This window comes from Hoplias malabaricus, chromosome 16 (genome assembly GCF_029633855.1).
Source record: "Hoplias malabaricus isolate fHopMal1 chromosome 16, fHopMal1.hap1, whole genome shotgun sequence".
NCBI classification, from domain to species: Eukaryota; Metazoa; Chordata; class Actinopteri; order Characiformes; family Erythrinidae; genus Hoplias; species Hoplias malabaricus.
In genome coordinates, this window is record NC_089815.1 from 20,729,028 (window position 1) to 20,873,206 (window position 144,179).

The following is a 144,179-nucleotide window of genomic DNA, read 5'->3' on the forward strand; positions in this document are numbered from 1 at the left end:
TGCATTTCCAGTTGTTTTCATTCTTCCCCAACCAGCTACGCTGCAAGACCCACGTATATCTTTGTTCAGTTTAGAGATGGAAATCTTGGCAGCATTCTTTCTGTTTTCATTTGACTTTCCTAGCTGTAACAAAGGCAAGAGAATTAGTTACAAATATAGTCAAACTATAATCAAACTGAACTTGATTAATGAGAAAGAATCTGGATGGTGGAGCATGGTGGGAGATACTGCTGCCTTCTGTGCAGCAGACAAGGGTTTGATTTTCCCACTCGAGCGATAAGGTCTCCTTACTGTAGAATAAAAATCCTTGGGTAACATTACATTTGCTGAATGTTGTTCTGGGGTCATATTCTTTAAGCATCAGTAAGGTTACTAACAGCACTGGGTTTAACAGCTTCATGACTCTTAATTTAAACCTGCTCTGACTCCCTGTCCCTTTGAGGTGCACACATTACACATATCAAAATCTGGCTCAGATACAGTGAAGTTGGGACTGAGATCAGGTAGCCAGACTTGCCCCGAGTCACTGCTGTCATTCCAGGCCAAATGTGGGCCATAAGAGAACATAACTTCAAGTATCAGTACAGCTTGCCCATCATTGAGGGAACGTTGAATCCTGAAGTATCCCAAATTGTTAAGGGAAATTCCAGGATATCTGTTTATTAACTGAATCTCAGGAGAACATGGACCATGTGGTAAGACAAAGGCCTTAAGCACAGATCTCATTCTACCAAAGAACAGTTAAAAAGTATAAAGTTAATGTTTTGGAAAGTCAAGTCAATGTCTTGACCTTAATCCAATGGAAGAACCTGGTGCAAGAATTTCATATAAGAAACTTCTTTAGTTGAAACTGTTCTGTTTGAAGGAGCGAGATTAAAATCCTTTAGGTCATGTGTAGGACTGATCAGCAGTTAATGGGAATGTTTATAAGGAAGTCACAACACACACTGAAAGCAAAAATTCATATAATTTTGTCACTCATAGATAATATTGCCTTATCTTCCTCAACACAAATGATTTTTGAAAAATGTAGAGAAATTCTAAAGGGTTCACAAATTCTCAGGTACCGCAGCACAAAACTCTGAAGTCCATCACAGCTTCATTTACTTGTGAAGTCCAAATATTCTGAATTTAATTTGTGTTAAATTTGTGAGGCTCTTCTGTAGCCTTCACCATCTTCAGGAAGTTGGAAACACCCCAAAAAAACAAAGATAAGAATAAACATTTCATCAGATGGTTTTATCTGGGTTCTAGTGGAGCTAGTGGTAAAGTTATCAGCATAGTGTTTTACACAACATGCTGTGTTTCTGTAGAATATTGACATTTATATGTTCTGATGTTTGAATCCCTTGCAATTATATAATAATTATAATAATTAATATGATACTACTATACTTCTGTGCATAGTCAAGGACTAAATAGTTTTAAAGGCTCTTTAGTAAAGAAAATGGTTCTATATAGAACCAAGAACACTTGAGGAAAATTTTGCATGATTAAAAGATTCTTTGCACCATGGACGGATTCTTCAGGTTGATGGAGAATGTGCTATAGATTATTCTATATAGCACCTTTAAGTTCCTTTATTGTTACAATGTCAAGCTTGTAACAATAGAGGAAGCGTTTTTTGGTGCCATATAGAACCCTTCTCTAAATGGTGCTATATAGAACCATCTATAACCCATTCTTTATCCATATGAAGAACCCTTTCATGATGCAAAGAACCATTTCTTTTAATAATGAACCTTTGTAGAAATATAATTTTTAAGAGTGTAGGAAGAATACATTAATTACGCAGGCATTTATTAATATAAACGTACTCCTGATGGGGTGGCTCCATTCATGGGTTCCATCTTTGATTTCATTATGAACAAAAACCCTTTTGTGGGGATTTTTTACATCCTTTTACATTCTTTTAAGTTCATAAACCTATCATTACAATATTCAGCATGAGAGGACAGATGCTTTTAATCCAAAACAAGTGGTTTATTTATAATGAAATATCAAGTTCTAGATGATGGTCTAATGACAGTACTTCATCCATACTCAGTCAACTCTTAACCTTACACTTTTAATACAACCGGTTTTAGCATATGGCCATTAAAGAACAACTCCACCAAAATCAAGAGATAAATTACAGGTTTTTATTCACGTAGAGTATAGTCAGATATCATCCACAAAAACAAGGCAATTATATCTTTCACTGCTAGAAGGGCTTTACACTCCACACTAAGTGTTTCTAAAAATTAATATGTGAATTAAATATACATTCATAAAATTTAAGTGACTACTTTAAAACACTTGCAAACCACAATTATATTAATATTAAGCTCAGTTCCACCATCAGATCAATCAATAAATCCAAAGGAACAAAAATGTGACTCAGCCCTCTGCACAAAGAGAGAAACAGAAAACAGTCATCATATAAAATCCTAACATAAATATAATAATAAACAACAAATATTAATTTTTATCACAATCATAAAAATAGAAAGGCTTTTATTCACAAAATATAATGTATTAAACAATTATATTCAATATCACCATTTTAAGGGGCGGCACGGTGGCGCAGCAGGTAGTGTCGCAGTCACACAGCTCCAGGGGCCTGGAGGTTGTGGGTTCCATTCCCGCTCCGGGTGACTGTCTGTGAGGAGTTGGTGTGTTCTCCCCGTGTCCGCGTGGGTTTCCTCCGGGTGCTCCGGTTTCCTCCCACAGTCCAAAAACACACGTTGCAGGTGGATTGGCGACTCGAAAGTGTCCGTAGGTGTGAGTGAATGTGTGTGTGTCTGTGTTGCCCTGTGAAGGACTGGCGTCCCCTCCAGGGTGTATTCCCGCCTTGCGCCCAATGATTCCAGGTAGGCTCTGGACCCCCCGCGACCCTAAATTGGATAAGCGGTTACAGATAATGGATGGATGGATTACCATTTTAAACTTACCACACTGCTCTGATTCTCCCGACCCTTATCAATCACATTTCTGTTTGAATCCTTGTCTGTATTATCTAAAGACAAGCCCAATAACATATACATCAACAAAATATTTATACATTACACCATAATAGTAATGTCCGTCAAACATAAATTCCAACTAATCATAGTTCCAACCTCTTTAAAACTATGCTTCGAGGCAAGACGATCTAGTTTTAAGCAGAACATTGCACATTAAATGCCATTCATCATTTCCAAGTGGTTCACCTGAGGAGTCACACACATGCACATAGCGCTCCTCCCTACATTCCCTGTTTTTGAATGTGGGACAACCTTACATTAGGGATTCCTCCCCAATGTACTCAGGCCTTGCACAAGCGCATTACCACTCACTTTGGTGTTTACCGATTATGGCCTTGATCCAGGGCATGAATGCAGAAATATTGGTGTAGGCATTTGGTTTTGTGGGGTTGTCACATTTGTCAATCTCGGTGAAGGAAGCAATGCCGACTGCAGTGTTATCACACACCAGAGGACCACCAATGCCCCCCTGCAACAAAACATAAGCAACGTTAACACACTGCTGAACTAAACCTTTATAAAGCTTCTGCTGAAATTCTAAAAACTGATGTTTTTTTTCCTGACCTGGGATTGGGCTTAGACCTGGACTAAATTGTACTTTCGGTAGTTAATCTCCAATCAGAATGCTGGGTAGTTCAGGACTAGGCTTAATCCTGGTCCAGGAAACTGAAATCTGCTTGGTTTTAATGGGTTTAATCTTAAGGATAATTTACCTGACAAAATCCACCTTTTTTACCACCTGCACAGAGTATGTTGGTGTTGTTCCAGTATGTTTCACAATGTTTATAGACGGCGATGTTCGTCTCCAGAAGTACGCTACTTGCAGTTCCCTTGGTTTTAATTATTCCCCAACCAGCTACGCTGCAAGACCCATCCATGCCTTTGTTTAGTTTAGAGATGGAAATTGGGGCAGTATTCTTGCTGTTTTCAGTTGACTTTCCTAGCTGTAACAAAGCCAAGAAAATTAGTTACAAATATAGCAAACTGAACTTGATTAATGAGAAAGAATCTGGATGGTGGAGCATGGTGGGAGATACTGCTGCCTTCTGTGCAGCAGACAAGGGTTTGATTTTCCCACTCGAGCGATAAGTTCTCCTTACTGTATAAAAATCCTTGGGTAACATTACATTTGCTGAATGTTGTTCTGGGGTCGTATTCTTTAAGCATCAGTAAGGTTACTAACAGCCCCCTCCAGGGTGTATTCCTGCCTTGCGCCCAATGATTCCAGGTAGGCTCTGGACCCACCGCGACCCTGAATTGGATAAGCGGTTACAGATAATGAATGAATGAATGAAGGTTACTAACAGCACTGGGTGTAACAGCCTCATGACTCTTAATTTAAATCTGCTCTGACTCCCTGTCACTTTGAGGTGTACACATTACACATGCCAAAATCTGGCTCAGATACAGTGAAGTTGTGACTGAGATCAGGTAGCTAGACTTCCCCTGAGTCACTGCTGTCATTCCAGGCCAAATGTGGGCCATAAGAGAACTGCGGATGGGCCATATTTGGGCCCAATATTTTTTGCTCTCTGGGAATGAGTTTACCTTCAAAAGCATGATGTCATTGCTGGGGGAGGGGAAAAGGAATTTTGGATGTATGTGGTGCTCCGTTACTGTTATACGCTGAAATTTGTTGGACTTCAGATCATGAGCTCCGATCACTGCTGTCACTTTAGCCTTATACAGTCCACCCCTAGAGGAACCAGGAGACAGAAACTTTAGTCAGTTTACTCCTCAGTTTAGTAATTGTCCCCTTCTGTCATTACTACTAGATTTCCCACAATCACACCATGCTGACAAACTGTGAAGACTAGCACATGCTTCTTCTCATACGCGTGTTAGTGTACTTTGTAAAAAAACACAGAAGAGCAACTATGATTTTTTAATGCAGGATGTGCCCTGTGAAGGACTGGCACCTGCTTCTAGATGTGATCCCGCCTTATTCCAGGTAAGCTCTGGACCCACCGCGACCCTGAACTGACTAAGCAGTTACAGACAATTAATGAATTAATGAATAATGCATTATGTAATAAGGCTTAAAAATATGCTATAAAATTAAATATGCAGTACTGTTAAACACTAAATATATTTACATATATATGTACTAAATTTGCCATAACCTTAACACAGGTCACATTTTCTTTTTATGCATTTTCAATTTAGCAAATAAACAGAAACAATTTGCCCAAAACTATTCAGTAAAACAAGAGCATACTCTGTCCAGCAGTGTGCAGCCGTCATGAGAAAGAGATCAGACACGAGGAAACCCCCACAGACGTGCTCCCCGTTTCCCTGAACAGAAACCATGTAGGGTCTGGAGTGGGGCATTGCCTCTGTGCCATTCATGATACCAACATTTACAATGACTTGGGGAGAGAGAGAGAGAGAGAGATGCAGGATTTCAGTACAGGCACATGCTGGTTATAAGTACTTACTGGTATGTATATTTTTCACTCTTCTCAGAAACAACACTGAATCAAAGCTCTAATATCACCAGCCACTGCCATTAAACAATTCATTCATTCATTCATTCATTATCTGTAACCGCTTATCCAATTCAGGGTCGCGGTGGGTCCAGAGCCTACCTGGAATCAAGGCGGGATTACACCCTGGAGGGGGCGCCAGTCCTTCACAGGGCAACACACACATTCACTCACACACTCACACCTACGGACACTTTTGAGTCACCAATCCACTTACAAACGTGTGTTTTTGGACTGTTGGAGGAAACCGGAGCACCCGGAGGAAACCCACGCGGACACGGGGAGAACACAACAACTCCTCACAGACAGTCACCCGGAGCGGGAATCTAACCCACAGCCTCCAGGTCCCTGGAGCTGTGTGACTGCGACACCTACCTGCTGCACCACCGTGCCACCCGCCATTAAACAATGTACATTTTTAAAAAATACAATGCAGCAAACTTAGTAAATGAAATCAATGGAAATTAGTCAAAGTTTCTTATATCTGTGTTATTGATTATATTCAGTCGACAGCTATGATCAGGTATTAATAAGCTCTTAAGATGAATTACTTTTCTTCTAGACATATACTTGTTGTAAGTTAATCTATCAAAATATTGGCCAATAATTCAAGTTATGTAACAGCATGATTTTGGGAATTGGACAACACCCAATCTTTTACCCTCAACCCTATATATACTCTACCTCCACCCGGTCTCTGTCCCTTGTTTTTTGTGTTCATCTAACCAAGTCACTCTGAACTCCTGCCCATTTCAGCCTTTACGGGTGTCTTATGTACTAGCAAATTTGGCTCATTTTGCTTGAAATAATCAATATTTTGTACCCTTTGCAAATCAAAGTGTTGACAGTTTTCATTAAAGGACCATTTCAAAATGAAAATGTAAAACGTGTTTTTATTGCTATTGTAGAGTACTGCAAAATTATTTGACCTATCCATGGCAATGATCACACACACACACACACACACACACACACACACACACACACACACACACATAGAGGCAGCCACATCGGTCCCCAGGGAGCAGTTGAGGTTAGGTGCCTTGTGCAAGGGCACTTCAGCCATGAATGTTGAGGGAGAAGAAACTGCTGAAATTCCACATCTTTAACCTTTAAGCCATTGCTGCACATAATTTGACATATTAGTTTTTGAAATGTCCAAAAAGCATTTCTAGAACTGACTGTTCAATTTCACTAATCAGTTTTAGGTGATATTCAGGAAAATTGTGATGAACTGTAATCTGCTAACATTGATTTTGTATCCTGTTCTAATTACATAATACAGATTCCACATTGTCCCAGTCTTCACAAACACTGGAGCTGTTCACATTTACATTGATTGCATTTGGCAGATTCTCTTATCCAGAGCAAGTTACAGTTTAATCCTGTTGCAAATGTGAGCCAATGTAGTGCTGGAGTTTTGGCAAAGGACCCCTATTGGTGTAGCATTGGGGGGTTGCCCAGCCACACAATTAACCTACCAGAGCACTATACATAGTAAAGGGTTCATAGTTGTTTTAGAGAAGACAGCCGTCACAACCAAAGATTTAGACCCTCAATCCTTGGAACTGAAAGCTGACAATTTTCCACTGAGCTACTGGACAACATAGGCTGTGTGTGTGATTATGTGTGTGTGCCACTTACTTGAGTGACCGAGGGGCAGCAGTACAGCCGGCAGTAGGAGCAGATGAACCAGAGCCATGACTCTATTCTTTATGTTCTCCACAGTGAGGGAGAGGATGTTTAATACTATTTGCTTCTTCTTAATAAAAAATAATTTCCTCCACATTTCCTGTGTGGTTTATTTTCACAGAGACCGTTTCAAAGATTAGAGACGGAGTTATCAGTTCTGATCATGTGATCATGTGAACATAAAGTTCTTTTGGTTTCTTTGGCCCTATCATTATTTGACATTACAGCTAACAACAAACTATAACTGGGACAGTAATGTGCTACTCCAAGCACCTTCAAGTGTTGTTGGTCCATGAAATATGAAAACCAAAATAAGATTTAATACCAGGTTATGAATTACAGGGGATTGGGGTTAGGGGGGGCTGACCCCCTAATTATGACTTGAACCCCCACAAACGAGGCTAAAAGTAATAGCATAGGGGGTCAAAACATTTATATATCCTTCTTACATATAATGTTAATTATTTCAATACATTTACAATATCCATGCCTGGAAGAATCTTGAAAAACTGTTTCATCCCTACACTGGATCATACCATTCCAAGTTAAGTTTTACCTCTCCATCTGCCTCACATTGATTGTGTCCTCATTAAAGTAGCACCAGCACGAGGCAGATAAGGCAATACGTGTAAATAGCTATCTAGCTTTTTACAAACACTTCACTGTCTTCAGTAAATCACTCACATGAAGATGTTTTCAGTTTCACCGTTTCACCTTAAATGCTGCAGTGGTGACACACAGGTTTCAGGCTGAAGACGTGTTTTTTAGTCATTTTGAAAGTAATTCATTGGCTTCTAATGTGGAACAGAACATTCAAAGAAGCCATATATATTTTTTATGTGGAGTGTTTGTATGTTCTGCACAACATAAGCAGAAATGTATAAAACTCATCAAGAACTTAACAACTATTACAAGCTCAATGTAATATGCTCCATTTTAAACTGGAAGGGAAAATTTGAACAAGAACCTCATTGATCTGGTGGCTGTAGTAGTGAGGTATTAGTTACTGTGTGTAGTTCTACAGTAAACACAAATATTACTGCAGTGAATCAATACATTGATGTATAAACCTGAATCACATGGCTGAGGCACATCGGTTAAAATGCTTTTTCTTCTTTTTTTCTTTTTTAAAGAACATGATTCACTTAACGTGATTCACTAAAAGAGATTTTACTTTGGAGACTATCAATAGCCAAACTTCTATAAGAAGGCGTCCCACCACTCTTCCCTTAACATTTCACACTGTAGATGCTGTATTGGTCCCAGTATGAATGGATGAGATAGGACAAAAGCCTAACCCACAGTGACTTTGAGTGACATTATTCCCATGTATTCAGAATTAATTAACACATGATTCCAATAGAAAAGATTCTGTATAATGTGATTTTCATTTTTAGGGTGAGAAAAGGGCTGACAGATTTAGATTATTGGATGATCTATGCTATTAATGATAGTCATGTACATGTACTAAAATTGTGTATGGTAGTAACCATTAGCACTGTGTGATTTTACTCTGTAATATATTGTTGGTGACCCCTGACTACAAAGGTTGTGTGGTATGTGACACATTGGCTGGTGTAATGTAATCATTAATGTACTGCAAACATTATAGTAAACAAGCAAGACTCTGTAAGGATTGTAACTTCAGTTTACTGAAGCACACACCTGCGCTGTACTGGTTTCCCATTATGACCTATATATAATTTTAGGCTTCATCCTGGGCATTGTCAAAGACAATGATATTGTCTAAGAAGAGAATAACACATGAAATATGCAGCCATTCATTTATATAAATGCAGTCCTGATGGCGTAGCTCCATTCATGGGTTTAATCTTTGACATAATTATGCACAAAAAAAAAAGATTCAGGAGAATCTTTTACATTCTGTATATTTTATAAACCTATAATTACAGTATACAACGTGAGAGGACAGATGACATCCGAACAAGTGGTGAGAAAACTCATAACAATTTTTAAGGCAGAAATTGTTTATTTATAGTGAAATATCAAGTTCTAGGTGAAGTTCTAATGACAGTACTTCATCCATATTCAGTCAACATTTAACCTTACATTCTTTTACAATGGCATAGGTTTAACAACATAGGCTCTTCCTTCAGTGAACTGAAACACCACTAAAACCAAATAAAGGCCTCTTTACAGTGGAATTACTGGTGTTCATTGATTTTCTTGATCCAGGACACAAATGCAGAAATATGAGTGTAGGTATTTGGTTTTGTGGGTTTGTCACAATTGTCCTTCTCGGTGAAGGAAGCAATGCCGACTGCTTTGTTATCACAGACCAGAGGACCACCCCCTGCAACAAAACATAAGCAACGTTAACACACTGCTGAACTAAACCTTTATAAAGCTTCTGCTAATTTTTAGGGTCCTAGCACGTAGTGTGGGGACCCTATAGCGTTTGTCGGGTTTTTTCTTATTATTATTATTATTATTTTTCTCGGCTAAAACTCATTCTGGAGCAAAGACCGTAAGGCCCAGAGCGACCAAAAATGAAGGCAAGGTACAGCTGAGGTGCAATGAGAGAACTATGGAAAATTATACCTATTGGCCTCAAGGTGGCGCTATAGCAATACCAAACGCGTTTACGTCCATATCTCCTAAACTGTATAACGTAGAAACAAAATTCTTTTTTTCCCTGATTCCTTGCACCTTGTTGTATCTAAAATGTGTCAAAACCTAGCTCTGCCCACAATAACTTTGAGTTAAAATTGATAAATTGTAAAATTTACTTTTGTGAACTAGTCCCTGGATTTTAGTCCATTTCCCTAGAACTTGGTACCAAAATCTTCACAGGTGTCCGAAGGTCAGGAATTATTTTGGGTTTTTTTTCATACCAGGGATTAAGCTTAGATCTTGACTAAATTGTACTTTCTGTAGTTAATCTCCAATCAGAAATATATGAAAATGGTAAATAAAAATGAAAACAGTCTTTAAATATTTATTTTTTGCAATTTCCAATTTTGCTTGTCACCTGTTCCCATCACACACCCCACAGTTAGAATACCTCTGCTCTACAGCCTCAACAACCAAAGTGGGCTTGAGTATCTTATAGAAATAGTGTAGAGCTGATTTTTATTTAGTGAATGAGTTCCTAAGAGCTTTAGTTCTTCATTCTGTTGAAGTGTAATGTAACTAAAGTGCTAGTGTATCTATTTCTAGCAGAAATATCCTCCTATGTTGTAGTGCGTATAGACCATTAACCTTAAACCCTAAGGGCTTGATATTTCAGTTCCTCACACTCATCACAACATACATTTCATACTCAAAGAAGTTACTATTAATTTTAGAATACACTGAAAGGCATGTCCTAATTTCAATACCTGTACAATAAAGCTAGGCTGAAAGTAAATAGCAGAGTTTACCTTCAAAAGCATGATGTCATTGCTGGGGGCAGGGTAATAGAACTCTGGATGAATGTGATGCTCCTTTACTGCTATACGCTCAAAGTCATTGGACTTCAGATCATGAGCTCCGATCACTGCTGTCACTTCTGCCTTATCCAGTCCACTCCTAGAGGAACCAGGAGACAGAAACTAGTTGAAAAATGTATTTCTTTACTCAGTTTACTCCCCAGTTTAGTAACTGTCCACTTCTGTCATTACTACTATGTTACCCACAATCACACCATGCTGACAACCTGTGAGGACTAGCACATGCTTCTTCTGATACGTGTGAAGCCAGCATCCAACAAACTGCCAGTGACCTAATATCATGTCAGATTTAACAAGCTAAGTTATCTTTCCTATGTAAAGTTGCTGTGTTGGAGATAAAAAGATTATTTACAACTGTGATGAGTGTAGTCTCTCAGCTCCACTGAACATATGGGGTTACTTTCTCAGCGAGTCAACTTCAAAAATACTATAATGTTAAATATACAGTACTGTTAAACAAGAAATATACTGACATATATACTAAATGTGCCATGGGGCGGCGCGGTGGTGCAGCAGGAAGTGTCGCAGTCACACAGCTCCAGGGACCTGGAGGTTGTGGGTTCAAGTCCTGCTCTGGTGACTGTCTGTGAGGAGTTTGGTGTGTTCTCCCCGTGTGCACGTGGGTTTCTGCTGGTTTCCTCCCACAGTCCAAAAGCACACATTGTTAAGTGGATTGGCGACTCAAAAAATGTGTTTGTGTGTGTCACCTTGCCAAGGACTGGTGTGGTTCCGGGTAGGCACTAGACCCACAGTGACCCTGAATTGAATAAGCGCTTACAGACAATGAATAAATCTGCCATAATCTTTACACGGCCACATTTTATTTTTGTGCATTTTCAATTTAGCAAACAAACAGAAACTAGGCACAAGTGTCAGTCAGATAGAAAGGTCAGTTTGCCCAAAACTTTTTATTTAAAATTAACATACATTTTCCAGCAGTGTGCAGCCGTCATGACAAAGAGATCAGACATGAGGAACCCCCCACAGGCGTGCTCCCCGTTTCCTTGAACAGAAACCATATAGGGTTTGGAGTGGGTCTTAGCCACTGTGCCATTCACGATACACACATTCACACTGGCTGAGAGAGAGAGAGAGAGAGAGGTAGAGGTACAGGATTTCAGTACAGAGACCTGCTGGTTATAAGTACTTACTGGTATGTATATTTTTCACTCTTCTCAGAAACAACACTGAATCAAAGCTCTAATGTCACCAGCCACTGCCATTAAACAACGTACATTTTAAAAGATATACTGCAGCAAACTTGGTAAATGAAATCAATGAAACCTAGACTGTGTTTCTTATATCTGTGTTATTGATTACGTTCAGTCGACCGCAATGATCAGGTAATAATAAGCTCTTAGATTATATACGTTTCTTCTAGACATATCCTTGTTTAAGAAAATCCATCAAAATATTGGCCAGTAATTTTCATTTTGCTTAAATAAATCAACATTTTTGAGAGTTTGCAAATTTAATTTTTGACCATTTTCAATCTTCTGTGCAAGGGCACTTCAGGAGTGAATATTGCTCTCTGTAAATTCAGTTTTCTAACTTTTAAGCCATTGCTGTACATAATTTGACATATTTTTATTTATTATTGAGTTTTTTAATTGTCCAAAAAGCGTTTATAAAACTGACTGTTCAAGTTTACTAATCAGTTTTAGGTGATATTCAGAATTAAGAAGCTATGCGCTGATACATGTAAATTAAAAAAATAATTAATTTTAATCTGATTACATTTGCGTTGTATCCTGTTCTAATTACATAATACAGATTCCACATTGTCCCAGTCTTCACAAACACTGGAGCTGTTCACATTTACATTGATTGGATTTGGCAGATTCTCTTATCCAGAGCACGTTATAGTTTAATCCTGTTGCAAATGTGAGCCAATGTAGTGCTGGAGTCTTGGCAAAGGACCATTATTGGTGTAGCATTGGGGGGTTCCCCAGCCACACAATTAACCTACCAGAGCACTATACATAGGGTTTTAGAGAAGACTTTGGATGCCTTCACAACCAAAGATAGACCCTCAACCCTTCGAACTGAAAGCTGACAGTCCACTGAGCTACTGGACAACACAGGCTATGTGTGTGATTATGTGTGTGTGTGACACTTACCTGAGTGACCGAGGGGCAGCAGTACAGCTGGCAGTAGGAGCAGATGAACCAGAGCCATGACTCTATGCTTTATGTTATCCACAATGAGGGAGAAGATGTTTAATACAAACTGCTCCTTCTTAAAAAAATAAATAATAATTTCCACCAAATTTCCTGTGTGGTTTACTTTCACAGAGACCGTGTAAAAATTAATGACAGAGTTATCGGTGCTCAGCATGGGGTGTGAGCATGAAGTTCTTTTGGTTTCTTTTTAAACTCATGGCCCTATCATTATCTGGCATTACTACTAACAACTGGACATTGAAACATGAAAATGATGTTGAAGGTGTAATGTAAGGTAAAAAACATTACATAGCGTTCCTTTAACTGAAGTAAATGTATTGTGAGGAAAACAGTCCCTTATTAAGAACTAATTATTTTTACAAAACCCACAATGTACCATGGTGCCATTCACCAGTGGTGGCTGGTGAAAATATTGTAGGTAGGGCTGTTTGCACCACATTTTCATTTTCAACAACCATCCCAAAGCAATTTAACATTTAATACTGCAAGACACCAGAGCTGTGAATATTTGTCATTTTAATAGACATTCATCAGCAGATGAATACATGTCAAAATTGGAATAAATTGCAGCTCTAATGTGCTTAAGGTAAATTACATTATATGGACATTACATTACAGACTAAATGCAGATGTATTACCAAAAACACTAATAATGCAATATTAGACATTTCTATATTGCTGGATCATATTGTATCTATAAAGAAATAAAGAAATTATATTAAATATATTAAATTAAATTGAATTAAATATAAAGAAATGTGCTCTCTCTTTCTCTTTGTCACTCTCTCTTTGTGAGTGTCTGGATTGAACTCTTTGACCTGTGGTTTCTTTACAAATAATCAACAGAATTCACCATTATCTGACACTGCTTAGGGCGATAGATGAAGCAAGCCTGAGGGTTTTTTTAAAGTTCCTCCAGGGTGCCCTCTATTGACCAGACGGCTGTTACAGTAACTGTTGAAGGGACTCCATAGATTCCTAAATGTTTATTAGAAATAAAATATTTCCAATAATCGGGGATAGGCCAGGTTTTCTGGGATTATAAGCATACCTTGCCCCTTTAATTTCTGTCAACTATATAGTTGACAGCTCTATATGTAGTTTCGTAACCAACCAGCAGCTGGTTGAGAAAAATAACACAGGAAGTTCATTAGAGCCACAAATGTCTGAGAGCTTGAAATGTCTGTGAGAAACGACAAAATGTAAAGAGTCTGTTTTGAATGTGGCATTTCTTTAAATTATATTTCAATAATAATTGGTCATTTAGTACTTGAGAAAAGGTTGTTAATCACATGGTCTGAGTCACATTTATTAATTCACAGTAGAGCATAGAGATCATACTCTGGACCACTCTTTTTTTTATTTATTCCCAGTTGAAACAGCCATGAATCAAAAGGAAACACACACACACACACACACAGTACATTTCCAAAAAAAAAAAAAAAACTAATAAAAAAAACTGCTAGTATTCTCAGAACAATAGACTGATGGCACCAGAGCAAAGATTTTAACATCACTGAATATGTTTTGAATTTATAGCTTGATGATTCCTGATTTAGTGCTGTTTGAGGGCTCAAAGGTCTTGCTCAGTTCAGAGTGTTTTGCCCGACACAGACTGATATTTCTCCAGATTTCCTGAATTTATTTATGAAATTATTGCACTGAGAAATATTATTTTTGAACTGACAATTTTCTCTTGAAATTTAGTTGTAACTTTAATTGTAATTTCAATTCATTTTCAATTTTCACTCTTAATTTGCCCCCAACTCTCCCAAATGTTTGAGTGAAAATATATTTATATTTACAAAATAAAAAATTGGGTCAGTAAAAAAATTAAGAGAATGTAAATAAAATATTTAAGAGAATGAACAATCACTAAGTATTTTTTTGCTTTAACACAATTTGTGAAGTTTTCGGGACATGGGATTGTTTATGTTTAATACTCAGTTCAATATTTAGTAAAGGCTTCAAATGTTGTTTTTGTTTTCCTTGGATAACTTGTATGTAATGACTGTAGTGACTAGAAAAAGAATAAAAGATGTGTGGTCTTTCACTCACCAACTAGCCAAAGGTTGGTTACCTTAGGCTCATGTGCAGCTAAGCACCTGATTTCATTAATACTTTTCTATGGATGTTATACTAAATGAGCATCTCTATCAAGAATGGGTGCTCCTTGAAGTAGCTGTTTTCAATCATTAAAATTACAGTATTTTGGACACAGCGTTTTCAAATGCCTAGAGATGAAAATGACTCCACTGGTATCTTCATATGCATTTAAAAGCCTGGCAATATAAATCAGAAATGGTATATGGAATCAGATAATAAACTGATGAAATACTTCAGAATTAAACTGATAACCACATATATTAGATTGTGGCTGATACCAGTCTAGCCTTTCACATCTCTAGCAAAAACTGAAAAGGGGAAAAATTATAAGACGATTAGAAATGAGGGAGTGTTCTTCATGTGGCATTCTGACTCATGTGTGAGTTCACCCTTGTGATACACATCAGTGTTGTTTTCTCAGAAATGAGACAGGTTCCATGTTTAATGTTATAGCTATAACTTCATGTTTTGCTCAGTTTACTGATCCACATTAAAAATGGATTAGTATTAGCTTCAGATGTTTTGTAAACAGCTTTAATTTCACAGATTTTTACCATTGCAATAGCTCACTGTAGGAGGAAACCAGAGGGCCTGGAGGAACCCCACACAGATACAGGGTGAAAAACATCAGAATTCTCACAGACCCGATGCAGGGGTCTAACACACAGTCTAAGCCCTCTGGAGCTGTGTGAGAGAGACACGCCCTGTTATGTCACCTTGTTGCCCTTCTTGTCTTTGCATGTGCTGAGGTTTAAAGTGAGTTATGGTTAGCTGCAGTGTGAAGTGAGTCATTACGTAGACTAAAGCACACATAGAATACCACAACCAGGCTGTGTATAATATTTCATCACCTTTAGAACAGTGGCACATCAGACTTATATTTCAAGTGTTTTCTTAGATCAGAGTCTCTATTCATGTAAATACCATGAGCTAACAAGTGGCTGAATGCTCTGAGCTTCCTGACTAACTGTGTGGGTACACATCCGTATACTGTTCCTCTAAATGGCACCACAAAGCTGCTATATGATTATTTGCCCAAGAGCAGCTGGATGATCCATTTGATTAAAACTTCCTGGAATGACATTTCTGTTTACTCCAGCATGTGAGAAAGTAAGTCCTTACTTCAAAACACAAGATAATTGAAAAAACTGGAAACAATTTGGGGTGGACGGAGGAAGAGAATGAAAGGTAGATTGACAGTCCTTTTTGTTACTGATATTATAGATTGTATACCATATTTATTTCACATATTTATTCAGAAAAACAAATACAGTTCATCTATAGTTTACATATAAAGTTGCAAACAATATCCAAATATACAACACAAATCCCCACAGAAAAAAATATCATCACTAAATAAAATGTACTGCTTTTATGTGCAAAATGGCCAACCAACCGACAACGGGAACAGTCTTTTCATCCGTTGGCTGCTCTTATGATTAAATGTCTCCTACGTGAAGTATGGGTAGGTGGGCCTGGCTGTGTGAAGGTGGCATCGACAATAACAGAAGAGGGAGAGAAAGGAGATGATGTGTCTAAAAAAGGGAGAAAAACAACCCATGGCATGAAAAGGAAGAATCAAAAGACAAAAAATGATTATTAAGGAGCATCATACTGAGGCAGCGTGACTCACGGCTACGATTCCTTTGTAATGCCAACACCACCTGTTTGATTCAGCTATGATCAAAAGCAGAGGTAACTACACTTTCTACTTCTTCTTCTATAAACTACACAACAGCCAAAGCTAATCTAATATCACCTAATTTCAAACTCAGGCGAACAATATAGAAAAAGTATACATGGATGTATTCTTACTCCTTAAATGCCTCACAACACCAGGGACAACAAGCCTCCCCTTTTTTGAGGGTGTACCTACTATAGTCTATAGCCTGAACAGAAGAACAATGTGTAAGTAATCTAATGATATACATATGTACAAATACCAACACCAACACACCCACACCCAGGAAGGTGCATTTCCTAAGGCAGGATATCACAGTGACTATATAGAGCTCAAATAGTGGTGCTGCCCTCTAGAGGTGTTTCAAGCCTTGTTTTTTGACTGATAAAGGTCTCAAGCATTAGAAATAATGTCCAAACTGTTGGCCCATGGATCCCATCATGTTCTATGACCATGACGCTTATAGACTACTGCTACAGATATAGTAAGTAAAACAAAAATTAACAAAAAAAAAGTAAGTTAAAAGGTCAGCACTTCACATTCTTTGCTTTTAAATGAACTTGCTTGATGTTTTCTTTTTTGAGACAAATTTTACTGTATATTTTTTTTGACAAATTATTGTCATTGCTCATTGCTAATTGCACACATTAGCCTCCTGTTAAAGCACAATGCCACTAACCTGTGAATGTGAGGGCAAGCACATGCTTCCTCCAAAGCATATGAAGCCAGCCACCTGCTCCTTTCAAGCTTCCAATAATAGAAAAACACTGGACATGCCAACCTCACATAGCCAGGTCTATTATATCAGCAAAATATGGCCACATTTGGTAGCATCGTGCTGAACTAAAGACAAATTTAAACAAATTTTATTCATGGTATACAACAGTATCCATCTAAAAAAAGTGCCAGTATTTATGTATTTGTTGCTTTGCTTATTTTGCATTTTACATATTGCTGTATTTTAAGGTTGAAACATGATATTGGCTGTAATGGTACAGTGGGTCAATATGTACACAGCACAACAAATAGCTCTTAATTTTGTGAAGATGCTTTAGACTGTTATTTAAAACATTGTTACCTTTAAAAAAACATAATTTTTTAAAAAATAACACAGAATATCTATTTCATTTTCAGTGTCTCGCTTATTTATAACTGAATATAAACTTCTATGTTTAAGATGCAGGTTCACAATACTAAGATAAATACGATTTACAAATGTATTGACTACCCCTCTCAATTATCTCATTTAAAAGCATCATGATTAAAATATAGATTGCATGAAGGCGTGAGTGACAGTAGACTAAAAATGGAATGAAACAAATCTGTACCGATAAATAAATATGTAGATCCCAGTAGATAAGAACATCAGCTAGTGGAATAGTTTGGGGTGAATCAGGGATTGGACATCATTTAAAGGTGATATTTTTCTCTCTCCCTCTTGTGATATTCAGCACTGAATAAGAGAAACAATGACCCACACAGCCCTGGAAATATACTGAACGTCATGATACCAACAGCATTCCTTAAAGACAACGAGGAATGACTAAGAGTTTCTGACCAGTGCAGGGTTTCCCCATAACTGATGAATCTTAGAAATTAGTGAATTGTTCTGTGTAAAATATGTTCTAGTTTTTGCAAAGCCTTCATAATTGACATTGTTGACTCAGTCAGGTCATCATACATGCCCAAAAATATCCATACCCATCCACAATCAAACTAATAATTCAGATATCTTTGAAAAATCTGATCACATTTGTAAGGCCACTGCAGTCACTAGAGTGAGAAGACAGTCTGGAATGAATACTGAACTAAGAAAAAGTTGCATATATATTATGTGACTGTTGCTGTCGCACAATCAAACATTCTCAGGTCAGCGTAAGCTTTTTTTGTCCATTTATTTTAGTGTAATCATAATGCTTTTGTATTTTAGCTTTGCAATAAGCTAATAATACTCATTTAATTTCTTCCATGAAAATGAAAATTTATAAGAAAATAAATGCTTCATAAAATGAGTAAAACATCTTCTGGTAGCCCTAGGAAGTTCACTGATTATGAATATGGGTGATAGTCTGAGCAAAGTGTTTCATCAGTTGTTAGATGTTGGAAAAAATAGCGTCACCAAGCTTGGGTTTTTTAAAGTAAAACTCAATGTAAAATTGGTAAAAGATGCATATTAGCTTCTTTTAAATGCTTAAAATAAACATATGGAATGTGTTTGCATATAGAGCCTGGATCGTTTCAACATTTATACTAATTAGACTGGTAAAATTAGTGACACAACAACAATATAGATTTTCAGATTTCATAGAGTGCAAAACCTTATATAGCCCTAATGAATTTGCTGTTTGCTTATACGAGTTCAGAATAAACACGAAATAAAGAGTATCTGTCCTTGCTCGAAATATGGTTTCTGAATTTTTAACATTTAAAATACTGTGTAAGGTCCCCTTTTTGGTGTTATTTTGGTGCGATAAATGAAGGCTCATTTATACTCTCTTTACATATGTAAATGCATATGTCCATTTAAAAACATAGTAACCATCACTGCCACATACTTCTATGCATCCTTTATGTTGGCATGGATGTTAAACACCACATCCACTAGAGCAGTTCAGGGTGAAATGTTATTCATGACAACAACAAAGATGGCGATGTTGGAGGAGATGCTTATAATGTAACGTTACATAATACAAAAAAAAAAAAAGACGAAAGAGGCAGCATTGTAAGAGGCAGTGGTCTGTGAGGCCGTTAAATACTTCTCGAAATGACCGTATGCATCCATAATCATCCAGAGAATGTGCAAACCTACAGGTGAACTGAACACAGAGTTCTGACTGAAGGCTTCATGCATATCTGTATACGTATTAAACTTTGAGCATAAATGAATTTTTTGTGATACTGAATTTTATAAATAGGACCCAACACTAATGTATTAATCGATATATGAAGGGTTTTGAGATACTGGAAAAAATAAAATAGTTAATTTACGAGTAAGAGAGTATTTACAAGGCATTTAGCAGTATGATGTTTTGGGAACTATTTCCAGTCCTAGAATAGTTTCTGGTCTAAAAGTTTTGGATCTCTGAAGAGTTTAAAAAGATTTTCCTTCATTCAAATAATATTAATATTAATAATATTAATAATGTGAGAAAAGTTACTTCACATCTATGTAAATCTTCCAAATTCTACAGTGAACCCTTCTCCATCTCCAGTAGACACAGCAGCACAGTCATAACCACCTTCACCATAATGACCTTCATCAACATCTAACACAGGAGCAAAAGAAGACAAAAAGCCCTAAAAATATTTGGTGGAAAATGACAACTCGGAGCCCAGAAAATGAGCACTACAGGCCAGCTTTGCCAGTTCATACCAGGGCAGAGTGGTTTTTTTTTTTTGCAGCCATTAAAAGCAAGGGCAGACCCTCAGTGTCCTGAGCTGGTCACAGCACCCCATACTCCTGCAGAGACTTGATCAGCACTGTATCTTTAACATCGCCAAAGACCATGCGGATGTTGTTCGTGTCTGTCGCGCAGGTGAAGTGAGAGTAGACGCTCTTATTCTTCTTGTCCTGGTTTAGGGCCTGATGCTTATACATGTCACGAATGTAGATCATAGCAGCTTCAGCATCTCGTGGCTTACCTGCAGCCAGCACCCAATAGAGAAGAGGAATAGTAAATGCAATGAAAAACGAGTGTGAATACAGACTAATTAACCAATTAACACTGAAAAAAGTATCAAGTTCCGAAACTGATCTGAAGTACAGCAGAATCATTCTGAGAGGAATCATTATGAGATTTTATCAGGAAAACTTAAAATACAATGTTCAGAGTTACAAGCTTATGTATGTTACAGACAACTTTCATAGTGGCGGAGGTAATATAATCTGGTTTAGGAAACACTATGCACACAATAAATATGACATATTATTGCAGAATTTGAAAGAGAGTGATATTGCTGTGTTTTGTTTGTTGTAGTTTATTGCCTCATTACTACAATTCAAATGAGAAATTGACATCAATAGACATCAGCAACTGGAACATCACAAATACTATCATACATGCAGTTATTGTGCCTGAGAGTGAAACTTCAACCTAGTTCCAGCAGCAACATATACGTCTTGCCTGCATCCTGATGCAAAAAGGGGTGTATTTTATAGTTGCCATGGGTAACAGACGGAAAGGAGAAAGTGGAGATTTGGAGATATAGAGCTATGCAGTAACCGTTTCACAGACACAACTGATGAAGGAACACAATCATGGTCAGGGTTTCCACTATCAGCTTAATGAGGATGGATGATTTTATTTTTTTTTTGCACTCTCCCATAAGGTGTTAGATTTAAGCAGCAGATTCATCTTACCTGCATATTTGGGGAAGTACACCTGCAGGTCTGATGTTTTGATTTTCTCAGCTAGGATGTCCATTTTGTTCAGAAAGAGGATGATAGAGGCACTGGCAAACCACACTGAGTGAATGGTGGTGTAAAACAGTGTTAGACTCTCCTCCATACGGTTCTACAACATCAGGAGAGAGAAGATGAGTGTGGGTTATTCCTTTTCCAAGAGAATAAGGATCAAACTAAGGCACTTTTTAATAACACACAGGAAGGGTGTGTGGGACATATCAAAACAAAAGTATTTCAAATCTTGGTTGAGACAGAGTTGAGGTCAAGACGTGTCTGATGCCTGAACTTTGCACTTTTTTGGACTGCAGGCACACAGCTGGCTACACAAGAAATAATCCACCAATTAGCACTATGCAGACATCATGTCTAAATCACTTACTGGCATAAACTAACGTATGTTCACAAGTTCTGCACATTTTTCCCCTCAATATCTTAAACTCACCAAACATAATGTGTAAATGCTGTGCATTCACTGTAGTTGTTGTGGATCTTATTTATTTAGGAAATCTAGTGAGTGTCAGGTGTGCTTAATGTGAATACAACTGTATATTAAATCTGTGAAACACAAAACCAAGTGTATTTAGAACATAATATTTGGCACAGTTATAGACCAAGTGTGTTTGAGAAATTTGGTCAAGCTTTTGGTAATGAGTCATGGCTGATTGACTTGTGTAAAATGAATGAATAATTGCTTAAGGAGGAAAGTAATGTTGAAAGAGAGAGAGAGAGAGAGAGAGAGAGAGAGAGAGAGAGAGATAGAGAGAGATAATGCACCTGTCAACAGGAGATGTAAACCTCTTTACTCGGATTGAGAAGGATAATTAGTGATTAAAAGTGCAGTAGGAAAAATAAGCTTCACAAAATCCTCCACTCACATCCTTATTGTTCTCCTCAAGGAGCTGGTCATACTCGCTGAGGGAAGCTAGAAAGATGAGGGATGTCACATTCTCAAAGCAGTGGATCCACTTCCGCCTCTCTGATTTCTGTCCTCCGACATCCACAATCCTACAGCAGGGAGAACACGTTTGTTTGAGGCAAGGACTTCTTAATCCTTATCATGATATTGGCTTTTGCAGTGCAGATACTGAAGAAGGCTACAACATGTAAATGGGTCTTCCATCCAATCACAATATTTTTTACCGTGAGTTGACCAATCAGAGTGCCAGATGAGGTTCTGTTGGTGTTTTGATGAACCAGAATGATCAGACGGACCCATGTAATCTATCAAGAGTAATTGATCTTGGCCAAAATAATACTGGCCTCACTAGTGTATTTATTAACAATTGATACGTCTGATTTCTTTTTTGACCATGTGCTGTGTTGCTCTTTTTTCCTCCTTAGCTTCTGGAATAAATGTGTTCAGTAATGGCCCTGTCTGATCATGTCATTCATTTAACAAGGAGGAAATAGGCCAGACAGAGAACATTAATGGCTTTGGACACAATATTGCATCCAGGAATTTCTACTGCTGTCACAATAAATTACAATAAATCAAGCGTGACGAGGAAAACACTCAGAATTGTCCTGATATCTTCACTATCTCAGTATTGTGGGTCCCGCCAGCACAGTTGTCTACGTGATTTGAAATGTGAGTTATTGCTTATTACTTGAGGTGGCTAAAATGATAGTATTTCATAATATTTTACAGGGGGCAGGAGGCACAACATTTCAGTGACTTGAACTAAAAAGCCAAACCTGTCAATTCATCCTAAAATGTAGTTATGAAACAAGTATCTATGGGTGTGCTGAGTCTCTGATCACACTCCTAAACTGACCCACGTGAATTAAACAATCCATCTCACTTAAAGAATGAATGAATAGAAAAAATGAATGAACAGTCCAGTTATAGTATTTTTTGACAAAAGGAGTAATAGAAATAGGTATTAATCATTTGAATTAAAAAATGAGAAAAGAGCTAATTTCTCAATACATCTTTATTAGTATAATTTTCTTGTCTTTAAGAAGCTTGACTGTGGGTCATATGTAAAATTTAACCAATTTCATTGGCTCTCCAACCCTCCTCTTTTGAGAACCCTTGTTTGCATGAGACTCCACAACCACATGCAGCCAATGGAACGTCATTGACATCCAAAGTCAGATTATTTTTAACATTTCTATTAAAATTTTATTTTATATTTTTCACAAAGCTAATTTTGAAAAAAGAAAAAAAAATGTGGTAATTTTGTCATATAGTGTGCCCAGCAAGCTGAAATTACAAGGTCAAGTTTGGATTGATGTAAAATTATATATCATAAATTCTGATCTGGCTGTACAGGTTTGCACTGCCACCTACGGAGTCATACTGAAGCCACATTACATTTCAGTTGGGAGAAAAGCTTTCAAATTCAATGACAGCCACAAAGTAGATATTTAGGCCTTTCTGACCTGCTGTCTAAAGGCAGCCATGACAAAGTGTTTAAGTGGATGTTTAACCCTTTTCCTGGTGTGGGAATGAAGTCAATATGAGAATATCGACTGTCAAAAAAATAAATAAACAAACAAGACTTCAATTGATTATCAGTAAACAACAGACAGGAGTTGCCCAGTCAGATGTAAACTGTTACTCAGTGATATCCTTCTTCAGTATCATTATATATTTTGTCTTTAATATAAACAATAAAATGTTCTGCATACTGTGGATATTGTATGCAATTAAAGAAAGCTGAGTGTACTTCTAGTTGCAGTGCATTTAAGGATTGTTCATTCATTCATTCATAATCTGTAACTCTTATTCAGTTAAGGTGTCGCAGTAGGTCCAGAGCCTACCTGGAATCATTGGGCACAAGGCTGGAATACACCCTGGAGGGGGCCGTCAGTCCTTCACAGGGCAACACACACACTCACACATTCACTCAGACACTCACACCTACAGACACTTTGGAGTCGCCAATCCACCTACCAACGTGTGTTTTTGGACCGTGGGAGGAAACTGGAGCACCCGGGGAAAACACACCAACTCCTCACAGACAGTCACCCAGAGCAGGAACCGAACCCATAACCTCCAGGTCCCTGGAGCTGTGTGACTGCGACACTACCTCCTGCGCCCGTGCCGCCCCACTCAAAGATTAGTTTACTAAAAAGAAGTTAACTCATTTACTCTTATTACCTCAGAGTTATCTTCTCCACTACAAAGGAATAGTCGTTGATCCCAGTTGTTGGAAAGCGCACTCTCAGAACGTCCTGTGCTGTGGGGATGTAAGCTGGGGCAGCAATGCGGTCCAGGTTGTTCAAGAAGCTACAAAAGCACAGTTATATTAAGTTTAGTATCAAACAGCATAGAGAAAATAATATAAAACACGTTAATATCTGTGTGTTATACATGTTGTGCATCAGGGACATGCAAATATAAGAAATTGTTCATTAGAGAAAGAACACAAGGAAGTTGTTATCTTTGAAGATGTATATTCTGTGTTACGCTGGTAGTGCATGTGTAGCCTGAGCCTTAATTAAATGCTGTCCTGGGTTTGTTTGTTTTTCTTATCATGAAAATGTTCTGAGAATTGAGCGTGTAGTAAGAGAGGACCAAATAACAGAGAGAAAGAGAGACAGAGCGAGAGAGAGAAAGGGAGATGTCAGGAAGACAAGGAAGGGCATGATGATTAAAAGTAACAGGTAAAATGCTTCACTCCACCAATTTTTACAGGAAATTAGACGATAATGAGCAGTTTAATGAACGGATGCTTCTTAGCTTGTTCATAAATTAAATACTACAAATAACTGGTGTAATTTGGAGACACTTTGTAAGCACAACGTAATACACAGAATTTCCATAACATGAGTCCATAAAAATTAGAATAATGTATATATTAAATAAGTAATTTATTAGAATAAATTACTTAATTCTCCACATTTTTTCCAGGTTCTACTCATACTCCATTTCTTTTACAGCTCTTGGGCGCCATCTCGTGGATATATACGGTCCTGCAAATCTTACATCAGAACTAAGACAATTTTATTTATTTATCCATTCAACAGATACATCACTGAGTGTTTCATCTTCTCAATTCAATATTAAGACACAATTGCACTGGCATGTTAACGTTTTTGTTATTTACTACATGACAATAAATATGTGTATTGCCGAGGGGTATATTCCTAATTGGTTTCTCAAAACTTCAGATAATCTGTAAGCAGTTATTCAATTTTGAAAATAATATACTGCTGCTCTCCAACCATGGAATATGACTAATTTTATATTTTAATTTGATTAAAACTTATTTTCTGAATCTATTCTTCTTCCCTTGTCATTTTGAAAGGTATCTGCAGCCGTGTACATCACTGTGGACACAACACATTCCTTAACATTCCTTAACATTCCTTCACTTTTATTTACATCTTCATAATGCTCTAGTAATTATCTGAAACCTGAGAGATGGCACCACACTATTCATTCATTGATCATTGGTAACAGCCTCATTCTGATCAGAGTTGTGGTGGGTCCAGAGCATATCCAGAATCATTGGACACAAAGCAAAAACACACACTGGAAAAAAGGCAAGTCCACTGCAGTGTGATTGCACAGGTCTAACATTAAAATAATTTTATACACTTCAGCTTACTACTCTGTGGAGTCCAGTAGCTGGTACTCTCGCCGTCGACTGTAGCATATTTTAAGGCCAGAGTCTGCCCACAAACGATGAATTGCATCCACATATTTCCGCTCCAACTGTGTCACCTGATGAATGTCTAAATCTTGAAACATCCGAGCATACACCTACATATATTGAGAAAAATGGAATCCAAATGAATAAAGTATACAACTCCAAATCAAAGCATGTCAACTATTTACTGAATATAGCACATCATAGTCTAATTTAATGTGAAATACATTACAAATAAATTAACAAAAACATATGACATTTGGGGGCGGCACGGTGGCGCAGCAGGTAGTGTCGCAGTCACACAGCTCCAGGGGCCTGGAGGCTGTGGATTCAATTCCCGCTCCGGGTGACTGTCTGTGAGGAGTTGGTGTGTTGTCCGCGTGGGTTTCCTCCGGGTGCTCCGGTTTCCTCCCAAAAAGTGTCCGTAGGTGTGAATGTGTGTGTTTATGTGTTGTCCTGTGAAGAACTGGCGCCCTCTCCAGGGTGTATTCCTGCCTTGCACTCAATGATTCCAGGTAGGCTCTGGAACCACCGCGAGCCTGAATTGGATAAGGGTTACAGATAATGAATGAATATGACATTTGCCTGATTATGAGAAAAACAGTGACCTCAAACAAGTGCATACTATTTAATATTAATTTAATATTTTACACTTCACCCAGTAGTTTACACTCACAAATATACTTAGCAAAATTTCAGAATTTGGTAGCACGGTGGCGCAGCAGGTAGTGTCACATTCACATAGGTCCAGGGACCTGGAGGGTGTGTGGGTTCAAATCTGTGAGGAGTTTGGTGTGTTCTCCCTGTGTCCGCATGGGTTTCCTCCTTGTGCTCCGATTTCCCCCCACAGTCCAAAAACACACTTTGGTTGGTGGATTGCAGACTTAAAAGTGTCCATAGGTGTGTGTGTGTGTGTGTGTGTGTGAGTCGCCCTGTAAAGAACTGGTGCCCCCTCCAGGGTGTGTTCCTGCCTTGAGCCTAGTGATTCCAGGTAGGCTCTGGATCCAGCGCGACCCTGAACTGGATAAGCGCTTACAGACAATAAATGAATGAATGAACTTTAAGCCTTATTTGTATTTTACTTAGAAAATCAACACTACATGTAATGTCTGTACTAGTTTCAATTACAAAAACGTCAAAACAATCCACTGACACGATTTCTGAATATTTGTAATAATTTTGAATACTGTGCAGATAATATGTCATTCTACTTGTGAAGCATGTGAATCTCTTCACAGTTACATAATAATAAATCATACTACCCAATTTTAAAACAGCTCAGTGTATAATGGAGCAAAGTCAAACTAAATGAACCATTCCTTCTAATTCACATGACCAGCCAAAACAAAGGAAAAATACAGCACAAAAGTCCCGACTTAGTTTAAAATACATGCAGGGCCCAGATCTCCTCACCTCGTTATGTTGGTTGCCATACGGGATCCTGAGGAATGACATGGCTGCTGTCATGGCCTTCATTGCTGTGAAGATGTTCTGGAAAACCAGTTTGGTGAAGGTGCGCCTATCCTCTTCTGAATAACCTTTTCCGTGTATGATTCTCATCTGCTTGATAAAAGTGGTTTTCCCACTTTCTCCAGTACCTAGCAAAAAGAACATTTTAACAAAAAACAAAGCCACAGAATGTTTTGTCATTATACAGTAATAAGCATAGGGCATATGTGATGTAGCATGTACCTATTATTAACCCATAAGGGTCCAGACTCATTTCACCATAAAGCCAAATTATGAGAAATATAAAACAGACCAAAGAAGCAATATGGAACATATTTTTTTCTTATTTCTTGCTGTATTCTGTAATTATTTTGGGGTTAAAAACCCAACGTAACAAACACCATAACAATCATTTTGTAACTTTCAACATTTTGTTCCTGAAATGGGATCAGAACATGTGGTATGTAACACAGGACAGGTGAATAAAGATTTTCATTCATTCATTCATTATCTGTAACCACTTATCCAGTTCAGGGTCGTGGTGGGTCCAGAGCCTACCTGGAATCATTGGGCGCAAGGCAGGAATACACCCTGGAGGGGGCACCAGTCCTTCACAGGGCAACACAGACACACAGATACACACTCACTTTTGAGTCACCAATCCACCTACCAACATGTGTTTTTGGACTGTGGGAGGAAACCGGCGCACCCGGAGGAAACCCACGCGGACACGGGGAGAACACACCAACTCCTCACAGACAGTCACCCGGAGCGGGAATCGAACCCATAACCTCCAGGCCCCTGGAGCTGTGTGACTGCGACACTACCTGCTGCGCAACTGTGCTGCCCTGAATAAAGATTTTGAAATGTTAAAAATGTTGGAACACACCTTTTAGAAACAAAAATAGGCTTTTAAAATAAGCATTTCTATGATCCCCATGTTCTCGTGAAGCACAGTTATACTGTAAATGTGGGCACACATACAGACGTTCACAAACTGTCATGTGACTACATCCAAATCACTTAGGGATGTCATAATTTCAGGTGAAGGATAAAGCTGTGAAGACAACTTTCCAGACTTTATAAAGTGTTTGTGATACATATGTCAACATATGTCACCATGGGCTCTTATGGGTTAAAATGGTAGCCCACACATTCTATATGTGGAAACTTAACTGCATCAACAATGGTTTTAAATGTATTGTTTATTTGGTGTCATGAAACCCAAAAATATATCCATTTCACATTTAATTTCCTGAAATTACTGTGTTCATCCATTTGGACCTTGAGTAACAATCAATTTGAAAATTGAAAATGATAAAATAATTCAAATGTAGGAAAAAAGAGAACTGTGAAATTACAGTGCTTTGTTAATTCATGTTCTCTTACTTCAATACAAAGTGTGCATTACCCAAATATTTCCTAACGCAAATGTAATGGCTAACTAAATGGCTTCCTTCTGTGTCCCCTTCTTCTCACCTTCAGGATACCTGATCCAAAAAAGTGGTTTCCTAGAGTTTTTAACTGGAACATAAAACTGTAATGACTGAAATAGGAGACACCTGGTCATGTTTACAACAGAGCTAGTACTGGCTAATTTTTTTCAGTTTACACAGTGAGCTCCATAATATATATACATCTGTTAATTAACCTGTTAGGTGATATGTAAATATAAATAATATTTTGGGATTTTCTGTGAAAATGAGTTTCTGTAGTAATTCAAAGAGTGAATAAAACTAAGATATGTTTAACTTCAGCTGCATACAAACAACAGTCTTTTTTCCCCTCAAACATACCATTCCACATTAAAAGACACAGAGGTTCTGAATGTTAATAAACCCGAAAACAGTGCTTCCCCACAATTGTAGACTTTACCTTTATATGGTTCAATAATGGTAAAAAAAAAAGCTTATGTCCATTTCATTTTAGTGGATAAACTCATTATCAGGGAATCAGAGCAAAAACAATAATGGATATGAAATAAAATAAAAAGTATATATGTAAGAACAACAGAAAAAAATTACATAGGTTTCTTTCAGCAGAATGTCAACTAGGGCTGCAACTAATGATTATTTTTATAATCGATTAATCTGTCGATTATTTTTTCGATTAATCGATTATTAATCGGATGAAAAGGAAGACAAGCCAAATTTGTCTGTCTGTTACTAGCATATTCAGGATACCATCAGTAAGAACAGCTGCTTGCTGTGGTGTGCAGATCTTCTTCAAAACATAGTCAGCAATGCTGGGCTGTTTTTATCTGAGGTGAGAAAGAAAGTGTAGATATGGACATACACCTTTTTTAAGTTAATAACTACTGATCTAAAATGCAGGCAAATTGAAATTACATAAATGGATATTGGGTGATGCTGCCATGTGCTGAGAATAAAAGGGAAATTCACATATGATCAGATATGGTTAAGATATTTAAGATTTTAGAGAACTAATGTTGTAATTGTATAAGGAACACACAACCTGCCATTATTAAAAATTAGTGTTTACATGAAGAATTAACCCAACCGTTACATTAATTTTATATTCATCAATATTTAACACAGTGTATGTAATGTAATACACACTTATAATGTAATATACACTTGGCTGTGATACTCAAACACTAACACGCAATGCCAGTCAGAAAAGACCTTGAAAAAGGCTTTAAATATATTATTTTAAAAAATGTTTGGATTTTTTTTTAACTCTGAATGTAACTGCCGCCACATTTAAGGTGGAACGGAAAACTCGCTAAATACAAGAGTGATATAAATTTACTAAAAATGAGACATCTTGTTTAACTACTCTAGCAGGCTCTAGTGACATTGAGTGAGAGAAAAACTATCGTCGCTAACGTTACCTTGACTAAAACTACGGTTTATTTTGGAACTGCTGGTCGAGCTGACACATTTAAGGTGGAAGAGAAAACTCGGGGGGAGTCTAAGGCTTGTTCACTAAACACGAGTGTAATATCAATGTACTAAGAAAACAATGTTGTTTAACTACTCTAGCAGGCTCTAGTAACATTGAGTGAGAGAAAAAGTAGAATTAACTTACTATACTTAATCTCTTTCACACATAGCTCCAACAGGCTTCATTTTCAGGTGCTCATGCAGTGATGTTGTGCTGCTGTGCCATGCGAGATCAGCTGTGCACATTTTGCACCTAACGCTGTTCCTTGAAGGCGTTAATGTAAAGTGTTCCCATACTTTTGATGACTTGGGTCGTACATTTTTCTCTCTGTTTGTGCTAACATTATCCTCTGCTGTGACCGCCTCCTCTATTTTTCAAACCCTTCTTCCAGAGTTCGTCACGTGTAGCAACTGTACCTATGTGTATAATAACTTAGACCCAACTAATCGATTATTAAATTAGTTGCAAACTATTTTAACACTCACTAACACTAACATTTTAATCGATTGAATCGATTAGTTGTTGCAGCCCTAATGTCAACCAATCTCAGAAGCACTCCCAATACACCAGATACACTGGAATGTAAACTATTCGGTTAAGAGCATAAAAGTTGAGATGTCTTAATCGTAGGCAGACAACTGCAAAACCAGACACACAGGCCTGCTAATTAGATGCACATCTGAACCAAGAATGTGAGATATTGAGAAATCAAATGCCTTCTATTTGTTTACCTACATATAGTGTATGCTCAAAAGTTACACAATCCGTACTGTACTTTCAAATGCACTCACTGTGGACACAGATCTTCAATTGTACACAAAGAAGTTGCATAGTCTCCATAGAGTTGTATGCAATGAAATGTGCCATACATAAAGCCGCTGTGCTCAAAGCCAGTTGTGCCCTTGAGGGGTATAAAACCCCCAGCACTGGGCTGTGGAGCCATGGGAATGTTCTCTCTGGAGCAATGAAGCAGCACCCAGTACATTTGGGATGAGTCACAGTGGTGTTTGTGATTCCAAACTAATCAGCAAAAATCAGCAACTGACTAGTTGCTTTTGACATCATAAAACATGATTTGCTTGCTCTCTGGTTTGGAGCAATGTGCTGGCATTTCTCTGGAGTGGTTTAGATCATTTTCTGTGCCTGACAGACCATTTTCTGTAAGAGTCTGTGTTATTGTGTACTCCTTAGCTCCTCTCTTTTGCATAGTCCCCCAGGGTTCCATTTTGAGACAATTTAATTTTTATTGTATATGCCTCCATTAGAGCACCATTTTTGGGAAATATGGTATTACCATTCTTTGCTGTGCAGACAATACTCAAATGTATTTGCCCATGAAACTGAGAGATACAAACTTTTTAAAATCATTGCTAGATTGAATTAAACTATATATAAGCCCATATATAAGAAAAAAAATAAATGATAATAAAAAAACACAGGGGAGATGCCTTTGCAGTCGTAGCCCCTAAACTTTGGATTGAATGCTGTGGCATTTTAGGCTGCATTTTAATTCCTTGTTACTTAATTCTGTATGAGAGTTGCTATTATATTTGCTTTTGTCTTTATTGTGATTTGTCATGTTATTTCTACTGGGTTTTTGTGTTTTGCTTTTTGGCTTTTGCTAAATTCATTGGACAGCACATTGGTCAACATTGGTTGTTTTTTATGTGTGCTCTATGAATGAAACAGACATTGAAAAATGTATGGGTGTTTTGTTATGTGTGTGTGTTTGTGTGTTTCACTTCATTTACTGACTCCCAATGATGCTAACAAAAACACTGTCCTGCGTGCTACTGTTTATTGGGAATCACAACTTCTAAGACTGTCCTCATTTTAATCACCATTTTCCTAAGTGCAAATATTTGCTAACAACACCAGGGAGCAGCCAATATCATATCAAAACAGCTGCAGGGTCATAGCTGAACGCAGCTGAATGAATGGCAACATCAGAAAAGTTACAAACATAATCATCAGAAAGGCTACTGACTCACTTTAACCAGTTATTCATGAATTACATGTTTTCAAACATAACCTATCCTAGATCTAGATTAGCTGCATACCTTCCACTAGCCTCTGTTGTATCCTGATCTTAACAGCTACCTCACAAATCACATGTGTATTTTATGAACCACACTCTCTCTAATGGCTCACAATTTGCACATAACTTTGTTTCCTGCTTCAAGTTAAGGTACAATGAAATGGCTTGCTACTAAATCCATTTGTCTATAGTCTGAACAGCAGAACACAAACGATTATAAACTTCAGTCACGGGTGTTTGACTTAGTGACCCAGTCATCTGCCGTTTGCACAACCTAATGCTTTACCTACACAGTAAAATATTATTGCCTTTTCACACGCAAGGTGTTGTAGAGTTCACCTATATTTTTAGAGGTGAAGGTATTGAAAATGACAAATGACATGTGCTACCAAATCATAACAAAACATTGTAACTATAAGCAAAATGTCTATAAATTTTATATGGCCAACTTTTAAAAAGTTTTATTAATAAAAATTAACAATTCCTGAGTATACCTGGGTAACTTTTGTCTGTCATATTTACTAAATTATATTTGCAGTTAATAATAAAACAAAAATACAAAAATAGTTGTCATTTTATTTAAATACAATTTAATGCCTTTTTTCCATAAATAATTTTTACCAAATATAAAGATGCTAGTGAAGCTACTGATGTAAAGCCTTATAAATACATATGTTACATTTCCTAGATGAAGCTTCTCATAGCAAATAAACAACAAAAAAAAGAACTTTCACACAGCCCACCCTCAAGTATTTGCCTCAAAGGCCTTGCAGTTTTTCGGTTTCCTCCTACCTTCAAGTTACATCATCAGAAGGGAGTTATGCTGGACTTTAAACCTGAAAATCTAGCTCTAGAATCTCATGTGGCACCTTGTAGGAGACGCCTGAACATGTTTCAAGAGATAGTTGTAAAGCTTAAAATTTTCATTTTGGCCAGAGGTATACTTTAAGTACCTTATTCTACACAAGTAAAACACAATACACTTTTTTGTTCATTTTAATTTCTGGTCTCGCAGGTTAGTTTACTTCAGGAGTATGAAACTGGCCCCCTCCAGGGTATATTCCCGCCTTGCGCCCAATGATTCCAGGTAGGCTGTGGACCCACTGCGACCCTGAACTGCATAAGCGGTTACAGGTAATGAATGAATGAATGTATGATACTGGATTTCCTCCATCCCATGGCTCAACTTCACATTTATAAAACGTAGGCTAAAACTATATTCACTGCCTTGATAACGGACTAATGATTTAATGTGAATTCGGCAAGCTGAGAAGGAGCAATATTATTGGCAGTATTTAGGGTTCAAGCACTACAGTGCGTAGAACCCTATTGTATTTGTTACAGTTTTTCTTCTTATTTATTCTTTTTCCCTTTTCTTCTGTAAAAGTCATTGTGCGGAAGAGACCGTAGGTCGTACAGACTCCCCACTTGGAGGGTAGGTGTAGCTTGTGTTCATCTCGGAGGACAACAGAAACTACACTGATTGGCTTAATGGTGGCGCTATAGCAAAGTGAAACGTGTTTAGGTTCATATCTCCTACACCGTGAGGTGTAGAGACAAAATCATTTTTCCCCTGATTCCTTGGGTTCTGACAAATAAAAAACGGGTTAAAAATTTCATTTTTCCCATGTTATTTTCGCACTAATTTGCAAAACCTACTTTTGTGAACTAGTCCGGGGATTTTTGTCCAATTCTCTTGGGCTTGGTGCCAAAATGTTCACAGGAGTCTGTTGGTTAATAATTATCAAAAGCTGAAAAAAGTTAAAATTTCGATTCAATATGGCCACCATATGCAAATGAAACTCTTCGGCTTATCATATGTTTTACTTACAAATTTATAACAATTTCATACTAATACAAATGTTTTCAAATTTCATATTCTACTTCCAGATATGATTCTGAGGTAGCATGTCAAAGGAGGAGCCAATATTCATAAAGGGGACGCTGTAAATGCTACAAGTTTATATCTTAGCATCCTCAAGGCAGATCAGACCGCCGTTTGGCATGCTGCTTCTGTGGGCAAGGCTATAAGTGGAAAATTAAGGACAATTCGATTCGGGCAAAATTCTGATTGTCATCGGCCAATCAGATGTCAGCAGCTGTTTGACAACCTTAACAAGGTCCAATCATCATAGGATTTGAATGGTATGTCCTTGGTGGCACTTCCTAAGTGCATAAAAAGTTTCGTAACGATAACCACTAGGGGGCGCTATATCAAGAAAATATGATATATCTCAGTGAAAATTAAGCGTATTGACACACAGTTTACTTCTCTGTATACTCTGCAGAGGGCCTCACAACTTTGTAGTTGCAAGGGTTGTCAAAAAATGCATCGTATTTTCTCAATCGCCAGTTGTTTAAAATTGAATCTTTTCGAACTAGTCCATGGAATTTTGCTCTATTCCCAAACAACTGACTTTGTTAGAATCTGCAGAGTCTGTACGTCAATAATTATCAAAAAAAGTTCAACATTTCTTGAAATAAATAAACTTTTTCATGATATTTTAATTTTATGATCAGCACCTGTAATATACAAGTTTATAGTATAATGTATATAGTAATATACAATATTACTATTCTGAAGGAGTCTGTCTGATTTAAAAAGCACTGCTCACAAATTACATACATCACACAAAGGCCCTCTGACATCATACAGAAACAAACACACCTCAGAGACTGTAGAACACAAGTCACAAACACAATCACCTATTACAAATAATCTGACACTGCACATACCTACTTGGCTCAATGTCTAACAAATTTGCCATAGCCACAAATGTCAATACATACTCTCCCGATCAATTCATAGTACAGGAGTTGTCCGATTTGACTTGACTGCCATATTAGGCCAGTTAGTACTTGAACATGCAGATAGCCGCTAGCGGCTCTAGTTATGAGCTGTTTTTGTTCAAACTGAACATTTCTGAAAATATCTATGGCAGGATAAAACATGTTCTGTTGCAGAATGAGTGCACTCTCAAAAAAAGGTATGGTAGAGGTACATTATTGGTCAGTAAAAGTACAAACAGTGTAAATGTACTTTTAAAGGTACAAGAGTGTTTAAATGTCCAGTTTTGTTCCCTAAAGGTACATTATATTCTTGTTTCCAGAAGGAGAGGTGAATATTTGTAAGTTTTCATTATAGAACTATGTCAAATAAAAAAAAAAACACAACTTTAATATCTACAATTATAATAGAATAAGGTACAATAATGTTCCTAATTAAGGGTACAATTATTTACCCTTGAGGGTACCACCACAGTGACAAATTTTCTAACAGTGTGGAGACAGTAGAATCCTCCCATAAGATATAATGCCATTTTTAGTGGGACCGTCTTCACTATCTGAACACAGCCTTCAAATAGCATCTCTAATACATCCAAACCACTAGGTGTCTTTATAAGTCCTACTTTAATTACAGAAATGTAATCATCTGAAAAAAACAACAACTTTTAAGAAGTATTATGTGACAGAATCCAATTTTTGTAATTGGTATGGACAATGTTGACTTTGAATCAGCACTCACCTAACAGAAGCACCTTTATCTCCCTGCGCTCTCTCTTTTTTTGGTCTGCAAGGATTCGTCTAATTTCATTGTCTATGGCAATGGATTTCTTTTCATCCTCAGACAAACAGCAGTTGCAGGTCCGGTAGCACCATCTTATACAGCCCCCCATCTCCCCTAGAGGTGGAATGAATTTGAATTAGATTAGATTAGCAGCTTTGTTGAAGACATACGACTGACAAGACAGGCTTCAAGGCCTGAAACAGGCCAAAAAAGGGGGTTCAGACCTGGAGTGCAACCATATCAGTGTCTACTAACACAGTAATGTGAGTGATATTCCCCCTTGGAACTAAAAAGGTATGGAGTTTGAGCAACAGCAAAATAAATAAATAAATAAATCTGCAGATTTCAAAATAAGATCATTCTAGCAAAACTGAAATCAAATTAAATAATGTAAATAGGTAGTTACTGCCCACCTGTACTGATCATCTGGTAATGACAAGAGGCATGTAAAATATCCTAAATGCCCACTCAAATACAACTATAAAATAATGACACTATAAATAAAACAAACTTTCAAAAAAAAAAAAAAAACCTTATTAATACTCTCAATAACGGCTCAAAAACTACTTAGTTCTAAGGAGTGAGTATCTTCTACAAATGCAGTGCAACTTCTTCAGCTCTCCTTGGCACTGACTCAGAAAATGTTCTTGTATATAAACAACACCACACCAACATGATAACTAACAAGGTTAAAACAAAACCTGATGTACACTGGAGGAAGGGTCTTTAATTACTTTTAAGCATTTTTCTGTGTTAAGCTTTTTAATTAAGCTTTTTAATTAATTAATTTAATTGTTTTGGTCTAAAATGGATGGTCAAAGGCTCAACAGTGGCCAAATTAATTAATTGAAAGTATTAGGGTTTGAAATACCCAGGAAAGTAGAAACAAATACATATATTTATTTAAGTACATGTACTTGAATAAGATTAAATAATAACAGACGGTGTCTAGGGGCTACTAAACTCTTGTAGCTGAAGGATCATCGAAAGTGTTCTCAGTTTGCTGTGTAAACGAGCAGGGAACTCCTGTTGGGGGCCATTTTGGTGTTGTTATGAGAAGAGGACTAAACCCATATAGGGCTTATCAATCTTGGACTTTCCCCAATAAGGAAATACAAGAAAGCAAACTTTTAATGAGCAATAGTCAACATAAATAGGCTATAAGAAACTAATACCGCTCTATGAAAATATGAATACAATAAGGAAAAAAATCACTTACCTTCATTCGTTGTCACACCTGTTCCGGGAGCTTAAATGTTCTCTGACTTTCGGTGCGAAACTCGATCCATCTTTCCTCAGGTGAACTGTAGGAGAACCAAAAACTTTGTAGTGTTTCTTCAGCGTTTGCTTAGAAAACTACAACCGACTCGACAGGAAACCGTTCCAGTCACATTATTTTCTCTCTTTGGCAGCGGGAACTGTAGAACATTCAGAAAAAATCCAGCTTTAGAATAGAATTGGGGAGTCTGTGTGGACCCGAGTCCTACCGCACACACCGTACCTCAGTGGAATGCGCTGTGCACCGTTTTCATTTTACACCTGTTTTCCGACAATGCCCCGCCCACTATGAGTTGATTGGCTAATAATGACTGTTGATCGAGCTCTCTGATTGGTCAGAGGTGATTAAGCCGTAGCCAAATAGTTAGCTAATTGGCTAGTAAAGACAGGAATTAGACTAGCCATAATATTAAAACCACCTTGTTTCTACATTTATTGACCTATTTATCAGCTCAACTGGCCATAGATGAGTAATTTGTAGTCCATCTGTTTCTCCTAACTTTACTTTTCAGTTGTCAGGACCCCAAAACGACAGTGAAGACTTTATGTGGGTGGTGGTTCATTCTCAGTGCTGCTGTAACACTTTCATGGTGTTGGTTAGTTTATACTGTGCTGGTATGTGTGGATCTGACTTGTGTGGTTGCTCCACCTTATAGATGTCAGAGTAGGTCAAATGTGAGAGTAGCTCATCTGTTCATGCAGTTTGTGTTAGTCATGTACTAATACTTCAGTGACCAAACTAAAGAAATACCAACTCACACACACACACAAACTACAATCATTATGCTGTGTATTAAGTGTCTATATATATAATGCACATTATTAAGTGTCTGCTGGAGGGCTATGTAGGCTTATAGCTATGTAAATATAGTTTTATATAGCATTGGACTGTGGAGCAGTTGAACTGTGTTCTCTGGGGTGTTGAAGCGGCATTCAATATATATGGGATGAGCTGGAGCAGCATTTGTCTGTTGTTTATTATTATTTTTATTATTATTATTATTATTATTATTATTATTACAAAACAATACAATTCAGCTGATAACAGAAATAATAGTTATAGGGCATAGTTAATCTTTAAAGTAGCTGAATTCAGTAGGTATAAGTGATGTCTATACATTTTGAACAAATATATTTGCAGCCTAAATTTTATCTCAGAAACTATCATCAAACAGTGTCTTAGGCTTGAGGCAACATTGTGTAATAGTTTCCTATGACACAGCTTTCAGAAGCCTTAAACATTTTGGACATCTAGTTCTATCAACATCATACTGACGCATTTCGTTTCTCTACAATGTGCCACCACATACAAAGCCTCAAGAATGACTATTTACAGTTTAACTTATTAATTTAGCTGAATTTTGGAAATTCCTATTGAATGATAATGAAATCTGTATGAACTGAACATGAACTTAATGGTTCACAAATAATCTACAGCAGTATATTATTGTGTTATACATTTGTAATATGGTGGGGTCCAAGTTAAAGTTAAAGTTAAAACACAAACACAGACACACACTCACAAAACTGCTTATGTTACGTTACTACATGTCATCTGGAAAGTTACTTAAGTAAGTCAAGGTCTATGCAGCAATCTCAGTGCACAGGCTACTCACACTGAATACAAGCAGTCTGCATTTCAGAATAGCTGGTATATATCATCTCTTGTGCTGATCTAGGATCAGGTTTTCACCTTCATGTTGCATTTAATACCTTGAAAAAGGTTAGTTGTAGATCTGTTTTCTCACTCTGAGCTGTATGATATATTATGTGACCAGTTATTTTTAGAGTGAGCCTCACACTGAAATCATTTGAGCAACACATTAAAGGGTCCATTCCCACATTTTGAAACTGGTAAACTTGTATCTACCTGATAAAAAGTCATTCCTTTTCACATGACCCTGATATATAAGTGCTGTCCATATTGGCTGTGCTCTATTGTCCTGTATTCAAAAAGCACTTGGGGCTTAAGGACTTCTTGTAAAATTAACATATATATGTACATATGTTGGGTTTAATGACAACATAAAAACAGTAGTTTTTGTTTTGCTGTTGGTTTCCATATATGGACTGTATGAATTATGGTGTGAAAAAGAATTAATGCTCTATATAGCATTTTTTATATGAACATTTTGAATAAGATGCCCCTGTGACAGAATGATGTCACTATATACATGTCTCAGTATAAAAGCTAAGAATGTCTTTTGTTAACCACCTGTAATCTGTCATGTCCCCCCAACCCATGTAACACCTTGGTTTAAGTTGATGCAATGGGATTGGTCAGTGAAGAAATATGTGTTGTGTCTCAAATCGATCTCTTGCCACCTGGGTAGGCAACCATGTTACAAATAAAATCAAGACCCTGACATGTTACTCCAAATGTTTCCTGCAATTCACCTCAGAATGTGAGGGGAAAAAATGTGAGTGACACCTTTTTTTAACCAGAGGCCAAATTTATAATTCACATAATTCACAAAATATTTAAAAATACCATAATGTATACTATGTGTTCAAAAGTAGGTAGATACCCCTTAGAATTTGTGAAGCCACCTTTACGACTTGTGGCTCTTTAGAAGAGTAGAGGCTGTTACTAGAGCAAACAGAGTTGTTCGGATAAAAATAAATGGAAATGTCATGGAAAACTATAAGCCACTTACTGTGTGCATGATTAGAATGCGTGATTGCATCTGTAAATATAATATCACATTTCTGACTGTTGTGACTAACTGTTAATAAAGGTATTGTAGCTTTTTCGGCAACACCGCTCTGGTGTGTTGGTAGTTTTTGGCAGCACCACCATCAGCTCTGAATACACCCATTGTGGATGATTTGTGAACTTTGACCCCATTGCTCCACATTTTTAGACAATCACCCATCTAATGATCTATTCTGAAATCAGTAGTACTAATAATGTGTTTGTTGACCATTTAGTGCAGCAAAGACATCTACTTGTTTGAAGGTGTGCCAACATCACTGTGAGGATTTGATTGCATACAGCCACAAGCTTTAGCATGAGGTCAAATACTGAAGTCGATGATTAGTTGAAATTCACAACTGCCACCCCATAGAAGAAGAACAAGGGGAAGAAGTGATACTTTATTAATCCTCTTAGCGAAGTGAAGACACACACGAAAGTGCAGGCAGCCACCCACTGCACCCAGTGGTGGGTAAGATGTCTTGCTCAAGGGCATTTCAGTCTTGAATATTTAGGGAAGTGAAAATGCTGTCCCTTCATATGGCCCCTTTTTTCTGGCCAGTCCAGGGGAACTAACTAAGGACCCTCCCACCTCTGCAACTTGTAGTCCACAGCCATCTAAACATGATGCTTCAAAGAATAAGGGCACAGTGCTCCAAAAAAGGGACCATAGTGAAAAAAATACATTTGGGACTTTGTGAATGGACGGTATTGCTGTATATTCTAGGTGCTGTTTCAAACCTTATGATGTCATACCATACAGTCCATAAATGGGAACTAAGCCAGAAATCCATACATTTCAAAATCAAGGTTTTTGTGATGTCAAGAGGAACTAAGAGCTATGAAGTTACAAAACAATCTGTGTTTGATATTAAAAGGACAACTGAATAATTATACTATATAAGTGAACTTAAGCTAAGGTTTAGTTGCCCCAAAGTGTCCCATTCTATACGTCAACATCTTTCAGCTGAACCCCTCTATCAGTGATGGCTGGTGTACTATTGTCTCTTTAAAGCAACTAAACCTGAACATAGAATGCATTTGTTAAACATAATCACCTTTAATTTTCACGCCACATTAAAGGCTACTCTCTTTTCTACACTCGTTTTGTGGACTCAGCCCCAATATGGAGGCGCCTTAAGGCTTTCTTTTCTGAAGGCCTCCACTGGTATTTGACACTCCTTTTCCTTTCCATCTCTCTGGATGTCAATCTTTTGTCCTCCTGCACTAAACCGGTTAATCAGGCCTTTCATGGTGGTGCTCAGCAAAATTCCCAGTGTTGAATTATCACCTAGTGTTCGTTTAAGTTCTTTAAAGGGCCCACATCATACAAAACTGAATGTCTTTTCACTTGTTTTTTCTTCTTCTTGGATTTAACATATAGCATTTAGTATAATATGAAAATACTGCTGTTTCCAAATACCCCATTCAAACCCCACTCCATATATGAAAATTGTGTTCGGAAAACATTTTCATTATCTTTGAGGTCACAAACATAAACATATATATACCTACAGCACTATAACACTGTCTTTTCCAAATGTAGTGAAGAGTATTTCAGCCCAGATTGTGTTTAAAATGAGTCACAAAGCAGACAATAAGAATGGAGCATGTTCATAAATTTTGTGGACTCCCTCTGTAGCTCATCTCCCTCTGCTGCAGTAACAGCTTCTACACTTTTGGAAAGGCTGTACACTAGGTGATAGTGCAAAGCAGGTGACACACCCTGGTCAGGATGCCAGTCATTACAGGTCATCAGGCACTCACACAGACACACACACACACATTCATACCTGTGGGCCAATCCACACTAGTATGTGTTCACCAAAGACAGTGATCTGAAGTGGGGATTTAACCTCTGATTTGAGTGGCAGTGACATTACTTCCTACGCTTGTGTGCCACCCGTAGACACCTCTGAACTGTATACAAACATATACTGTATGACCAAAAGTTTGTTGACACCTGCTCATGTATCATTTCTTCTGAGATTAAAGGTATTAACAGGATATTTGGCTCTTATGCTTTAGTGACAGCTTCTAGTCTTTTCTATGAGTATTTGGTGGCGGTCGACCACATAAACACAAGTGAATAAAAGTACTGATGTTGAGTGTTTAGCCCTGGATCATAACAACAATTCCAGCTTGTTTTAAAAGTATTGACTGAGAACTCTAGAGAGATTATGTCACTCCAGAGAACTCTAGCCATCACTTGGCTATCTGCTGTAAAGTAACACCAAGTGAGATTTAGTTTTTTTTGCTCATGGGGCTTCCCCCTTGTGTAATTCATTTTTACAGCACTGTAATGAAATCAATAAGTGGGGGCGGTGTTTCCTTTCCTCCTTCAACATTACATAGTGTGGTTACTGAAGGGCTGAGCCCAGAGTAGCAATGATAGAGACTATATTCTTTCTATTACAGGACAGTGAAGCACAATGATTTTGAATCTGTAATTTAAGGTAAAAGTATAATGTAGTGCTTTAAAGTCAAAGTAACAAAAACAACCTGGTAAATACTGTCACTCCCACACTGCTCCAGGATGTCAGGTGATAGGTGTGTGGAATTTTGTGCGTTCTTCCCATGTCTTCCTGGGCATTATTCTACAGACAGTCTAAAAGCATGTGCTAGTAGGTGGACTATGTGTGGGATAATGCCCATATGTGAGTGTGTATGTGATTGCAGGAGTGTGTGATGCCCTGTGATGGACTGGCACCCCGTACAGAGTGTGTTATTGCCGAACAGAGAAGCACATACAGCACACCTCCATGTTCACAGTATACTAATACACACGAATATGTGCTGTGTTATTATTGTCACTGTGCCTGCTACAGTTATAAAACTTTTACTTTCATTCTGCAATGTACACTGAATACTGTAATTAATGCAACATGTAGTGATAAATATCTGTACTTACATGAATATATACTATATGACATTTCTTGGGCAGTAGTGATTACTGTGACTCTGCAGATTCCTTTGGGATAAATAATTTATGTATTTTACACAGGGCTTTTTGCAGTACTGAGCTTGTGGAGTTGAGCTTTGGGGTCTTTGGGCCCAGGGTTCGATCCTCGACTTGAGTCATTGTCTATGAGGAGTTCGGTGTGGTCTTTCTATACTTACATATATTTGCTCTGGTGTCCTCACAATCCCAAAACACACTTGCCTTGCCTTGCCTATGATGAATGTATGGAGTGTGTGGTGGTCTAGGATTTTTAAAATATTCATCTATCACAAATGTACACTTTGAAGGCTTTTGAAATAACATAACCTACACTCTTAGTGATTGCTAATGAGTTCATGACCAATTAGTTCATGAAACACATATGACCCCAGTTATTATAAATAAAATCAAATACACAATGACCAAAGGTGCATTCTAGCTGACTTCATGCTCCTATTCATGGACTATATTTTTCATTGACAAACATAAATGAGAATTTCAAAAGTCACTGCTGTGGCACCCTGTGGAACATCTCTACTAGGGCCAATGATTGCTGGTTTGAGTGGAGTATTTAAATTTTGCTAATATTTACCAGGGTAAAATTATTCATATTTAGGTCATGGCTAATCTGTATCTGTGTTCCTCTCCATCTTTGAACGGAATCAACTAAACTAAACCTTTGCAGTTGGCTATAATAAGTGAATTAATAACGTGCTTGATACATTTGAGGCCCTTTGAGAACAGTCGACGGAGGAATGGGCGTTGTCCGTCCAATACATTCTCACGCTATACTAACTGTCACGCCTCCTGAGTCAGAAAGTTTCTTGATCTGAGCTCTGATTGGCTGAATCGTCTATCAATCACAGCCTTCGCTGTTCTTTGGCAATACACGCGATTCACTAGCACTGTTCAATTCCAGGGATTTTGGAGTCGACTCCAATTTCAATTCCATGTGACGGGAATTTATGAAGTCGATTCTAAGAGTCGATTCCGAATGCAGACATTAAAAACACCCACAACAAACAAACAAACAAAAAATCATGGCAAAAATACAAATTACGATTATTTATTATAATTGACCACAGGCTGAGATCTAAAACTAGCTACATGTTATGAAACATATATACTACTTTTATGACGGGGTTGTATTGTTCACATATTGTTTATTAATTAGGTCATAAATAAATTAAATACTAATAAGCAATTGCAACACAAAAAACCCATAAGAGCCAGATGTCTTACAATAGGGAACGCACATTTAGTTATTCTGTGACATATGGTTTGAATTATCTGTCAGTATGCAATTGTCAGTTATTAGTACTGATCATTTCAGCTAACTATTGCCAATGTACTTTTCTTAAAATTGCTTATTTGAAGGATACTGTTTATTTTGAGCTCATAACAACTAGGATACTACATTATACAGGGTTATACAGATAATGAATGAATAAATGGATGAATGAACAACTAGGAAATAAATTCGTGTCAAACCATTCAAACTATCCATTCATTTTAAGGGCTGTCTCGTTTTAGCACTGGCAGTCTTTTTCGGTGTAATTTAAGCCAAATTATGGTCTGTATAATACATCTGTGCTGCTATCGACTTTCGAAATACAGTCGCTCACTTGTTAGTATTAACAGCTCCCATTCCGGGATCGAGTCCAATATTTGGAGTCGACTCACTTTTCCCGAAAGCTTGGTTTCGACTCTTTTTGGGATCGACACCGAGCCTTGATTCACGGGCTAATTTACGGGCTAAAGGAGGCAGAGGCTCGGGCTGTGGGCTGTGCTGAAGTAAAAAATTGTGTTCGGGTCTGTTCTTTCTCGTGTTAATTAAAACAGGCAGGCTGCTGTTAGGCATTTTGCTACAGTGCATGTTACTGCCAGGAGGCGAGCGATAGAAATGAATGAGTACGTGGGTGTTTGGAGGAATACAAAATGGTAGTTAGCCAGTTAGCCTAAATGATTTGAGCTAACAGAGTTGCCCGATATCAGTCTTTCACAGCGAGTGAATGTAAATGTTTAGCTGCGGTCACTAGCCTGCTTTATCTCCGAGTGACGGAGCAGATAGAGCGTTTATCTGCGCTGTCATGTTTTGTTCCGTTGTGCGGCGTTTCTCGGTCGGTTAGTGGGCTGGTGTGTGTGTGTTAGCTGATGGACGGTTCTGCAGGCGGACTGTGGATGTACTCGGGCGCTGTTTGTTCTCGGTTTTGGGGCGGTTAGCTGAGCTAGTTCTGAGAAACAGCGCGGATGCCGTGGAAGGCGTACTCGTCCCGTTCACTCCGGGACTAAAACTGCTGAAAACACCGGCACAGCGGAGGAAAGCTTATTTGCTTAAAAGACGGTTGGCCTCAATACACACATCTGGGCATTCACTACACGCCTCCGGGCTGAATAAACCAGATAAACCTTGGCTGTTTTGGTCGCTGACACTACTTTCTTTTGGCCCTCTAGTAGTCGTGTTTGTGTGTTCCCAGCTCTCTCTCTAAGTTCTTACTGACATATTTGGGCCCTGACTAACCGAAGGCCCCGCAGTCTTTTCTATCTTTTGCCTCAGCCAACGTTTCATATCAGAGGCCCTCTGTGAAATAACTCGTTTTTAACACAAGCGCCCTAGATAGGTAGATATACAGAGAAAGGAATTAAACGAGGAGCCACCTGCTAGAGCCTGTCCCCGTGTGTCTTTCGATTAAACCCGACTTTAACACTACGGCGATGACACTAGAGTCCATGATGGCTTGCTGCCTGAGTGAGGAGGCCAAGGAGTCGAAAAGAATCAACGCAGAGATCGACAAGCAGCTTCGCAGAGACAAGAGAGACGCGAGGAGAGAGCTCAAGCTTCTGCTGCTGGGTAATGTAGTTCATCATCTTCCCATCGCCTACAAAACAGTTAACCGTTTTCATATTGATGACTGGCACGCCTCCCAGACAATCTCAGCCATCGCTGAAGAAACCTGCACTGACAACCGCGGCGGCAGTAAAACTAGAATTAGTGCTAAGAAACGCTGGATAGGTGTTTCTGAGAAATGTACAGTGAAAATCTATAAATATATATATCAATCTGGAGCACCATGCAATTTTCCCTTTGTCACTGAAGCTGAAAAATGGGAGCTAACAACAGTTGTGTGGGAAATCAAGCTCTCAGTTCAGTGGTAAAAGCATTAACAATAGGGATTGTATGGAGCCAATATCAGCTGGAAATCCTGGATCGTATATTGGAAGGGACAAAAGCATAAAACCAATCCAATATTGCACATTTCAGATAATTAACCATAATTAACCAAAACTTGGGCTGTGTAATTTCTCCTGGGGTTTAGCTTACACAAGGACGTGTATTTGAATAAACAACAGTGTGTAAAGTACACCAGTTCTACAACCAGACAGAATTTAGTAATAAATGCTTAATAAACACTCAAAAAAAAAAGTTCCAATGGGGAATTTTTTAGGGGTGAGGGGGGGGGGGTCTTCACTTTAACAAAGGTTCTTCTAGTACCTTTTTAATGTTTCAGGAACCCTTTAAATATATGTGGTCTATAAAAAAAAAAAACAATGCATATAGCAAAAACCTGCTGGTGTGAGGATCGGAAGAACCTTTAAAGGATTTTCAGGAACCATGTGTTTTTAGTAAAGTCAAAATAACAGCACAACAACAAAAATAGAAATATAAAATGACAGCAGCATCTCTGTCCCTTTTTCATATTTAAATAATCATTGTTTATCTCCCAAATGTATAATAGAAGTGTAAATGTGGAAGAAAAATATATTTGTGCCTTACATTATTTACATCCCTAAAATGTTCATAAAACAAGCTCCCAGTCATTTTCATCTTTGAAAACACTTTAGTTCACATAGTCTTGGCAAAGTTTGAAGCCTTGACAACACCTGCCTCCTGGTTCATTTTTACCACTGTGTTTAACCAATAACTGGAGGTGTTGCTAACAAAAAAAAATCTCCCAAAAAATATTGAAAAAATTGTGTTCAAGCTTCCATATACTTTAAATCTGGCAGGTCTCCCTCCCTCCTGATGTTGTAATCGACAACCAATTTTGGCAAGTAATTTTAAAGCTTCTAAAGCAATTTCTCTGTATTGTCTTAGTGTGTGTTTATACTCAAGATCCAGTATTAGTATTGGGGGGAAAAATGGTATTGTGCCGTATTTAATTAACCATTAGATTTAGTGGTTCTAAGGTAAATGCACATTTATGTGATTCTCTATGTAAAAAAAAATGTTTAAATAATATTTAATATCAAATAAAGCTTTTACATTCTCCTTGGGCATCCACTTAAACCCCTAAAATCTCATCTCTGTTCATTAAAACAACACATATAAAAAATCTGCCCTTTTGAGACTGACTAGACAGACTAGTGTGTCTGAACTCTGGTCTGATGTTAAGATGGAATCCTATTTTTTTCTGTTAAATCAGTCTATTGTCAAAGTTTGTTCTTAAAAATGTTTGTTTTTGATGAATATTAAAACCTGACATCTTGTGCAAACAGACCTTCCTGTGTGCCATGTAGCATATTTTGTCTGTTAATAGTAGTTATTTATCGCTACCTGGTAAACTAATGGAAATGGAATACAGACATTTCTTTGAATTTTGCAAACCTTCATCTCAAGCTTTGGCACATCAATGTTCATGAATTATGTATGTCTGGTGTTGCTGGATGCCAAAAAGTATCCAGACATCGTTTCTAATAGGTAAAGTCAGATACTTTGATCTGTGTGATTTTGCTGACAAAGGCATCCAGTTGCTTACACACCTCCAGTCATATAACATCAGTACCTGATTTCACTAATGTCTTGTGGGTCAAAGCAAAACATGTTCATGGTAATACTCCGTGTGCTAGTGTAAAGACGTCTTAGTTAAGTAGAGAGAGAATTCTATATAAGATTTTAGATTTCATAATAGATCCTGGATGAACAGGTGCCAATAAACCTTTGGATGCATGGAAAAAATGCTTCTATCATGTGATGCACTGGTGTCCAGTCTTGAGTGTGATGCTGCCTTATGCCCAGTGATTTCGGGTAGGCTCTGGAGGCACCGCAACCTGAACTGCAAAGGGTTGCAGACAATGAATGAATGTTAAATGCATTGTGTTACAGTTCTTTAAAAGTTTCAATTTAAAGTACTAGTTTAGATTTTAATAAAAAATAACCCCCTAATGGCAATGTTTTTTTTTTTTTGACACTTGCCTTCAGGCATTTGTGTTGCAGTGCAGGTCTGCTTTGGATGCCAGTAACAGCAAGTACATCTGTGATGTAGTCTGGAGGGCTAGTGTGTTTTCCACAAAAACTGCTGCAAAATAATAATTTTACACAGGACTTGAATGGTTGCTTTAATTTTGCTTTTGCCCTGAAAGCTTTTATGAATGCATTTAGAATTTATAGTTTCTTGAACTAAGGTGTTGAACATGCTAAAGAACAGAAGTTTGAGCAGATGTTTTCCTTGCCTTTTAACAGCAATTATGCTTAGTGACTTTAATAGCCCTTTGTGACAAACATGGAATGGGTTCTGTTTAGTGATGCGCAATATATATTGGTGGCCGATATGTAGATTTATTTTTTAATAAGTTATTGTTATCTGTCTGATTGTTGGAGTTTTAGCTGCTATTACAACAGATAACTTGGCTCATTTTTTGGTCTTGCTCATATGCACTAAGGCCTGTAAATATACAAGTAAATCTGCCATGTGGTTTTCTACAGATACTGCAGAGACCAGTTTCTGGGATTTAATTAAATTAAAATTAAATTTCTCCATGTTGAAAACTAGTTTAAAATGTCAGCGATAATAGATACACACGTGCACACACCCACCGGTGTAAAAACACACAGCAGGTGAAATGCCAGAAAGATACTCTCAATCACCACAGTGCAGGAGCCCCTTTTTTATAAAGCACATGAAAATAGATATAGATATCGGTTATCGAATCGGCTCAAAAATATCAAAATTGGTGCATCTCTAGTTCTTTTCAGTTGGCACACCTAATTTTGAGCTTTTCTGAATAGATTCACCAAAAAGTAATAGGTTCCTAGTTGGAAATAGAGAATAGTAGGTTTATTAGCACCAACCATTACAACCTCTATGGAAATGTCCAGTTCTAAAGAAAAATGATAGCAGCTATAGTGCCACATATTTGAAGAGTGTTCAGTATTCTGCTGAAAAAACATAACATATCCTTATGTGTTTGCATCAAGTGATTTGCTGGTTTTTGTCACGTTTAAAAAAAGAAAGGAAAAAAAAGGTCATTAGTGTCTCTTAAATCCAGATTTTCTCCAATGAATTTTAAGCTTTGGAACCTGTATGTACTGAGAAGAAACTTGAAATTTAAACAGCATTAAATTTCCAACACCAACATCAGCCACATTTTGACGAAGTTTTATATTGTGGCTATATATCATGATAATTTCATGATGCAAGATGTGTATCATGAAATTCTGCTTTCTGATGTTTGCTAAAGTTGAACAGACATAATGTTGTGCTGTTTATTAAAAAAATAAGTAAATAAAATAAATAAATAAAAGAAATGCTTGGGACATACTTGCTCCTTTGGGTTTTGCTGCTACTCAACCTTGCAATATCTAGACAGTAGGGCGCAACATTATAGAGCTACATGGGGTCATCTTTTTGATTCTGTAAATGCAAAACCTAGACTTGGTACTGGGCTGCTGCCCCAAATTTTTTATACTTTTTACTGAATATAGTAATCGATTAAACCTCTAAAACTAATCTGTTCCTTAGAATGACATATATAGAAGTTACTTCCAGGAATAAATGTATGCCTTTACAGTGGTTTTGATACATTTCCGCCCCCTTGCCTTGATGAGGATCCATGAATATGCAAAATTCCCATTCTCTAGCTCCACTTATCCCTTTCTGTTTGCAGTTTGAAATTCACAACCCACAACTTGATGGGATTGGTGCCTGAGGTTTATGACTTAAGAAACCGTCTGTTTGAATTTGTCTCTGTGTCTTTGGAATGCTTCCGTTTCAGAGCGGATGTGCTTAGCTGTGGTGGTGATGTCTTTTTTTTCTCCTACTGTTATGTCTTCTAGCATATAAACAACAGCACACGGGCATGTAAATAAGGTATTTTTTTCTCTGAAAGGATCTTTTAATATAGATGCATTTAATCCCATTATTTATTTTTTTGTATTGTCTGTGCTAACTCTCAAAAGCCTATGGTTGTGCTTATTCACAAAGGCATACTGTGTGTTTCTCTGTTTAGCTTAGGATATATGACATAACATCTTGAATCTTTGATTTAAAGATTGGTAATATGTAGAGCGTGACACAGAAGATGGGGCAAAAAGGGGGCATCTTGCACACTGTGTCAACTACAAAAATTTTCTCAAAAACCAGTTATGTGATTCATGGAAAACAATTATATATTTATTTATTTATTTTTAAATAATGTTTTTTTGTGTGTGTTTTGCACACACAACACAATTCACATAATTCAGACTAAAAGGGGATTGCTGAGAAAGTTAAACCAGCTGGGGAAATATAAAATTGCATACACATACTTTTTTTTCCTCTGCTCAAGCCCTATCACTGGCAAAATCATTACTTTGGTTACATTGCTGACTTGCATGGCAGGGCCTCTTAACATTTTGAGTTGTAAAAATTAAAACACGTTTGAAAAGACCAGAATCCATCAGATTACTGTAGAGCTCACTCAGAAGGCTGAACATTTTACTTCTTTCTAATCTTGCTCTGCTTGATCAACATCTTCTGCTCTGTGGCTCACTTCCAATTGAGCTCTTGAAGAGGTAAAAAAAAAAAAAAAGTTTGTCAGAAAGTGCCAAGTGGGGCTACAAATTTGGCTATAATTTGTGCATGTTTCTCTTAAGCACAAACCGAGCCCCACACATAATAAATTACATATGAAGGGCATATTTCTGGGGATCATACCTGTCAGTATTATTACGTACTTAAGAACTATACTGACTATTATAACACAGTATGCTTAGTTTGATATGAGACCAAATAATAAAAATGATCTTAATGATCGTGTGTGTGTGTGTATATAATTGCCAGCTATAAAAGAGAAATGGTTTGGATGTGATGCACTTTCTTTGTGGGTCTGATTGGTGACATAAACCCCAAATGCTGGAAACCTTTGATGAACTGTAATAAGACTTCTTTTATTGCACTGCAGTGGTTATTTGATTTGTTAGAAAACAATAGCCTATGTCTCGAACACACTTCACTTGGATTGTGCAACATGCCCAGGCAACACCATCATCTTGAAATAGAAGCTATCGTTCAGATGTAACAATAATCTTCCACTGGATGAAGATCAGAAAACTGTTTTGTATTTTCACAGTACATTGCATGTCCGTATATACATCTATTGAAACTGCTTTTTAAAGTCAAGGACTCTTGTCTAATTTTGGTCTGACAGGCTAGAGCATTTGATTTGCCTTTGCATTCCGTGGCCTGTATGCTCTGATTTTCTCTTCTGTGAACTTGCTAGATATTAAACTGTTGAAATTGTAGTGCAGTAAAATTAACCACTCTACATTCTCAAAAAAGCATTGACACATTGAATTCCTAATTAGATTTAGACAGATTGCTTGAAAATGATATATTCTAACTACAAAATGGATACCTGTTCAAATGCTGTTATTAGGGTTGCATGAAATGAACAGAATAACACATTAAAACTCTTTGTGAAAATTATAACTGTCATATGCTTTTCAAAGTTCTAAACTATAGAAACCTACACCATATGGAAAAGTTTTGGAAAGCCTGCACATAACACTTACAGGAGATTTAAGACATCCCATTCTAAATCCATTGGTCTTAATATGGTGTTGTTCTGCCTTATTCAGCTATAACAGCTTCCACTCTTATGGGAAGATTTTGGAGCGTGTCTGTGGAAATGTTTGCCCCTTCATCCGGAAAGATTATTTGTTGAGGGCCTAGCTCAGGTTGAAGTCAGTGCTCTGTGTGGGCCAGAAAAGGTCTGTTAATGCTAGAGTGTTGGTGACTTTTACATACTGGGTGCCTCGATGCTCACCGACCCAGCTCTGTAAGTTTGTGGTCTGCCACATCATACCTGAATTGCTGTGGTCCTTATATGCTTTTGTTTTTTCAGTAATACCACTCAGTTGATTGTAGGATGTTCATTTCATGAATACATTGGTTGCAAAAGTGGCATCTTATTATCGTAACACACATTCTGACCATAGAAGAACATGGTGAAAGAAACTAAAGGTTTTTAAGCAACAGATGGACTACAGTCTATACCTGTATAAACAAACTGAAAAATATAGAGAGAGAAAGGGCAGTGTACCTCAATATACAAATGTCTTTGTGTTGCAAGGGGACAACGCAAGTGTTTGCAGCTCTATGAAAGTGCTGAAACAGGACATGTAAAGGAATTAATTCTCTGTTTTTTCCAAAAAAAAAAATCCCTAGACCATTGCAGTTTGCTAGGTGTGTCTGAGCCACATCCTTCACATTATTTTCTATTCTTCTTACCCATTCATTTGATAGCCTTTTGAGCATGTTCCCCGTGCAAGGTATTTACTGCGCTCCTAGGACCTGCTGCAACTTTCTCCACATGCCAGCTCAAAGCACCAAAGTCCTAGTTAGCATGTGTTTATTTTTTAATAGATGATGATCCAGAAGTGTAATTATTTAGTTAAGAATGCTTTAGATTCCTTTTAATACTCAGTAGAAAAGATTGTAAAACACTTTAGAAATTGCAACTCTGCTCAGAATGGGTAGTGGTACTATATGGCTGCACCTTTTGTCTGTTGAGAAGTGTTGCTTGCATGGTTTGCATCTATGTATTTTCATTCTAGCTGTCTTGAGCTACACCCAGCAGAACAACTTGTTTGTGGAGCTGTGGCCTAACCCTATTCAAGTAATTTTGTAATTATAAGTATTGTGGGCCTATGGCAGGAACCATACTCAAAGGGTAGTTTTTGAGAAGAGTTTGGTATGTTCTCCCTGTGGCGGTGTGGGTTTCCATGTCAATCGCCACAAAATGCAGAGCTCAAATCCAGCACATACTTGCCGCTTGTAAAATGTCTTTCCTCTCACAGTCCAAAACACACATTTGGTAGGTGGATTGGCTATAAAAAGTGTACATAGGTGTGTGAGAGTGAATATGCAAGCGTGTGCTCTGTGAAGGACAGTTCCAGGGACCCAGAGTTACCCTGAACTGACTAAAGCAATTACAGAAAATGAATGAACTAATAAGTCCATACAGAAATCAGTGTGTAAGCTGTATTTATGGAGCATTAAAATATTGTTTGAAAATTGTTAGCCCCCCTCAATTTATCTATTTGGGAAACTGAGAATTAGTAGTTTGTGAGCTCATCTATTATTTAGAGAATACAATATGTAGAATCATCAAGGTCACACTATGATGTTTGAACTTGAAAACATTAGGGTGTAAGTGCTCTTTAATCGATCAGCTGGAAGCTCTTGGTCGGGACTCGGCTGTGTTGACATTGATGCTGCTTTTATGCTCCTATAGAAAAGTGTAGTGTTTTTTTTTTTTTTTTTTTTTTTTTTTTAAATAATACATGATTTCCATTGTTTAATCTTCCTGCTTACAATTGCATGCGTTTTCAGTTATAAGTTAAGATTAGAATCCGGTTGTGTTTGAGTCTAATTTTGTTTTGCTTTTTGCTCTTTTATTCTCGCTTTGAGACACTGTTTATGTATATATTTGTGTGAGTACTCTTGTGCAGTGAAAGAGGCTAGTGAGAGAATGAGGCCGAGCTGAATGTGTGTGAGAGAGTGTGTTGGCGTTCTCCACTAGAGAGACCCGAGCTGAGGGCATCAGCTCTCCATATCAACCCACACTGTTGCCGCACACACTAACACATTCTGTTGCTGTGTCACATGATCTGCATGAATTGTAAGAAAGGGAGTTAGGCTTGATTTTTAGCCTCACGAAAAGCTATTATTATTTAAGGAAAATCTGTCAATTAGCAGGATGCAAGTGACATCAGTGACTACTAGCTCCATTCATTGTTAGCAGAGGTGAACAAATGCAACAATGTATTATTTGTTGTTTATTAACTTCAAGTTGGAAATTTGTTAATCTTGATTGAAATGTTTTATTTTTTTATTTTATTTTATAATCAGTAGTTTAAAAATTCAGTACAGAATCCAAAACAAAATTGTTGGAACAGGTTTGGAATGATACCATATTTTTTCTTCAATTAATACAGAAAATCACAAGCAGCATGCTCCATTTCAGGATTGACTTGTTTCCAACTTGAATCAAGTTGTTTATTGTTTTACCCTCATATCAAGGCCTAGATTTTATTGTAATAATTGGTCAAGAACAGTACCTAGTAATATATCAGGATCATTTCTGCTTTCATGGAAACCACTATCACTGATCAAATCTAGGCATTTGAATACATCTTGTTGGAAAGCGAGGGTGCTTAGATAGTGAAGTGCAGGTTGCAGAAAGAATTGAAGACGACATTGGTGTGTTGTTTCTATTTCCTGTGTATTTTTTCAAGATTGTAACACTTGATTGTATTAGGGTCTTTAGAATCTGAAAATTTACTTTAAAGAGATATGTGCTTTGCTTAGTAATCCACTATTCAACCCAAGCACAGCACAATGGCAGAATACAGTGCTCTTGCATGTACTTGGTGTGCTCCGTCCAATATTTACCAGTTTAAGAAGTGTTGGAGTATCTACTCTACAAAAGCTGTGTGTTGTAGAGAATATTCAATGAGTCAGAGGTGTTGGGGTGTGTGTGTGTTCTTTGGCACACCCATTCTGGATCTGGCTGACTTTGTTTACTTGTGAAGGTTTTTGCCAATTTGACTAAATTCATTCTGATAGATTTAGACTGAGTAGTTTATATGCACACTCTACTCAACAATCTGATGAAAATATTTGTTTACATGCAAACTATAATGAATCAGATCCTAAACTATATTCATTTATAGAATGTCACTTATTGCTTTTATTTTATAATTTTTTTATTTAATTAATTTACTTTTTAATTACCTTACACACATTCATGTGTACTTATTAATGATAATGGCATATCCAATCTTCTGTCACACAGCGGGATGCCATTCACTTGAAAACTTTAAAGGAAGGTGCTTGGTAAAAAAACTAATGGGAGAGTGTAGTACTGAAGGAATTCATAGATTTCAATGCAAAAATTTCATTTACGGAAGCCTTCAGCCGTCAGTGCTTTGTTAATCTTTTTTGAAAAATCATAAACATATGCAATGCTTGAATAACTGCTGCTGGAGCAGGACAACTAGATCTTGAAAATATCTCAGGTTGTCTGGAAATGTGTAAACAGGTGGTATTAACATCCGCATGGGGAAACAACCAAAGCGGTGCATAGTAGAGCAGTATCTTTCAGCAAACCACATACATTTGACCACAGAATGATAACGTGTGTGTTATTTGCATACCTAATTGCAATACTACGCAAACTCTCACCTCATGATTTCCATGCTGAAAACTTTGGATGGCCCGAAGGGTGAAGGAAATGGAAAAACAATGCAAAATAAATCATGAAAGGCGTAAAATATTGCCCCTGTATAATAAATGTATAAGAAAACTGGGCAGTGTGTGCAGTTATGAACAGTGTTGGTTCAGTAGTTTAATTAACATGTGAGAAATTCTGGCAATGGTTTTTAGTCTGAAGAACTTACAAACGCCCATAAGACTATTCTTTTTGGTTTGGTAACTTTTTTATTTTTTAGAAGTCCAAATGAGGACCTTTTTAGGGACATTTTATTTGTACTATTACACTGAAAATGCCTATATATATATAATTTTTTTTTTTTTTCCTGTTTTGCATATTTCATTTTAATTCTAGTTTTTCAGCCTCATCCATATGTTGCTTGAAGGACTCCCATCTTTCTGTCCATGAACTGGCTCTGCTAATCAGGTAGCCAAAAGATACTTATTCTCCATCTTGTTCAAATGAGTGGAGTTATACTTAGTTTTGATTGAACAGGAACCCAAAAGGCAACACTATCAGATAGACACGGAAGTCTTTTACAGGGAAAAGAATGCAGAGAATGCCCCTAAAAGAATGCAGCATCTTGTTATACAGTTTGTTTCTTGGTACCTTGCAATCAGTTTTTCCCTCAAAGAAGCCCCAAAATTAAAACCCAGGCTGCTTTCTTGACATTCTTCATATCTGTTTTCATAGACAAAATCTTAATAGTGCAATTTTGGATCTCACTTGCCCAGGGGACCTATTGGAAGTGCATTGGTGGGACTTTGTACTGCCAACAACTCTGGTGTCCCAGGCAACAAGATGTCTGGCTGCCAGGGTGAAAGTGGTGAGGGGGAGGGTTAAATCTTATGACGGAGGGCAGACAAAATAAATCAGAACCGCATTTATCAGCCCGCAGTTGTCTGAAACAGCTGTGGACTGTCTTATTACATGATCTGTAGCCGGTGAATTGATCTCCTGTTTCTTACCTTTTTTTTAACACCACCCCACGAGTGCGCGCACACATTTTTTGCAAGAAAATAAAACCTACTGTAGGTTCAGATTTAGGTTGAATATCATGGTCAAATGTCATGATTATGTTGTTCTATATTAACATTGTGACTATCTCTAATGCTAACAAACATTATAAAGTAAATTGTCACTCTAATATTTTCTGTAATGTCTGACATGCCAAAATCTCTCCAGAAATCTTTTGAGTTTAGAACACTGGATTTCAGAGGCACAGAGATTGTTCACTTTTTTATAACCCAAACTTGTAACCCATAAGGGTTTAACAGAAATGTGGACCATCAAGCGCATCACCAAAGGGTGGACCTGTGTTTGTCAGAACCTTCTTTATTGGTACACATTTAAATAGAGATTGTCTGAGGTGGCTCTCAAAGTGCAAATTCTTATTCTGATCCTAGTCAGAGAAATCTTTTTTTCCCCTTTTTTCTCAATGAAAACCTAACCTTGACTGAAATAAATGCTTTGCTCGCCGCCTTCTCGTTGTCTTGACTGATCCATAATTAGTTTTTCGGCTGCAGTAGATTGGTTTGCTCAAGCGTACGAAAGGATAGTTAGTCAAGCACTGCAACATCCACACCTGACATTTATATTCGGATGTGCCACTTCATCAGTTGGCTTCAGTTTAATTTCATGAAGCCAACATTGCACTAGTGTAACAAAAAAGTGCAATGCTTATTTAGTGGGCTACTTTGAATTGGCAGCTATATTTAACTGACATTTCCTATTTTTGTCAGTCTCTCTGTCAGGGTGGAGCCGTTATTTGCTGTGAGGAGGGGGCACTGTTTGGCCTGCTCTTTGAAAATCAGTTTACTGTGTGCTAAATGCTGTAAAATGTTGCCATGACAACCGTTCTCTGCACCAGGACCACGTGCAGTGGCCAGCGTAGCCTGGTTTTTGTCTTACTGCTGTTGCACATGCTTTGTTCTCACCAGTTGAAATATTATAACTCTGAATCTTTGCTAAGGCAAGAGCAGTAGTACTATATACTGCCTTTGAAACAATAAAAGATTGTTAAACTGTAAATTTGTATATGATCTTGTTAATAATGCTGAAGGTGTTTTTTTGTTTTTAATTAAAATATATATAGTTACTGAACAGGGTCACCACCAATGCCTTGCATGTCAGAACATTCACCAAGTGGACCAAGTCCCTGTCTGTTTCCTGACCTAGATTTTACTGCAAAGCATAAGCCACCAAGAGAAGAAATTATGCAGTGAGCTTCAGAAGAATTTTTGTCATTGTAAACGCAAATAAAATGGGAATAGGGGTATTAAAAACGTTGTTGGTTAATGGTCAGGCAGGTACATATTTACATTTCTGTCAGTATAGCTCTTTGATTGCTCTTGAAACCAACTGTAAAGATTGTATAGTACGTTTTTGTTAAACAAAAGAATGGAACAATCTGTTGACCTGCAAAATTCATGGATGACAAAGTAAAACCATTATTGTCTCATCGATGCCTTGATTCACTCCTCCTTCCCCAGATTATGTTGCAGTCTTGGTGTCTGTCCAGGCAATGTGCCAGCAAGAAATCAAAGCTACTATTTGGGAGTTGAAGCTGACTTGTAGGAAGATGAGGCCCAAATATTGTGACACTGAGAAGTTTTATACCCCTGGGTTTCTGTCTGACTGCTTAGTAGGAAGTTGGCTTCATACTTAAGAGTTTGAAGGAGTTGTGCTTATGCAACCAAACCATTTAATGGGATTCTCCTGTCTGTATGCAGCTGCTTTGTGCAATTGAGAGAGGCTGAGTAGTTGAGGTTGCAGAGGGAGCAGTGTGATGATATATTTATTTTTGTTTTTTTTATTTACTAAATTAACAAGATCTGATTTATAAGAGTTTTTTTTTTTCCTTTAAGCCTGCATTTTTTTAATTTAATCCTTGCCATGTGACTTTGCCATGACTTGATTTGCCATATATTTGCTAGTTAGGCAGTTTCTTAGAATGATTGAGTAACACAGGTTTTCTGCCTTTGGTCATATATGGAATAGATGATTTATTCAGCTCTGCTTATACTGTTTGGATTGTGTTTCCTTTTTTAGGTACGGGTGAGAGCGGTAAGAGCACATTTATCAAACAGATGCGCATCATCCATGGATCAGGATACACTGATGAAGACAAACGCAGCTATACCAAGCTGGTCTACCAAAACATATTCACCTCCATGCAGGCCATGATCCGCGCCATGGACAATCTCAAGATTCAGTACAAGTATGAGCAAAATAAGGTATGACCACATATTGCAGAGTTAAAAAACTTAACAAAACACACAGACTCAATTTGTGAGGGATTTACATGGTAGTGGTATATGAGGTGTTTAATAAAAAATTAAAAAAAGATCTCAGCTTTAGCGGCACACAGCCATCCCAAGCATCTGGGGAGTGTTTGGGGGCTCAGTGCCTTGCTCAAGGGCACTTCAGCCATAGGTGATCCTGCTGGTCCTAGGGATCAAACCGGCAACCTTCTGGTATCAAGCCCAATCCTCTAACACACAAGTTCAGGACCCAGGTCTGTTTGCTCAGATTTTAGTAAATTTGGTTTGTTTTGGAGAATGGGAGTGGTCCAGAGTACCAGTCTCTGGACTTTCTAAAATCCGGGATTCGCTTCTAGTGGACCCTGGTGTGATCCACAGCATTTGTGGAAGCTACCTGCTTTTGGGCCCATGTGTGGAGTGATTGGTTCATATTGTAGCTGACTTTCCTTTTCCATAAGAATGGTTCCTTGTCTTCAGGTGCCATTCCTTTCTGGTTCAGCCTTTTCCTACCATTTTGTGAACCTATACACAGAACAGTGACACGTTGTCAGTTGGTTCTTGTGTGTGAAAGCAAACCAGATAAAAAATGACCCCCTCCCACCCACCCACCCACACCTCCATCAGCAAATGAGCACAGAATCAGTACTGAGTGTTGACACAAGTATTCAGGACAAGTGAAAATGCCCTTAGAGTGCATATGGTGACCAAGTCCATATTTATGCTCCATCCCATCTCTTACCTGCTTTATTAGGGTTTATTCAGCAAAATTAAATCATTATTAAGGAGGAGTTATCCCTTATTGTGTTTAGAACCATTTATTTAAAAAAGGACACACTTTCTTAGGCTTTTAAACACTCTTTAGAATATTGCAAAGTTTGAGGATTTTTGTCTCTGTTCACAGACCAATGCATTGCTGGTGCGAGATGTGGATGTGGAGAAGGTGTGCTCTTTTGACCAGCCCTACATCAGTGCAATAAAGATGCTGTGGGCTGACCCAGGCATCCAGGAGGCATATGATCGCAGGAGAGAGTACCAGCTCTCTGACTCCACCAAATAGTGAGTCTCTCAACAGTCAGCAGCTTTAGTGTTTCCACACTTTCCATGCTGTATTAATTTCTGGAATATTACAGTTAATTAAAGCTGTCATAGGAACCAGGTTTTAAATCATATTTAGTTGTCAGCTAAAAAATTGCCAAATGCAGTTTATTAGAGTACAGTTATGCAGCATTGACAATCTGTAGACAGATTGTAAACTCAAACATAGTGTTAAATGATAATGATTATGCAAAACTCCTGTTCTTAGGTGCATACCAGTATTTTCTGTAATTTTCTTTGCTGTAATTGGTTCATCCCCACAGATAACTTGGGGATTTTTGATCTCATAGTTACCACAGGTACATAACCTCCCAACAGAGTGTGCTGAAAGTGCCCAGGTTTACCATCATATAACCCGTTTATAACAACATGAATCCCGTTCTCAAACCTAGTTTGGAACTGTTTGGTGCACTATGACCAACATAAATGGAGGGCAGGCGATAATTCGAAGAGTATAGTATCAAATTCCTGAAAGGCATCAATTCTCTATCTTTTTTTCCCTCCCCCTCCCTGCATCTTTTCTGTCTCTAGCTATCTGAGTGATCTGGACCGTATTGCAGAATCATCGTATCTACCAACCCAACAAGATGTGCTTAGGGTTCGTGTTCCAACTACAGGGATCATTGAATACCCATTCGACTTGCAAAGCATCATTTTCAGGTAGAGAATAGCGAGTGATGTTTGATAGATATGTGATCACAGTTATTTGTGTGTTTTAAGTCTGTGTATTCATGTTAATTGCAATTATTTTAGTTGAATGAATGAGAACTTGAAATACCTCTGTCCCTTGTTTAGACATGGGAAACCATCACCATCATGCACCATAAGTTTTATATGATTTCTGACAGGTCTTGCATGTCCAAAGACCATTTTTGCCGGACCTCCTACCGGGCTGGCCTACAAGAGGCATTTGCGCTGACTGACTGACTCATTCACTCCTAATGTTGAAACGTGCATGTGCGAGTAGGAACTGTCAATTCATCTGTATTTCACAGAGAGAACTTAAGGTGGTGCCACTACACCCTCTGTTGTTAGTTCAGCCATATTTCACATTTCACATTCCAATTCGTGAGCTAAATTTGGAACTGTTCGGTGGTGACCAGAGGTCGTCTTTTCCCTGGACAAGTACTCTTTTTGGGACCTGAAAAACATGTGTTCAAGGGTCAGAGTTGAGCGCTAAATTGGGACATACGCTGCTTCAACACTGTAGGTCCACCATCTACTGCTGTGAGCAGCTCAGTGTTTTAATGGAGCCTCGAACAGAAATGTGTTGAATGTTGAGGTAATATTTATCATAGTCTCTTCTTTGTGTTTGGAAAATGTTTCTGTGACACAGCCTTTTGTTTTTGTACTGTATGCTTAACAAACAAAGTCATCTTGTCTGTCCCAATAACGACATAAACACAGGGACACATCTCACCATTAATAACTTTCTGGCGAGTAAATTACATCTGCACAGCTTTTTGTTTAACTTTACACGAAAACCGACAAAAGGTGTTACTCAAAATAAACGAGGCTGTGAATTTGTTACAGCACCGTTTTTTCAGTTGGACCTTTATGGTTTTTATTACGGAAAGGTAAGTCCGTAATAAATATCTAGTATTCAGTGATGCCCTGTTCCTTTATCAAGTATAGCTAACTATAGCTAAAAATGTTCAAAAACCTAAATGATATCTTGTTGCTTTCTAGTAAATAAGTTGCTTTAATGTCATCTCAACACTGTGTTTCAGTTTTGTAGCTTTGTATAAACAAAAAAATAACAGGTTTTCCATGATCATAAATACACTGTCAGCAACTGACAAGATAAACTATTTTTATAGTTTATCATTATTTGTTATTATTGTAAGCAAAGACATTGATATGAAGCTCCAAAGCTTCACCAGACCTCCAATGACAAGGGAATGTATTTTGGGCATTCCTGTTTTTGAAATGGCAGAAAAACCTCTGTGACAATGGCTACATGGCTAATGATCTGGCAAAACTATGCTTGCTTAGTTTCTCTTTGGTCTTGTTTGGATATCATGTGTAATTCACTTTCATCATACATTTTAAGACTAGAATTTTTATTCAACTGTTGCAACACTTGTTAGTAAGGGTCTTCTGACTGAGGACATTACAAGCAGAAAAGGTAATTTTTTTTTTTTTTGAGTTTCTCTTGACCAAACAATATAATTCAGTTTTAGCATCATTCAGAGAGTAGATAATGTATTCAAATCTAACTACAATGATTTGTACACTGTTCATAACAAAAAATATTTGTATTTCTCTGACAAAGGTGTAGTGTCGCAGTCACATAGCTCCAGGGACCTGGGGGTTGTGGGTTCGAGTCCCGCTCCGGGTGACTGTCTGTGAGGAGTTTAGTGTGCTCTCCTCGTGTCCGCTTGGGTTTCCTCCGGGTGCTCCAGTTTCCTCCCACAGTCCAAAAACACACGTTGGTAGGTGGATTGGCGACTCAAAAGTGTCCGTAGTGGTGTGTGAAGGACAGCGCACCCTCCAGGGTGTATTCCTTCCTTGTGCCCAATGGTTCCAGTTAGGCTCTGGAACCACTGCGACCCTGAACTGGATAAGCAGTTACAGATGATGAATGAATGAATGACAAAGGTGTGTTGTGAAATCTATTGTTTTCAATAGAAACCCTATTCACCCATAGTGACTCAGTATTTTTGGACGTCTACATTTTAATACCTGTAATAGTTCAAAAGAAATGATGAAAAAGGGCCACATGGACATGCTGTTGAAGCTATCCTAAGCTGACCTTTCAGCAATCTGAATGGGAATTTTGTGTAACCAGTTGGCTAGAATTACAGCATCCTTACAAAGCCCAAACAGCTCAGTCCTGTGGCATGTGCTGCTACGGACTTCAGCCTTGTGAACTCCACAGCTTCTCTTTCTCCTGCTAGGAGAGTAGAGGAAGAAAAGAGAGGATGCCGCTGAACGGGAGTGATTACGAAAGCGTGCAGATCGATGGGGAGCCAGCATGTTGAGCCCGCCTACGCGGACCACTGCTAGAAATAGCTCCGCTCCCAACGAGGTTCAGCTTGAGAGGTTCCCTCTCTGTTAAACATGTTCGCAGAACAAATGTACTTTAAGGACATTCTCTGCAGTAATCCTTGTTATAATGCCATTTTTAACAGCTTCATTTTGACATCTAATGATGATTAAACTTGAATTGGTAGTAGAGCACTCCTTTCTTCTCCACTAGAAGGTATAGCACATGGATCAGGGTGGGGAAGATGAAGATGGTTTAAACCACATAATGCCTACAAAATAGCATGCCAAACACCTCTACCTCAAACATTTAATTGCTTTGGAACAAGAAGAAATGGTCTCACTCTCCTGTAGCTCATCCTACACAGAAGCACTTATCCTCGTAAGTAGGTCAGTCAGTCATCCTAGCTGCAGGAAAAGTGGTTGGGTGAAGTGAAGGAGCTTTATTTTAGGATAGCAGCCCATTTGCCATACACCTGGTCACTAGGGACAAAGGTAGTGATACGAAGAAGCCTATTTTAAACAAATCAGTGCTTACATCCCAATTAAATCACTAGAGGATGATGGGTTCAGATTATTATTTTTAATTATTTATTTTAAATTTCTATCGCAGTTTATTTATTAAGGGTCTGGTGACTTCTCATTAGTGTGAGAATTACAGTATTATTCCGGGTTTCACTCCTCCAGTCATTGATAATCCCCCTAAAAATCTGTTTATCAGAATTACACATTTTGTGGTTTTTCTTGGCTCAGTTCAGTTGTAGAATATTGATTAGATTTGCTCATTTTCTGTCCCTCCACTGCAATAAAATCTGACTACTCATGAGTAGTTTTAATATGCAGTAGGTTTAACCGTCTCTGAAGGCTTCATAACAGCTTCACATCCTTTGAGACAGTGATAAGAGGTGTCTTTTTAGGTGGACACAAATATCTGTGGAATTTTTCAGATCTGAAGCAACTTTATGGAAGTTTGATTCCATATTGATGAAAGCTTTAAGTACTCTTGATCTTGTGCTGGCAGGATGCAAAGCCTTTATCTCACCTTTTAATTATCCCACTTATTTTCCTTTGATTTTCCCTTTACTGATGCCAAGTGAAGTACCATATCTTCTGTGTTATCTGCTGAAAAAGGTATAAATATGATTAGAAATTATATAATGAATTAAGAACAGGTGGTTTCTGATTATGTTAAGGAAAGTCGTGATCAATCTGATTTTTATTGCATTATAAAAAAACAATCTGAATTTTTTTATAAATCCTGATGGTGTTGCAATTTAATTAGAACCACATACTTTTTACCTACGATATGCCTGCTATCTTTAGTGCAAGTTTACATTTACAGATTCCCTTCCTTGTCCATCTGTTGGACCATCACTGACCAGTATGTTTTATTTTATTATGTTAGTATCAGACACAGTAGTCTTGCTTTGCAAGATGCCACAGAGAGTCTGGTAACTTTCACCATTTAACGGGGCCAAGAACCATTTCCTACTGCAGGAAAAGAAATTTGAATGACACACAAATGGACCTATCACAAGTCTGCTTTTTTGGCATGACGTAGGACCAGTAGCACAGCCAGTACAACACGATACACAGAAGGGCGTATATGCGGATATACTGACAGCCAATCAGAATGTAACTGGCAGAAACTTGACAATGAAGCCTGATTTAGTACATTGAAGGTATTGGACTCTCCGGCAACTTGTTGGGGGAGCGTCTGTGGCTGAGACTACAGGCACTGTTTTGTGATAGCTACACCTGTGTAAATTAAGAAGAAATATTGTTAAAGAAAATCTGTTTTAATTCCCAAATACTAATTTTTACTAATGATATTAATAATGACAGATTATAGATATGACTTAAATTTATTTTTCAAGAGCCCCTTCTGTGAACCCTCTGTGTTCATTCCCAGATTCCTTGCATCTTTTTTGCCTGTCACTGACATTTGTGCAACAGGCTAGATGCCTATGATTTAATGACATTTAGGGTTTTTCATCCCCCCCAATTAAATGTTCATTCTGCTGTCTTTTACCTTTTACTCAATAACAGGATGGTGGATGTAGGAGGGCAGCGGTCAGAGCGCAGGAAGTGGATCCACTGTTTTGAGAATGTGACATCCATCATGTTCCTTGTTGCCCTGAGTGAATATGATCAGGTCTTGGTGGAGTCTGATAATGAGGTGCGGTAATCTCAAATCTTCATTGATTTAAGCAGCTCATATTTTTACCTTAAAATGACAGCTTCAATCTCATTGTGATGCTTCACTGACCTGTAACAAAGCCACTGTCATTGCTATTCTGAACTCAACAACGCAGAAAGTGCACCATGTAACTTTTGGAGGAGGGTTGGAAACCACCCCCTTTTCCTCCCTCGTGTCCCATTGATTTTAATACAGTACTGTAAAAACAAATTACTTCTGGGGAACACCAAATCTTACCTACTGTTTATTTTCAGCATTATAAGAAACATTTGATTGGGAACATTTGTTTGGGTTACTGGGGGTATATATGACAGTCATATCAAATGCAAAATGACCGCAAGCAAGCACTGTTTTGCATGCAGTGATAAATCTATCTTTTAAAGTACATAGAACTAACCGTGAGCCTAAACAACTGTTTTATCCCTCTTCAAATACAAATCCTGCATAGGGAATTGAAGATGGTAAAATGAACAAACTGGTTCATAGCAGTCTTGCCTCATTAATATTTATGTTCTTGGCACCTAAACCCAAATTATTCTTTGTCAGTTTCATAGTGATAAACATTTGTAACCTTCTGTTTTTTTGTACAAATTAATTATTATCAGTTAGTAGTGTTCTGTCAGGCGATAAAAATCTAAAATTTGATAACTAGTGAGATTAATAAGCGGATTATTGTGTGGCTTAGGTGTGGTGAAGTTTCAGTAGTTCATCCTATTATGTATATATTAGTGGAAACCATAGGTTGCATACATTTATAGTCCATTTGTAAAAAGTCCATGCCTTGATGATTGTTATTTAAGTTGTTATAGGGGTCTTGTATATGGTGAGTTATGGCCTGTGGTAAACTTAGTTTAGGAACTCGGGTTGAAGACCAGTAAATAAGAAATAACAGCTTATTTCTTTCTGTAAATATTCCCCTTGGCCAAAGTCATATGCCTTCTATGTAGATATCAGAGGACAATTCAAAATACTGAATAAATTACAGTCCACCCTAATAGTTTGGGGTGAAATTTCAGTATATAGATACTGTAAAAACAGGAATATTTCCTTATTCTAAAAAAAAAACAAAAAAAAAAAACCTGTCTCTCAGGGATAGGTAGTGTCCTGCTCGTTGGAGATTAACATATGAATCTGTCCCTCAGTGATTAGTTGTAATATGGGCTCCACTTGAGCAGCATTCCTGTAGTGTCCAGGTTCTCCGCCCAGCCTTCAGGGTCCTCTAGCCAGACCACATTTTCCACATTTTTATTCTGTTCCAGTTTCCTACACACCTGGAGCTAGGGGCTATAGAATGCTGATTACCCCTCTGATGTGCCGAGAGCTGGAATAGAATGCAAATGCTGGCCCATGACTGTAATCAAAGGCTCCGGTTCCCTTTCACTTGCCATTATTTTGTTTATTTATATTTATTTTATAACCACCCCCCCTCCTCCCAACAGAACCGAATGGAGGAGAGCAAAGCCCTTTTCCGGACGATAATCACCTACCCCTGGTTCCAGAACTCCTCTATCATTCTTTTCCTCAACAAAAAAGATCTGCTAGAGGAAAAGATCATGTACTCTCACCTGGTTGACTACTTCCCTGAATATGATGGTAAATTTCTATTTTTCCTCCCACCATCCTTTATCTTACAAAACTGTGAATTGAAGGCTACAGAGACACCATGTGGTAAAGATATGTATTGCAGCATTTTTAGACTGAATTTCAAGAAGTTAGTAACTACAGTTTTCTGGTGTGGCTGCATGAATTGAATTAAATTATTCTTAAGATTTTAAAAAGCAAACAGCATTTTTAAACAGTAGCTGGGCCTGTTACGTAACCTTGAGGTTCTGTTAATTTCTGCCACCACCTTTAACCAAAATCCAACACCAAAAAATCTGCAACCCAAACCACCTCATTACCTATTGCAGGTCCACAGAGAGATGCACAGGCGGGGCGAGAGTTCATTCTGAAGATGTTCGTTGACCTGAACCCGGACAGCGACAAAATCATCTACTCGCACTTCACCTGCGCCACGGACACAGAGAACATCCGCTTCGTCTTTGCTGCTGTCAAAGATACCATCCTGCAGCTCAACCTCAAAGAGTACAACCTGGTGTGAGAGAAAAAGCAAGAAAGAGGGACACCTGCAGCCTAGGCAGAATATGATTTTTATGTACCACACCATACACACAGACACACCCACACACACACTCTTAACATAATCAAGACAGACCGTTTTATTCTTTACAGGCACAGATATTTCTTTTATGTAGTTCTTTTATTTGGCCATTGTTGTCATTTTGGCAGTGTTGTCAGTTGCTGCAGAAAGATGCTGGCTTCTTGCCTTCTCCCACCAGCTGATAACGTTTCTGTCCATCCCTTTTTATTGCTTCTCTAATGAAAGGGCTGGGGCAGTCAGACTGTGTGTGGTGGTGGTCAGCAGGGTCCTAGTTTGCACTGTAGCTGAGTTGCAGGTGGAAGTTGAGGTAAGACTGTAATCAAAGAAGACCTTGACCTTAATCTTAAGAGAAAAGCGTGCAAATGGAGGAATAAGTGCAGCCACTTACAAAATGCCAATGAAATGTTGGCACAGGCGAGATTATAGCAGGGCATTGGTGCAGTTTTTCTGCATGCCTTCCAAGGCTAAACTTCAGCTAAACTTCACCTTGTATCCTTGAATGTACCTTGTTGTGCTTTTGGAATTTAAATGAGTGTTAATACATTTCCTGGGGAGTGGCAGAAGCTGTTTTCATTGATTTTTGTATATTACAATTCTTCAGATATTTTTCACATTTACAATCACTATGCCACATCACTCCAACAGAAGCCATTTCTATTCACAATCCTGCCTCCAAATTGGGGGATAGGTTAATTACTCATCATTTACATCTCCAGAGGTTTAATGTCCAAAACCCATCAATTACAGTCTTGCATCTACAACTGTAATTATTTTTATCAAAAATGATAACACTACATTTCCACCACCATCTGTACCTTTTTGCCAAATGACTAGATACTTTAGATACGTAGGAAGCACATGTTTTTGCCAGTATTGATAGCATTACTCGGTACAGTTGAAGGGACAAAATGAATATTTAATGAAGTTTGCAAAACAAATTTGTATTTTATGTATGTTTACATACATTGTTAAGAAACTCTGGCTCAAGACGTTTAATATAATCCAGGTGTTATTTTGCCACATAGTATCTGTTATTTAGACAATGTGTTATAGTTGTTAAATATATTATTATGCAGCGTATCTTGCTAATTTCATAGTTAAATTCAACAGATAGAAAGTAATCTGAAAAATCTGTACAGAGAGGACAAAAAGCAAGAGCAAAGTAGCCTGTACAAGATTCATCTCCCCTAACATAACTCTTAGTGTTGAAACTGCTGGTTCCATGCAGCACATTTATCTTTTGGCCATCATAGTACTACATAATGGAGTGCTGTACAAAGTGAAATCCATATTTTCTATTTATGTAATTTATGGACCAGATATATAATGTTAATAATAGGACTAGCTCTCTCCCCCACCAATAATTCTTTAAATGTGAGGGGAGTCAGGGTCCGTACTGCTGTAAAATTATATTGGCTAGTGATTTACTTTTCTTTCAGTATTTCATATATGGTCATCACAGTTCTGTTTAGGCTAAGATTTTGATGCTTGAGAAGGGGAAGTATTTTCATGGCGCTTTATACAAATAGGAAGTCAAATTCTTAATTGGTCTGTGCTTTCATTTTACAACATTCTTTGGTACTGTTTCCGGTACCATATCTTAGTTTTTGCTGTTAATAGCTCTTCAAATGCCATTTCCGATAATCTCAGTAGATGGTTTGTTTTGGGCTTTTCCTTTTGGTCTTTGCAGTGTAATTCAGGTGTGTTTCATGCTTTTCATTACAAGGGCTAAATATGGATGAAGTTGACAATGAAAAGACTCCACTGAAGACTACAGAGCAATAGGTGCAATGAAGTGAGAGCTGAATCAGGGAGATGATGTGCTTATGCGTGAATGGTAGGACAGTTAATGTTACCACAGGTTCAGTTTTTAAGGTGTCCTAGGGATACACCAGTCATGTTTCATTTGACATGATAAGAACACCATGAGAAATTCTTTAAAAGAAGTTGCTGGCTTCAGGCAAAATTTATTCTCACACATGTGTTTGTATATTTTTCCTTCAGGTGTTTAAATTGAATCTCTGGTATGCGATTATGGACCATATTCTTTGGGGGTAGAAATGTGGAGATAAGCTTGATGTGGGAGTTGTAGAACTTGTCATTCTTAATCATTTTCACAGGCATCTCGCATTTATGCAATTTTGTGTTTGGTGCAACAGAGGCTTGTTGGATATATGGATCATCCTTGGACTCTGTTATTAAAAAAGCACTTACATTTCTTTGGTGGTTGTGCCCCATTTGGTTTATTTTTTAAATTCAAGAAATATGTCCCAATTATGAATAACAAAGCATCTTCCTTTGTATTATATTCCCTTTAATAACAGTGATTGGTATGTTCTGTCTGTGCTGTTGATCTTATTTGAACACTTGAATCCCGAGAGGTGGTCCAGCTTGAGAATAACATTGGACCATGCTGTACCCACGGAGGGTACAAGTATTTATCTTGTTTGTGCCACAGGAATCACATATGAAGACAGTTTCTTTTGATTTTGCCTGTATTTGGATGTGTTTGAAAAGGGTTATTTTTTTTTTCTTTCTTTTCTTTTTCTCTCCCCTCTTCTCCTCCTTTGGCTTGGAAATGTGTGCCAGTGTTTGCGCTGTACATGCTGTTCTTTGGTTATACTTTACTATTATAGATTATAAGCCCTGTCAACATGTATAACATACATTTGGATACTTGTAGAACACATGAATATGTTGGTCATTTATGAGTTAACATTTGGCTGAAGAATTCAGGTCCTGGGCCAGTGAATCTGCCATTGTGTTTTTGACGTGTCCAGATCCCTGTCAGCATGATCATGATATTAACACTCTATATTTATTCAACCATTTCACATTGTTAAATGCATATGTGTTTATATCAGTACAAACACTACATTTTGGCTGTGTTGCCTAGAAGCACTATGTACTATGTCCAAACATTTGTAGACGCCTGCTCATCTTGCGTTTTTCCTGAAAACATGGGAGTGTTAATGCAGAAATAGCCTTCAATTTAGATGCTGGAAAATCGCTGCAGGTTTTATTGCCTTCAGCCTGAAGCATTAATAAGGTCCTGGATGATTAGTTCTGGATCATCTAATGCCACTCCTACTCATTCCAAAGGTATTGGGTGGAGCTTGATCACTCTAGAGAATGCAGTTTGACTGATCCACAGTTCAGTGCTCAGGGGATTTATTCTCCTCTTGCCAAAACTTGGCTTTGAGCAGGGAGCTCAGTGTAGCTGCTCTATTGCGTCACATTCTATTGCAGATTATGGAACCTGTGTGTGCACAATTGAACTCTTGTGTTAACAATGAGTGCACCTTAAAGTATTCACTAATTATAAGGGGTGTCTGGATTCCTTTGGGCATACAAAGCCTGTTTACATCTGGTTGTTTTGTATGACTAATATCTGGATTTTGACCTGATAAGATTGTAACCATATGTATGTCAGATTAAAGTCTGATTGCTATTTGCCATTTAAGGTGCTGATTAGCTCATTTACAGCAACTAATTATTAGTGGCCTCTCATTTCTGATTTAAAATGTATTGGGTTTTTTTCTTCATGAAAGCTCTCACATATGCACAGAATTATCCATGTCCTTCAACCAGCAGAAAATAGCTGTAAAAGAATCGTTAGCCTCCTGTGTGGTCATTAGTGTCTGTAGTTATGTGCTTTAAAGTGCTGCATATTTATATGAGCCACTGAATAATGGTGAACCAAAGTAAATCTTAAACTTATTTAAGCAGATAAACTCAACCAAAGTCTGGAAAAGTAGGCTACTGAATTAAACCTCTGTCCGGAGCTTAACAGAAGGAGGAATGATGCCTCTGTTTAGCAGTGACAGTTTAGAGGGTGTGTTTATCCTCACATGCTGAACAGCTGAACATGCTGAGGCAGAAATCAAAGTAAAGGAAGGGGTTTTTGCCTTTGAATGTGGCTCCGAGAAACAAAAGCATTTACGCTTGTACAAATCTGGCTAATCTGTTTTTAATGTAAATTTAAATCTCGTGTGCATGTACACCTGCATTTTTCTGTCGGTAAAATTCGTCCAGATATAATCCTGATACTGAACATGAATACAAAATAATCAGGTGTAAACAGTGACAGCATTCCAGATCCTATAATGTGTCATTATCAGAAAACACTACCAGAGTTTGATATTTCAGTATCATTCCATAAATGAACTTTCAACAGGATAAGCTTTAATCATTCATATGCTTTCCAAGGGTGCTTGTCCAGCTCCTGAATTCTTGATGGTTAGTTTTTCTCCCTGGGTCAGTCTGCTGAACCTGTTGAGATCCTGTGAAGTTTGTTCAGGCGCGTTCGAGGTACTAAGAGAACTGAACACTAATTAATGGAAAATATGCTTTTGCTTGAGGTCCACACAGTTGTGATGGATATATAAAAAATATGAAGCAAATTCTGTTTTTCTTAATGCTGATATATTACCTGAACACTTGTATGTAGGACCACTTAATATAAAGGATTTTTTTTTGTAGTGGTGTATAAAATCAAAGGCATTTTTTTCTTTGCTTTTATTTTTTAAGCATACCAAATGTAAATGATGTACTATAATGTGTGCCAATTCCCTTTCTTTGTAGAGCCAGACTCTTTTAACAAGTGCCAATATTGTGTGAAATCATAAAGGACTTTGGTCTATGTATTTTATGGTCCTGTTTTTAAAGCAAGCCAACACCAAGTATGTGATTAAGTTCAAATAAAAATCACAGCTTTGTTCTTTATTTAAGTTTAAAGATGATAAACTGCTGTTTTTAAATGAAATGACATCCTAAATGCATGTATTAGTTTTGCTGGGGAGGGGAGGGTTGGGTGGCCTAACTGTTGATCATTTACAGTATTTTAGCCATATTTCTCTTTTTGTATGTTTTCATTTCAACCACTGTTGCCTGAACCTCATTCAAACATGAAATCAATTTTCATAACCTTCTCCTTGAAAGAAAAATTATCCGTTTTAAATTGGAATAAACTTTGTTCCTATAACTGTTGTTTCCCTTTAACTCTTCATTTTTCATCAGTAAGTGATGGGGTACTTTTTCATCTGCTTAATGGTGATATATCCAACAGTTTAAACATTTAATATATAGCAGCAAACCTCTCATTTTTATCTAAAGACATTGGAGTAAAGGTGTTATAAACATAGAATGAAGTCTCTCACGCTTGACATGTTGTAATCTGCTCTTTGTTTGAATAGCCAGGCCGGTTGTGCGTGCCTGTTAGTCCCACCCAGTGGCAGTGTTGTCCCTCCCTGTGTCTTGATACATCTCTTTTAATTAAGTGTGTTGTATGCAAACACCTAAATTCAAATTTCTAAATGTAGCAGAATGTCTACATAATGACTTAAAATACTGATTTAATATTTCAGGGAAATGTCTCCTTTCTAATATCTTCTTCCTAGTACCAGAATTTTGAGATAACACCCCTGGCAAAAACTGAGTCATCAAATTTAGAGGCTGTTGATCCAGCTTTTTTCCTTTCATAGCAAATGAACAAATCACATATGACACAAAACTATATTTTGGCTTTGCGGAACTATCCTCAAACGAGGGGAATTATGGAATTTCCTTGTAATTTACATTTCTAAATCAGGTACTGTCTAAAAATGCTAATTATTCAGCAGTTAAATGGATGTTTTTACAGATCATAACAAGCTGTTGGACTTGGATAATTGAAAGAAAATCTGGCTGCAACAAGAGTTGACAATTAAATCAATGAAGAGATTCATAGCACTTCAAAATCCAGCACGGTGTGACAAAAGATATTGGTTATTCAAGTGAGATGTGACTGATTTTTGGTGAAAGTGTAAACAAATTGGGAAGGTTATAAAAGGAAAACGCATGGGTAGACGAAGAATGACATCACAGTAGAAAACGCAAAACAGTACACCTTGAAAATGGAATATGCACATTAAAAAAGGAAAAGGGAGAACAAATATGAATCAATGTGACAGAACTAAGAAACTGGCTGAATTAAGTAGAAAAGCCAGAGGGAAACCAGAAGTAACACCTAAATAGAAGAAAACAAGGTTAAAGCAGACTAAGGAGTACTAAATGCAATAAGTTGTGTAATTTCAATAATTGATTTAGGGATAAATAAGTCATTAATACACATCTGACATAGTAAATCAAAAGTTTGAAATAATATTGCCAAAGCAAAATGAGAAAATCATATTTCCTTTCTTTAATTTGGTAGAAATGGACTAGGTGTACTAGGAGCAGTGAGCACACACCCGGATCAGCAGACAGCCATCCCAGCCCTTGGAGAGCAACTGAGGTTTAAGATGTTAACTCATAAGAGCCCTGACTCAGTTTATCATAAATACACATAATGGGAACATTATAACATAAAACAGAATGCCCAGAGGAAACCCACACAGACACAGGGAGAACACACCAAACTCCTCAGTCACCCAAGGTGGTATTAAAATGTTTGAATATTTTAAAAGATTGGAACAATTTTAACACCTAACACTAGAAATATTTAAAATAAGCTTTTCGATGTTCTCTATGTACTCACCAAGCACAAAGCCTTTCTGTAAATGAGGCCACACACAAATTCACAAACTGTCATGTGACTGCATCCAGGATGTTCAGTAAATGTCACTTGGGGACATCATGATTTAAAGTGATGGATTAAGTAATGTAGGGAATTTTCCAGACCTTATAAAATGTTTGTGATACATATGTCACATATGTCATTCTGTCTCTGTTCAATTAAGCCTTTAGGCAGAGCCGGTCCAGACTTTCCTGGGGCCCTAAGCAAAATTTTGATAAGGGCCCCCCTACCTGAACTCTGTAAGCCAAAATGTGACCATTTCTTGACAGTTGCACCTGACTCTCCACTAGTATTCTCACTCCTTTTTTGGCTTTAGAATAAACATTCATTCATTATCTGTAAGTGCTTATCTAGCTCAGGGTCGCGGTGGGTCCAGAGCCTACCTGGAATCATTGGGCGCAAGGTGGGAATACACTCTGGAGGTGGCGCCAGTACTTCACAGGGCAACACAGACACTCACACACACACACATACACCTACAGACACATTTGAATCACCGATCCACCTACCAACGTGTGTTTTTGGACTGTGGGTAGGAAACCGGAGCACCTGGAGGAAACCCGAACAGACACAGGGAGAACACACCAACTCCTCACAGACAGTCACTCAGAGGAAAACCATGCAGACACAGGGAGAACACACCATATTCCTCATAGACAGTCACCCAGAGGAAACCCACACAGACACAGGGAGAACACACCACACTCCTCACAGACAGTCACCTGGAGCAGGAATCGAACCCACAACCTCCAGGTCCCTGGAGCTTTGTGACTGCGACACTACCTGCTGCGACACTGTGCCACCCCTTTAGAATAAATAAAACAAAAAAAAGTGTTTATATATATATATATATATATATATATATATATATATATATAAAAATATAAAAAACTTTGTGATCAGCCCTCCAACGTCCAAATCAGCATTAGTCTGTTTCTGTAACAGCTGCAGCACTTAAAGTGGAAAAGAAGAAAAACAAGCAAATGCAGCTGTTTACTCTCCAGCTTGCAGATTTATGTCACTCTAAAAGATGCAGTAGATTTGTCCAGGCACCTGTAACTGTTTTACTTCTAAAGTTGTAACAAAAACGTCAAATATACTGATGTTGGTGTGACTGGGTGAATATCGCTGAACTGAAACTTCGAAGAAGTTAATAAAAAAATAACTTTGTTATTTTTAAATGTGGAATGGAAGGACACTTTTAGAGTGTATTGGTGTGTTTGGGGAAGTATAAACGAGTACTAGACCGTATAAAAACATCAGTATATGTTTCCAGCTTCAAAGTTTGGTTCATGATAATGTGGCACTGCAAGGATTTTAAGTTTGTGGAGAGCAGCTGCACAGTGCACACCAACTGTAAATACATTCCCACTGCTGTGGTCTTAGACTAGTATTTAATAACAATCCAACCTTGAGAGGACGAGTCACATGTTTACCTCACTGCTGAAGGACAGGTTCTCTTCATCTTCTGATGATACAATACCTCTCCCTAATTGATGCGAGGGGAGACGAAGAGACTTCCGTTAATCTGAGGGGCCATATGCAGCGTGCGTTGTGTGCACATAGGGCGGTCCACTTCTGCCTTTAGTATTACAATTATTATCAATGATGAATATGACTAATAATTATGAATTTCGGCTGGATATGGCACAATTGAATTACACAAACGTCGTATTGAGACAAAATACAAGAAAACGCAGCATCGGAGCCCTTTCATACAGTAAAGGTTTAGGTGATGTAGAAGTGAGAACTCAGAGCTTTGATTCCAGCATTCAATTATGGATCAGATTAACTGCATTTGTCGCCCTCCTGTGGTGTTACTGAGTGAATCCTAGTTAGTACCCATCTGTAGTTCTTGATTGGGAAATGTGGGAAAAGTCCTAATAGCCTTTACCTGCATTTAACTGTGAAGACGTGGAGGAAAAAGCAGGTGTTGTGCTTGGTGCAGAGTCCCACTGAGACAGTGTTAAATCCAGGAGAGCTGAGGTAGAGGGTAGGATCTGAGGTGTTAATGTGGGTGTGCAGATCCTCCACAGCAAGCCAATCCAGAGGAGGCAAAACACTCGGTCACCTCAAGTCTGAACACAGAGCTTCAGGGCAAAAACAGGACCCCAAATCCTTCATGGTCAGCGGTGAGGAGTCCGGACAACGGAACTGAACCTCTTGGGCTTTGAATTGTTTTCTATGCCGAATGATACCTGAGGAGAAATCTCGGTTCCACAGCCCTAAACCTAATCGGCGTTACCTGAGTCGGTGAAGCTAAGCAGCTCCATCAGCTACAGCTTTGAGCGGCGAACAAAGAGCAAGAAGCCCAAATAAACAAGATTTGGAGACGCTTTGCTGTCGTTAAACGTCTGCCTTGCGTTCGAGGAGAAAGTGGGCTCACCAGAAAGTGTCATGATGTTTCCACAATCCAGGCACTCAGTAAGTGTTTTGCTCATTTTTCATCTTCACCGTGTGCTTACCACTAGCAGAATGACATTAGCATCACGAAGCTAGTCCGCTAGCCCGCCTCGTTCCCTTAGAGCCCTGCGCTGCTAACTGCCGCCGCCGCCGCTGCTGCTTTCCAGCCCAAACTTGTGGAACCGTTATCCTTTAACGTTTTTTAAGCCTTACAGTTGCTTTCATTGTAAATTACAGAGCTGAAAATAAACTCGTAAGTCCGCAGCATGTTGAGAATGAGAAAAATGGCATTTTAAACCACAGACTGCATTTTTGAAACCATTTTGTTTACATCAGCATAACGTTAGTTACTTCCAGCTCAAATCGGATTTAATACCGAGAGAGGACCAAACTTATAATCTTTACTATACTTTTCACAGGCCAGATGGTCTAAAACCCTTTTAGTCTAAAACATCTGACTTACTGCAACTTTTTAAAGGTCTTTGAGTACAAAATAGAAAGTTGTTTCATTGTTTATAAATCACAAATTCCAGGACCTAGTTTCAGACTATTTCTTAACGTTATTGAACTAGTGATAGCTAACATAGTGCTAAATATTTATTCCATGGTGGTTCACATCCACAGGGCTTTCCCACTGTTACAGCCTATGTTTAACATAATGAACCAAAATTTTCCTTTGATATCAACCACCTGAACACAGTGCATACTGTTTTCTCGTTCCTTAAGCTTTTATTCTTAAAGTTTGATTTACAGTAATCTTACATATGAGGTTTCAAATAGGAACAATACAAACTTTAAACTGTACAATGAAACATGTTGTTATGAGAATCTCCCAATATGTGAGGCCTTACACCTGTAGAATATAATGCGTTGAAGCAAGTCTTTCTTTTTTCATTAATTATGGTTTATTTGCAGATGATATAGCCTAATTAATGTATTATATCCACATGTTCATATATCTGTCTAGCTATTAATCACTGACAATAATTAATCTATTTTCGGCACTGTATTCATAAACAGATTGCTTTTCTAGAATCTTCTAGTTGGAAGACTATCAGATTTTATGTATTCCTCTCAAATGTTTGCAGGATGTGGAAAAATATAATGTACTAATATGTTATTGTCTTCCTGCAATCATTGATTAACCCCTTAAAACCTGTTATCTGTTCATCACAATTACATTTTTAAAAGTTATTTCCAGGAAATAAACGTTTTTAAAGTGGCTTAGAATGTAATTTTATTATTTAGCCTTCGTTCAAAACGAACAGATCTATGAATATGCTATTAGTCCCCACCTCTATCTCCAATTCATCGCTCACATGTAGCTTGAAAGCTTTGCCCGGTGAGGTTTTGGTTGCTAAGGTTTATGACCTAAGTAAGAAGAAATGTCTTTATCATATATAACAGCATATTTCTTGTGTATTTATTCCTTAAGTTGACCTCCACCATTCTGCTTTAGAGTAGGGTATTGTTCACTGGTCATTCAACATGTTAAAACATATGGTTAAACACACTGTTTTAAGTAGTAATCGTAAATAACAATAGTTTTGTTATTCCCCTCGTTGTAGATGAACACAGCTAAGTTATTTATCTGACGTTTATATTTTAATCACATATTGAGGGTAATCCCAAATATAGTCATACACAAAATAAGATGTAATTTAAAATATCCTATGCCAATCCATTAGAGCTTTACAAAGTCCCACCACACTCTCTTCCTACCTGCAGCCACCAGAATTCCTGTTGAATCCTACAGCTCAACAATAAGGTTGCTGTGACCGTTTATGATCCGATCAGCAACCGGCTATCCTTAACAACGTTGGTTACTCATTGAGCTCAGCCCATGAGTACCCAAACCTGCCTCTGTATCACTAGCTCTTCACAGGGGTCACCAGGCAGGCTCCTCCTCTCGTTGGTGTTTCACTGAATTAAGCCCACAACCCTTCCAGATAGCTCAACAGTCAAGTCTGGCGTCCGAGACCCACCCCCTCCAAGCCAGCTCTATATAAAACATAGCCTACTGCTTTTCTACACTTTTGTTTTTGGGAGCTGCATATGTTGTGATTATTATGTAACCATCTCAAATTTGTTACTCTTGGTGAGTGATTCAGCCAATGCGTTGCATGAAGGCCCATTTTTTGCAGTAATCCCAAGAAAACTGGAACCAACAAAATGTAGTCCAGAAAGTAGTGGAAAACCTTTGTTCATTCATTCATTGTCTGTAAATACTTTTCCAGTTCAGTCCGTAGCCTACCCGGAATAACTGGGTGCAAGGCGGGAACACACCCTGGAGGGGGTGCCAGCCCTTCACAGGGCGTCACACACATACACCTATGGACACTTTTGAGTCGCAAATCCACCTACCAACCTGTTTTTGGACTGTGGGAGGAAACCCAGGTGGACACAGGGAGAACACACCAAACTCCTCACAGGCAGTCACCTGGAGCGGGGCTCAAACCCCAGAATGTGCCAAAGCTTAATATTAAAATATGAAATTGTTTGTAATGATGCGTTAGACATATTTCTTTTTCTTTATAAGCTGATATCTGCAATATTCTAAGACGATTACATTGGGAAATAATTTAAAAGCATAAATTTGATCATTTTGTACACCCATGTCAAGAATGGACACATTAATGGGTTTTCACTTCATATAGAATAATCTTATTAAATGCTTCAGTTAATTTACGTTTGAATTCTTTTGATTAGTAGTTATTGCATGTTGTGAAAAAAAACGCATCATCGTATATGGACAAATCATAGACAGTCTTAGTGTGCTGAGTGTGATTCCCATTTTTAAAACCTCTCAGTATCAATTGAAATGCATCAAGCTGCCCTAATACAGTTATGGCTTTTAGCAGTGTGTTTGATTTCTTCAGTGGCTGGAACCCAGCAGGTGCACTGCAGAAATGAAAGCATTAACATGGACACATCATCAGTTTTTTTTTTTTTTAAGATCTGTTAAAAGTTGGAAAAAGGCTGAGGAATAAAACAATAGAAGTAAAGCTGATCCAGCAGTGTTTGCAAACCAGAGAGGAGTAATGATGATGCAGCAAACATGTTAAAAGTTACCTTTCTGCTATGTCTGATGAATGGTGCAGCATATTTTTGTTTTAAAGAGTGTGAATTATGTTTCTTATGTTTTATTGCTTCCCCTAGCCTTGTAATGTGTTTTAATTTTATGTAACAAAAATACTGCTAATAGCATTTTTCTTACCCCATTGATCCCTATAGTACTAAACATGACGGCTGTTACTGTGTTTTAAATGGCTGTTCTGATTGGCTGCTTGTTTATTTTGCTTGCTGAAACAGTCCTCAATCTACCATTGCAAAAAAAAAAAAAAAAAAAAAACAGGGCTAAACTGCTCCATGTTGAATATGTTGATCAATGTATATGTACTGGCAGCCTTATTTATAATTCCTTAACCGTTTGTTTGATATTGGTGAGTGCAGTGAAAGGGAGCTCCATCACATGGTACCAAAAATTAATTCATTAATTCAATTTATTGAAAGAAAAACTACTATAACCACAAGCAGATATATTATAAATAGAGTCTGATATTTTGTACATATTACACAGACCTAAGCAGAATGTGTCTAAACACAAGTTTTCTATTACCTTCTTTTAAGAATAGGTTTGTCAGGGTACTGTTTTGTATCCTTTTCAGGTTTCCTATATTGTGTTTTTCATAAAGCGATAAAAATAGTGTGAGTTTTATTATTGGCTTCTAAGTGAGTCAAGCTGTGGCTTGCTTGTTTACCTGCTGAAGTGGATTGTTCTGCTGTTTATTCAACAAAGAAGCACTTTCCTAACTGCTAGGCTTGATACGGTCACCAGCGTGAAAGTTTGGCCTCTGTGTGTTACATAAAGAATGGCAATGCAGGTCATTGTTCTTTCAAAGCATGAGGGAAGCACCTGTGACCTGTTCTTGCATTAATGCATTGAACAGCGCAGTTAGGGAATAAGGTGTTCCTGGTTATAATGCAGCAGCTATTCTAATCTGCATTAATGCAGACCTCCACAGTAAATGAATTGCAGTGAACAATGCATTATGCAGCTGTGGTTATGAGCTGTGTTTGAAAGATTTTCACGTTTCAGTCACAGCATCTCTGAAATGGGATGTAGTTTGTCAGGCTGCATGAATGGCCTAATGTCTGCTTGTATCAGGGCACTAACCACACATGCTACACAATGAACAAAAACAAAAGGAACATTTTTTTAAATTCGGTGCAGAAATGGGAATACACTATAGCATAAGGAATGTGGACACAGTCATAATGTTTCTTCTGAAATCATGGGTATTAATTGGTGGGTTGTAACTAGAGTTTGGAAAGTTGCTGAGAAGATTTAGCCACATGAACAGATCTGGATCACATATGCCTCTCCAGCTCATCCCGGTGCTCCCTGATGAAGCTTGATCATCTGGGGCCTTTATTAGTCTAGTTCACTCTTGGTGTGGGGCATGGTGTCCATAGACTCATATACAACTGCTTTTAATTTCATCCCATTTCACTCCATGCTTTTCACTGGAGAATAGACAAGAGATTAATCAGTGTCCACAGCAAATTGCACCTTAATGTAGCTGAATTTACCAGTGCCTACCAACATTTTGATATAGTGAAGCCAAAGATACTCATGAGTGTTTTTCTGACTGTCAGTGTTTTTCCTCACATCAAAACATCATCTCAATTCTGTTTTTGACAAAAGATTTCAGTTAAGTGCAGCCTTTTTGAATTTTGTGACTCATGTTGTTTTTGTGTCATAAATCTGTCATTGCATGTGATATTACAGATAGTGCTCCATACCTTCAGAGACTCCAGGTGAAAGTAGGTGATTGTGTGCAAGCGAACACATTCAAATATATCTCAAATTATCCAGTCATGATGTGCTGTTTATGATCAAAGCTAGGCATCTAAGCAGGTCTTTCTGGAATAAAATATGTGGAGAAGAGGCAGAGCTTATCTCGTTTTGTTTTTGTAAAATAAACTTAAATATTTATTACAATGTCCAAAAGCTGTACTTATGTGGTCTTATCTAATAGAAAATCAGGAAAGCACGGCTGACCAGAGCTATCAAGACCTTTTTATTCTACCACTTATAAAACTCTTGTATTTGAAACTTGCCGGATTTTGAAAACAGACTGGAATCTTGGCCTCAGAAGAAGAAGAAAAAAAAAAAAAGAAGAAAAAAAGAGACCCGAGAAAGTGTCCATGTAAATGTGATGTTTATAAATTATTGATCCGGCAGTAGTTTGAGGATGTATTTATTAGCTAGAAATGCTTGTTGGCAATGCACCAGATGCCATGAATGTTGAGCTGACTTCTACGATGAATTCACTGCAGTGGCCAAGTGGCCAATTAAGAGTAATATATGATTAGTCAGACTGGCCCTGCTGGACAGCAGAGACTCTGAGAAATCAGCAGCTCGGCACTGGCTGGCCTGAATTGCTGGCCAGGGCAGAGGAGGCAAAGCACTGCTCGGTTGCCACGGCAGACTGACTCCATAGCAACGACATCTCGCCGTTCATGACAGCGAAGGTGTTTACTGAGAGTGACCTGAATGGCTCACAGCTGCAGTGGTGTGTCTTGCTGCCAGTGTGACGGCGCTGTGAGACGTGCTGATCTGATATATCTTTGGGCTAAAGGCAACACCCCCCCAACTTCCCCCTCAGGCTCTGTCTGTCCTATTTTACTCTTCCGTTCCAGTGCTGGAAAAATGCATTGGTGCATTAAGGCGCATCAGTCCAAAGGTGGTGAGTCACTGGCAATGATTCTGGAATATGTTGGGATTGGATTATTAAGCTGTGCTAATGAGTATTTTATTAATGTATGTGCTTAATGTTGTGCCAAATTTAAATTCCCAATTTTTTCGTCAAAAGATTATGACAATGCTAATAATAATAATAATATTAATAGTAAATGCTGAGTATTGTTTTTGTTTTCTTTGCTTTGCTATCATAAAAAAACGAACACCGATCCCTGAGCAGTGTTAATTTGGAAGTTTGTGATGAAGGCGATGTTTGTTAAAATTTTTCCAAGTGCTCTCTCCCACAGTAAGGATCAGGATCTGGTGGACTATTCCCATTGTTTGTGTTTCAAATTTATCTTTATTACCAATTAAATACTTCAGAATATTTGACTGGCTATGTAGGATAGCAGAGGTCTAATGTGGTTAGAATAGAATGCTTAGGAGTTTAAGGTCACTGGTTCAATTCCCACGACCGGCAGGAAAATTGGGTGCGGTGGGAGTGAAGGAGCAGTTCTGTCTTAATCCCTCAATCCACAGCTGAGGTGCCCACAAGCAAGGCACCTAACTCCAACTGTTTCCCAGGCACAGGGCATGGCTGCCAGCCACCCTGGGTGCGCTCACTACCCCTAGTTCTCTAGTATGTGTGATCACTGCCACAGATGGGTTAAGTGCTAAGATACATTGAACAATGACTAATACGTACATATTTACATTTTTAATATTCAGTTTAGGTGGAAATTTTTGACCAAAACCATAATTTCAGACATAATGTTATGAATACCGAAACAAAAAGCAAGTATGGAGGTTAAAGATTAAAATCCATGAAGTCAATGAATTATATTGTTTCATGCATTTTCATGCAGTCATTTGTGTTTTTCTTCCATTTTAGCCTTACACATTTGTATAAATTATTTGATTTATGATACAGAATTTGGTTCTCCCTGTGTCCGTGTGGGTTTCCTCCGGTTGCTCTGGTTTCGTCCCACGGTCAACAAACACCCGTTGGTAGGTGGATTGGCGACTCAAAAAGTGTGTGTGTGTGTCGCCCTGTGAAGGACTGGCGCCCCCTCCAGGGTGTATTCCTCCCTTGTGCTCAGTGATTCTGCGTAGGCTCCAGACCCACCGCGACCCTGAACTGGATAAGCAGTTACAGACAATGAATGAATGAATGAATTTGGTCTACCTGTGGTTAAAAATGTAGAATATTATTGTTAAAATTTCAGTGGCCAAAATATTTGGCAGCTGTATCGGAGATAGTCCCTCCTATCACATTTGTGTATAGTTTTTAATAGCAATTCTCAAATCAGGTCAAAAGGATCGCACCGAATCGTTTCCCAACTAATCACAATGGAGCCCAATCTTAATGAATTCAGCTTTATACCTCCTTTTCTCATTAACTTGTGCTGCTAAACACTGTCGTATGTCCTTGTCTGTTTATCTGCTTCTTATTATTGGCGTATGCAGTGTGATAATGGCTTTGTGGTCTTATGTTTGGTCAGGTGTGGTCTCTAAGTGCAAACCTGAAGCCTCCTCTCCAGGCTGCAGCCTCTAATTCACTCTGGTGCCCTTACGCTGCTTGATGGTGCTATTAAGGCCCAGCACAGGGTAATAAGAGCAGGGATTAGGAATTTAGTGCTATGCTTTCCAGGAGCTGCTGCAGCATTTCAACACCGAGCTCTGGCAGTGGAGGCTTTAATTTTGCCCCTCTCTGCTTCATTCTTCCTCAAGTGGTATTTAATATAATCGTAAAGAGCCAAGGGTAGGGTGTAAGTAATTTAAACAAAAGTATTAAGAGTGGAGAAAACCTCAGATTGCTCACTTAATATCAGCAGTTATATGTTAAACTGTCGGTTTGCCTCAGTTTCATTTGTTAATTATTTATTTTTAACAATAGACCACTTCCATGGAAGCAATATGGTCAAAGATGTCTTAAATCACAGTTGGGCCATCAAAAACATGAGTAAAATTACCCCCCCAAAAAGTACAGCTGTAGGCAAAAGCAAGGCTGTGAGTTATTCATGTACCTGTGACTAAGAGCATGTTTCTGTGGATTGGTTTGGTGCTTGTTGTTACTGCTGACTGGATTTGCCTTCAGACAGCTGTGCTTCACTTCTCACCCACTTAGCTCCAGTTAACTGCTGATGTTAAATCATTAAAGAGCCAGCACAGGTTTCCCACAGCTGTGTTTAGTCAAGATGATGTGCCTTAACAAGAGGACATCACTTAAGCTGAAGGACTGATATTCTATATAAGCTGGTTCACAGTTCAGTGGCGTTAATATTAATGTACTAGGTCCAGACGCATGTAGACAGTCTTTAAAATGAGTGAATTCAGCGACTTTTACAGTAGAATGCCACCTGAACGTCTCTGACTTACGTTGTAAAGATTGAAGAATTCAGGTGTTTTTTGAAGTGCTCTAGCTTGTCAGTGGATGCACCAGGGCTTCTGTTGTCAAGGATGAAAAGATAAATGGCTTTAGCTGTACACACTCCTGCGTTGTGTTTTGCAAGCTGATGTAGTGGGAGGTGCAGCAAAATGCTTTATTGAGCCCATTTCAATGAACAGGACAGGGCACTGCCTTTTTCTTTTAAGCCCTAAACACAGAAGTTAATCCTTGCTGTGCCACATTTTGCTTATTGAGCCAATGCCAACACACTCACACCCACGCACATATATGGAAACCCCTACACCAGGATGTGATTGCAACAATTGTTTTAGGGATTTTCTGATCCAAACTCAAATATTGGTATCAGAGCCGTTTAAGACATTTTTAACTGTTTCAGTATAGGCTTTATTGAGCACCTTACTCCTGTCCTTTGTTTTACATCAGTGAACACATAGGTGTCATGAATGGAGAGTGCATTTTGTGGCAGGACACGGCTAAGTCATTTTGATCGAGGTAATATTTAAAATTGGTGGGGAAAAAAAAGTCCAACAGTGGTGTTGAGGTTATATTACTCATTTTGATTGTTCTAGTTCAGAATTTCTCAATGGGGGTGCCGCGGCACCCTGGTGTGCCATCTGGCTTCGTCAGGGATGCCGTCAAAAATAAAAATGATAGTTACAAACTTATCATGAAAAGTGCACAGAACAGCCAAAAAGGAGAGTGTGTCCATGCGCTTGAATTAACTGTGGCTGTCTGTGTGGGCCTTGGTCCTGTATTGGTTGGAAAAAACACTGGAAACCTCAGAGGATAAAAACAGAATATTTTGATTTAGAGAAAAGAGTCAAAATATTCAGATCTTATCTCTCAGCTTCTAAACAAGAGCAAAGAGAAACTAAGCAAGCCTAGTTTTGCCAGACAGCCGTTAGCCATATAGCCATTGTCACAGAGGTGATTCTGCCATTTCAAAAGCATCAGCATGTGTTTTTCTTGTTTATTTTATTTAAATAAATACTAGATGATCTACCACCAAAGAACAAATAAGAACAAGAACATTTTGTTGATTTTAAGAATTACAATTACTTATTTATTTAGTGTAAAATACGTTAAGTTTAAAGTGGCTGTGCGTAGCTTTGTGGAGTTTTATAAACACACTAATGCCACAAAATGTCTCCCCACTATAAAGACACGCACTCATTGAGACACACACTCATAAGACAAATTCAATAGTCCTTCTCCCTCTGTGAGATGTAATATGTGTGTAAATGTTGCCGAGTTCCACTCTGTCCTGCTGAGCGGAGAAACGTAACTAACACAGAGCCAAACACAGGCACAGTAACACACACAAACTGAGCTCGTGTTATTTCTTATTATTCAGCCACAGTTCACACTGAAGAACCTACTGTTCTTTGGTTCCAGCTGGGAACTAATTTTTCTGGTTTGCAAAACCAGTTTATGTCGATGGAAACACGCAGAACGGTTCCAAATGTAGTCTACGAACTGGAATGTGAAATATAGCTGAACTAACAACAGACGTTGTAGTAGCACCACCTTAAGTTCTCCCTGTGAAATATGGCCGAACAGTTCCTACTTGCGCATGCACGTTTTAAGGTTAGGAGTCAGTCAGTAAGTGAAAATGCCTCTTGTAGACCGGCCTGGCAAAATTCTCGATGAGAAATGTGTTTTTCATTGGAGGCACAGTTTTCAGTTGTCAGGCATTTACACTGGGTTGATTTTAATAACTGTTATGTACTTTATCAGTATTATTTAGAAAAAATCAGATTGAGACTCTAAAGGATGATACTCAATATAGAAAACAAAAAAGCAAAAATCTTGATTGTGACATCCTAGGTTGAAGAAATATGCAATCTGTCAGTAATAACCCATTTATTGTACCTAACAGAGATGAGATTGTTCTGTAAAGGCAGCTGTTGATTTGCGCTGGTTGAATTCACTTGGTTCTGCAGGCAGATAACTTGCCAGAGGATCAGGTTTCAGAAATAAGAAGGATCCCAGGTTTTCTCAAAAAAAAAGCTTCTGAGAAAAATTGTCTCAGCTCATAGATCAGGGGAAATGAGCCGTTTCCTAAATAAGAGACCTGTAGGGTTAGGCATGTTGCTTTTAATCTTTCTTACCTGCACCTGCACTTACTCACACTGTCAGATGTTTCTGGTTTATCATCACACACACATTTTCTCTTGAGGGTCTTTTCAACTTTAGTCCCTTTGGTAAAACCAGACACAGAAGAGCAGATGTTTTGGTCATGACATGATGCAGTGCTGACCACTTCTCTGACCAGTGCACTAGACCGAGGCTTAGGGTCAGGAGCAGAGTGCAAAACACACACACATGATTCCGCTATCATCTTTCATGATGTTTCAGCTCACCATTCAGAAGGGTACAAGGGTATTTTGGATGTATGTACCAACCTGAAGAGATTTGCAAAGAAACTGCTGAAATGGTAACAATTTGAAATACACCAGACCACCTTTAAAAGTATACTTTGCAAAAAAAAAGTTGTGGTTTACTGTTTGAATTGTTTAAATGAAATGTTAGTTGGTTTGGTCTAAAGGATGTGTAACTGTGCAGGATTCATCTCTGAGGAAAGGAAATACCACAGAGAACACTTGAACTTACACTTGACTACCAGTGAACGTTGAGCAAGGTTTTTTTGATTGTTGAATCTAAATTTGTTTTTGGGATACTGTGGATGGAAAGAAGCAAAATATGCAACCAACTTGTAAGACTGAACCCTGGAGGTGTTTGCAAAATATGGACAAACACAAAGTGAAAAACAGCAACATGCTGGCTATGTGTTTTTGATTGATAGACTATTAGCATTCCAGCAGTTGCACTAAGATGTTCACAAACTCAAACAGCACTGCTGTGTCTGAGCCACATTTACCGGCACAACACACATTAACATGTCACAACCATGTCAGTGTCACTGCAGTGGTGAGAATGATAAATATTTTACCTGCTCTGTGGTTCTTCTCTGGGGGTCCTGACCAGTGAAGAACAGGAAGAAAAGTGGTAACAGAGCACACAACAACAGATTACAATACTACATTAAAGTAATTGTAGAACTATAGAGTGCTTCTTTATGGTCGGTGGACTGGATGAAAGGGTCAATGAATGTAGAATAGTGTATTAGTGAATGGAAGAGGAACAAAGAAACAAGAGCAATGATGCAATGGATATGGATGGCTTTTTTTTTTGATGTTGATGCATCTGGATGCATTTTTTGTTTACATTGCTGTTGTTACAGATGCACCCTTCCCACCTCTGAAGGTGTTTTGAGTGATCGAATTACAGTAAGTCTCCTAGAGGCACTGTATATTGTTCACAATTTAACTTTGTGCTGGTCACATATATTGCATTTCCACTGCATGGTACCTACTCTTCTCAGCTCTACTCACTTTGTAGTCCTTGGTCACTGTTGGTGTGCTACTACAATAGCTGCCCCCAGAAATGTAGCCTGTGACATTGCAAAACATCATTATTAATAGGAACCACAGGCTTTGGACACAACAATAAAGGCAACAGAAACTTTAAACATTGTTCGTTCGTTGTGTTATTTTTTTGGAATAAATACATCTTAGCTGCTCATAAGTTCAGACAGATCAGTAGAGTTTTTCCATTCCTTGTTGCACCATCCAGCTCTTGCTGGGGTCTTTCATTGGCCACAAATCCAAGGAAGATTTGTACATTTGTACCTCTTCGAAAGACCACTGTGTTATTTCACAAGCTGCCTTGAGTTGGATTAAAAACAAATGTGAGCTCTGCTGTAGCTTGGAGATTTTAGAAACTGCTAGTTGATGCTGGATTTTTTTTCCCCATGATTGACAATTTAAAAAAAGGCACCAAAGAGATCCAACAGTGATGATTGAGACATCAGTGCTGGAGCTAACCAGCCAATATGTGAAGCTGCTATGAATGTTCATATGGAAAAGCCAAGCCAAATGCTTCGCAACATGTCAAATCAGTTAAAACGGCTTATGAAGACGGCGTTCTGAAATCTCATTAATTTTTTGCACCTGTTTCATTAAGCAAGTGTGTAGTGTGCAAATGATAATGTGATGGTGGGTGGATCATGAAAAAAAAATAAAAAATTAAAAATGTGCTTAGATTATAAACACTTGGGTGTTTCACGGAGGGTGACAGTTAATGCAGGTGCCTTAGTTTGTGTTTGTCTTAAGTGTGACACCCACACTGGGTTAATTAGGCAATGTTTTTTGCTTTATGATTTCCTTTGCAAAGTCCTTGTAGTGTAGGTGTGTCTCAGTACTGTTGTTATATACATTTGTGTGTGTGTGTGTGTGTACATGTATTTTTTGGGAGGGGGGGCACTACATCATTGTAAATAAGGCACTTTGAGTCCAGCTACACTTGAATGACTACAGTTAATGGATAATAATTAGGAAATAATCACTTCTGCGACTAAACTAATGGGTCGCTGTTAATGAATTACACTCAGTTCTACGACTAAGTTAATGGATCATCACCTATACTTCACTAGTTATGTGGCTAAATGAATAGTAGATTATCAAGGTTTAGCACATTAGCATTATTGTTAGATCATCCATTTCATGACTAAGTCAATGTTTGGTTCATTATGGGTTTTGTGATTTAAATTGGTGGGTAATTTTTCCTACGAATTAAGGAATGGTTCATCCATGGTAAATCATTATTTATTACAAAATGAATAGATCATTGCTAGACTATCAGTTCTGTGACTAAATTAATGTATTAGCAGGTTAGCAGCCCTGTGATGAAAAAAATCAATGAATTGTTACTGGTGCATCTCTTTGGTTAATGACTGAATTATTGGATCATCAACAATGATGACTGAAGTAATTGAATGGATCACGACTGGTAGATCAGCAGTTAAATGGCTGGTAGATCTTCAGTGGTATCAGTTCTGTGACTGAATCTATGGTCTTCATTGGTCGATCTTCAGTATTATTGCTAATTAATGGATGTTTGGTAGTAGATGATCAGTTTTTTAAAAAGCTTGTGTCAAATCATTGGCAAATCAACTGTTATTTGACTAAATGGATCACGAGCCATGAAATGGTCACCAGATTAATGGGAATCCTCATTAAAATTTCTGACAGTGTTACATAAATTTTACATAAATTAACTAAATTGTAAGTTACAGTGTCAACCAAGTGTTCATGTTAGGAACAGTCTCCCAGTGACCGCAGCACTGCACCACATGTAAAGTGGGTTTGCTTTGTGCCAGGGGGAACATGGCAAAGTAAATCAAGTGTGGTGCCCAGTCTCACCTGATATTGCGTTAACATTATATTCCACGTTAAAGACTTATGTTAACGGTATAAAACACATTTTCTGTTGTGCTCTAGAAGCTGTTTGATATTAACATACCTCTTAAAAACGGACCAGTTGAGGTTTATTAATGTATGATTACTGTTTACCTGTTGTACAACTCCTAATACCATTCTTTATTATCTTTATTTACATCTTTACATAAAGCAAACAGGAAAAAAGGACAAGCCTGTGGAGTTATTGTTCATTTAACTCTATTAGAAAAAAGTTATTAAATGAGTACATGGTGCTGCTAATTTTGAGGGGTTCAAAATATAACACACTGAAATGATTTCAGTTTCTGGATGAGTACTTTTTTTTTTTTTTTACTTTTCAGCCCATTTAAAAGAAAATGCAGTGATAATATTGATAACAGTAATCATTTTGGCCACTATAATCATGATCATAAATTCTATGACTGAAATAATAAATTCTCTCAAGTAGATCACAAGTTCTGGGACTAAATTAACAAGTCACCATTTGGTAGATCTTTGTTTCCTTGACTAGATGAATGCATGATCATTTGCAGATCATCAGTTGTATTATGAAGAGCTCATTTTCCTGCCTGCATCTCCTCCCCACGTTCTGAATGATCTCAATGACTTGTAATCCCTGTTTACCAAAGGAAGCAGGGAGGCTTACGAGAGCACCACCCAGAGCTCATCGACAGGCTGCTGCTAAGCACGGGGGAAATCCCTGTGGAGAAGGCTGCTGCGTGGGATGCTAATGCAGCGTTTAGCTGTGAATATCTGTTCATTCTTTTGAGTTTATCTGCATCCTGCCTGCCGTTGGCTTTTCTGAGACGTGTTTGTTTGTGTGCATCCTATCAGCTCTTTCAGCTCGCCTCGTTGGGCTATTTGTTTTGAAGGCGGGGAGTAATCGGCAGCGCTCCGGAGGTTGTGACCCCAGCGGGCCATTTTTTACAGATGCAGCATCCATCACAATCACCCGCTCTCGCCAGTAGTACCACAAATCACACTGACCTGCCCTGTGCCAGACTCAACACTATCCTGAAAACTTGTGTATTCCTCACACCCCATATTACAAAAAATATTACATTGTTTTCCTCCTTTGCTTTGTTTTACCTCTCTCTCAGTCTGTTTTTCTCAAGATCTGTTACTGTCTGCTCTTCCCTTCTGCCTTTCCATTTCTCTGCACCTTTTCAGTGCTTGTCTTTCTTTTTCCCTACCCCTACCTTCCCTTTTAAGTCTCTCACTCTTGTGGCTATTTCTGTCCATCTGTTGCTTCATTTTCCTTTCACTCACATGCTTTGTGCTTTTTGTTTATCCATCTTTATCACTAGATTTTTTGATCTCTATCTCTTTCATCTAAGTTCTCTTCTCTCACTATATTTGCAAGCAAGTTTTTGTAATTTTTTTTCTCTCTCTCTGTCCCACTTGTGCTCATCATCCCTCAACCATTTTCAGTCTGTTCCTGTCTTAGTCTTTCTAGCTCTCTCTCTCTCTCTGTCTTCCTCCTTTCATTTTCTTTCTCATTCAGTATTTCTATTAATTTGCCCATCTGCCTTTTCCTTTTCCATGATAGCCAACTTTTAGAAAAATAGCTCATAAAAATAATTCCATTCATGATATTTAACACACGTAAATCAAGTTATCGTCACTGTTTCTCTCTTTCTCTCTCTCTCTCTCTCTCTCTCTCTCTCTCTCTCTCTCTCAGTGCAATGTATTTTAATGTGGTGTTGTGTGATTGTCATCCTTTGGCCTTTTGGCAGGAGGAGGACTGTTTTTTTTTTTTTTGAGAAGCGTACCACAGTCAAAATGTTAAAAGTAGAATAATCCCTTTTAAAACGTCCTAAAGAGGTCAGATTGGCTCAGAGCGGGAAAGTGTGATAATGCAATCTTTTTGTGTGTGTGTGTGTGTGTGTGTGTGTGTGTGCGTGCGCATGTGCATCAGGACTAGGGCTATGGAGATAATCATCCAAATCAAATTCCCGCCCAACAGGATTAGCTCCTCTTCCCGCCACTGGATTACAGATGCCTCCAGTGCAGTGGGCCTGAAAGCCCCCGTTACTATTCTGAGCTTTGATTACAGCATGGCCTGCCTTATTTTCCTGTCTGTCGTACCTCTTTAATATAGAGTAACATTTTTCTTGTCCAATGATTACACTGCATCTTATAACCTAAGACTCCTTTATGTCAGTGACTCTTAGGATATATTTTACTGTTTTTTATTAATGTGCATCTTCTATTGTTGTAATATTGTGATATAGACTCAACTGACTGCTGTAACACTACAATATTTGAATAAGTTTAATATCCATCAAGATTTTTCATTTTGTTTTATTATTGGCTTTTGCCAATAAAATAATCCATTTTTGTGTGGAGAGGAGCTGGAGTAAATGGTAAAAACAGGTCCATGTTTGTTGTTGTTTATAGTAATGAAGCTGGAACTCATGCATTCCCTCATCTGCTGCAGTTAGGGGAAGTCCAGAAATTAAGGGAAGAAGGTGGTCCTATTTGAATTATTATTCCTATTATTAATAATAATATTAATACTAGCATATGGAACATGCTTTGGTTCTTTAGGCCAAACCTGATGCATGGCACACAATGAATTAAAAAGTACTACTTGTTTAAAATGGTAATTGACATACATTTTTTCACAAAAAAAAGCATACCAAGGATATTAAAGATATTTAATAGATATTTAAAGTAGTAGTGGATGTCATGTTTATGCACACAGGATGCAAACTTTTAATTGACTGGGTATAAGCTTTCATTACATAACTTACATAAGCCTTGTAAACATGGATACTAAACCTGCCTTTAGTCGACTGACCATGTTTTGAAGGTTTTTTCAGGAAGAAATAGACATTAAATAAAAATTGCCAATAAATTAGAATACGTCATAAACGAACAAGGCTTAAATTGATTGCTGATTGGTCATTTTAGATGTAAATGAACTCTGATGGTGGTCCCGGAGAGTGGCGCATAGATTTGCCAGTGGTAATCAGATGGTGAAGCATTTTTAATCCCAGCAGTGCAGAGCTCCTCACTTAAACAACTAGAAAGCTGCCAAAACCCAGATGTGACCGTATTTGGCTTGGAGGACGAAGCAGAGGTAAACACAGAGATTAAAGGGTTTCAACCGTTGAATCCTGCTGCCTCCTTTGAGAGAGAGAGAGAGAGAGGGAGAACGAGAAAGAGAATGGATGAGTGTTGATGAATGATATTCTCTGTCAGTTGCCCAAAGAATCACAATCTTCCTCCAGATTAATCCCCTCTGTCTTTATGGATGTCACTGCTGGGAACACTGCCTTTTGTTTGTAACCCCCCCTTCCTTTATTTTTAAATAGAGTTTATGGTTTAGAGGGAATTTTCTGCAATGGTTTGATTATGTTTTTTTTTTTCTCTTCTAAGTGATGAGGGTCGGGGCTGGCGGTAAATTACTGGAATGATGAATCCCATTTAGCTGCTGAAGACTCTCAATTTGCCCACCAGCACATAAAGCCTTTTAATGCTTTAATTGCATCTCAAAGGAGCAGCGCAGAATAGCAAGAATCAAATTAGGGGATTGTCCTATATTTTGGAGCTGCTTTGTGCGTGTGTGTGTATGTGTGTGTGTGTCTACATTTGTGCGTATTTGAGGGAGTGGGAAATAGTTCAGTTGACTTTGGCGATATTGCCCCATTTTTCCACCTTTTGTGAAAAGCCATCCTGCATTTTCTTTTAAGCCTGCTAACTCATGGATTGGCGATTCAACATTTCTACATTTTCCCTTCCCTTTAGTCCTTGCTCTTGCCCTCTTCTGTAGCCTAATGCTGTACTTCGCTGCTACCTGTTTTCTGTCCCATTTCCTACGTAGCGCCCAGCCTTGAACTTCAGTGCACCCGAGTTCCATTTAGTGAAGCCTAAAGACTAGCAAGCGTCTGCTGAAAGCCACTATTGTGTGGGTGCAGGGTCTTGGAGCTCTCCACCATGCGATACTCCACCTGAGGCTATTGACTAGGAAAGTTTGAGAATTGGAGTCGCTTCCGTACTCCAGTGTTTCTCTCAGGAAATAAGCTCTCCCAGGCCGAGCCTGAAACACACTGAGCATTCGGCCCTGAACACTTTCCTTTCATTTAGGCCTCTACTCTGTGGGAAATGAAGCACTGGTTGTTCAGTCCTCGAGGTGCTTAGGTTGGGACTTATTTAATAGAAAACATCATTTAGGATATGTACGGTTTTAGTAGATAAAGTTAGAAATGTTTGAAAACACATGTTCGGTGAGGATGAATTTAATTTTTTCTTTAATGTGATATGGAAGGGGAAAAAAAAGTGAAAATGTGGCACTGTAAATATAGTATCAAGACTTGATCAAGGCTGTTCTCAGAGTTTAGAGAGGAATTTATAGTGATGTGGTGGACATGATTGAATTTTATTTCAGATTTATTGGCTCTGTAGAGATGTGGAAAAAGTTGTATTGGTTTGACGAATTGCAAAGCCTTGAATGCTCAGCTTTAATTTATAATGCCTTTAAGGTCCATTCACACAGAGTACGATTTTTTTTCACACAAAAACTTGGATGTGATGTTTAACGTTGTGGGACCTTCACACCAAGTCTGAAGAGTTTTTTGTCTCCGCACTGAAATTGTGGGAAGACACAGAAAGAGGAAGAAGAAATTGATTCACTGAGTAGGAGTGATGGTAAATGTATTATTTTACTTTAATCACAGCGACTAAATGACATGCACACTGGAGTCCACCCCAGTCTACAGAACAACACAGAAGTTCAGAAGTTTCTGAAGGTCACTGGGGAAGTTCGAGGCTCTGCTTCTGCTTGTTGCTCCCCTCGGCAAAAGGGATTATATTTTCTTTAACTGCCACATTTTAGAAGTCAGTTTGTTTATTGTTTTTTTTTTTTGTTTTTTTTTTTAAGTTTTTGTGTTACAAAAAGCTGCAACAAACCAAACAAGCAAGACTGTGCCTTCCTGCTCATTTGTTTGATCTGCAACCATGACAACGGCACTCTGATTTATCCGCAAAACGCAGACAATAAAACAGGTTCTAATTCAATATCTGAAGCTGGCTTCGTAGTCCATCAAATTCAGACTCTGTGAAAGACATAATTAATATACACGTGTTTGTTTCAAAATTGACGTTTTTTTTTTTTTTTTCACCCATAATATTCGGACTCGGGCATAATCAGACTTGCCTTTAGAGGGCAAATGTGAGGAATGTTTGTTTATTTGAGCTCAGTCTGTGTCAGTTGTGTGTATCCATTTCTAAAAAGCAAAATGCCTAAACATCTGGGCATTTAGGGCTTGAGCACTAAGATTAATGATTAAAGCAACTGCAAAAATGATCTAGTAGATAGAGATTACCATTCGGTCCATGTCTGTTAGCTGTCATGAAAAACAGGCTCAAATAATCTGTATGCTAGTTTTTATTTATAACGACATAAATATTTTGTTATTGGAATGTTTTAATAATATTTATTCAGAAATGCTCATTTTCAAATGGCAAAAATAACTACAGCATCCATTCCTATCAGTGCTTCATATTCTTCATTTAAAACGGGATATTCTGAAGCATGAAATGAGCACAGTGCAGACGGGACGTGAAAATAAGGTGATTTTGCCCTTTGGTCGTACTCTAGGTAATGGGGCTCTGCAGGGACCCAGTGCTGTTAATGAGAGAAATGCCAGCTGACTGGATCTTGATTGCTCGTGTGCTTGAACTGCTGCTCATTAGGTCCTTTAGCCTGATCTAGCCTGATAGTTCATTTCTGGTAATGGTGAAGCGCTTTGCAGGAGAGCTGAGTACAGTTTTCAAAGTTTGTCTTGACCATCTGCATTCATAAAAAAAAAATCAGTAAACACTGTATGGAAAGCCACCTATTTACATCACTTTCATAGAAATGCAAAATACCTGGGCCGTTTCTGAACCTTTGGGAGCCTTAAGAGACTTTCAGCCCACCCCACCACGGTCATATTATGTATGTAAGAATAAAATTATCTCAAGAATAGCAGCTAGATAGCATATTGGCATTGAAATATGAGGACATGTTCATAATGAAAAAAAAAAAAAATTCCTCCTGAGCATAGAATTACAGAACTTACCAGGACACCACCTGCTGGTATTGCATTAGCCTTCATAAGGACATGTATGTGAACAGTAAACTTGCTTTAAGTAGTAAAATAAAGTAGCGATATATTCGTTTTTTTGGTTTTGTTTTTTTCCCCTCTGCATATCAAGAATGTCATCAAACCTATAAAGGAGAATCATGATTTACAAATCACCTGATTAATGTTTTTCATAAATCCATGAACATACACTACTAACTCTTCAAATGTAAATTTTATAAACAAGAAAATGGACCAAAAACTAAATAGCTTCCATGTCATACTAGGTTTTGAGCTGGATGGTCAATCTATTTTTAAATCTTTATAGCATTGTGAACGAGCCCTGCATCTGGTCTTCCACCAGTACTCCAGTAATAATCTCTCCCTGTCCTCCTGCTGGAATATGGAGAGACGAGGGAAATAATAACTGCTTCAAGTTCTTCACGTGTAATACAGCCAGAGTTTAGGAACGACTTGTTTTTGAGTTAAGTCTGATTGACAGGGATTTCCTTATTTTTGGGGAAATTGTATTTCATGTCTTGGAAAGTAGCATTCACAGATTTATTTTGTAAGGCAGGCCCTGGTCTACCTCCAGAGAATTCCCTCCTGATCTCAGTTCTGGAATTTAATAATTTTCAAAAGCTGTTCCGAATTTACTGGAACAATTTGGAATGGTTATTGTGGTTTTGAGTGCCGTGCTGTTAACTGTACTAATTTGCTTTCTGCCTGTGTGTGGAGTGGCGCAATGTGACTAACTGTTAATGGTTTGATTACAGGCTTCATCACAGCAGCTCAAATTCACCACGTCAGACTCATGTGACCGCATTAAGGACGAGTTCCAGTTCCTCCAAGCACAATATCACAGGTATCTATCTATCTCTCTGTCTCATCTCAATTTCTGAAAGACTGTCTGAAATGTGTTTTAAAGTCAACCATGTCACTGAACTGTTGTCAGTTAACGTAATTAGTGTTTTTGTAGCATTGCACAAATTTACCACTCTGTGTTTAGAACATGTTACTAGCATCAAATTATAAATGGGTGTATGATTTAAAAAGAAAAAAAAAACAGTTTTATCAATTGAAATAATGTCTTTGTGGCCATATTAATAACACCATGGGGTTTGTATATTAGGGGTGTCTAAGTTGCCTTGCCTTATGATGTACAGCACCCCATACACGGTCTGTTCCTTGTGCCCAATGATTCCAGGTAGGCTCTGGACTGACTGTGACTGTGCTATGGATAAAGCAGTTATAGAAAATGATCTGTGGTTTTTCACAGTAACAGCCAACAAAAAACGGGACTAATTCTTTTAGTGGTGCCCAAATAATGTGTTTGATGAAGAGAATTTGAGCTCACATTTGTGTATTTATATATAAAAGCACTTATTTTAAACAGGAAGATATATATTCCTATATATATATATCAAATAGCTTCTTTTTTAAAAGTAGTGATCTGAGCATTAAGGTGCTAATAGAAATCTTACTAGTGTCATGCTTAGTTTTGTTAGGTATTGAGGAGATAAAACTCCCTGTAAGAACATGAAAAGACCACTTTCTTCTGCCTTGTCTTTTTTTTTTTTTTTTTATATATTTTATTTTTTTTAAGGCAACATGTCTGTGCGTCAGCCTCCCTCCTTCTATTCCCATGACAACGAACGTGCTGGCGTTTAACCCCCTTCCGCATGTGAGGCGTTTAGAAGAATAGGGCCCCACACTTCCTGTGTCTATTCAGACCCTCGATCTGCCATCATTGACTTCAATTGAGATTCCAGAGACAAGGCATTCACCCCCCCACCCCCACCCCTACCCCTCACCCCCTTTTTTTTTTTTGTACCGCGTTGAGCCTTTCAAAGAAATGTACTGCGGGCGGTCTCCTGAGCCCACCCGAGCTGTCGCACCCCCCGCCCCGCCTGCAAATGCATAAATAGATCAGGGAATACATAAATCAAAATAAGGATGACAGCAGGAGCGATTTGGAGGCTGAAATCGGCAGCAATAAAACTACATCAGTGTGGGTTGTTTATTTTATTTATTTATTTTTTTTTTCTCTTTTTCTCTTTTTCTCATTTTTTGCTTTTCTTATTCTTTTTTTTCTTGAAGGGGGTGGTCGGGGTTTTATTTTTATTTTTTTTTTTTTTGACAGCATCCTAGAAGGCTTCGTGTGGCCTTGGCCAATCAGGGACTGGCATGGCCAATCACAGGTAGCCTGGCAGCAGTGAGGATGGTTGCTATGACAACCCCCAATGTATGTTAAGGCTGTTTTTTGGAGGGAAGAGAAGGCTGTTTTTTTGGCTAAGTGGAAGCACCAAGCAGTGAAGAAGAGGGAGAGAGTGAGACCGCCTGTCATTCAAGACTGTAAAAGAGCATTTCAAGCTAACATTTTAGCGTGCTCTTACTGTGAAAGTGTGCTTATGTTACCATGTTGCCTGCTTGTTTTCTCCACACTACAACACGCTACAGTAGCCTCCCTCTAATTTGATATTTGATCATCATGTGATGTACATTGGGTAAGCCTCTGTCTGGATTAGAGTAGAACAGCATGAAGCAACCATGCACACATTAAAAGGCAGTTTTACTACTGATTATTCTAAATCGTTACATTATTTATTAGCTGTATTGTAATCACTTATTAACAGCAGTTTGAGAAATGGTTTTCTGCACAGAAACACTCTCCCTCATAGTTCTTTATGGTGATGATAGGAATCAGGTTCTGTGAGCATATTTCTGAAAGAAATGGATTGAGAAATACAACTCAAAAAAGAAAACAAATGTCAACAGACAAGTCTTTGGTAGACTTTTGTTTTAATAACTGATTGTAGCTTTTAGAGATGAATAATTCTATGAGGGCTTTAAGATAAGTTTTGGGTGATTTACACTTCTCACTATGTCATTGCTGCAGTATTTCAGCTGCAATTACTGTGTTTCATGGATGGACTGAAAGGCCTTGGATGGTTGGTGTAGCTAAATGTGTAACACCTTGGGCAGGACTCCTAATTGATTGTAACATGAATAAATAGCAAGTTGCTCTGAAGAGAATCTGACAGGTGTTGTATATGTCTTTAATATTTTATTTTGTCAAAATAAATGTCAGATATTTTGGACCTGTCTATTTACGGTTATGGCTGTTTTTAAGTGATATTGAATAGAGTGAGTGTTCTCCCCGTGTCTGCGTGGGTCTTCTCCGGGTTTTCCGGTTTCCTCCCACGGTCCAAAAGCATATTTTGGTAGGTGGATTGGTGACTCAAAAGTGTCTGTAGGTGTGTGTGTTGTCCTGTGTAGGACTGGCGCACCCTCCAAGGTGTGTTCTTGCCTTGCACCCAGTGATTCTGGGTAGGCTCCAGACCCGCCGCGACCCTGAATTGGATAAGCGGTTACAGACAATAAATAAATGAATAGAGTGAGTGCGTTAATGTTTGTTTTGTGGAATGAAAATCACTCAATGTCATGAATTGTAGAATGGAGAGCATTCATGGTATTTACGGTGCTGGTACATGACCTTTCTTTGATGCGCTGAAAGACTAATCAAATTAATAATCAAATTACTGTTGGTGTTCCTTTTCTGATAAATATTGAAATGCGTAAAAATGTGTCATTTCTGTGATTTAATCTCCAACTCAAAATGGTTTCTCTGATTTGTGATATCTGCTCTCTTCAGTCTGAAGCTAGAATGTGACAAGCTGGCCAGTGAGAAATCAGAAATGCAGCGTCATTATATCATGGTGAGTACACACACACACACACACACACACACACAACAGAGAGAGAGAGAGAGAGCGAGCTAGAACACCCTCCTTCCACTTACTGACCCATCCCATACCTGCCCTTTCATCTCATTCTGCTCCCTCTTTCTTTCTTTATTCTCTATTTGTCCATCTCCTCCCCATACTCTGTAAATTCTTTTTTCATTCTTTTTTAAATCTTTCTCTTCCCATCCCTTTGTGTCACTTCATTCTGTCTTCTCCCTCCCCCCTCCTCTCTTTCTCATACGCATCACAATTTTTTCTCCCCTTTCCCTCCTACTCTCCATACCTCTTATGTATTTCTAGTGTCTTCCTCACTGTCTCCATCTCTTTCTTTTTTTCTACCAATCTTACTTCCCTTGTCATTTCCTCTTTTCTTTCTTTCTTTTTTTTTCACTTTCTTCCTCACCTCTCCCTCTTTCTCTCCTTCACCTCTTACCCAACACATACTCTCTCTCTTTCTCGCTCTATCTCACTCTGCTCTGTAATCTCATTGTCACTCACCCAGGCTTCGTGTTGCTGTCTGATATCCTGCCTCTAATTGATCCACCCGGCGCTTTAATCTGATCTAATCTGTGCAGTATTGCTCTTCCCCATCATCCACCTCTCCCCTCCTCCATCTAGCAGCCTATCAGGTTCCTGCACAATCCCTAGGACCAGCCAGCCAGAATGGGGTGTGTGTGTTTGAGTGAGCAGTAATTACTTGACTGACTACACACCACTGTGTTGTCTTTTAAAATCAAACTTCAGATTTTTTTTTTTTTTTTCAGGCCTGTGTCTCAGGTTTTAATTAACTAATTATATGTTTATTTTCCTTGTGTTGCATTTAGTAAACTAGCGACCATCGAAAGCAATAAATATAATCCTCAGAATTGTAGAAGTTTCTCTAGCTAACGTCATGCATTGGAATGGGTATAGTCAGTGAATTTCAACAAAATCTTTTTTTTCCAGTGAAAAAAAGAGTCCAGTGAAACAGACAGAATAGTAAAAGTACTTGTTTGATTATTTAAATATTGAAAATATGTATATAACACTGGTCAGGTGATTTGTTAATATGGAATTAATTACTAATATTTAATAAATCAAATCTTTGCACTTTTGGTGGCCAAAGTCACAAAAGACATGGCGACAAGCACGAGCCATAGGAAATGTGAACCCGTTTCTAAAAAAGAAAGCTGCAAAAATTTAGTTGTGTGTTATTATTTTTTGGACATTAGCGATATGAAATGTAGTATTTTTAATGTGTTCCTTTTTGTTCCTATCCTCATTGTCCTTCTTCCTCCCTTGTGTAGTCCCTTGTGTTGTGACTGAATCATTGTTCATGCACTGCACACGAACACACAAGCGCACACACACTCGCCCATGCTGTATCTATCAGAGACACCCGCTTGTCTGACAGCCAACCTTGTTTTTCTGCCTGTAAGAACTGTGTATGATACCCCAGTGCATGTTTCTCTAATGTCACTATCTTTCCACAGTACTATGAGATGTCATATGGACTGAATATTGAAATGCACAAGCAGGTAAGGACTCTTCCTCTCTCCAAATACCATATAACCTACATATATTTAGGATATTTTTGAAATCTTACTACAACATAGTAAACTAACCTTAATTAATTTAGAAAGAAAAGGCACCGATGTACCAGGTTAAGGATAAAATCTGGTATCTTCAAATGATGCAAATTTTTGAGTCTAACTGGAAAAAAACATCTCTACATTTTCTTGAAATATCACAGTATTTTTACGTGTATAAATATCAGTTTGAATGGCCCACAATTTCTTGGAAATAAATCCCAAGTTTATTACTCCCTTTCATATTCAAGAAGGGTTTTGTCCTGTGAGGCTACCAAATTAGGAGAAACTAGGTTCATATACAGAATACCTAAATATTGCTAGGGCTAGGGTTTCAAAACATCCCATATCTCCTGAGTCCTAGGAGCTGAGGACTGAGATAAAGACCTGAGCCCAGATTTGAGGACTGTCCAGTAGAGCGTTTCCTATTGGACACATTTGACAGTTAATCTGTGTTACGGATGTTGGCAGTTGTTGTGTTAAGAGTCTTGGTTACCTGAGCTGGGGATTGAAACCTAGCTTTCTGCATAAAAGGCAGCAGTGTTACTACATTACACTACACTGCACCAACCATGCATCTTGTGCCTTGTAGTTTGGTTACCCAATTTTCTACCTTGTTAGTTAGTTAGTTAGTTTGTTTGTTTATTTGTTTATTTTCTGTACTAATGCACAGAACTAAGTCTAAATGCCAGCAATTTTACAGTGTGTCGTCAAAAGGACCTTGCTGATTGAGAGGTAGGGCTAGTCTAGGGCTAGGCGTGGCTTCAGGGGCTTAATCAGTGTCTTAATCTTGGCCATAGCTGTATGTTTGTGGGTGTGGATTGATGGAGCTGTTGTGACAGAATCAGCTGAAAATGTTGAAGATGTGTTCGAGCTCCAACAACAGCACAGTTCATCAGCCTTCTCTCTCTCTCTCTCTCTCTCTCTCTCTCTCTCTCTCGTGCTCTCTCGCTCTGTGGGGGAAAATACAGAATAACTGCATGCTACCAGCAGAGGTGTGTGTGTGTGTGTGTGTGTGTGTGTGTGTGTGTGTGTGTGTGTGTGTGTGTGTGTGTGTGTGTGTGTGTGTGTGTGTGTGTGTGTGTGTGTGTGTGTGTGTGTGTGTGTGTGTGAGAACTGTCTGCATTGAAGGGTGAGAGGTGCTGGAGAGGAGGAGTGCAGAAACGAATGCAAAGAAGAATACAGTATTTTGTATGCTGCTACTTCTTTCTTTTTCACCTTTTCATTTTTCTCTTCCTGTCCCATCTGCTCTTTTTTCTCTCTTCTATTTGTCTCGCCATTCTCTGTTTTTTTCATAGCCCTTTGTATGTATTTTATCATACATTTACTCTCTTGCACTCTCTCTCTCTCTCTCTCTCGCTTCCGTCTTCTTTTCTCCTCCTCCTTGTTTCTGTCATGCACCCTGGTGTGTAAGTGTGGCAGGGAATTGCCAGCACTGTACTGTAACAGGGCTATTGCTGATTTACCTTCTTCACTGTCACTCTCTCTATCTCTCTCTCTCTCAGCAATTGCGCAGGTTATACTCCTGTGGCATGCACATCCCATCACCACCCAACAATTGTGTGTGTGTGGGGGTGCTTTATGGAACTGCTTGAAAACATTGTCACACTGTATGTGTCAAAACATAAAGGTTAATTTTTGTGATCATCCAGAAATGAACAGAAAACCTTTAAGAGTAAGTTACTTAAAAGCTATAATATAGCAACGAGTGTTGAATTTTCTATACTCATTTTTTGCCTTTAATTCACTTGCATCATTTTCTGCTTACAGTGCAATAATCCTGAGTACCCTGTGATGTTGATGGCTCAGGGCACCGGCAGTCTTCTTGATTTTTAATTTTTTTTTTTACATTTTGAGTCATTATTCAAGTAGATGAACTTGAATTAAAAAAATGTATAAGAGTTTAGGCTTTTGTTGATGATCTAAGTGAAATGAGGTACACGTCATCGAGAACACACATCTGCACACATTAATGCAGTATGTTTATATTCTTATATTTAGTCATTTATTAATTTTAAATAATGTATTAATTAAAATTTAACCAAGACGTAATTTGAATGAAGTCATTCAAACACTGCCAACTGTTGAAATGGATTGATTTATTTGACCCACAAGAGGACTCGAGACATGAGGGATTTTCATAATGCTTTTCAGTGTGCTGGTGTGTCTGTATGGCAACCTATGGGATGCTAAGTCATTTATCACCACCCTCATAGCAAACAATATATATAAAAATGATATAGTTTTTTTGTTTTCTATAAACAGCAACTCGGATGATATGAAGAATCAAATTTCTTTGTACTCCCTGAATGAACCAGTTTATGATCTGTAGAACTGGTCCCCCACATGAGGCACGATTAAACAGATTGTGAACTTATGTGTGTGTTTCCTTTTCAGGCAGAGATTGTGAAGAGATTAAATGCGATCTGTGCTCAAGTCCTGCCTTACCTGTCTCAGGAGGTACTGAATGACCAGCCTTTCAACCAGGCTTTGAACTAAGAAATTTATCAACTACTACATTTTCTACTGCACAGACACCTCAGAGCCATTGTTGAGCTGTCTTACATCATTTTCTTCACATAAACATTTATCAGTCAAGCAATGGGAGATATGAACCAAAAAAAAAGAAAACACAACAGCATTTTAACCTAGTCAGTTTCAGCCTTCATCAGCTGCAAGAATAAAGAACATCTTAGCAAAAGAAACACTGGTTGCAATAATTACAGACAACAGTAACTGTAACAGCAGAGTCCAGTGGTCTTCATAGTATTCCAGGAGAGTCAAACACTTGCACACTCTACATGAATAACTGTTAAAGAAACAGTACACCTATTACTGTGCAATGCAATGACACTCAACAACTCATCGCAATAACAAAAAAAAAAAGAAAAAACATATCGAATCAGTTCAAATTAGGACTGAACAATTTAATGTGTACATGGATGGTGAATGTAAATTGTGTTTGCATGTATATTAATGACTGTACTATATGTGATGGCCTTCACTTGTGTGTTTGTGTTTCAGCACCAACAGCAGGTCCTTGGGGCTATCGAAAGAGCCAAGCAGGTTACTCCACCAGAGATGAACTCAATTATCCGGGTAGGCTGTTTTTTCTAAATGTAGATGTTGAAGCTGGAGTTATCTATGTGACTCGACACAGAGCCTACACCATTGTGAGCATTTATACTTGTGTGTTGATGCCTGCGACGCTGTGCAATTACACCGCCACACCACTAGAGCTGAATCTCAAATCTTTCTTTATACTGTGTAGTACGCAATGTAGTGATGTAGTAGAATTACTTATCTTTAAAGTGCACTATTTAGGGAAGAATCCGTTGTTTGGGACAGAACAGAGTTTACATGAGGTGCCAAGAAAGCAACAAATACAAAACCGGCCCATTTTTCCCATGTGGTTCCACTTCTCTTTATTTATTTTTCTCTTGGAGACGTCCACACCATGTCTGAGGAAATCTCTTGCTATCAACTTGCTGCTGTCTGTATAATGTGGAGAAGAGGTTCTAGTACTTCTTTGGCTCAGCATAAACAATGTCCGTCCGACTTCTGACCAATCACGTCGTTGCAGTCTGCGTCGACATGACGCATAGTTACATTTCTGGAGAGGTGTGCGTCAGGCATAGGGTCCGCATCGATGCGTTGCCTACGACGTAGGTTCGACACACAAATATAAATTGGGCTTAAATCCAGAACAGTTTGATTAAAGCTGTCTTTTCTGTCCCTGTAGCAACAGCTCCAGGCCCACCAGCTCTCTCAGCTGCAGGGTCTTGCTCTGCCCATGACCCCTCTGCCTCTGGGGCTGAGTCAGCCAGCCGGTCTGCCCGCTGTCACATCCAGCTCTGGCCTCTTCTCTCTCTCCAGCATCCTGGCCTCACAGGCACAGCTGGCCAAAGAAGACAAGAGCGCACGGGATGCCTCGGACAGCCACCGCGAAGAGGATGGAGACAAATCCGACTAAACCACACCTCCATCTCCTCTCTTCCTTCATCCTCCAGCGCTTACTGTACAGTGGAGGCTGTCTGTCTTTCTGTCTTTATTTCTTTTTCTTTCTTTGGCACTCTTTCTCCTCATTGCTCTAAATGGAGGTTGTGTTTTTGACCCGGTATCATTTCATTCCTTCAGCTTTACATTCACCAGTCCACCTTTTTTTGATGTATGCAAGTGATTTGATTTGATTTTAAAAATTTTATTATATATAATTTTGTTATTTTACAGTTATTCTGCCTGAGTGTATGTATATATCTATATGTGTAATATATTCCACATATTCTGCCTCATTTCAGCATGGCCAGCCTGCTCCACTGAGGCACCATCAGTGTTTCTTCGAGCAGAGTCCCCCCCCCCCCCCCTCCTTCCTTTATGCCTAAGGGATTCTCCTTTAGCATGTCACATTTTAAACTACGTTTAAAGGAGCAATAAGCGGAAATGAAAGGTTAATGGCCGTAAGCATAGTACAGTGCAACACATGGAGAGAAATGAAGTTTCCCTGTAGTTTGTGAACCTCTATCTTTTCTGCAGTGTTTCAGCAGGGGTCTATTTTCATGGCTGTGAATAGAAGTAGAGCTACTAATATTACTCACAGATAAGACATGAAAATATAACTTATTGGTCCTTTAAATGTTGAGTTCTTTAAAGGAATAATCTAGCGTTTTTCATTCTAGGCTCTGTATGCTATATCTTTATTATACCACTGATTGCCATCAACATCTTTCTCTGTACTTGTAAAGATAATCAGAAAAATGCAAAATCAAAAGGTAGTAATGGAAGGTAATGGGCAGTTGTTAAATTGTGTGACATTTACTCTATAAGAGCCATGATGCAGAAAAGCTGAAGTAAAGTCAACTATTGCCACCAACTACATAAACAAGTATTTTACTCCCCATTGCAGCTTTTGGCAATAGTTTGTATTTGAAACAACATTCATTTTGAAAATCTGTGAGAGCGTTCTAGGTTGATTGGCTTGGTAGGTGGGCTATGGGCTAATAGGCTTTTACATTAACATTCAGATGTAAGTAATTATACTGATATGATTTCTGAAATTTTAAATTATCAATTTTCCTAACAAAATAAAACATTTTGGTTGGGAAATGGATAGCAATTTTATTTTAAAGTATGACGCTAACAGCATCAGCGTATTTATATATAAGTATTTAGGATAAGACAGACATGAGATTTTCACAAAAGTGCTCTAAATAATTTTTATCCAACTTTTGACTAACAGTAAAAACAATTCTGATTGCCTTTTGCTTTCCTTGGTTGTCTGGTTTCCATGGTGATCAGGTAGGAGCCTGTGAAAACTGCACATTATTAAAGAATTATCCCTGAATTCTTGCCTCTGTAAAACCAGCCCATTCAACCAATTTAGTGAGGAATTCTACAACGTGTTTTCTACAAAACAGCAACTGCTCATTAACTTCTGTAAAAAGCTTGGTTACTGTAGAGGTTTTCTGATCTTTTCTAACTACAGGTAACAGAAATGAATGTCCATGGTAATCATCTGTGCCAAACACATGTGGCAGGTAGATATTCTGTTGAAAAACCCTAAATTATTCCTTTAAAAATGGGCTGTACAATGCTAGAGTGAGGTATGCTAAATTGCAAATACAAATCACCAACTAATCCACAAGAAAAATGATCTGATCATTCTTAATGAACATTTCCATTTTTACTTTGTTCTAGTACCTGTATGGATTATGGAAAAGTATTGGTCTTTCTCACTGTCTTAGACAGAGAGCATTTAGATAGCAGAGCAGAGCAGAGCAGTTCACCCCATCACCAAGTGAGAGGGAGCACTGTTTAAAAACAGAATACTTTTTTTTTTTAATTTTTTTTTTTTATTATTATTATTTTTAAATGGTATTATCTATTGCTGTCCATTTGGTAAGAAAGTGTTTATGTTGTTTTCCTTAGAGATATGTTGTGAGAGAAATGTGGTGATTAAAAAAAAAGAAAAACAAGAAGCACCTTCTTTAAGCTGCTCTCCCCTCATAGATGGATGTAAGCACTAAAAGAGGCATGTGCAGAAGCACATGATGATGGATAAGGGCCTGGATTCCTTCAGTTTAGTGACAAAAACATAGAGCACACTGTTGTCTTCAAGCAAACCAGCAACAATTTATAACGGCTGCTCAATATACATGGAATTCTAGCAATGGCATTATATTGCCATGTATTGTGTTTTAAAAACAACTGCTTGCATCTCCATGTTCTTCTTTGCTCGGGTCCCTCCTGCTCCCCCCTTCCCCATCTGAACATACCAGCTGATCTTTACATGTTCTTAAAATGTCATTATAAATAATTCAATAGCAGTGGTCTAAAATGTTTGGAAATAAAGTTACAATTTCAAAATTTAAGGATTTTGTCCAACAGTTCTAGATACACGCTGTGGCTAATAGTTTGTAGACAATCACCCAGGGTTTCTGTTGAAATTTGATTAGCTTTCCAGATTTTTACAGGTTCTTTTAAGAAGGCTTTACACTGGAAAATGGAACATTTCTTACAGAATCCCCCTGCATTCAGCTATAGAAACATTACTGAGGTCATGAACTGATGTTGGATGGTTAGTTCTGGATAACTATGTCACTCAACCTCATCCCAGAGGTACTGGAGGGGTAATTGGATGGAGCTCCATCTCTCCAGAGAATGCAGTTCCACTGTTCCACAGCCCAGTGCTGGGGGCTTTATATATGGGTGCTTGGCTTTGGGCCTGGTGACATTCGGCTCATGTGTGGCTGCTCCAGAACATCCCATTTTTCAGATAAAGCGTTTGCATGGAGATTAAACACTTATCAGCAGAGTTAACCTTTGCGGGATAGCAAGAAATAACTTACTAGAATATGTGGCTACAAGCTTTGGGACGTTGTGTGTTTATTAAAGAGGAATTCCCCAAGCCTCATTCCATCCTCTGTAATGAAATACAATATACTTCCAAAAGTATTCGCCCATCTGCTTTCACATGCATATAAATTTGAGTGACATCCCTTTTTTAATCCATAGGGTTTAATATGATGTCAACCCACCCTTTGCAGCTTTAACAGCTTCAACTCTTCTGAGAAGGCTTTCCACAAAGTTTAAGAGCATGTTTATGGGAATTTTTGACCATTCTTCCAGAAGAACTTTTGTGAGGTTAGACACTAATGTTGGACAAGGAGGTCTGGCTCACAGTCTCAGTGCAGATTCATTCCAAAGGTGTTTTATTGGGTTGAGGTCAGGACTTTGTGCTCACCAGTCAAGTCCTTCCACACCAAACCCACTCATCCATGTCTTTATGGATCTTGCTTTGTGCACTGGTGCACAGTCATGTTGGATCAAGAAAGGGCCGTTTTTTGGATGTTCCCACAAAGTTGGGAGCATGAAATTGTCCAAATTGCCCAACTTCTGAAAAACAACCCCATGCCATAATTCCCCTCCACCAAACTTTACACTTGGCATAATGCAGTCAGGCAAGTACGGTTCTCCTGGCAACCACCAAACCCAGACTCTCCAATCAGATTGCCAGACGGAGAAGCATGACTTGTCACTCCAGAGAACATGTCTCCACTGCTATAGAGTCCAGTGATGGCATGCTTTACACTACTGCATCCAATTGCATTGTTTTGCATTGTGCTTGGTGATGTAACACTTGGATGCAGCTGCTCAGCTGTTCTTGAGTTAATCTGAAGACAACATGTGGTTTGGAGGTCTGTAGTAATTGACTCAGCAGAAAGTTGCCGACCTCTGTGCACTATGCGCCGCTGATTCCACTCTGTCATTTTACGTGGCTGCCACTTCGTGGGTGAGTTGCTGTTGTTCCCAGTCATTTTAACATGCTATAATACCAGTGACCGTTGACTGTGGAATATTTAGTCACAAGACGTTTTCACAACTGGAAAAGTGGCATCCTATCACGGTACATCCCTGTAATTCTCTGAGATTCTGAGAGTGACCCATTTTTCACAAATGTTTTTAGAAGCAGTCTGGATGCCTAGGTGCTTGGTTTTATACACCTGTGGAGGTGGAAGTGATTGGAACACATGAATTCAGTGATTTGAGTGAATACCTTTGGCAATATAGTGTATTTTAAGATGTTGAAAATAGAAAAGATCCTTGCCAAGTCCACATTGTTTAGTGTTTTTGATAGGAATCAGATTAGAGTTTAATGCCCTAAAAACAGCCTTGCTATAAATGGCATTGTTATAAATACATTACTTGATTTTGAAATTGGCCATGCAGAAGTGTCCATAGGTGTGAGTATGTTAATGAATGTGTGAATGTGATGCCCTATGATGGACTGGCACCTAGTGGAAACACTTATCTGGCCTATGATTGGTCCAGATTCTTCCAGCACACAGTAAAAACTATTGCCATTGGATAGCAGACCCATTTGCATATTGAAACCTATAATTTGCATAGTATCAATATAATGATTAATAACTGCATTATTGTGGAGACCCAGTTTTATAATAAGGTTTGTCTAGAAAGCATTACTAATGCATTAAATGGATATAAAAAGCAGAATTGTTCAAGGTCAATTTTTCTCTCTTGTGCCATTTTGTTCTATCTGTAGTTTTCCTTTTTGACCAATAGGGGGCAGTAAGCTTGCAGCATGTTAGCTCTGTTACAGCCATGATCACTTCTTGATTTGGAAACCCTCCCTTTTCTATTTTAAGCTTCTCTGATGGTCATTACACAAGGCTCTTTCCCTCCACCCCCCAGAAGAAAGGTCCCCTTCTCCTCCCAAACAAGAAGATTAATAGTGTCTCTGAATGAAATGCACATTTATCCAATCAGCTCTGCGTGAGCTGCTTAGGTAAGAGTAAGGGGGGAAAAAAAGGAAAGAACAAAACGATTTGTGAATTAATCCAATTTATGTGATGGATAACCTGCAGCCAAATTTTGTTTGCTAATAGATTGTGTTGCACAACCAACCTGAAGTACAGATCACTTCACTTAAGTGTTTAAGGACCTCACTGAGAGGACAGGTGCTTTCCTCTGGAGCTCAGTTGCAGGATGTGTCTAAAATCCCCCCCAACACACACACACACACACATTTACTACACATGTAAATTGTAAAACGTAACAAATGGCCTAAACATATTCATATACTGACTAGTCATTACAGTGTACAGTGGTGATACCAGTGTATACATTAATTTGTACAATGCTGGCTACTTTTAGGCACATCTTGTACAAGTTGACATGTGGCAGTTTGCTGTATTAATGAATAGCTCCATTCTTTCAGTCAGTTTAAAGTGGGTACTTTAGAGCTGTTCTTAAATGTCTGTATAAACTGTTGTTTTTTTTTGCCACCAATAAGCATTCTAATTTCTCAAGAAAGACTTTGAGTATGACCTATGTTTGGGAGTGAGTTAGAGAAAGAGAAACTCCACCAATTTTTTAAATTTCTTCATGTTTCGAAAACTGAGTTAAAGTCAATCACTGCTTCTAGGTATATCTCTCACCAATTATTGCCAATTCCACCCTATTAGCTAGAACTCCGCCAGTCACAAAAATCGCCACCAAACTGGGAGGGTGTATGCAAGCGTATTTTTCTTCAAGAACCAGCATTTTTTGGTTTGTTTGTTTATTTGTTTTTAAACTTCTGCAGATGTAACACAACTGGACAGTTCAATACAATGTTGGAGAATGCCAATTGCCCAGATCTGTCACATTAGCTAATGGGCACCGGTACTGGCTAGCACTGCACATTCTGTGAATGAGGAAAAAGAAGGGCTATCCTACCCAGACAGAGAGCGAGGCCAGTTGTACGGTTTGGAGTCCCCATTTTGGATTGCTGTAGAATCACTGGGGTTCACATTGAGAAGCTTCCCATGACAAGCTTCAGAGTGTTCCTTTGTGAAATAGTTCATTGTAGAGATAGGCGCTACCTGATGATTGGTACAGTCCTGATGATAGGAACCAGGGATCACAATGTCGACAAAACAGTTTTATTTACTGTCCAAAAAGACTAGTAAACCGAGTGGCTTTTCGTTTTTAGTGGAACAATTTTCAGAATTCCGCACTGAGATTAACATGGTGATTTAGTGTCTCAATTTAATAAATTTTCCTATACAGCAAAAATGAGTGGCCAAAAATGTGCCTTATGTCCATATATAAGTTTTCTTTTTCAGTTTGGAGATTTAAATATTGTGAAAGTACAAAATTCGAAACCAATGTCATTGTAGCTATTACCGCAAGCTGATGTTCTAACTCCAAGCTTTGATGCTGATTATGAGACGCTGCGAAGTTTTGTATGGTTACCTTCTATTTATATGTAAAGTTAATACTGTAAAATACAAGCCCCATTCCGTCAAAGTTTTTATTTGGATTCTGTTTTGCCATTCAAAACTGTTTTAGGCCAATACCATACTTAAAAAAATAAACAAATAAATAAACTATTGTCTGAGGCATCATTTAGTATATTTATAATCGTTCCCATGTAAGAACTTCCTGCAAGGGAGCTTTAGAGACTTTGAAATCTTCAGATGTCTGGTTCCTTTCACCACCACTGTAAAAGAAATCAAAGCTGTTAAGTTTCTATAAAAGCAGAATTTCACAACAGACCTCTAGGAATTACCGTATTTACAGCCACACATGCAGAAATTCTGAAAAACTGGAGGAGTTTTAAGTTTTTTAATTGTTCCGTTTTTTTTAATCATTAGGCATGATACAGTAAATTTAATGTAAGATGACTTTGTCAAGACATGTTTTCTGCTCTGTGGTTCATGAATGATTTTTTTTTTTCTTATAAAACTTTCTGGGGGATTTCATCAGAAAATATACTGATTTGAGTGATGGGTCAGATATTAAAAAATGAAGGAGGTGTCTCTTTTATATGTATGATGTAGTTGTGCTACTGAAGAGAGAATGAATTGCTAGACTGTATCGTTCATTGCGTAATGACCAACATGCATGAGTGTGGTTTTGCTACACGAGCTTACGTTCCAGACTATGTCAGACTCCATTCTTCTGCTCCATAGTTTATTAGTTTATTAGTTTATTTTCTTAAATGCCTGCTTCCTGTGTGTTTGTGCAAGGACTAACGATGAGATTCAGATCCACACAGCTGTTATGTATGTACTGTATGTGTCTCATGGAAGCACTCAGCTACAGTAGATGTGTACGGTTCTACAGGAGCTAAAGCTTTGTGTCTGTGGATACATTTGTGTTTGAGAGATTCTGGACTTTACTGACAACTGATCTGTTCGTACTTCGCTCTCAAATGCCCTCCTTCATAGCAACCGTTGTGAGGTTGGACAAGCTTTACAGAACATTGGCGAAAGCAGTCCCCATTCAGCACAGACAGGTATTGTAATTGTAGTCAGTCAACTATAGTCCTGTTTGAGGTGGATTTATTTATGATGGATGGGACTTTTGTAATGAAGCCTTTGTATGTATTTCCAATGATAAAACACATGGATCAGGTCTGGGTTAAAGTTCTACAGCTTTATATCTGCCCACTGCTGTTGGGTTTCTTTCTGCCCAGCATTGTGGGTACTGTGGCAGCATTGTACATGATCCACATTACAGGGAACCCTCGTGTCTTGGGAATAGAGGTACAGATTAGAGCTACGGTTTCAATGCCAGCCGTTTCTTAGCTTTCGTATGCTACAGGGGCATCTGAAACCCCAGGCTAAGCTCAATTACGTTTTTTCGTGGAGGTTCTGCAGGCCCTGGGAGGTAGTCTTTCTATCGATGAAAAGGACTGAGGGAGTTCAGACAGTGCTATTTTTTATTTTTTTTTAATGTATTTGTATATATATTTTTTCCCCTCCAGAAATAAAATCAGAGATATGAATCGAGACAAGACTCTTATCTCATGAGCAGTGACTGTTGTGAAAAATAGAAGGTAATTCAGCCTTTCCCTCAGGAGAGGAGGGTGAAAAACACTAACATGGCCAAAATCTAAATGCTATACTCTTCAATGCTTCTGAGATGCACAGTGCTGTAGAAGATATTTGGCACTAGGCAGGTTGAATTTTAAAAAAAATGATCTTAACAGTATTTCCTTTTAAACCCACAAATGATATTTACATATTATCTCTACAGTTAGGTATTTTATCCATATTCCAGTCACGTTTATAGGAGATATTTGTTTTGTTAAGTTTGTCCAACCTAGCAACAGTTGCTACACAATAGTGAATAAGTGGGTGGAACAAAGATAGACCTTTTTATATAGAAGGTAAGACCTCCCCCCTCAAGCCCTGCCCCCACTCTGCCTCTCTCCTCAGTCATTGCTTGCTCTTTGCTTGGTCATTTGCATAAAGCATTGTAAGCATTTGAGGTCCTCTTTTTTAAAAACTTTTATTTTCTGTATATTGTACAACCTAAAGTGCAAAAATAACTGTGTTATACAATAGCATAAGGATGAAATATTAACACAAAAAAAATAACATTTTACTCTAGATTAATGGATATTTCTGCAGTAAGGAAATGCTTCTGGTGCCTTACAAATAAAATCAATCAGATCAGTGGAGAAATGAGACGTTGATGTTTTCTGTGTCAGAATGAATGAATGAACAAAGGAAGGATGGATGGAATGAGTGTGAACAAGAGAACTAGTTTTCCCTCTTCTACACACACCCAGCTTTCCAGACTTCCCACTATTCCATTGGAATATGCTAATTGGTTCTGGATCTGTCCCTTAAACTCCTGTGAAACCTGTATATAAACTCACACATCGATTTTTAAATCTCATATCTACATGGAGAGCCTGATGTTTCTGGAGCTCGTTCAACTGCATGAACATTTCGGGAGGTCCTCTCATTTCAGGGGACAGGATCATACCTCATTCACTCATGTTTAGCAGGTAGACGATTCTCCACAATAGGAAAAACTTAGCAGCCAATTAGTTTAGACCAGGGGTGCACAACTCCATTCCTGGAGGGCCGGTATCAGGCAAAGTTTGGTGATTCCTCTGCTAAAGCACAACCCTTAAACCTGTCAATTAACAGATGAGTTGAATCAGGTGTGTGTGAGCAAAGGAATCACCAAATTTTACTGGATACTGGCCCTCCAGGACTGGAGTTGTGCACCCCAGGTTTAGACGCTTTGGGTCAGTGATACTGACAGAAAAACAGTGGCACTGAATATGAACCATATGAACTTGTGGTGCAGTTATGAAGTTTAGTGTGAGAGATAACAAGCTAGTTCCATGCTTCACATGTATTTTCTTTCTACTGCCAGGTGTTTAAAGGCCAAAATTATTGTAAAACAATAACTGAGGCAATATTAATTTCTGAGATTGCTTTGTACATCTGGTTGCTATTGCCATTGTAATTGTAAGCTGGTGTGTTTCTCTAGAAAGCACCATTTCACACCAAATCAGTCTGAACTGCTTAAAATAGACCAGGCATTCAAATGTATAATAATCAGTCAAATTGAATTGGAGTTTAAACAGGAGACAAATCCTTCCTGTTCTTTTTTTCCTCCAGTTCACACAGACCCTTTCTGCTGTTTGTTCTTTGGCTTTTGACTGACACTCTGCTCGTGTGTGTGTGTGTGTGTGTGTGTGGTGGTTACCACTGCTTGCTCACTAACTTACACACACACACACACAACCACTCTCCCTGGATTTCTCTGGATGTGCGCCCGGCGCTTAAAAAAATATGGAAGTGCCCTATTTTCTTGTGTCTGTGTTCTGTCTCAACCACCATAACAGTGCTGTGCATTTTTAATTAATTTATTTATTTATTTTAAACTCATCTGAGGGTATTGTGTGAGAGTGAAACAAGCAAAGAAGAGAGGACAAGAAAGAAGAGAGCATCTGATTAGGCATGATTGATTCATTCAGGCTTTCTGTTCTCCCTCACCTTTCTCTCAGCCATGCTCTTGCGCTCTCTCTCTCGCTCTCGCTCTCGTGCTCCGTTATGGCTTGATTATGGGGACGTTTTCTGTGGAAGAGGCAATACATGCTGTGCTGGTTTATTCATGTCCCAGGGAGCGTGGGCTGTCAATCTCTCTCTCTCTTTTTCTCTCTCCCTCTCTCTCCATTCCTCCCTCCCTTTCCTCTTTCTCTGTCATTCCCTCACTGTCTGGCTCTGTCAGTCTCTTTCTTTTGTTCTGTCTCTTCAGGTTATGGCAGTCTTCCTTTCTTGTTCTGTTTTTTTCCCCTCTTAACACTGGCCTTCCTACTCATCTTAATCTTCGTTTCTGCTTCTTCTCTTCACATACACACACAGAGGGATTATCCCCTGATGACAATCTCTGTCTCTCTCCCTCTCCCACTCTCTCTGTCACATGTTGATCTTCAGTACACACACACACACACCATCCTCAGCAGGCTCTGTGAGTGTGTGTGTTGACACTGTGTGTTGAGTGTCGTGCAGATGCTCCCAGAGATGGACTGAGGGAGAACTGTCTGAGTCTGTTTTTTTAATCCCTCTTTCGTTCTCTCTCTCTCTCTCTCTCTCTCTCTCCATCTGTTTATTCCTCCCTCGCACTCTCCTCTCTCGTGCGTATGGAAATTACGGCCAAGTCGACAGCGGTTCGATTTGAGAGCATCTGCCTCAGAAGATGAGTAAAAACAAGCTGAAAAATCAGTGAATCACTCGGCATCACGTGGTGCCTTCACAACAGCATCACTCTGTAAAAGTGGACAACGACTTTCTCTGATAAGACAACTGCTCTGAGTGAGCGAGGTGATGATTGGCTTTTAGCAAAAGCATTAATGTCTACTTTGTAACTATTAATCAGAAATTAACAAGCAATTAATACCCTAAAAAATACAAACATTGTGCCATACCTTGCCATGGATGTTGAGCAGGACACAGTGCTGAGTGTGTGAGCAGGGAGGCAGATAACAGCAGGTGGTGTTATGCCTCCCATGATGCGCTGGTGCCCTCTCCATTATTTAGGGCTTTCTGATGTGTTTACAGTTGTTGTTTATGGCTGTTTGAGTGCATTGTGTTGTGTTTATACCTGTTTCCTCCATTTTGTTTTTTAATTACCATATGTTGCTTTATTATCCTGGTGGTCAACTTCTCAAAGTGGTGCTGAGAGTTAGCTCTGGGTCAGTGACCACGTAGTGCTTGTCAGCACCGTAGACATGGGAAAACACCTTGAAAGTGCCAGTGCAGTGAAAATCCAGCGCTTAGATGTGTGGTATGTATGTGTTTATATGATGTGCTGATAAGGTCTTGTGTAAATTTGTTATTAACTTTACATTGACTGATTCTTTGAATATATTAGGTTTAAAGAAAATGTTTGTGTAATTATTGTAATTCAGCATTCAAACATTCACCTTTCTCAGTGTATGGTAACTATTTTGTCGTATTAAAAATGATAGATATAATTTTATTCAACAAAATAACAAAAAAATGAAGTATAAGAATGTAGCAATAAAGGTGCTACAAAAGGTTGGGTTTTAGCTTTCGAGAACATAGCGTATTAATAATTAACATTTAGGGATTTTAAAATAAAATTACAATTGTCATTTTTAGCAGAATGCAACCGTTACTAGGAAGTGATGATAATTACAGTTAGTTGTACCCCAGTAAACAATTAGCTGTTGATTCAACGTTGAAATAACGTAATGACTGCCATCTAATCAACGTTCTCTTAAGGTTGAAAATGAAAGTTGAAAAGACGTCCAAACACAGACATTGATAAGACGACTATTAGACGTATTTTGGACGTCCATTGACGTTATTAATTGGTCCCGAAATAAATTACTTGTATAAAACGTGTTTTGGACGTCCACTGACGTTATTGATTGGTCACCACTTAACTAACTTATTAAGATGGATTTTAGACGTCCATTGACGTTTAAAATATGTCCTTGACAGACAGACTATTTTTAGACCTATTTTGAACGTCCAGGGATGTTGTTTACGGGGACATCTAATCCCAGACAGCGAGCATATATTGGCCCACTGGCATAAAAAGGCTGGCACACCACTGACTGTAGACCACTGCTAGTCCACCACTGAACCACTCAGGTTACTGTCCTGTACAGGATATAACTCATTTATAATCTCCTCAAACAGATTTTAAATTCACAGAGACTTTTATTTTGGAAAACAAACTAATACAAATATTACCAACAACTATGAGAGATATAATAATGTGTATAAGCCTGATATAAAATGATTATGCTAAAAATGTTGACACTGCTGGATTAAAATTATTTATTGATCTAATTTATAAAGAATAGCAAAGAACCTAATGAAGGGAAAAAATGTAAATTGCACTGTGAATGGAAAAGTGCTAAAATATGGCCTTTTGTCTAAAACATTAGTGAACCTCCAACTTCGCCCTCAGTGGGCCAAAAGTGGTCTGCTGTCACCTTGCTATCAGGGTTACTTTGTAATTTTTCAGTTACCAGCATAATTGAAGGGACATTTCCATACATGTCTTGTATGAGATGAAATAAAACAATGCTGTGTCTGAAACTGTTTCCTATTCACTCTATAGTGCACTTTTTTGGGTTCGGACATTTTGTAGGAGTATCTGAAACTATAGTAGACAATTTTCAGCGCATTCAGACATTCCCACAATGCATTGCAAAACCACACTATTTTGGTAAAATCCCATATTAGTGTCCAAAATCATTTACCAGCATCCTGAATTAGGTTCCCTATAATAGTGCACTGTATAGTAAGTAATATAGCAAATCGTGAATAGGGAGCCATTTCAGACACAGCACAAAATGGCTGCTGAGTGGACGGACTTTTGTTTATATCCATTACTGTTCTAAGCCAGTGTTTCTCTGTAGCTATATGGCTTTTTATGCTAACATTGTCTAAAATGAGTTGTGTGTGTCGGTCAAGGGAGCTCTGGATCTGTATCACTCTATGCCTATTCTTGTGTGTGAGAATAATAGCTTCTCCATGCTAATATTGCTTTATATCCGGTTATTTTTGAGGCTAATTGCTGCTGTGTGCTGATGCTCTTTGCTGTGTGAGGCTGCACTGCTGCTGGCCATGAGGCTCTGTGCTTGTCACTCTCCATCTCTCTGCTACTTTAAGAGCCCAGCTGCTAGGTTCTCTTCTAGCTAGCCAGCATTAGTGTTCTAGATCTTAAATCATCTCCCACACTTCAGCAATGGAGCCTAATGTGCATTTTATTGGCACTTGCACCTGGGCTTGTCACAATACCAGAATAACAACAAAACCCACCATTTATCAGCCTGGCTGCCTCCAAATCTGCAAACTACCAACTAAGGAATGTGTCAAAATATTGCATCGGCAGCTTTCTCTGGGAAGGAATGATTCGTTTCCACTCCCCCTATCACTCAGCATGACTGTAGCCAATGCAGGCTTCTGGAAGATGTTAGAACTGCGTAGTTAGTGTTCTTCTCCAAGCACGTTGAGCTTGTTTGGTCAGAAGATTTGGGGCCCCTTCCACCAAAACAGCTCTGCTTCTTGAACCGATTCGGTTCAGGATTCTTGGAAACTTGGTGCTATCCAGCGAACCGGACTGCCTGTCCACCAGTTTTGATGGGACCCAAGGATATATCATCAGATCTAGAGCCATGGATAATGCAAAAAGTCAGGACAGAGTCATGGTTTATCCACTGTTTACAGCAGATTTAAATCATAGTGATATACACTATCAGGAAAACTGTCACTGTGGAGGGTACCTATTCAGTACCTTTAATTAGCGAATGTGGTTGTACTGTATTATATATTAACTCTTTATTTTAAAAACTGCATTTAGTTGTATAAATTTTATTTTACAAAATTCTGTAATCGTAGTTTAAAAATAATCACCTGATCCTGGAGAAGAGAATGTAACACCATTGTTGTACCTTTTTTACTTGAACATTAGCACTGTTTTTGTTACACAGAAAACATGCAGATGTAACATATTCCTGTTTTCTTTCCAAATCAGAAATCAAATAATGGTGCCTTTCCCATTTAAAAATGAAAATGCTCACAGACCCATCAGGTTCTCCTGTCTTTTACCTAGCATAACATCGAGGACAACATAACATGCTGCAGATGACCCTGTCCAGTTCCACTGTGTGATAACACTTTATTTGAGGCTCTGAGCTCTTTCTGGATCTTTTTTACCTCGACAAGCCCACAGATGCCATCACAATTCACTCTGAGGAACCTATTCTTTGGTTCCATTTCGGAACAAATTGTTCTGGATCAAGAGCCTGTTTATGTTGGTGGAAATATGCCAAATGCTTACAAATTAGGTAAACAAATGGGAACTAAACCAGTTCCACATGGATGGAAAAGGCCTATCAGATGAAGAATTTGCTGGCCCTCACCCTCCTAGGTTTCTTGCTATGATTGTGGGTCACTCAGTATTAGTTTCTCGAATGATTAATTTGTTGAAATTTTGACCACATGGATTTGTTTAACTTTTAGTGTAGAACAACTGGACCTGCAATAACCAGAATGGACAAGGTGCTGAGATTGGACTGGCTGTGATGGATCAGGTCAGTGGATCAGACATACCCTCACAGACCGTCCCGGGACCAGCTCACTCTTCACAAGAATCTTTGGATCATTAGAAGCATTGGTGAAGTGATCTGAGAGGAGCCGCAGTGACCTAGATGACCAGCGAGTGCCGTCCCAGCGGCTCGAGTCCTGCTGTGTTTACTGAGGAGAGTCTGAGCTGCTGGTAGAAAAGCGCTTTCATCCCAGCTCTCATTCTTTATTCAGCCGTTTACTGCCTTCTCCATGCAGCCGGCCTGTGAAGTGGGAAAGCACCCCGGGCTAGGAGTACAATAGCGCCCTTCTGCCTCCTCCTCTCGCTCTCTTTCTCTCTCTCTCCCCCTCATCCTCTGTTCTTCCATCTTTATCTCTCACTCTTTTTCTTTCCACTGTCCACAGCAGCTTCAACACAGTCTGTCCATATCCTTTTCAACTGCTTGTCAGCTTCCTCTCACCTTGTCTTTCATGGCTAGTCCCTCAACTTTCTTTGGTCACCTTCATCTTCTTACTTTTTTCTGTCTGCCTGTCTATCTCTTCTCTCTCTCTTTTCTTCCTTCCTCTTGTTTTTCAATTCAATTTCAATCCAAATACCCACACTTTTTGCCACTTTTTTGCCATCTTTTTGTTCACAGTCTATTTCTCTCTTTCTCACTCTCTCTAACTCTCTCTTGGGTTCTATCTGTCTTTAATTATGTCCATCAAGTAATGTGAGCACAGGAGACCTCAGTATATATGGCAATACTGGGAATGTGCACTTGCTTTATGAACTGCCTCTCACCAAGTATCTATCAGTTTAATCCTTAGCATTTTTTGGGGAAACAAATAGCAATAAGTCATTTTCTTCCTTCATTCTTCTTACTGTTAAAAATAGCCATTATACTGACACCTAGTGGCCTTAATTGTTCAGAAATTCTCTTTCGCTTTGCCAAGTACCTGTGCCCCATATCAGAGACCCACTCTAAGGAACAGAAACCGGAGCATAAACTTTTCAGTGGTGAAAATTACTTATTGCTCCTTTAAACAATTTAAACTGAATATTCTGGTAATATTTACTACAAATTATTTTTGTTAGATTTATCCTGTTTGTCAAATGTTATTTCTTTCTGTCAATTACTCACTCACACTTATTTTCTCTCTCTCTCTCTCTCTCTCTCTCTCTCTCTCTCTCTCTCTCTCTCTCTCTCTCTCACACACACACACACACAAACACCAACCACAACTCGTGCAGTTACTGAGCCTGTGAGTGGTAATTACACAGTCATAGCAGCAGTAACATTGCTGTGGTTGTTAAGGTATGGCTCCATGGCCGTGGTGATGATGATGATGATAGTGATGTGGAGGGTGTGTGTGTTGGGCAGAGCTGAGTCCTGGGACTCTCTCCAGTCTCTCAGTCTGCCAGCTCTCTCCACTATGTCTCCCAGAAAGCTGTGCTAGAGAGCTGCGGTTGCTGAGCCAATCGTGTGTGGTTGTCATGTGGTCTGTTAAAACTGCCAGAGCGGTTGTGTCTCTCAGTAAAGGCCAACAGCCTGTGTGTGTGTGTGCAAGGTTTATACACTCACATTATGGGGACCTATCTTCCTTGTGGTGACCAGAAGCTGGTGGTTAAGGGAGGGTTAGGCAAGTAGTATTTATGGTTAAGGTTAGGGTGTAAGTGTAATGTTCCCATAATGCATTGGAACAAACGTGTGTCTTTTTAAAAACTACATGTGTACAAATGCTCACAGTCCTTAAGACTCACAATATATTTCGATGTAATCTTGTGCGGAATTTTCTCCTCTATTTAAAAAGCTGGAAACATATATTCATCAAAAATTCACAAGCCTCTATCTTCGTGTAATATCAAATCGTTTTATATACCACTTCCACTTCTCTTCTACCACCCAGTTACAGCTGTTCTCAGATAAAAGCTGTTCCCTTAGACGTCACTGACATTTTGTTTTTCCTGAAATAGACTCTTACCTATTTGATGAACTTTATTTTACCTCAGCTAAAAGCTGAAGGATATTTTTCTGAAGCAACAGATACAAAAAAAGAAAACCCTCAGTGTTACTGCTGGACAGAGAATAGTAAAATAATAATAAATAAAAAAAACAAGGTACATGTGTCTAATGGAGTGGATGGCGCGGAAGCGTAGTATTTAAAAACTCCAGGAGCACTGCTGTGTCTGATCCACCGGTGGTCCTGACTATTGAAGAAAAGGGTGAAAAGTGACAAACAATATATGCAAAGTAACAGATGGACTACGTTCTGTGATTGTAGATCCATAAAGTGCTCCTGTATGGTCAGTGTGGCTGATTAAATGGACAATGAGTGTAGATACAAAGAGGTGTTCCTATTGTTGTGGATGATTGGTGTATTATATTGCATGTAAGTCCTGACATTGTATAAAAACAAACATGTTTGTTTGTGTGTGTGTGTGTGTGTGTGTGTGAGCGTGAGCGAGCGAGAGAGTGAGATAATAAGCACTGTATTTCTGACTGAATGACAGCTCGCACGTGATGTTTTTCTGGCCACACATTCTTTTAAGCCCTCTGTGTACTTCCCGCAGGACAACAGTGTCCAGTAACACAACACTAAATACTGTCAGAAATAGAACCACATTGTGACAGTGTTTCTCACACACACACACACACACACAATTTGCGCAGCTTTAATGACAGGATATCTTCACATCTTTTGTGAAATAACCAAATCTTCCTGGGGAGGTTTTATTGAAACTGTCTGAATAATCACTGCCATTATTTCCTCATTCTATTATTATCATTTTCTGTTATATTAATGAGCTGTGTTTGTGTTTTCCCCTTTTTGCAAGCACACTGATCTGGGCTGGGTTTCCTGGGAGCGTCCCAGCACAAATGTGGTAAAATTTATCCCCCTTTTCCCACAAATGATCACAGGTTTATGGTTTGAACATGACATATTTTGGTCAAAAATATCACAAGGATCAAACAACACAGCACCATTCTCCCCTGTCTAAACAGCCCTCACAGGTTGTACTGCCAGTGCCTTTAAATGAGAATGAGCTCATCTCAGCCTGAGAAGTCGGGAGTGAGGGTCGATGAGCAGACGCTCTTATTTTCAGTAATCTCTGCTTGGTTCTGCTTCATCTTTATTTTTTGCACTCTCACAACAACTGGTCCAGCACTGTAAGAGAGACTGAGGCAAAATTTCCAAAATGAGGCACTTCTAAAATGTCCGTAAGATGCAGAACCATTTTTTTCTCCATAAAGCAGGTCCCCATTAAACAAAGAGTCATTTTTATTGATATTTATATATATTATTGATATTTAAATATATTTCATAATCCTCATCTATTTAAAAATATCTTCTTGTATTTAATATAGATTTTTTTAGATTTATTTCTATAAAGTACAGTTCACATGAGATGAAGAATGAAAGTGTTTTGTAGTCCCAGAAGGAACCAGTCAGTCCTCCATAGATCGCTATGTCCTCCACATAGGGGCAGCCATGTTTAAGATGGACAGTATCTCTGACTGTAGTACAGAACATTTGATAAATCTAGGCCAGAAGGTTGCATTATAAGGGCTTTTTCATGTCCTTAAGAAGTTTCAGTGGAAAAAAAGTCTGCTTAAAGGAACACTATGCAATATTTTTACCTTAAAGTTACAGCTTCAAAATCACTGTGATGATTCACTGACCTAAAATAAGGAAGAATAAAGCCTCTGTTGTTGCTAATCTGGATTCAGCACTGCAGAAACTGCATTGTGTAACTTTATTTAACCCCCTTGATTTCAGTGCCATGCTGTAAATGATATACACAAGGGGAGCACCAAGGAGGGGGAAAAATCTTACCTAGTGTTCCTTTAAGCAAACCCTCTGGGGTGGGTACCCAGACTGGGATTACAGGGCATTTTTGAACTGTGATTTTACATTGAAAGGAGGATTTAGTCCAGAACTAAATTTAATCCCTGTCTAGGAAACCTGCCCTGTGTATATTAAGGTAATCTTGTAGGTGACCCACTCTATGGAGTATAATCTTGTTCATTCTAGGACTACACATCAGTAGGATGCTTGAGTTGCCTTTTGTAGAAACAAATATAATGAATAATCACTTTCATGATCATGCTACTTTGTGATGGCAAAAATTATTTGTTGCACCTTTAACTCTGTATTAATCATTCATTCATTCTCTGTAACCGCTTTATCCAGTTCAGGGTCGCGGTGGGTCCAGAGCCTACCTGGAATCATTGGGCGCAAGGCAGGAATACACCCTGGAGGGGGCGCCAGTCCTTCACAGGGGAACACAGACACACACACACACACACTCACACCTACGGACACTTCTGAGTCGCCAATCCACCTACCAACGTGTGTTTTTGGACTGTGGGAGGAAACCGGAGCACCCGGAGGAAACCCACGCGGACACGGTGAGGCCCCACGGCCAGGCCCCTGGAGCTGTGTGACTGCGAGACTACCTGCTGCGCCACCCCTGTATTAATCAATTATTAATAAATTTTTCAAAAAATGTTCATAGTTTTCCATTGGCTTGTGAGGGTTAACATAGACACTGACTCATAAGTGTGAAGTGGGTAATGACATTCTAACTGAAGTCTGACTGTCATGAACACAGTTTAATGGGGAACAATAGGCCAGTGACAGGATGATTAGAAGGCGCGGTTGTGCCAGTGCATACAATATCATATTTCAAACTGGCATGAGGAAGAAAGAAATTATATAGTTTCCTGCTCAAGTGATTTAAAGTTTGGCAAACTGCTTTCATTTATGAGCCGTTTTTCCCCATAAACTAAGGGGCAGGTTTCTGTAGTAGACAGCGGTGTTGGTTTCTGGGCTTGTGTGTACACTTGATAGTGAAGCGGAGGTCAGAATCCAAATGCTGTACAGTAAATGTCATGTTCTCACATTCCAGCGAGTCACTTTCTTCTCTAACTGTCACTTTACTTAATATTTACATTATTACAGGTGCGTTGGTGTTCTGCTGTCCAGGGTTGCCACATTTACAGGCTGTGTGTGTGTGTGTGTGTGTGTGTGTGCGCATGCGTGCGTGCGTGCATGTGTGAGAGAGAGATACAGATACATAAAAGCAGTAAATATGTGGCCTATATACAGTAAATACAGAATATTCTGTGATTACTTTTTATCATTTAATTTCCAGTCCAAACAGCCATTAAAGACAAGCTATTCATTTTCCATCCATCCATTATCTGTTAGCGCTTATCCAATTCAGGGTCACGGTGGGTCCAGAGCCTACCCTGAATCATTGGACGCAAGGCGGGAATACACCCTGGAGGGGGTGCCAGTCCTTCACAGGGCCACACACACACATTGACTCACACCTACAGACAAATTTTGAGTCGCCAATCCACCTACCAACTTGTGTTTTTGGGCCGTGGGAGGAACCGGAGCACCCAGCGGAAACCCACGCAGACACAGGGAGAACACACCACATTCCTCACAGACAGTCACCTGGAGCGAGACTCGAACCCACAACCTCCAGGTCCCTGGAGCTGTGTGACTGTGACACTAACTGCTGCACTACCGTACTGCCACAAAATAAAGTTCAGCCTAAAAACAAAAAATAAAATCTGTCCATCCTTCTTCCACTTTGAGAAAACAATGAAGCACTATGAGTCTGAAAGGATGTGGAACAGTCAAGCAGCCATTACAGAGAGTAGAGGAAATATTTTGTTGGCTACTCCCACTGAGCCCAAGGCTGAATTCCCTTCCTCATGCAAACCTCCCACTCAGCCAGACTTGGGATCAGTGCTACTAGCACACGGGCACCAGTCCAGAGAAGAGACATCAGCATCACTGAATGTGTTTAGGATTCAAAGAGACAGGACACTGTAAAACAAGGTAAAGTGTGAAATACTGAACTATAATATCTCGATAACTCAATGTCATACACCAATCTTCTGCGACTGTTTCATATTATTCAGGATTGCAAATGGTCCATAGCCCACCCAACATTACTAGACACAGGGCGTTATACACTCACACTGTCACTCACACCCACCCACCATGTGTTTGGTTTTGGTCTGGAGGAGGAGACTGAAGCATCCAGAGGAAACCCATGCAGACACAGGGAGAACACACTGAACTCCTCACAGACAGTGACCCAAGGTGAAGATTGAACGCAAGACCCCAACATCCTGGAGCCCTGTGGAACACCCAACCTGCAGTGCCACTGTTCCACACAAAATTAAGTGACTTGTACTTCGTTTTCACAAACGGGAAAAAAACAGGAGGTTGTGTGTGCAAGAAATGGTGTTGATGGGGTCAGAGAGCGGGCAGAGGGGTAGTCGGGGTTCTGGGTGAGGATATACCTTGTGTCACGGTGAGGAGAGAGAATGGATAAGTGAGAAGATATAAGCCAGTGGTACAGGTTTTAGAGAGAGAAAGCGAGAGGACTGAATTGATCTAAACACTGCTTGACAAGGCAGACACAAAGCCCCTCGCTCCCTGTGACCAACCAGAGCAGACAAGCAACACTCAGGCGTCTGTCCAGCCTCAGCGTCGACCCAGTCTTTTAACCCTTAAAAGCTTGTTGTTTGTTATTTGTTGGTGGACATCTGAAACATTGGACCATTGCTGTGTGGATATGCCAAAGGTGTTGAATTCCAGCGGTATTTCATCACTCCAGAGAAAACAGTTCAATACTGGCAGGGTTTAGATTCCTCTAGTTAACACTTGGCACTGACCATGGGGATCTTTGGCTCAGAGCAGGGGTTTTCAAACGACCCATTTTTTCAAGCAAGCCATATTTTGTCCATTGATTAATATCACGACCCATGCAACACAAACTCAACGTGTGCTACATTATAAGATGAATATAACTGATGTTGGCCTATGCGTTTCTACACATCACTATTAACAATATTCAGAATTGGGGGTCTCAACCCTTATTGGGAAATCACCTAGCAAACATCACTAGTAGTATGCTGATGTCTCAGTAGGTAGCTAGTTAATTTCCAGTCCCACATTACATTGTGAATCAATTACATTCTAGCACCTGATGTTACTACTGCAACATTAAATAAATAAATAAAGCTGTGAAATAAGAAGCTGAATTCAGTTTCATGTCACAGATATAAGACTGTTGAACACATTCGAAAGCGCATGACACCTTAAATTTACCCAACGTCCAACAGTGTTCTGAAATCGCTACCTTAAGAGCACAGCTAGAAGCCTGGGAATTAAGCTGTGCTCTTTTATTTGTTTTCTGATGACATCTACGTTATCCATTTTCATAGGGGAAGATTTTAAACACTAAAAGCTCAAAGGATAACACTTGAAATAAGGGGTAGGGGTAAATACAAGAAATGAGATTCACTCTTAGAGTTAGAACAGCAGCAGCTGGACTAACAAGACATTCTGAGTTGCAGCACAATGTAAAGCAAGTCTGTACATGTTCAATTTGTATTTAATTCCCTGTTAAAATGTAGTCATTTATTTATTATTATATTCCTCTGCAACCCATTTTTTAGGCCCACGCCCTATCCAAGCATCGTGACCTAAGGTTTGAAAACCCCAACTCTAAAGATTCCCATTATATTGACAATCTAAAGTTACAAAGAGTGGTACACAGTTTAGAAGTATCTACACACTTACAAAAATGCAGTTTTTTAACAGGGGAAACACTATTTAAAGCACAAGTAGTGATCTAGTGTGGTGTGTACAGGGGTCCTGGGAGACTTAGAGATTGAACCCTGGTGTACCAGAGCTCACTCTGTATACACAGGGAACCTCTGATGGAATTTCATCACTGGTCTTTAGTCTAGTTTGGTCCGCCCAGTGCATTTAGTAGCGAGAGAATGTTTACACTGTGTATTATTGCAGCGCTTGGATGTGTTTTGTGATGCAAGCTTGGCAGCAGTTGGTGTAATTTAGCTGCGTGGAGCATCAACACTGAACCTTCTCTAGCTTGAATCATACGCTGTAACTCTACCCTGGTTCAAAGCACAAGAAGAATACTGGCAGATGACCAAAATAAAATAAAAATGGCTTCAAGGGGGGAGGGGGAGGGGGGAATGAGAAACAGGGAGAAAAAGAAAGGGCCAGAGACAGATTGATAGATAGAGAGAGAGTGAGAGAGAACAAGTGTGTAGGTGTGTGAGAAGAGTATGTGTTACAGTGTTAGGAGGAAGGAAAGAGTGTTTACATGATCTCTGAGAGTGTGCAGCAGTTCAGGGAAGGGTTAATGTTGTCAGGAGCGGGCGGTGGTCCCAGATGGAAGACTTTTAGCCGCTGAACTTAATTGGCATGACATGGGCCAGGCACCATGCCAACCAGCCAGACCCCAACACAGCTGCGGACGAGAGAATGAGAGAGGGAGGGGAAAAAGAGAACAAGCTTTCATCTCCTCCATCTCATTCGTTCTTACTTCAATTACGTGTTTGTTCTATAGCTGCAAAACAGAAGAATGATACACATAGTCCTAATGTCTCTACACTTTCCTCACTCTGATCAAACATTAAAGCCCCATGTTCGGGTGTTGTTATTATGACCTGTTCGGGCCTTTGTTGGGTCTTGGTCAGATCTTTGTGAGTTTTGGTGGCCTGGTTGGATCTATCTAGGTTGTATTTTGTTAGCTCTGGGTGGTCTGGTTAGATCTTTGTTTGGTTTTGGTGACTTGGTCTGACCTTTGTTTGGTTTTATTGACCAAGTCTGATCTTTGTTGGATCTTACTGACCTTGTCAGATATTTGTTGGATCTTATTGACCTGGTCTGACCTTTTGTTTGGTTTTATTGACCTCATCTGATCTTTGCTGAGTCTTGGTGACGTTGTCAGACCTTTGTTTGGTTTTATTTACCAGGTCTGATCTTTGCTGGGTCTTATTGACCTGGTCTCACCTTTGTTGTGTTTTATTGACCTGGTCTGATCTTTGTGTCACCGCGACCCTGAAATGGAGAAGCGGAGAAGAAAATGATGATGATGATGATGATGATGATGATGATCTTTGTGTTGTATTGACCTTGTCAGATTTTGGTTGGGTTTCATTGACATGGTCAGATTTTAGTTGGGTTTCATTGACCTGGTCAGATCTTTGTTGTGTTTTATTGACCTGGTCTGATCTTTGTTTGGTTTTATTGACCTGGTCTGATCTTTGTGTTGTATTGACCTGGTCAGATTTTGCTTGGGTTTCATTGACATGGTCAGATCTTTGTTGTGTTTTATTGACCTGGTCTGACATTTGTTTGATTTTATTGACCAGATCTGATCTTTGTCGGCTTTTGTTGACCTGGTCTGATATTCTTTGGGTCTTGGTGACCTGGCCTGATCTTTTTTGAGTCTTGGTAACTGGGAAGCCTTTGTTGAGTCTTTTATTCAAGTGTTTAGACCATAATGACCTGACTAGCTTGTGCTTGCTCTTCTGGTTGGGCATTTGTTGAGTGCTCTGCTTGGGGAATTTTGGCTTCGGTCTTTCTGAGGTGATCGACACTTAGTGGATTGATTGGGTCTGGATTACTGTGACCTTGTTGGACTTTTGTTATAAGATTGTTCTTCTGACTGTCTTGGTTTGGTTTTATAGTTGGGTCTGTTTGGCTTTGTTGGGCAATCAAAGCCTTGTTGGCCTAAGACCCCAAACCTGATGGTGCATGATTTAAGTCTGTTTTGGTCCAGAAGTCTCCAATGCAGCTTGGTTAATTCTGATCTAACACAACTGATTCAACTTGTTACATACTTATCAAGCCTTTTAAAAACCTGCCAACCTGTGATGGACTCTAGTGGGCTGGTGGGCTGGTAGGCACTAGAGGCAATAAAACACTAAGTATGTTTATGAAGTGCACAGTGGAAGAAGGGCATTTTCTGTGCAGGAAATAAGAGATTAGTGTTGGGTAATGTTGAGGATGTTCAGTGTGGAGGCTATGAGTGATCTGTTACTTTGACAAACTGCATATGTCTTAGTTTAAGTCCTGCCCTTTTGCTAATGAGACCAGACTCCCATATGTAACCATGATTATCTCTAGTTCTTCTCTCTCTCTCTCTCTCTCTCTCTCTCTCTCTCTCTCTGTCCATTCTCCTCCCATGAACTGAAGCCCAGCTGTTTTAAAGCCTTTTAAATGACAGAACTCCCACAGGATTCTCAAGACATGGCATCTGGAATTTTTCACCACTGACATCCTCCGTCTGCCCTTCAGCCATCAGCTCCACCACCTCTCACTTTTCTCTCTCTCTCTCTCTCTCTCTCTCTCTCTCTCTCTCTCTCCTCCTCTCTCTCTCTTTCTCTCTCTCACCCTTTGCAGTCTCCTCTGTACGTTTTTTCTCTTTTTCTTTTGGTTTTTATCTCTTTCCTCACTCTTATTTTCATTCTTCCATTCATTCTTTCATTCATCTGTCCATTCACTCTACCTTTCTTTTTCCCCTCTTTTTCTCAGTCCTTTATTCTTTTGCTCAGTCTGTTCATTCTTCCTCTGGCTCCCTTCTGTTTTTCACTCCATTTTCTACCCAGTGTTTCATATGAAGCTTTTATTTATTCACAGATCACAAGCCATTTCTCTTTTTCTCTCTCCTTTTCACTTTGATCGATACATTCTCTTAATATCTCTCTCCCTCCATTTTATTCTTTTTCATCTTTCTTTCATTTCCAGCCCCTAATCCTCCCTCTGTCTCTGTTTTTTCTCACTATATTTATTTATTGTCTTTCTCTGTTTCACTTCTCCTTTGTAACCTCTTCCTCTCTGTTGTGATCTGTTTTTCACTCCCTCATATTCTCTCTCTCTCTCTCTCTCTCTCTCTCTCTCTCTCTCTCTTTCTGTCTCTGTCTCACCCCCACCCCCACTTCTCCCTTTCTTTCATCCATGCTCTTTTCATCTCTACTCTCTATATCTTCTTTATCTCTCTCTGTTTTTCATTAGTGTCTTTAATTCTCTTTTTTTCATCTTTTTTCTCTCTCACTTTTTGTAATCTCTCTCTCTCTCTCTCTCTCTCTCTCTCTCTCTCTCTCTCTCTCTCTCTCTCTCTCTCTCTGGACTTCCTTGCCCTTTTCTTGAGCTCTCTTGCTGTTTTCATTCTCACTCCATCCCACACACACACACACACACACACACACACACACACACATATTTACTACATCTGCTCAAAAGAATCCCTGCCAGTGCATTTTACACTTACATAATGCATTGTGTGTGTGTGTGTGTGTGTGTGTGTGTGAGGGAGAGAAAGGTGGAGATTCTCATGAGAAAACAAAAGTCACTGAAATGATGTTTGATGTTAGTGCTGCATATGACAGATGTATGCTCCAAAACCCAACACACAGACGCACACACACACACACACACACACACACACACACACACACACACAGACACGCACACAGAGACACACACACATACACACACACACACACACACTACAGCTGACACACACAAACTTACTACATCTGCACATTAAATATATAAATACACACAAAATGACCTCAGATCCTCCTCTGAGATGACCACTTACTGACCACCCAGCCATGCACACTGTCACTGTTGAGAAATTCCACATTCTTTACTGTGGTTTACCTTTATAGCGTTTAGGAGATGCTCTAATCCAGAGCCACTTAAACGTTAATCATGTTGCAGTGATAATGCAGTGTTAAGGTACATTTATAAATGTACACGTCCATTTCAAACACTGTAATCATCACTGTCCACATATATCTACACATTCTTTACAATGGAGGATGTTAAGCAATAATTCCAACAGAGGACACATAGATATATATCTATACATAGGGAGGCACGATGTGTGTATGTGTAAGTGTGTGTCATACTGTGAAGTACTGGCATCCTCTCCAGGGTGTGTTCCTGCCTTTTGCCCAGTGATTCCCAGCAGGCTCTGGGCCCACCATGACCCTGAACAGGATAAGCTGTTATTGGGAATGAATAACAATCGAAAACAGTATTCCAGGAAAAGGAAAATCTTTTTCCACTGTGACATTGGTCAGTATGAAGCAGTTACAGAAGACGAATGAATTAATTAAATGTTTTCAAAAATGAATCGGAATATTGGATCACATATATTCTGTTGCATATGTACAGCTTATATAGAATCAAATGAAAAGCACAAGATGAAATGGGGCACTCTGGAGCAGCTGCACATGAGCGTTGACTCCAGGACTGTTTTTGCTGTGTGTCAGTGGAACTGCATTCTCTGGAGTGATGGAGACATCCAATAATTCTAGGATGAATTGGAATAGTGATTTTGATCAAGAACTAATCATCCAGCATCATAACCTGAGCCCACTGGTGCTGTTCTGACTGCCATCAAATCCTCATTGTAATGTTCCACCATTTACTGTAAAGCCCAGAAGTGTAGAGGCAGTTATTGCAGCAAAAGGCAGACAAATCCATACACTGGAATATAGTGGAAACCTTGCTAATACAGTAGCAAAAGCTCCCCCTTGTGGTAAATCCTAAGCCTGCTAAATGTGAGTGAGTGATTGAAGGGGGACATTTACACGCTCCACGGGGGTGCTTTGCTTCTTTAAAAGCTCCATCTCAGCTGATAAAGCTGGTCCTAGATCAGCATTAGGCTTCCAGTGAAAGGAAGCCTAGTCCCAGCGCTCTCATTAGCTTAATGAATAGGTCTAGCCCTGGAACTGTGCTCACAGAGGCCTGGACCTTCAGGCTAAAGGAGGCAAGCACTGATTGGTCTTCTCTCTGCACAGAAACACACATTCCTTTAACTGAGCAGCAGCTCATTGCCACAGAAGAAGGTAGAAATACACAAACAGAAAAATAAGCCATCAGTCCACACTGAGAAACACATACACACACATCAGGTCCATGAATGTTGCTAGTGTCATTTGTTGGGACATACAAGAAATACTACTGTGTGTGTTTTGCCTGTGATTTAACAACACACACACATAGACACACATACGCAGGCTGGGCAGATGACTCTGTCTGGCCGAGCTGTGTTTGATCTTTCTCTGGAGCGCTGCAAATGTGGCATGATGACTTTTTTTCCCCACAAACGGCCCACTCACTCCAACAGGAAATAAAACCCCAGCCTTTAATAAGAGCTGCACAGCCACACACACACTGACACACACACACACCACCTCATTCCTACAGCACCTGAATAATCCTCAGAACGACTTTCATGATCCCACCCTGATGGAAGGAAAAGAGGCCACACTCTGTGTGCGTTACCATCCTTAATTACAGCAGTGAATATATGACTTTGCAGTAAGAGCAAGGACAGACTGTATAGATCGCTGGTGTAGCAGAGTGAGCTCTCCATTAGATGCAGCAGACTAGGGTTCAATTCCCAGCTTAGGCAGACACACTTACAATATGAGTTCTATGGGCAAGACTCTGAACATCTGTATCATCATTAAAATTGTAATTGTGAGATAAGAACATCTGCCAAATACCATCCGTTTAAATATAAATGTGATATACATGTGTCTGATAAGGAATGATTCAGAAGCAATACGCAAGTGGTTGCAGTCTGGTGATCCAAGGCATAAGCCCCATTTGGATTGGATTAGTTTTTCAGGGGGACATTTGTAATAAAGATTTTACATGGCTCCTTTGTGATAAAACTCCCACATCTGGACGGCAATGAAAAACTTGAGGAAGTCAGTGTTTCTAGTTCCCATATTATATTCCATTATCACATGATCACGAGCAAGGTTCTAGTTCTCGAATGATATTTTATTATATGAATGTAAAAGTAATGTTATATACCTGCAGCTGATTATAATCAGTCATTTAATCAGCGAAGTGATCTCCCTTTTATCATTGTTTTTATTATGTTTTTCCCTCTTCCACCGATAATGCTTTCCCAGGTGAAGTGTGGAAAACTTTTAACACATGCACAAAGAAACTGATTCAGTTAGTCTTCCATTTTGATATTGTTTCATTGCTCAAAATATGGGCGGCACGGTGGCGCAGCAGGTAGCGTTGCAGTCACACAGCTCCAGGGGCCTGGAGGTTGTGGGTTTGGTTCCCGCTCCGGGTGACTGTCTGTGAGGAGTTGGTGTGTTCTCGCTGTGTCTGCGTGGGTTTCCTCCAGGTGCTCCAGTTTCTTCCCACAGTCCAAAAACACACGTTGGTAGGTGGATTGGCGACTCAAAAGTGTCCGTAGGTGTGAGTGAATGTCTGTGTGTCTGCGTTGCCCTGCGAAGGACAGGCGCCCCCTCCAGGGTGTATTCCCGCCTTGCGCCCAATTATTCCAGGTAGTCTCTGGACCCACCGCGAACCTGAACTGGTTAAGCGGTTACAGATAATGAATGAATGCTCAAAATATATTTCCTGGGAGTATCTATGGGAAGGCGCACTCAGAGGCTAAATATGGTTCACAGCAGTGCCCAAATTCCTATTTTATTCAGTGCATCTACCTGTTAAACCGTTTAAAAATTTGCATCCAAACAGGACTAAAAATTATCAGATGATCAGATGTGTTCAGTGAAATTCACCTGTAACACAGACATGGTTGATTTGATTGGAAATAAAACTACCAATCACCCCATATAAAAGAGAGAATCTACAGAGATCTACAGCCCTGTACTGGTATGAAATATCATCAGTGATTGTAAACTTTACATCCACACACCCCAAACTCTGTACTGATTCAGGTATAGAACAGTGGTAAGATGTTTAATGTGTTGGGAGTTGATCGAAAATTTGGGATGACTACATTGTGTTTGAGAAATGAATATCACTGGGGGCTAGAGAAATCTCTGCTGGTTCTGCTTCTGTTCCTCACTGTATTGAGTTGGACGACATAATCTGAGTCGTATGAGGTCAGTGGTACAGAAAGTTCTTACTTTGCTTCTCTCATGTTACTTTTACAACCTCTGCAAGTAGGATAGCACTAGTAATTTAGAACATTTCTTACACTGAAACAGCTTATGAATGCAAAATTGTCCTCAGTATATTTTAGGGAATCCAGGGAGTCCAGTTGGCCTCACTCTGGGTGAGTAGTATAACCTTCTTCACCCATATTTTCTGCTCACAGTGCTCATCAGCATAAGCATCTTTCAGATGATGTGACAGATGTGGACAGTTTGCATTCTCCTCTGGTGCATTAAGCTGCTGTCTTGTGTTGTGTTAGCAGGAGATAATCCAATAAAAGGAGATAAAATCCAGCAGAAAACGAGAGAGTAAAGAAAATAAAAAAGGAAACAAGTATGCGCAAAGTGTTATTGATGTGGGTGAGAATATAAAAACAGTGCCCATTTTGGTGCAGTTCCTACCCACGAAAGTGTGATTATAAATGAGAAAGGGTGAGTGGGAGAGATGTGGTTATGTGAGAGAGTGAATGATCTTGTAAGTGGGTGAGTATGTATGTGAGTTAGTAAGTAAGTAAATGAGTATTTATGTGTGCATTCATGAGTGAGCAAGTATGTACGGTATTGAGCATTTATGTGTGTGACTGAGTGAGTACATATTTGATTGAGTGAGAATGCATGAGTGACTGTACGTATTTGCATAATTGAGAGTGACTGAGTGATTATGCATGAGTGAATTAAAAACCAGTTCCCTGGCTTCCCAACTGCTAAGTATATGACACGTAGCACAGCTGAGCTGAAAAAGACATTTCTAGCAGCTAAAGAAATGTTTGCTCAGAGCTCAAACACAAGCCAGTGTTCCATTGCAGTTGAACTCGATATAGATGAGGCCACGTCTACAACTACACCACACATCATGATTTATTAATTAAGACCATGTTACAGGCCCCTTTAAAGGATGGGAATATATTCTCTGTGTTAGTATCCTCCAATGTGATGAGATATAAGTTTTGAAATTGTGTAAAATGCAATAAAAACAAGACTGTGATTTGTTAAGTCTCTTAAGCGTTATATAACTGACAAAATCACAAAGAAATGATTTCCAATATTTTCACTGATCAACTTGACGGAATTTACATTTACAATTTTATTCCTGCAACACACCCCAAAAAGTTTAGAACAGAGGCATTTTTACCACTGTATTATATCGCCTTGCCTATTAATTACACTGTTTAATCATTTTGGAGCTGAGGATACCAATTATTACATTTTGCAAAGTGGACTATTTGTGCATTTTTGCCTGATCAACAGACGGTTGTCTTTGCCTGGTTCTCTCACTCATTTTGCACCATAAGAGAACTAGACTCCAGGCAGGTCAGTTAAGCACACACTTTATGTCGACGAAGCCATGCTCTTGTAGCACATACAGAATGAGGTGGTCTGGCCTTGTTTTGCTGAAATAACCACAAACTTCTTCAGAATTAGGTTGCCTTGACTGGCAGCATACGTCTCTAAAAACCCAATGTTCACGTCCACATCATCAGAGCGTTCTCACTTATGCCCGTCATCCATGCTGTGATCCTCTGATCACAGCATACATTTCTACTGTCTTTTGGACTATCTGGGTTGAGCCTGAGCTTCTATTCACACACAGAATTTATGTATGAATTTGTCCTAGTATAATATAATTTTAAGCATTTCTTGATGTAGCAGTGGACTATGGTTTGTCACAAGAGTTTTTCACAGTTCTCCCAAGCCCATTTGACTATATTTATCATGGCAGCATGACAGATTCTTATTCCATGTTGTCTGAGGGCTGAAAGGTCATGCATATCTACAGAGACAGAGATTGTCCACCAGATTACCTCAATCTCTTTACAGTATTATATATAACTGTCGTGAAATATATTGAAAATTTGTATTGAACAGATCAAATGTTTTTGAAGTGTCTAACAATTCTCTCACAAAGTTTGGCACTAAGTGGTGAGCCTGCCTTTGCTTGCAGGGGATAAGCCTTTGTCAGAAACTTTCTTTGTAAATGATACTCTCCCCTGTAACCAGTTTACCTGCTTATTAAGGAATACTTTAAAATTCAAACGCATCTTGAATATTCTGTATTTTACATCTGTCTCAACATTTTTGGACTGTGTTACAAGCATCAAGTTCCAGGTTTTCCAGTTTTTCAGTGAAAACACACTGGAAAGCTTCACTGGAAAATTAACTCATCACAGATGTGTTATGAGCTGGTTTAAACTGGATTTAACTGCGCCACCATTGCCCACTGTCCAGTAGGACTATATGACTCTGGATCTAATCTGATCCCACTAACTGAAAAACATGCTTTGGTGCTTATCTTTTCCCTTGTAACACATCTGTTTGAGAATGTGATCATTAGTTTATACGAGGAGACATAAGAGTGTGTGGTGCAGGTGGGGTCTGTGGGAGACTAGAGGTGGGAAATACTGCAGTTTGCTATATGGTATGGATGTAAATGATAGACAGAGCAAACATGTGATACTCCAACAAGTGTGAGAAGCAGGAGGGGGACAGGGGGCTGACAGCAGAGGAGCAGTGGGCTCTAAGCTTGGTTAGGGAGTAGACCCTATCTATCAGAGCAATCAATACTCACTGACAGGGAGACTCTCTCGCTCTCTCTCTCTCTCTCTCTCCCTCTCTCTCTCTCTCTCTCTCTCTCTCTCTCTCCCTCTCTCTCTCACTCTCTCTCTCTCTCTCTCTCTCTCTCCCTCTCTCTCTCTCTTCTCACATCTCTCTCTTTCTCTCTCTCACACACTCTCACTCTGTGTGGGTGGCTGTGGCTGTTAATAAACACACACACACACACACATACACACACTCTCTGTGACAGGTGGTGAGGTGACTGTACAGTCACATGGCTCAGATCAGATCTGATGTGCAGTGTGCAGTGACCACACCTCTCAAAACAGACCTTGCTTTCTCTTTCCAAGAGAAAATCCAGATCAGTGTAGTCTAGAATAAAGAAGTGACACCAGTTCCAACTCTCACCCCAAACACACTAATTTTGAAGGTATTTGTGCTTCATAAATAATAATATAATATTTATTTATATAATGCTCTTATCCAGAATTATTTATAATAATTTAATAATCTTACAGATGTAGACAAATGTAGTATTACATTTCTTGCCTAAGAACTATTTAGGTAAAGTGTAGTGCTGCTGTCCAAATTGGGAATCAAACTGTAGTGTGTAGTGTCAAGGGCAGCATTGTCACCCACAATGCTATATTAACTGCACCAAGTCCTCCTCTGAGGTTTTTACTTACATGTGTTCAGGTGGATTATGGTTGGCCATTAAAAAGATTGTTTCCCGCAGTGCTTTTGTGCGGTAGCTGAAAACCAAAAACACCCTCAGTCGACCAAACCAATTAACAAAAGAGTTTGTGTTAACCACAAGTGTGTGGTGATATTTGTGTGCACTCATCTTGTGATGTACAGTGTTTCTGACACCACTGGAAGGCAGCATTTAACTCCCCCCACTGCTGTTCTGAATATGAAGAAGACTCCACCCACTAAATGACACCACTCAACCCTCACATCACTACACCATCGGTTCAGAGCTGAGCATTGAGCTTGGAGTTTCTCCTCTGTTTGACCAGATTCTTTTAGGGAAAGTCTGCCCATTCATTGGCCATCTTAGTAACACCCCTGGGCAGTTATTTCCGTTTCTCTGAATGGACGGAGACCAATAAACCGAAAAATGAAAAACCAACAACAAACGGCTAAAAAGTGTTTGGCTCAAATTACACACAAACAAAATAGTTTGTTCAGGAAATGAACTGTCATCTCCACCTTTATAATGTATGTAGTTTAGTTCAGTAGCCTTTAGCAGCTTTCACTATTTGTATTATAAAATATCTAAAGTGGCAGTTTGTTTAATCTTGACTTTGTTGTTATTCGCTGTCTTGTTAAAATATGTTAAGCGCATAGTGTGGCAGTAGTGATCAACATTGCAGATTAATGGTTCTAAATCTTGTAAACAATGGAATATGCTAGTGGAAGGAAGTAAGAAGAGCATCAAATTTCATTGATATGAAGCAAAATATATGACTGTTAGTGAAATAGCGCCCCTTGCAGTGTAATTCCTGTGAGTGTGTGAGTTAAAAGCCAGGCCCGTGAAATGCTGCATCTAAAATTTTGAAAAATGGTGTGTGAATAGTCCATCATACTTAACTAAATTTAAAGTAAAATTAATTATGGGTCGGGGCGGCACGATGGCGAAGCAGGTAGTGTCGTAGTCACACAGCTCCAGGGTCTTGGAGGTTGTGGGTTCATCTGTGAGGAGTGTGGTGTGTTTTCCCTGTGTCCGCAGGGGTTTCCTCCGGATGCTCCGGTTTCCTCCCACAGTCCAAAAACACACGTTGGTAGGTGGATTGGCGACTCAAAAGTGTCCGTAGGTGTGAGTGTGTGAGTGAATGTGTGAGGGTATGTGTGTTGCCCTGTGAAGGACTGGCGCCCCCTCCAGGGTGTATTCCCGCCTTGCGCCCAATGATTCCAGGTAGGCTCTGGACCCTCCGCGACCCTGAACTGGATAAGGGTTACAGATAATGAATGAATGAATAATTATGGGTCTAAGCTCCGTTTGTGAAATGTATATGGAATGAATGTGTATGGAATGAAATGTGCATGGCAAGATTTTTAGATTTTGAACCATACTGTTTTCAACAGGGAAGACGTGTGCACAAGGCAGGAACGCACCCTGGAGGGGGCGCCAGTCCTTTGCAGGCAACACACATTCACACACTCACATCTATGGACACTTTTGAGCCAATCTACTGTTTTTGGACCATGGGAAGAAACCAGAGCACCTGGCTGACTGAGCCACTTTGTTTTTTCATTCGTTTACTGACACTGGGGATTTGTAAACACATTCGACTGGTTTCCAGCATGCAAACAGACGGGAGAGCTAGGAAGTGGTGAGGAAACATTTTCTGAATTTTATAAGAAGTGTTTTTGCTTACAATATGTTGTCTGCCAAACTGAGAAAATGAGGAACAACACGTGTGATTGGTTGTTGTGTATGAGCTTATTTGCATAATCTGCGCCACATAGCTAGTGGGTTTCACTCAGACTAACTGGAGATGCATTTCATCATCGAGTGTGTGAAAGATTATCAGTTTAAAATCCATAAAACGAGAGAAATTAAACAAGCATCCTTAAGTTGACATGCACAGACAAGAATTAGATTTTAGAAATGTAAAAACATGGCACAGAGAGGGAGTGTTTAGAGATTTGGGTTCATTATCTGAGGGGAAAAGACTCAGCAGCCAGTGTGTACTGTTTCTCAGTGTGAGAGTGGAGCAGGCAGCGCAGGTAAAGCCTGAAATTAACAGCAGAATTTACTGAGCATTTATGTGGCGTGACTGACAGTGAGGTTTGGTATGGGTAGGTGGGGGGGAGATTTAAAGTATGGGGGGGCTAAAAAGAGGAAGGGGGGTGGAATAATTGGAACTTCAATGCCCACAATCCCCACAGACCTCCACACCTCCCTCTCCATCGCCTGCAGCCAGTCAATAGCCCCCCGCGCTCCGATTGGTCCGTTACTCTCTGTGACGCCAAGACCCAACGTGGGGCTCTTCGTGCGCTGAATGGCCAGAGAGCGCGGCTCGTTCCAGCCAATCAGAAATGAGATGCCGACCACTGCTGCATTTAAGGTGGAACGGGGAAGATGAGCGCTAAGTAGCGGAAATATGATGAAGCTTTTCTCTGAGGCGTTTTGCTGTGTTAATATTTGATGAACTCTCACAACTCCGTCATTTTCTTAAGCAAAAATTAAAGAAAAGAAAGATTAGGTTTGGAGTAAAACAGCACTCGCCACACAAGCGGTGTTCTTAGCGGTCAAAAGTTTGGAATCACAATTTTTAAAGTTTGCTTGTTTTGTCGGAGAGATTGAAATGGTTCAGTTAAGGTGCCTTTGCGTTTAAACCACAGTTTTGTATTTTGTAAGTTGTTTTGTAAGTTTTTAAGTTGTGTTAAGCAGTTTTCAAAGGATTCCTTATGACTCTAAATCATGTTTTAACTTTGTTAGTAAGTTCGTGTGGTGTCTCAAACAGATGGATTTAGACAGTTGCGGTTTCTTATGTAATTAACCCGAGGAACCAATCCTATCAAACTGCAGGATTGAATTTTTCTAGCTGCAGGTGTTTGGCCAAAGGGTGGATGGAGGTAGAGGCGGGACCTAATTTCATATTCATAATCCACACATGCTAAAAGAAATGGTGTAGATTTACATTAAGCCAATTCTGAGGCATAAAAGGATTTTAGTGCTTGGAAATAATTTCTTAATAAACTATTTTGATGAGAATAGATGAGTTTTAAGGGCTTTTAATATTTCTGGTCCTCATGGATATTTCAGATATCAGAGAAAACCTGTGAAACACCCGCCCAAAAAAAAAAAAAAAAAAAAAAAAAACGTGCTACATTGCAAGGGGCTTCAAAGTGTCTGATTCTTTTTGGGGCCTTTTCAAGAAACAAAACCATCTAGCCTGTTTCAAGTTTTAAAATGTTCCTTTCCTTTGTACTATTGAGAGTAAGGGACTATGTGTTGATTAGCATCAATATTCCTAACTTATTAACATGATTTATGCTGATTTATATATAATTTCATGTAACCATTACCATATTCCAGCATCTTGCAGCCGTTCCTCCAGACTTTTACCTCAGTTCACCGTCTCTCAGGTCCCTCTGTTTCCTCCGAAGCAGTTGAGAAGATGCCAGACGTCTTCAGATGTAAACTAGGCCACAGAAGCTCTGGAGATGGCAGACGTAAGGTGGGGTGAGAGGAGATGAGGAGGAAAAATGGTGATTCAAGGCTATTTTGAGTCCGTAGTTTTGTAGCCCTTTCTAGCAGTGCATCGGCATGCTTTACTGGGTCACGAGTGAGACAGAAATGGATCATCGGGATTCATTTGACCCTTCACTATCATCTTTTATTTATCTTGTGTCTTTTGCCAGTTGAGTAACATCAAGATAAAAGGCTGTGGTCTTGTGGGGACTGACACTCATTTAGTAATGACTAGATCATCTGATTTTTTTTTTCTCTATAGCTTTATTCATTTTTTTTAAAACATTAACATCAGTGCAAAAGCATCAGTCTTTAGTGGGGGTCTAGAAATAGACTGATAGGCATTAACAATGTCAACAACTGGGACTCAGCTGTGTCCCTCATTGCATTTCGCCTGGTTCCATGGCCTTGTTCAGAATAAATCACTTGTCAATGTATCTGTCTTTTTGTCCTGCTGCTGTTTAGAGAGTCCAGAGATTCTCAGTTTCAACCCAGGACCAAATGGTCCACATTTGCTTGCAGTTTCTGGTTGGTAGCACACTTGGATTTGGTTCTTTAAAAGCATAGGAGTGGGAATTAAGTGGGCAAGCTTTTGTCATACACACCCAATGGATACTAACTTGAATTTTGACTTTAAAGTCTCATTTTGTTTGAGAGCTTGTGATAGAACACACATAGTAAACCCAGACACTTCTGAAAACGTATATTATCACAGTAAAAGCAAACACAGTGTCTCCCAAGTTCAGGAAAAGGTAGGACATTATTAATTTTACATTTGATCAGTTGTTTTTTTTTTCTAAATAATTTTTTGGGGCACTTCCTGAACCTTTGGCCCTGTGTGAAATGAAAAGGAGCAAGGACTAAATCGGAGAATCACGGTTTCGATGACAGTGTATGTGTTACACACCTCACCGTTATGAAAAAGGGATTGAAGTGCACACATGGCTTTAAGGTTTAAGGATTTAAGTGGACACTGGGCCGTATCATATGGGTTTAACGCTGTTTCTCTTCGCCCAGGTGACCCCAGGTAGGAAGAAGAGGATGGAGAAGCTGGAGAAGGAGAACGGTGTGTTTTTGGGGGGTGGCCCTGGAGTGGCCCTCCCTCCCCAGCTCTTGGTGGCAGCCTGAACACAGTGGCGGTAATTATCGTGCTCCATCGGCGAGTGGCACAGGGAGGCTTGTGTGAATAATTACCTGCCTAATCCTCACAATTAGATAATGCTGATTAGGGCAATCCCTGACCTGGGAGGGATCGTGGATGGCGGGATGACTGGCGGGAAAATACCTCGGGGAGAGATGAGAAGGAGAGCGAGAGGGAGAAAAAGAGAATAATGGGAGGGAGGCAGGCTTGCGTGAATGGTGGAGATAGAGTTAGTTCAGTTGCTCAGGATAAAAGCGCGAGAGAGAGCGAGAGAATGTTTCCAGCTTGTCATGCGTTTGCAGGGTGATTAGTTAAGAAGTTGATGTGGGTGGGAGGTGAGTTTATGGGTCCGAGGCAGAGCTGGTTACGGATGAGTCGAGGCCGTCAGTGTTGCAATCATGACCAGAGTCATTAAGATAAAAAGCGGCCCACTTTATTTCTCAAAGGCCAAATAAACCTTCATCTATCACAGGCAGCGCCGGAGAACGTGAGGATGGATACACAGAATGCTCTCACAGAATTGCTTGCAAATTGAATCATTTCTCATCTCATCTCTCTCTCTCTTTCATTCCGTCCTTCCTTTTTTCACTCTCTCTCTTTTTCCATCTCACTCACTCAGTCTGTTATTTTATTTGTGTGTATCTGTCTATCTCTCTGCTTTTCCTTGTTGGTATTCTCTTTCTTTCTATTGCACTTTCTCTATCAAACCCTATGCTCTCTCTCTCTCGCTCTCTCTCCATCAATCACTATCCTTTTTCTCTTTCTTAGTAGTCTTTCTCTTATTGTATCTCCTCTCTCTCCCCGTGTCAATCTTCCTAGACATATGTTTATGTTTTTATGACTCTATAAATATTATTATAATTCTTGTCTTCCTCTCTCTCTCTCTCTCTCTCTCTCTCTCTCTCTCTCTATTTTTGTTAATCTGTCTCTCTCTCTGTCCCAAATATTTACACACTCTGTTTTCACCTTGTCTATATTCTCTTTCTTTGTATCCCACTTTGTCTCTCTCTGTCTATCTCTTTTTATGTCAGTATCTTTCTCGACTCACTGCATTTTACCCTCTCGTTTTCTCTCTGCATTCTCTCTCTCTCTCTCACACTCTCTCTCTCTGCATTCCCTCTGTCTGTCTCTTAGTTCTCTTTCTTTCTCTGAATCAATGTGTGTCAATGTGTATCTTTCCTTTTATGTCTGTGTTTTTATGACTCTATAAATATTTGTTATCATTTCTATTCTCTCTCTCTTTTTCTTTCTCTCTATTTTATGTGTGGTGTAAATGTGTCTGTGTGTATGATACTGTCAGTGTGTAGACTGTATTACTTTAAACAGCTGTCATTCCATATATAATACACATGTGGTTGTGTATTGGTCAGCTCACTGGCTATTGCGCTCTCTCTCCCTCTCTCTCTCTCTCTCTCTCTCTCTCTCTCTCTCACTCGCTGTCGCGGGCTCTCTCTCTCTCTCTCGCTCTCTCTCTCTCTCCCTCTCCCTCTCTGTATCTCTGCTGCGCCACCTTAAGCGCAGCTCGAGCAGGCTGTCGTGTTTGTGTTGAAGCCAACAGGCACAATATATTACAGTCTAGGGCTCGCTGCTGAAAAGCCTGCTGGATCTTCCAGTGACCTGCTGTTCTTTCCTGCTTTCCTGTTTTTTTTTTCTTCTTCTCTCATTCTTCTCCTCCTCCTCCTCCTCTTCCTCCTCCTCCCTCTCTCTTTCCCTCCTAGAGATTTAGATTAAAAACAAAGCTCTCTCACTCACCCTCATTTTTCCCACTCCCTCTCTCTCTCTCTCTCTCTCTCTCTCTCTCCCTCTCTCTTCCTCTCTCTGTCTCTTTCTATTTCTCTCTCTCCCTCCTTCTTCTTTCAGAGTCTGGCTTTGGGGAGGAAGAAAAAAAGAGAAAGCCTTTCAGTTTCGGGTCTGTCCCTGTGTGTTACAGGAGGAGGGAGTTTTTTTATTTATTTTTTCCGCAAGCCTGCTCCGGATGGAGGTGTGCGTTTGTTTTCGCGGCTCGTTGGCCGCGTTTTGAGGAAGGACGAGGAAAGGGACGGCTGGATGTGATTCCTCGGACCTCACACTGCTTCACTGAGACTCACCCGTAAGAGAGAGAGTTAGAGAGAGAAAGAGAGGTGAGAAGAATTTAGAGCACGTCTCTCCCCCCACTCCAAAGGAGAAAGAGAGAAGGGGGAATCCAGTCAGAAGTGGAAGTATAAGATCTGTTTTCTTGACCTTCTTTTCTGGACATCGTCATCAGATGCTCTGAGTGACCGTGGAGCAGAAGCTCCAGGCTTTGGAGCTTTGAGGGGTTCTGGATTCTGTCCCGTCCAGGACAGATCCTCCTCTGAGGTTCGGAGAGGACAGGGGGAGTCCACTGACTATTAACCCCCCTCCGATCACTCTGTCTTCTTCTTCATCTTCCCCTTCATCATCTTCTTCACTGACCATGTACCCACAGGGCAGACACCCGGTGAGTACAGCACACTTTTTCTTTTGCCTCATGCAGAACAAGATATCATACGGCCGTACGGAATTTACCGTTGCAGTTTATTCACACTGCACAATGTAGGTGATCTACAGAGGATTGGACTGTGAAGAAGTGATCTGCTGAAAGTTATGGTGTTGGTTTAGACTGAAGGTGAATGGAATGGATCTTAAGCTGAATTTC

At 39.0% G+C, this 144,179-nt stretch overlaps 5 protein-coding genes and 1 long non-coding RNA gene across 7 annotated transcripts in view; 3 read left to right on the forward strand and 3 right to left on the reverse strand.

The window, feature by feature from the left end:
• Window positions 1–2,189: 2,189 nt before the first annotated feature.
• Window positions 2,190–7,190, reverse strand: LOC136672351 (granzyme B-like). The gene is made up of 7 exons (XM_066648362.1): window positions 7,136–7,190; window positions 5,224–5,374; window positions 4,554–4,701; window positions 3,719–3,949; window positions 3,330–3,474; window positions 2,934–2,998; window positions 2,190–2,387 (listed from the first exon to the last, which is right to left on the reverse strand). The coding sequence occupies exons 2-7, from the start codon at window positions 5,352–5,354 to the stop codon at window positions 2,346–2,348; spliced, it is 762 nt and encodes a 253-aa protein (XP_066504459.1). The 5' UTR covers window positions 5,355–5,374; window positions 7,136–7,190; the 3' UTR covers window positions 2,190–2,345.
• A 2,088-nt stretch (window positions 7,191–9,278) lies between these two features.
• Window positions 9,279–11,699, reverse strand: LOC136672352 (uncharacterized). Its single transcript, XR_010795790.1, has 3 exons — window positions 11,563–11,699; window positions 10,567–10,714; window positions 9,279–9,497 (listed from the first exon to the last, which is right to left on the reverse strand). It is a non-coding gene; the product is annotated as an uncharacterized lncRNA (long non-coding RNA).
• A 4,455-nt stretch (window positions 11,700–16,154) lies between these two features.
• LOC136671434 (guanine nucleotide-binding protein G(q) subunit alpha-like) lies at window positions 16,155–37,055 on the reverse strand. Its single transcript, XM_066647103.1, has 8 exons — window positions 36,793–37,055; window positions 35,532–35,687; window positions 27,025–27,209; window positions 25,570–25,724; window positions 24,117–24,245; window positions 21,886–22,015; window positions 20,966–21,119; window positions 16,155–20,247 (listed from the first exon to the last, which is right to left on the reverse strand). The coding sequence occupies exons 2-8, from the start codon at window positions 35,680–35,682 to the stop codon at window positions 20,048–20,050; spliced, it is 1,104 nt and encodes a 367-aa protein (XP_066503200.1). The 5' UTR covers window positions 35,683–35,687; window positions 36,793–37,055; the 3' UTR covers window positions 16,155–20,047.
• Window positions 37,056–44,232: 7,177 nt separating this feature from the next.
• On the forward strand, window positions 44,233–71,628 carry LOC136672180 (guanine nucleotide-binding protein G(q) subunit alpha-like). Its single transcript, XM_066648142.1, has 7 exons — window positions 44,233–45,338; window positions 58,013–58,197; window positions 59,126–59,280; window positions 59,851–59,979; window positions 64,357–64,486; window positions 65,947–66,100; window positions 66,418–71,628. The coding sequence occupies exons 1-7, from the start codon at window positions 45,203–45,205 to the stop codon at window positions 66,606–66,608; spliced, it is 1,080 nt and encodes a 359-aa protein (XP_066504239.1). The 5' UTR covers window positions 44,233–45,202; the 3' UTR covers window positions 66,609–71,628.
• A 3,482-nt stretch (window positions 71,629–75,110) lies between these two features.
• On the forward strand, window positions 75,111–112,932 carry tle5 (TLE family member 5, transcriptional modulator). The gene is made up of 7 exons (XM_066647305.1): window positions 75,111–75,648; window positions 95,931–96,019; window positions 98,810–98,873; window positions 100,373–100,417; window positions 102,866–102,928; window positions 103,493–103,567; window positions 104,211–112,932. The coding sequence occupies exons 1-7, from the start codon at window positions 75,622–75,624 to the stop codon at window positions 104,439–104,441; spliced, it is 594 nt and encodes a 197-aa protein (XP_066503402.1). The 5' UTR covers window positions 75,111–75,621; the 3' UTR covers window positions 104,442–112,932.
• Window positions 112,933–143,401: 30,469 nt separating this feature from the next.
• tle2b (TLE family member 2, transcriptional corepressor b) overlaps window positions 143,402–144,179 on the forward strand; it is a 95,064-nt gene continuing 94,286 nt past the window's right edge. The window contains exons 1-2 of one of the 2 annotated variants that reach the window (XM_066646980.1): window positions 143,402–143,643; window positions 143,769–143,981. In XM_066646980.1, coding sequence (XP_066503077.1) covers window positions 143,958–143,981 — 24 coding nt within the window. In that variant the 5' untranslated portion in view covers window positions 143,402–143,643; window positions 143,769–143,957. Of the gene's footprint in view, window positions 143,982–144,179 lie in introns of both variants that reach the window. The other variant, XM_066646981.1, reaches the window with a different exon arrangement.

Bases quoted from the DNA above. Each gene is read 5' to 3' on its own strand.
- LOC136672351 (XM_066648362.1), bottom strand. From the start codon at position 5,354: ATGAATGGCACAGAGGCAATGCCCCACTCCAGACCCTACATGGTTTCT. The intron at 3,950-4,553 runs GTAAACTCATTC...GCTTTGTTACAG, and splicing joins ATGACATCATGCTTTTGAAG to CTAGGAAAGTCAACTGAAAA. The intron at 3,475-3,718 runs GTAAATTATCCT...GTTTTGTTGCAG, and splicing joins AAAAAGGTGGATTTTGTCAG to GGGGGCATTGGTGGTCCTCT.
- LOC136671434 (XM_066647103.1), bottom strand. From the start codon at position 35,682: ATGGGGGGCTGTATAAGATGGTGCTACCGGACCTGCAACTGCTGTTTG. The intron at 25,725-27,024 runs GTGAGGAGATCT...CAATATATGTAG, and splicing joins ATGGCAACCAACATAACGAG to GTGTATGCTCGGATGTTTCA. The intron at 21,120-21,885 runs GTGAGTGGAGGA...CTGATGTTGTAG, and splicing joins TTGAGGAGAACAATAAGGAT to AACCGTATGGAGGAGAGTCT.
- LOC136672180 (XM_066648142.1), top strand. From the start codon at position 45,203: ATGACACTAGAGTCCATGATGGCTTGCTGCCTGAGTGAGGAGGCCAAG. The intron at 59,281-59,850 runs GTGAGTCTCTCA...TTCTGTCTCTAG, and splicing joins CTCTCTGACTCCACCAAATA to CTATCTGAGTGATCTGGACC. The intron at 66,101-66,417 runs GTAAATTTCTAT...TACCTATTGCAG, and splicing joins CTACTTCCCTGAATATGATG to GTCCACAGAGAGATGCACAG.
- tle5 (XM_066647305.1), top strand. From the start codon at position 75,622: ATGATGTTTCCACAATCCAGGCACTCA. The intron at 98,874-100,372 runs GTGAGTACACAC...ATCTTTCCACAG, and splicing joins TGCAGCGTCATTATATCATG to TACTATGAGATGTCATATGG. The intron at 100,418-102,865 runs GTAAGGACTCTT...TTTCCTTTTCAG, and splicing joins ATATTGAAATGCACAAGCAG to GCAGAGATTGTGAAGAGATT.